Here is a 144,179-nt window from a genome sequence, read left to right as displayed (position 1 = left end):
GTCCTCGGCCTCACCCTCTTCACTTTCACCGTGCTCCAGAACCACACGCAGACTCGCTCTGTCTTCCTGGGCTTTCAGAATGCTGTGTCCTCTGCCTGGGACAGACATCCCCACAGCCTCGGGTGCTGACTCTGCAGCTGCCCTTCAGGGTCAGGGAGGACAGGGAACGATGGTCCTCAAGTGCACGGGCCTGGGTCCGGACGCCAGCTCCCCTCCTGGCTAGATGTATGACCTTTCTCTTCTCTGAGCCTCATGGGTCTCATCTGTAAATTGGGTATCATTAAACCAACTCACAGGGCTGAGGTGATGATTCAGTGAGGACATGGAAATAAGCACAGGATAGCCAGGGAATGTGATCCCCTTGCTATGTGCTTGGGACGGAAGATTTTCATCCTTATGGCTGACAGCCCCTCTTTGCACTCTGTGGCCGTCTGGATGACAGCAGAGTGTGGCAGACTGAGCTGCAGAGCTGACTAACAGGGAACATCCTGGTCAGGAGTTTGAGGAATAAAGTAAAAAGAATGGGAGCATCAGCCATAATTTATTCACACTTACCACGAGCAGGTGCCATGTGGAGTGCTGGAAGACCTTTAGTTCATTTTTTATTTACCAGTCCCCCATTTCTATTTAGTTATCTGTTTTTACTGGCAACAAAACAGAGGCTCAGAGAGTTGATCCAATGATAAGTGAGTTATTCACTGTCCTACAGCTTGTAAGTGGCATAGCCCCATTGGAATTGCATCCAGATCTGAGCCCAAAGATCGTGCAATTAAACATACCTGCACATGGTTACTGATCGGGTTCAGGATGGACCACCCCAAAATACACTACTTTGGCATATTGATTATTTTGAATTAAACTTACCTAAGAAACAACTGGTGCAGAAAGGACACATTGAGTCTCTTTTGTCCCCTGGAAAGCAGGAAATAAATGTCCCGTGCGAAGGGTACGCTCCCTGTACCAGAAGAGAGGTTCTTACCACTAGAGACGGGGAATTTAGGGTAAGAAGGCTGTATAAACAAATCTTGTTACTTCTTTACTCATTTACTACCCCAAACCCAAACTTATATGTCTTGTTAACTCTTCGCAAATGTGTTGTTTCTTTGTCTAAACGCTGCCTGCTTTGGTCATGTCTTTGAGTCTGATAGTTTTCTGAGCTCCCATACATGTGAAATTAAATTTGTTTTTCTCTTGTTAATCTCTCTTATGTCCATTTAATCATTAATCATTTTATTAATTATTTGTTAGATCAGCCAAAGAACCGAGAAGGGAAGAAAGAAAAATCTTTCCTTCCCTACAGTACACATACTCACACATATACAAGCGTTCACACACACCCATACACATATGTACACACGTGCGCGCACACACACACACACACACATTCTATTGTACCTTTCCTGATACCACTAGGCAGTTAACTCATTTCTCAATGGACACTGACTGGAGTGTCCTACAATTTAACTCAGTTCTTTTTTTTTTTTTTTTAAGATTTTATTTACTTTTTTGACAGAGATCATAAGTCGGCAGAGAGGCAGGCAGAGAGAGAGGAGGAAGCAGGCTCCTCGCTGAGCAGAGAGTCTATGCGAAGCTTGATCTCAGGACTCTGAGACCATGACCCTAGCCGAAGGCAGAGGCTTAACCACCCAGGCACCCCAATTTAACTCAGTTCTGAGTTTCCTACCTGGAGTCACACAGGCTAAGCGCTCAGTCCCACAAGACTGTCTCAGATGTCTTCAGATGTCATTTGCAGGTCTAGGTTGTCACTGGACTTCTGGTGGACAGGCTATAAATCGGAGGTTCCCTAACCCCCCTCCTCGGATTTACTTAATTTTCTAGAGTGGCTCACAGAACTCAGAAGAACTATGTACTTACTAGGTTACCAGTTCATTGTAAAAGGATCTAACTCAAGAACAACCAGATAGAAGAGACACACAGGGCAAGGTGTGTGGGAAGGAGTGAAGAGCTTCCGTGTTCTCTGGAGCACAGAACTCTCCCCCAGCTCTCTGTGTGTTCACCAGCTTGGAAGCTCTTCGGGGCTCTGTCCTTTGGGGTTTTAGGGAGGCTTCCTTACATAGGCATGATGGATTAAATCATGGGCCATTCATGATTGATTCAACCTCCCTCTAATCCTTCTCCCCTCCCAGGAAGCCAGGGTTTAGGACTAGAAGTTCCAATCCTATAATCATGGTGAGTTCCCAGATCATCAGGCAGCCAGCTCCCATCCTTAGGGTCTTTCCAGAAGTTACCTCATTAACAAACTTAGGTGTAGCTGAAAGGGGCTTGTTATGAATAACAAAATCCTCTATCACTCCTTTCACTTAGGAAATTCCAAACGTTTTAGGAGCTCTGTGCCAGAAACAGGGATGAAGATGTGATAATATATTTGTTATTATAAATCACAGTATCATAAACATACGTACTCATAAGCACACATACACCTGGCTACACACACATACACACACATGCATGCACACGTGTGCATGTGCAAGGAGGGAGCCCAAGGACAGGATGTACAGGAGATTGGACCTATGGCTGGCCGATTGGACCTATGGCTGGCCTGAAAAGAGGAAGAAGACATGAATATAGCCAAGGGAACAGGTGACATTGTTTGAGTCCCAAGTAGGGAGGGGAGTAGGCTTATTGCAGGAGTCCTGGCCTCTGGGCCAACCTTGCTGCGCTGATGCTGTTGCTTTTCTGAAACTTAAATGGCTGTTTTCTCTCCTGATCTTCCCCTTCACAACAGGGCTGGTAATCAGGCCTTGCCAAGAGCACATATTCCAACCACCCTAGTTAGGGCTCCCTGGGGAGATGGGGAGACTGGGTCCTTGTCCTGGAACATCTCAAACAGCCTTCCCCGCGTCAGACTTCAGCAGAGCAGACACCCTGACAGATCAAGGGAACAGTTTTCCTGATTTCTCTCTCTACTGGACCTCAGTCTCTACCTTCCTGTTGCTTTGTTGATTGTGCCGACACTTTAATTTCCAAGGACTGTGGTGTACATGTTACTCGTCTAAATTCTATATTAAATTCTGATTTAAAAAAATAGAGAAAATGAAAAAAATAACATCTGTAAATGGCTGTCAGCATTTTAGTGTTTCAAACATGTCCTCATTTTAGAAGTGACTAGTCTTGTGCCCAGCGGGCTGGCCCATCTGCAGGGATGTTCACTCATTCATTTTAAAATGCTGATGGGGCACCTGCCATAAGCTGGGCTGTTACAGTCACTATGATAACAATCACGACCCCACCAGACAAGATTCCTGTATCCAAGGAGACTGCTGGAAAAAGGTGGCGAACACGTTCGCAAACCAATAAATAAGCAACAATAAGGAATGTCCTTAAAGCCACTGAAACATACACTGAAAATCGTTAAAATGGTGATTTTTATGTTACCATTTTATGTTAAATTTTGCCAAAGCAAAAAAATAGTGATTTCTTTTTAATCAGAGAAGAGGTGGGCTAATTTCCCCCGAGGTGGCCGGGGGAGACCTCTCCGGAGGAAGGAGCTCTGATCAGAGAGCGGACGGAGAGGAGAACGGGTGGGATCCAGCCGGCTTGGCCGCACCAGCATCCTGGGCCAGGTGGGCAGGGGGAGGCTAGGGCAGGAAGGGTGAGCAGAGGGAAATGAAGGAAAACCTGTAGATGTGGGAGTGACCTAATCTGGCTTCCACGTTGTAAAGAGCACTCAGGCTGCCTTGTGGCACGGAGCTGGCCCAGGAGACACAGAGGCAGCCTTAGGAGGCGATGTGGCATTCTGGGGCGAGAGAGATGGGAGGTCTCTCCCCATAAGCATCAAGGCCCACTTACCTCCTTTCCCTGACTGTCCCCGCATCATGGGGCCGCCAGGTCACATGTTGGAAAGGAAGATGAGGAAATCAGTGTTGAAATCCTGTCTGTGTCAGTGGTAAAGGCTCCACCTCTGGGGATGGGGCATGGCCTGAGGAGCCCCTCCCCTAGCCTGCTTCACCCCACGGCAGGAGGAGGAGGTGGAGAGGAGAGGGACAAGGGCAGGAAGGGAGTGGCCTACAAGAACCTGGGCCTGAGTTTGGCAAGTGAGCTCACCTCCTGGGCCTTGGTTTCCTCATCTGAAAAAGCAGGGCAATAACAATATTCACACTGCAAGCTTGTTGCAAAGGCTCAATAAGGTAATAAGTGTCAAGCCTGCTCCATAGCTTTTAGCACAGGGTAAGCACTCAGTCAAAGCCATCATCACCACTGTCATCATCATTTTGCTTTGGAAATCTAGCACATTTATTCAGTCTGCTCTGGGTACCTTAAGACATGAGACTTCCCCATCTGAAGGTTATACATTGAGTTTAACCCCCTTTGATTAGTAATGTTAGCTACCTTTTTTATACTTCTTGTGCATCTCGGGGTCAGGGTCTGGAACTTCATCTTTTTTTCTCTTTGGGGTCACACAGGAGGCTGTGCTATCTATGTCCCTTAACACCCTGGTCGTTATACGCTCACAGCACCCAGACTTAGGTGTTTAGTGTCCGTGTTTCCTGCTAGACATGCTCCATTAAGAAAGGACCACCCCTCCCCCAGCCATTGCTGTGTTAATAGGGCACTGGTTAAGGATCTGGACTTCATGTATATATCCAAAATAATTGAAAGCAAGATCTTGGGGGCATATTTGCACATTCATGTTCATAGCTACATTAGTTGCAATAGCCAAGAGGTGGAAGCAGCCAAATGTCCATTAACAGATGAATGGAGAGGCAAAACGTGGTGTATGCAAACAGTGAAATATTATTCTGCCTAAAAGGGAAGGAAATTCTGACAGATTGCTATGACATAGATGGACCTTGAAGACATTATGTTAATAAACAAGGCACAGGATAAATACTGTAGGATTCCATTTGAGGTATATGAGGTATCCAAAGTAGTCAAATTCATCGAAACAGAAAGTAGAATGATGGTTGGTTGCCACAAACTCAGGAAAGGGGAAGTGGGGTATTGTTTAATAGGTACAGAGTTTCAGTTTTGCAGGATAAAAACGTTCTGGATTTCTGTTGCACAGCAATGTGAATACACTTAACACCACTGAACCTTATACTTGGTTAAGTTTTCTGTTATTTGTTTTTTATCACAATTTTGAAAAAAAGAAAGACTCCAGGCTCCTGGGGACAGGGACCTAAGTTATCAAGTGGACTCCAACATAACTATACCAATCGCTTACTCTGGAAGTGAGCATTGCGTGAGATATTCAGGTAAAACTCAGTGTTTGGCACATGGTAGGTACTTAATAAATGTTATCTTTGCTTTTATTATCATAAGTGCTTGATCAGTATCTGCTGGAATGAATGAATGAAGCCAGTATTTGAAGACTAAATAACGTGGGGACTTGTGTTGGAGCTATCGCTGGTCATCACACGGGGACTTGTGTTGGAGCTATCACTGGTCTCCCCTGCGTATTGTTGAAGTCCCCTGCCTAACCTGTGGTGGCCTCTCCCATTGTTTAAACCAGTGGTCCCATGTTGAGGGTCAGTGGTAATTGTTACAGTTGTTCATTCTTTCCTTCCTGGAAACATTTTCTTCACCTGGCTTCAGGGACATAAATTAATGTCTTAGTCTCCTTTGCTGGTTTCCTCTTATCTCCCTGACCTCTCAGTGCTAATGTACCCAGAACACAGTGATGGCTTCTCTTCTCTCTTCCATCCCTCCTCTCCCCTCCCCTCCCCTTCCCTCCTCCTTTCTCTTCTCCTCTCTCCTCTTCTCCTCTCTCCCTTCCTTCTCCTCTCCTCTACACTCCTTTTCTCTCTACACTCACTCTCTAGAGAACCTCAGCCAAACCCGTGGCTTCACATACCATTAACACATTGATGACTCCTAATTTATGTCTCCACCCTGGACCTCTCCCCTGAAATCCAGACTCATATTCCCTCCCTACTCGGTGTCTCCATATAGGTATCTAAAGCAACAATTTGGTCAACAATAGGAGAAGTCTAACTTAATATAATCTAAAATAAACTTGCTATCTCCATAAATGGCAAGTCCACTTTCCATTCTTCAGGCCAAAAACCTTGAAGTCACCCTTAACTTTTCTCTTTCTCTCATGTTCCACATTCAGTCTATCAGTAAATCCCATCTGTTCAGCCTTCAGAATATATCTAAAAACTACCCACTTTCTTCCACTGCTACCATCTTGCTTCTAGCTCCAATACTTCATGCCTGGATTATTGCTATAGCTTATGAGTTGTCTCCTGGCTTCTATCTTGAGCCCCTCTCTCTCAATAACTTTATCCCAAAACAGCAACCAGAGTGATTTAAAAATGTAAGGAAGAAAATATGAAAAGCCAAAAGTGAATATCATACTCAATGGTAAAAGCCTGAAAGCTTTTCCTCTAAGATCAAGAACAAGGCAAATATGCCTGCCTTTACTATTTCTAGAAATGTAATACTGGAAGCTCTGTCCTGAGTAATTACACAAGAAAAAGAAATAAAAGATATCCAAATTAGAAAGAAAAATTATCTGCTTGCAAATGATGGAGCTCACATATAAATTATAAAGTTTCCCCCAAAAGAACTGTTAAAACTAATAATTGAATTTGGCAAAGTAGCAGGGTACAAAGTCAACACACAAAAATCAGAAACATTTTTATATGCTAACAATGCTGAAAAAGAAATTACAAACACAACGTCATTTACAGTAGCATCATATAGAAGAGACTACTTGGAATTAATTTAACCAGGGACATAAAAGACTTGTACAGTAAAAACTACAAGTTATTGCTGAAAGAAATTAAAGAAGACATGAACAAATGGAAACACTTCCCCTGTTTATAGATTAGAAGGCTAAATATTGTTTAAATGTTAATACAGCCAAAAATGATTTACAGATTCAATTCAATTGCTATGAAAATCCCCATGACCCTTTACCCCCTCTCTTTTTTTCAAAAAGAGAAAAATCCATCCTAAAATTCATATGGAATCTCCAGTGACCCCGAATAGCACACATAATCTTGAAATAGAAGAAAAAAGCTGAAGGTCACACTTACTGACCTCAAAATTTACTACAAAGCTATAGTAATCAAAACAGTGTGGTACTGGCACAAAGACAGACATAGAGACCAATGGACTAGAATAGAGATCCCAGAAATAAACCCTCACCTATATGGTCAAATGACGTTTGACAAGGGTGCCCAGATTATTCAATGGAAAAAGGACAGTCTTTTCAACAAATGGTGCTGGGAAAACTGGATATTCACATGTGAAAGAGTGAAGTTGGAACCTATCCACACCTAACACCATACACAAAATTAACTCAAAATGGATCAAAGACGCAAATGTGAGACTCAAAACAATAAAACTCTTAGAAGAAAACAGAGGACAAAAACCTCCCAACATCGGACCCAGCAATGACTTCTTGGCTATGTCACCAAAAGCATAGGTAACATGTGGAAAAATGGACAAAGTGAATTTCATGAAAATTTTACAACTGTGTGCATCCAAAAACACTATTAACAGAGTAAAAAGACAACCCACCGAATAGAACGTCTTTTCAAATCAAACATCTGATAAGGGAGTCCTATCAAAAATACATACAAAACTCCTACAACTTGGCAAAAACAAAAAACAGCCCAGTTCAAAAATGAGCAAAGGACTTAAATAGCCATTTCTCCAACCCAAAGAAGGCGTAAAAATGGTCAATGCGCCCATGAAAAAAATGCTCAGTCTCACTAACACCACGATGTGAATGGGAGGTCATGAGGGCGAAGCCTCGTGGGTGGGATTAGTGGAGAGAGCAGCTCCTTTGGCTACATGAGGGCCCAGTGAGAAAAACGCGGCATGGAAAGGAACCCTCACCACACCAGCCGGCAGCCTGTGTCTGACTTCCAGCCTCCAGAATGTGAGAAATAAATTCCTGTTGTTTATAAACTGCCCACTCTGAGGTAATTTCTTACAGCAGCCTGAAGGAACCAAGGCACTGATGGTTAGGGAAACGCAAATCAGAAGTACAATTAGATACCACCTCGTGTTCAGTAGGATGACTTCTATTTTTAAAAACCTCCCCAAACAAAAAACAAAAACCGCAGAAAACGAGTGTTGGTGAGGAAGTAGAGACACTGGAACCTGTGCACACTGTTGGTGGAAACGTAAAGTGGGACAGCCGCTGTGGAAAACAGTATGGCGGTTCCTCAAAAAATTAAAAATAGAATTGCCATATGATCTGACAATTCCACTTCTGGGTACATACCCAGAAGAACTGAAAACAGGGTCTTAAAGAGATATTTGTATACCCATGTTCATAGCGGCATTATTGACAAAAGCTAAAATGTGGAAGCAATCCAAGTGTTCATCGAGAGATGAATAGATAAACAAAATGTGGTCAATACATACAATGGAATATGACTCAATTCTAGAAAGGAAGGAAATTCTGTAATGCACTCTAATGTGGGTAAAACTTGATTGAGGACATTATGCTGAGTGAAATAAGCCAGTCACAGAAAGACAAATACCATATGATCTCACTTATATGAGGTACTTAACGTTGTCAAAATTCTAGTGACAGAAAGTAGGATGCTGGTTGCCCAAGGGTGGGAGGAATAGGGAGTTGTTGATTGTATATAGAGTTTTAGTTTTTATTAATGGAAAGAATTGTGGAGATGGATGGCAGGGATAGTTGTACAACATTAGCAATGCGTTTAATATACTTAAAATGGCTAAGAGGGTAAATTTAAATTCTATTTTTAATTTAAATTTAATAAATTCTTTGTTTTATTATTTGTTTTATTTATTTACTTGAGAGAGAGAGATAGCAAGAAAGAGCACGAGCAGGAGAGTAGAGGGAGAAGCTGGCTCCCAATGTGGGACTCAATCCCAGGACCCTGGGATCACAACCTGAGCCAAAGGCAGATGCCTAACTGACTGAGCCACCCAGGCGCCCCAATAAATTCTATTTTTTATTATGTTCAATTAGGCAACATATAATACATCATTAGTTTTTGAAGTAGTGTTCAATGATTCATTAGTTGCATGTAACACCCAATGCTCATCACACGTGCCCTCCTTAATACCATCACCCAGTTACCCCAGCCCCCCACCCAACTTCCTTCTGCAACCCTCAGTTTAGTTCCTAGATTCCAGAGTGTCTCATGGTTTGTCTCCATCAATTCTATTATTAATTTAAATTTAATATTATGTGCATTTTACCACATTAAAAATTTTTGAAAAAAAAAATACACATGAGATCACGTCTCTTCTGTGATCAGAACCCCCAACGACCTTTCCTTTCACTCAGGATAAAAGCAAAGTCCTTATAGAGGCTTTCAGAGCACTGTGATCTCCGTGACCTTAACTCCTACAACCCTCCCACTGGTCCACTCTGCTCCAGCCTCTCTGGGCCTGCTGTAGTTCTTTGAATACACTTAATGGACCTCTGCTCCAGGACCTTTGCACTTATGCTTTCTCTGCCTGGACCCCTCTTCCTGCTGACATCTTTATGGTGTGCTTCCTCCATTTTCTCAGATCTCTCCTCATGGGTCATCTTATCCAGAAGGACTTCCTGCCTCCTTTCCAAAGTGTAACATCCCTCCACCAATTGCCCACATCCCTCTATGCCCTTTATCTTGTTTTACTTTTCTCCATAGCATCTAACACCATTTGGCATGCCCTACATCTCACTCACTAATCGTGTTCATTGTTAATACTCCCCCTGAAAGGTGAGCTCAATGAAGGCAGGGATCCTACCTGACTCTTGCATTGCTGTCTTCCCAGGACCCATCTCAAGCATACCCAGGTCTGTAGTAAATATGTGCCCAATGAATGAATAAACGGCTTCTGTGTACGAATCTGTAAAGAGGCAGGGATCTGCGGGGGTTCTTGAGCTGTAAGAGTCTATGAATGGCTGAGGTTCGCTGTGCTATGGCTTTCCTAGAAGAAAGAGCATCACTGTCTTAATCACCTCAAAACCAACCCCTTTGGGTGACCTTACTAGGTAGTCCCATGGCCCCAGTCCAGACTGGAGAATGAGACTTACTGGATCTTTCCCCCATTGCTGCATGGGGGGACTTGACTGACTCAAGTCCCTGTCTCTTAGTCAGCTGCTCCAGTTGGTGCGTTTACTAACAAGGATGCTGTTTGCCCCGGTACCAGGGTGGACTCCTGGATCCTCTGGAAAAAGGTCAGAAATGCAAACACTCATCCCTGGGAGGCTGGCTTTGCTGGTCACACGCAGCAGAATGAACAGCAAATTCTTTCCCAGCAGAGCACAAACCTCCCTACCCCCTCCACACTTAGGCTGGGACTCTTCCTTCCTGCACACTGTAGTACCTCAGCCCTCGCCATGTCATCGGGTGGCATTTCCCTGATTCCCTGGCTTTCTATCTCTGTTGCCATGGAAATGGGCCCCTGGCACTGCAGAAAGACATACTCCTGTGGCGTTCATTCTCACGTCCACTCACCCTCACAGAGGCTGAACATACACACACACACACACACACATGCCTACACAGACACTGACCTCCATGCAACTGTGCTCCACTGTCCCGTGACACCACAGGCATGAGAATGACTGTCACATGGCAGGTACTTAAGACTCACATGGGCTGCTCATGGGGCTCATGTGCCAAGATGAAGGGGATATAACCTCGATTCTCAAATGTGATAATCTTTTCAAGAATCTTTCCCCCTCACCCTCTTGACTTTAGCTAAGAGGCACGACCAGGGGGAGGGGCCTTTTGCTTTAAAGCAAATCAAATCATTGTTCTGAGTCTCCTTGGTGGGAAGAAGGAGGACCAACACCTTGCTCTACTGAAGGGCAGCTATGATCACTTTTCCCTCACAGCGTGCTTGCTACTCTGGTCTTGTGGCTCTAAGAAGGGCGTGTCATGCTTCCCAGGCTGCTGGGGGCCACTCTGGACTCCGGCTCTTTTCGCCTCCCTTGACTTACCAGGGGGGCCTTCAAAGTTCTGGAAGGAGTCTTGTGAGCAAGTGGAGCCATGGGAAAAACAGATGGTTTGGCATTTACAGATGAGATCTGTACATGTACGTACAGCCCACATACATGCATCACATATATGCACACAAGCCCCTGTATGCACAACCCATGCACGTATCTATAGAGATCATTTCCACATATCACCGCTTATACATGTATATGTGTGCACATGTCCATATTTATGTGTATATCCATATATGTATATCCCAGCCCCGCAGATACTCTGCAGGCACAAATGGACCCATATATGAGTATCTTCTTCCATGAAACTTACCAAGCACATACCTGTATATGTAGCACGTTTATCTTAACAACATAGCAAAATGGGACCCTTTCCATGATAATTTTACAGATATTCCAAGAAACTGAAAATAAACAATAGGTGGCACATTCCCTATCCATTGCAAAGTAAGGAGCTACTTACTAAGGTGATGGGGGCGACCCTAGCTTGTCAACCCTGAGCCTCACATCATTTGAGGATTTAAAGGTGTTGAGGTGGAAGAGACTTGGGGGAAAGACATCCCTAGGAAAAATTGCTGGAATGCTCTGGCATTTTCTCTTGGCCTCACTTTCAGACAGGACATGGGAGTGCTTCCTTGTCATCTCAAGCCTTTGGCTCCAGACCTGAGGAGAGCTTGACTTATCCCTGGAGTTTAGGGGAACCCATGGGACTGGTGTTTGTCCTCCATCGGAGTGGTCTACAATCAAGAGGAGGCTGGGGAGGAAGGTGCTCAGCTGGGAATGGCCAGTACGCCAGGGTTTGCCAGGGCAGAGAGTGCATGAGTATTCTTTGTGGATATGTAGACCACGCAGGAGAGCTGGCTTTACCCAAAAAGGCCACATCAATGACCCCAATGATAAGTCTCCAATGGATGAGGGGGCTGGTAAACCTGCCAGCAACTATAGTCCCTGCCTTATAGGAATCACAGTTGGGAAGGCCCCCCACCCCAACGATAAGTGTTTCCAAGAACCTACAGAGTACCCCACATAGAAAGAGTCAGGATTAAACCTCTGCCAAAGCTAGGAAACCAAAGCCAAGTTCCATGGGTGCCGGGGAGATCAGCTCTCCCCTGCCCCATTCTCTGTTTCACCTGAAGGAGCAAGAGGAAGCCAAGGCAGTTGCCTCCCCATCCCTCAGGAGGCCCTGATTGGGTGAGGAGACATGCCTTCACTTTAAATAAAATTTGGAGTTTCTTCAATTACCCAGACTGGAAATTTTAATTATAGAAATGAGAGTATTCTTGGGACTATAAGTGTCTGGGGAGGATCTGTTATTATGTAAAATAAGTGACCAAAGAAATTATGGCTGAGTTTCCACCCCTTGAAGCTTTCATCCAAAGTGGCAGAGAGAAAGGAGTCGAGCCAGTTTACAAGGGCAGTCATAAGAAAAATTGAGCTTTCTTGGCTGGTGTCTAGAACCTAAGGAATTGTGCTTTTCTACCAAGGGCTATGCTTGCTACAGAGTTAACGTGATGAGAGGGTCCAGCAATGAGTCTTCTCTCCCAAGACACACTCCCATTAACAAGCATACCCTGTCTGTTTGTGACTCTGGGCAATAAACCCATTTGATTTGCTTACCTAAATCTATCTCTCTCTCTCTCTCTCTCATACACACACACACACACACACACACACACACACTCACCATTAACACTATGGATTTGTGGCAAGTTGACCATGGCCAAACTAGGAAAGAGGGCTTCAGCATCCCCTACAAAAATACATATTCTTTTTCCTTTTAGATTCATGGATAGCATGTGAAAAAATGGCACCTCTGAGACCCCCGATGATAATGTCTTTTTTTTTTTTTTTAGATTTTATTTATTTATGTGACAGATTACAAGTAGGCAGAACAGAGATTACAAGTAGGCAGAGAGGGCAAGCAGAGAGAGAGGAGGAAGCAGGCTCCCCGCTGAGCAGAGAGCCCAATGTGGGTCTCGATCCCAGGACCGTGAGATCATGACCTGAGCTGAAGGCAGAGGCTTTAACCCACTGAGCCACCCAGGCGCCCGAGATAATGTCTTATTTTTCAACATTTTTTTAATCTTTAGCCAAAAAACATTGTAGTGTGACCCTAGACCATGCATTGCATCACACCATGGAAATTGCAATGACCTACAAAACTATTTCATAGGTTTGGACCTAATACCATATCTTTTTGAGATTCTGAATGTAAAATGAGGATAGTAATTGATACCGAGCAGGACCATTGTGAAGACTAAATGAGGAACAATTACCAGGGCCTAACCTGGTAGCCAAACCCACCAGTTTCCAGATGTATCTCGACCACAGATTGGCAGGAATAAGGTATCCTGCTGCCTATAGCTTGTTGCTTGGTTTCCAGGGTGCTACCTTCCCTAGACTCTGGGGGTGGGGGGTACGGCCTTTTGAGCCCCGTGATCCGTTCTCACTTTTCACAAGGGTTGTTTCTTATTGTCTGAACTTCCGTTTTGATAGCCTAAATCTTTGAGATGTAACTCCTCTCTTTCTGAGAAAATCATTACTATTGTTTTTCTTGTTGTTCCTTGGCAAACAATGCTCTGATATCATCTCTGTCATCCTTGGGTCCCCTCTTTTCTATCTGGTTTGTTCCAGAGGCTTGGTTTGCCTGTCTATAGCTTTGGCCATGTTCCTCTTTAATAGCTGGAAAGCTGTTTGGTAACTCACCATTGAGATTTGTTCTTGGTGAGTTTCACTATTATGTAAAGGAGTTGGTTTTGTTCTTAAGCTCATTAGCTTCCCTAGACTGGGGCCTTTCAATCTCCTGCCTAGGGATTATTACCCCGGTCTCCACTACAGATCTCTGGATTCATTATGGAGACTTTTCGTTTGCTATCCCTGTAAAATAAAGTCTTTTGGCCTATTCTTAGCTGTTTTAGTGTCTCTTTAACTCCAACCCAAACCAACCCAAAAAAGCATCCAGACTTTGTTGTGTTAGAGGAGAGATATTTGTCTGGATTTTGAAGTTGAGGGAGGGAGTGGTGGTAGTGATGGTGTTATTGGTAACGACTGTGATGGCAGCGGTGCTGATGTTGATAATGGTTAGGATGTTGGTGCTGATGGTGATGGATAATGGTGATTTTGGTGGTGATGGAGATGGCAGTGGTCGAAGTAATGGCAGTGATGGTGTACTGATGGTTCTTGCTGTCCCCTGCTTCTTCAACCAGCCCTACTATTTTCAGCTCTACTCTTCATCCAACTTCCAAACTATCCCATGTCTCCAATTCCTGAGATGTTCTGGGGGCTTCTGGATTTTCTCTTGTGGGCTTAGGTTAAAGCTTTCTCTAGCTGGCAAAGCCACCCATCCATTTTCATAAAATTAATTGACATATCTAAGCTTCTATTCTTTTAGTTTTTCTAAGCTTATATTTTGTACACGCCTTCGTCATGTTAGTGGCGTTTGAGAAAGAAGCAGGTATAGAGGAAAGTGATCTCCACTGCCTTTTTTAAAAACCTAGATTTTGCCTTTTTTCATCTTGTTTTCTGTTTTTTCTCCATTTCTCTTAAGTTTTCAACATGAAGAATTGAAAGCACACGGAGCACTCGAAAATAGCTAAGATCTATGAGCTTATCTCTGTTCCATATAAGCTCAGACACCAGGGGCCCAGATTTCTCAGGGAATAAAAGGGATCTGAACCATTTCCTTTTTTTTTTTTTTTTTTGGTATTTCTGAACATATTTTTAAAAATGAAGACATACTGAAACAAGAGTTTGGAAAATTGAGATATTTTTTAAAAACAATTACATTGATCCAACACACGGTTTCAACACTGAAAAAAATTACCAAGCAATATAATTATGCCATTCCCAAGATAATTACAGGAGTTATTAAAAATACTAATTTATAACACAGAGGCAGAGTGGTAGACTAATGAGATGCAAGCTTAAAGCAGCGCGATGAATATCTTCTTTGAATTCTACCTCAACTTGGTTAGAGATAGCATCAACCTATCGAGGCTTAGGGCCCCCATGGATATGGTGACTGCGCAGATGCTTCTAACCTCCCTGTGCCCCTGCTTCCGCCCAGAACACACCCTCAGCCCCGTGATGCGATGTACCCCAGAATACCAACCGTGCAGCTTCCACAGGAGGCAGAGAGCAGAGAGGCAGAGGTGGTCCCGTACAACAGGCCAGGTGGGCCAGGCGTGGGCAGCAATGCCACGTCGCCGCTGACACTTGGCTCCAGGCATTGAGCACAAGCTTAGGACTTCACACTGAATGTTCCTTGGGCCTTGGTACGTGACTAGAAAAGGAGGTAAGTGACCAGATGGCTTGTCTCCCTTTAAGATATTCAGGCTACCTGAACGCAGCTCTAGAAGACCTTGGAACCTGGGTGAATTCTTCTTTTTTCCGCCCACCCCAACAGTTAAACAGATGCATACAGAACAAGAGAAAAATTATCCACCATCTTACTGGTCACCAGCCAAGTGGATCATCCATTTTCATTTTTCTGTGTTTTCTTCCCATTTATCTACCCAGACATGGGTCGGTGCACACACACACATGCCCACATATCCTGAACTAAGCAGAACACTGGTCTGAAAGTCGGGCAGAGCTGGATCCAAACGCTTTCTCCCCCCTTCACCAAATGCATGGCCTTGGGCGTGTGACCACTTCCCTGAGCTCATTTCTCATCTGTACAAATGGAATAACAACAGTATCAACATCACAAGGTTATTTCAGTATAAAATCCTGTGAAATAATAGATGGGAAAGGCCAGTCACAATGCCTGCTACATGCCAGGGGCTCAAAAAACGGAAGCCAAAATTATTGTCATTGATTCTTTAATTCAACAAACATTAATTAAGCATTTACTAAGTGCCAGGCAGCAGGGAGAGCACAGAGAAACTGTCTTCCAAAATTGCATCACCCAGAGCTAGACACGAACACGCAGACAGACAGTGAGCATCTCTGTGCCGGCACATGTGCAAAAGAGGCGGAAGCCTGAACAGAGGCAGACTGCCGGACCAGGAGCTGGGAAGGAGACACCGTCAGGATTTGGTTAATGCAGTCTATTGTGGGGGCGGGGGCGGGGGGGTGGGGGATGCTGGCAGGGAGAACCTGCAGAGACACAGGCCAGGGTTCTGCGTGTTTATACCAAACATCAAATCACAAGCACTTTGGATGTTGTGACACAATCTTCCCACCATTTGTCATGATTGCATAATATTACACCACTTCGCGGGTACTGTGCTTTCCTTCACCTCTCCCCTCACTTGGGGTTAAGGTCACCAATTTGGAGCTATTAGTGATAGCACCACAATGATGTGCCTTTGACAGTTTTTCCTTTTTGGAATTACTTCCATGGGATAAATTCAAGATCGAAGTGTATGAACAATTTTTATTAGCTTCCCCCGCAACTCACTGCTGAGCCGTTGTCAAAGGGTCCACACACTGGATATAGGTGTAATTTTATGCATTTTGTCAGAATAGACAAAATTGGGGCTTCAACATTGTTTCAGTTTCCATTTCTTTGCCGAGCTTTTAATGGAGGCGATTGAATTAGAATGAATACCTCTTGTAGTTGTAAGGGAAGGGGAGTGCCCGGGAACTGTGACTACAGGTCCGGGTTTGGGACTCAGATCTGGGGACTGGGATTTCTGTGAAGGCCCAGCCTTGAGGAGGTGCTGGAGGAATGGGAGGCTTCCCTCTGACACAACTGCATTTCTTAATTGCATTGTTTGTATTTCCCCTCTCTTCCGTGGCTGACTAAATGAATAATTAACATCATAATAATCACCACTGAATGTATGCAACAGGGAAAAAATATGTCACTTCTAATCCTTTTCGGGAGGGTGGTAACTGTTAAAAGGGGACCCCTTAGTCTTCTGAGAGCTTTGGAAGGTTTGGAAAAGCAATCGAAACCAGGATCCTATGTATGGATCTTCCATTACTGGTAGGCAAGGTGTTGGGGTTGCTATTGTGGTCTGCCTGGCCCTGTCTATCCCGGTAGATAAAGGAGAGGATTAGACTTTCACGAAGAGGTGAGGAAGGGGAGGCCAGTTCCTTGTGATTGTTCTGCCAGGAAGATAGATGGTGGTGGGAGCAAGAGTCCAAAAGGACCCCGTGTCTGGTTTTCCTAGATTAAAGAGGATTCCTAAAAGAGGGTATGGGGGAGGCATCCAGATAGGACAGAGGATCCTGAGAATATGGGCTGGGCGGGGGAGAAGGGGAGCTTGTGGCATGCTTCCCTGGTCCCTCGGGCTGTGTGGCTGGAGTGGGCACTGTGCAAGTCCATGTCCGACTGTGCAGGGACAACTGTGCAGCCTATGCAGGAGTGAGTGGCCGGAAAAATTCGCCTGAGGTAGCAGGAGAAGTGCAAAGTTTCTGAGAGTTCCCAGGGTCCTCAGCAAGGAATGCTGAGACACCAAGAAGGGCTAGTGTGGGTGGACTTTGGAATCGGATGTGAATGGCCAGGACCATGACTTCAGCGCAAGGTAGACACACAGTGCCCTAAAGGCCAGTGGAAGGCTGTCACCCACGGCAGGCTGCGGCCAAGGGACCAGACTAAACCATCAGACAGCCTGGGCTCCTACAAAAGGATTACCACTGACTGGGCTGCAAACACTTGTTTTCCCCATTTCTGGAGGCTGATGCATCCAAGATCAGGGTGCCATTGAGGTTGGGGTCTGTTACACGTTTTTCTCCTGATTTCCTGTCTTCTTGCTGTGTCCTATGGCAGGGAGCAGGGAGAAAGAAAGAGTCAGTTCTCTGCCCCTGCTTGTAAGGACACTGATCCCATCATGGGACTCCACCCTCCTGACTGATTCATGGTCCAACCCCACCTGCTAATACCTTAGGAGTAAGGGTTTCTACCCATGAATTTGGGGAAGGGGACATAAGCCCACAAGCCATAACAGAAGAGAAGAGACAGCTTGAGAACCAGCAAGGTGTCAGAGGATTGTGTGCTTTGAGGTGATCCTCCTTCCATTGACCTTCCAATGTCCCAATATCTACTCACCTAGCTTACAAGTTGAAGTTTTGTGAAAACCAATAATGACACTCAGTTTCCAGTCCAGGCGCATGTGAAGTGGGCAGGAGGCTGGCATGCAGGAGCAGGAGTCCCTAAGGGCCATGAAGGTGTGGCCACACAGAAATGTCAAAAATGAATGGAGAGGGGCTGTAGTTTTCAAGCCTATGACAGGCCCAGTTGCACAGGCTGTGCATAGAACAAGGGCATTTGGCTTCAGCTTCAAGGGCAAATGGGGCTGAAACTCCCAGACAAGCTGCCTTTTCCTACTATGCTTATGGTCCAACCCTTAGGGGGCTGGGCGGGGCGGGGGAAACTGGAATATCTGGCCTGTTGCCCCTGGTCTTGATGAGGCTCAACTATTTACCCCCAGGATACCATACAAACATGATCATTTCCTATGTGTGTTGTGACTCAAAAATCTCTGGGGGGCGCCTGGGTGGCTCAGTGGGCTGGGCCTCTGCCTTCAGCTTGGGTCATGATCCCGGGGTCCTGGGATCGGCCCCCTCATTGGGCTCTCTGCTTGGCGGGGAGCCTGCCCCCCCCGCCCGGCCTGCCTCTCTGCCTACTTGTGATCTCTCTCTGTGTCAAATAAATAAATAAAATCTTTAAAAAAAAATTTTTTAGGAAGTCCTACTCTAAAGCTGCAGGGCTCATTTTTGTAGAAATGTGTTGTCTAGTACAAATTGCAATGTGCTTTAAGTGTAAAACACATCCCAGATTTCGAAAACTTAAAAACAAAAAACTGACTAATAAGTTGCTTTATATTGATTATATGCTGCTATGTTAGTATTCTGAATATATTGAGGTGCTTGGGTGGCTCAGTCAGTTGACGGTCTGCCTTAGGCTCAGTCATGATCCTGGAGTCTTGGGATCGAGTTCCACATCGGGCTCCTTGCTCAGTGGAGAGCCTGCTTCTTCCTCTCCCTCTGCTCCTCCCCCTGCCTCTTTTCTCTCTCTTGGTCACTCTCTCTCAAATAAATAAAATCTTTAAAAATATATTTTGAGTTTATTAAACATGCTGCTGAATTATTTGCATTACTTTCTTTTTACTTTTTCAAAGCAGCTACTACAGAATTTAAAAAATGATCTGTGTGGCTCCTGCTACATGTATGGACAGTGCTGCCCTAGGAAGAAAGTTAACATTCTGCAGAAAGAGTAAATGGTTTTGTCTGTCTGCAAGGGTAGTGTGTGTGTGTGTGTCCGTGAGTCCATGTGTGTTTACGTGTATGTGAGTGATTGTGAGTGTAGGTGAGTATGCGTGGTGCCTATCTACGTGTGAGACAGGAGTTTGAGAGTGAGTATATGCATGTTTGTGTATAAGTTTATCTGTGTGAAGGTGAGTGTCTGTATGTGTGAGAGCCTGAGTGTATGGGTGTGTATATGTGTGTGTCTGAGGAAGTGTATGTGCATATGTGTTGGTGTATGTGTGCGAGCGTGTCTGTAAGCGTTTGTGTGAGTGTTGGGGGTGGGGGGGACTGGGCCACTGAATAGAGGCAGGGGATGCCCAGTAGTGGGCCCGGAGATGGCAGTTCAGCAGCTGGGCGAGGCTGCCTGACCCAATGAGACAGTTCGAGATGGCATCAGGAAGCAGAGTGAAGGCGACACCCAAGCTCTCACGAGTCCCCAGAGCCCCGAGAAGCAGCACAGTGGAACTGAAGAGAGACGGCCGACAGTTGCGTGGCCCACGCTCACACCACGGGTTTCCAGGTGCAGGCTAGCCTAGTGGACAAGGGGACGGGCTCTGGAGCCAGATGGCTCAGTTCAGATCCTGACTTCCTGGCTAGCTACCCCGAGTGAACTGGAGTAAGCTATTTAACATTGCTGGGTCTCAGTATATTCATCTGTAAAGAGGGCATCTCTTTAGGATTTGTAACTATGAATTTGGGCGCTTAGGAGGCGTGACTGTGTTCGGAGCTGTGAAGTGCTCCAAGCAGTGTCTGGTGGGTCGTGCTTGGTCACAAGCTCCTGGCTCCCTTTGGCCAGAGAGTACGGTCGTTTGATTAGATTATCCTGAGTCTCGTGCCCAGCTCAGGTGGACAGGCAGGGAGCTGGGCCTGTTACCCCAACAAAAGGGGAGAGGCAAGGAAGTGTGCCAGCAGCTGCCTGATCTACCCCACCCTCTTGGCTCTGTGACCTTGAGCAAGTGGCTCCATGAATCTGAAGCCCCGCTTCCACATCTGCAAAAAAAATCCTTCTGATTTCTCTTCCTAGAGAAATCAGAAGGATTACAGCATCTCGGACCACCGAAGGTGACCAGCAAATAAATAACTTAAGGCGATGTCACTGTCACTGGCAGTAAAGAGGTGACTTTCGGTTTGGGCTAGACTATGACCCAAACTTGGGAGCTGTCCTTCCTGGGGATCAGATCACACCTCAAACTCTCAAGTCAGTGTTAACAGAAAGGTCAGCTGGGACTTTGGGGCTAAGAGCTACTGGGTGGGTCTTGGCCTGTGTCTGTTTAATAAACATCCCCTAGCCTCCTGAAAGTCTTCCTTCACTTGCTATGCAGTTTTGGTCCAACCTGTTCTCCTTTCGTAGCTGGGGTTTTGTAAGAGGCCAAATTCCAGGCTGGGGCAGGATAAACAAGATTGCATGGCTAATGATTGGTGAGTTGGCCTGGAATGCAATTTACCGCAGGTTCCTGTGGAGGGGAGTGGGCCACCCCCTGGACAGTTTACAGGGAGGTTGTTAAAACAGGAAGCAGGGTCCATGCTCTGCAGGATGGCTGCTTGGCATTTTTCTCTACCCTTTTTTTAAAAGGAATGGAGACACCTGCTACTGATTGGGAGTTTTCTGCCTCAACCTGATTTACAAAGAAGTGAAAGCCTCTCCATCAGGGACTTAAATTTGTCTGACATTTTGTAGCTTCCTCAATTAGACCACCACTCCAGTTTTGCAGGTGGGGAAATTGGAGATCAGAGAGGGGAAGTAATTTGCACAAGAACACACCGCTTGGAAAGAGCAGGGCCAGGATTCTAAAATTTTCCATAAGCCAAATGAAACAAAAATAGTGTTCAAGCTCAGTCTTATGGATCCAAAGCTAACCTTTCCCTCTGGGTAGGCACGCTTGAACTGAATGAAATCTGAGCATGAGGGGAATGGGATGGTCTAACGCGGGTCTCGTTGGGATGGGGAAAGATGTTTCTTTTTTCCTAGCTAAGAATTTTAGAAATCTGTTTTCTTGACCTCACACTGCTCCTCTCCGCTCACATGAAGCCCCAGTCTCTCCAACCCAACTCTGGTACTTGCCCCATGTCTAAAGATTGCATGGTGCCCAGGCTGAAGAAAGAGATCCCAGTTTAGTTCCAACTGCCTGACCTGAGGCAAATCACTCCCTTGCTCTGGACCTCAGCTTTCTTATCTGAAAAAGGGGCATGTAACATCGAGATGAGCTCTGGAAGCCCACACCTGCTTCTAAAGTTTCATGGCCCCCTGCCTGCAGCTCTGCCACAGAAGAGCCAGGGCCCAGGGCAATGTCTGGCCCTTCCCTGCACCTCAGTGCCCTGTCCTGCTGGGGACACATGCAACTCTCCCTGGGCCTCCATGGATGGCCCCAGCTGCCCTCTCTGGTGAGCTCAGCACAGCATTCGTGAGAACTGATGGTGGAGATAAAGATAGACATGCTGAAATGAGGCACACACTCTCTCTCTCTGCCCCACGCAGCCTTCCTCCCTCAAGGCAGCTGCAGACTGGCCTGGGGGAGGACGGGTTGCCATTCCAGAAGGAGCAAAGCTCAGGGTGGGCAGGTTCCATTAGCTCATTCTTCTAATTGTTCTGGCTGCTTATTGTTTCTCCTGATTTATTTCCAATTAGCACTAGGGAGCCCAGCTTGGGTTTGATTCTGCCCGGTTCCCGGAGCCAGTTCTCAGCTATTTCTGGCTTGGCCAGACCCAAAGCCTTCCTGCTTCCATGCTAGCTGCCACTCGGGGAGAGCCCTCTGAGCACTTAACACCCCGTTGCTGCCCTCACGACAGTACTTGTGAAATTGGTCTTGTCGCCATTTTACAAAAGTGGAAACTGAGGCTCGGTGAACCTGGCCCAGGTTCCCGCCAGCAGTGGGCGGCTAAGACGCTTGCCGTCTTACAGATTGCCAAAGGCCTCGCTCTTCATTTATTGCGCTGAACGTGCTGCCTTGCCATCGCATTTCTTGAACTATTTAGAAACAATTAATCCCCAAATAAACCCCAGGCCTGGTATTCCAATCGGAAAACCCAGATTCTGTGACATTCCAGCCGTTTCTGAGCTAGTCGGGAAATCTCCTAGTCATATTAGGAATAAGCAAAGCCATTTGGGTTTTAATAACAGGGTGAGAAAATGGTGCGACTTTAAAGTCTTTATTAGCCCTGGAATGCATTTTCCAAAGCAGGAATTAGCTGACACAGGCAGAGTGTCAGCTGGAAAAACAAGGTCTGGGTTAGGTGGCCCAGAAAAAAAACCTGCTTTGGTGCCCAGAGCCTCCCATTGATTTCAATTGCTGGTTAGCACAGGCGAGCAGAATAATTGTCCCATCGGTGAATGTGCTATTAGAAATGACCCCACACAGCTAATGGGGGTTTAATACTGGCTTGCTTAGTCCTTGGTATGGTTCCTGTTCTCATTTTTAGTAAGAAAATTACCTGTCACTCCCTTTAAACTTGGACAGTAATAATTAGCCAGGCCCCAAAGAGAAGCTGGTTGCCCTTGACCTTGGCTGGATGAAGGCTCAGTGACCCATTAAAGTCTGTGAAGTCATTTGACTCCGGCTGGCTAGGGAGGTCATGTAGGAGTTATTTGATAGAAAATGGTTATAATAACGTACATTTGTTCATCATTTCACAGTCTTCAGAGCTCAGGGTAACCTTGGGATCATGGGCAAGAATTTTCACCAAGCGGTCAGCAAACCTTGGCCCACCGGCCAATCCGGCCCACCTCAGATTTTTGCAAATAAAGTGTTATTGGAATGGATACCTCTGTGCCTATTCATTTACATTGTCTGTGGCTGCTTCTGCTTCAGAGACTGTATGGCCTGCAAAGCCTAAAATATTCACTATCTGATCCTTGACAGAAAGAGTTTACTGACCTCTGCTCTAATTCACAAAAGCCAAGTCTGAATCCTGGATCAAGGTCTCACCAGCTGCGTGATCTTGGGCACACTGTTCTATCTCCGCTCTCTCTGCTTCAGTTTCTTTTTCCATTAATTAAAGGTAATAATAGTATCTGTGTGGAAGATGCTACCAGCACTCCCTGACTCCTTCAGTGGCACCTACTCCCTTAAACTTGGTCATGACCGGGAGACTTGCCTGGAGCAATGAGATGTAAGTGTGTCATTTCTAGACAGAACCATTTAGAGCCAGGATGGGCTTTCCATGCCCTTTCTCTGCCACACTGACCAAGGCGACCATGTGGCCTAGGTTGCCAAGTACAGGATGGTCAGTTGGTTTCTTGAATGATTGAAGTGGTTAGACATCCCCTCCCCCCACCATTCACAAAGGATGTTTTTTGAGTGAGAAATAAATCCTTGGTGTTTCAACCACTGAGATTTGAACATGGTCAGTTCAACAAAACATAGCTTATGGTGGCTGACCCACTTCACAGTGTTTTGTTAAAATTAAGTGAATGAGGTGTGTAAGATCTTTAGAAGAGTGGCTGGCATATGGTAAGTACTGAATGAATGTTAGCCGAAATTGCTAATATCATAATGCCAATCATTATTAATAAAAAAAGTATACTATTTTTCATAAACTATCTCATTTCCAAGCTCACAATGACTATGAGGTAGTGACTATTATCTTCATTTATCTGTCTGGTAGACATCTAATAGGCACCTAGTTTATGGTAGGTAATATGCTAGACTCTAGGGTAGAGAAATAAAGAAGAGAAGCTTTTGGCTCCTAGAGGGAAGATCTGTCTAAATCAGACTTCGAAGTGGAAGTGATATTATAAGAAGGCATCGCAGAACTGGATCTTGGAAGGTAGGTGGGGGTTTACCAGATGGAGAAGGGAAGGAAAGGCATTCCAGACAGAGGGAATCAACATATGCAATGACATAGAAGCTGAAATTATATGCTCTTTTGGGGAAACATTGAATGGCTTTGGTGTGTTAGACAAAATTTTGATTAGGAATATAGAAGACAATGCTGCTTGGTCACTCAACAGACATTTGCAATCCACCCCTCATGCAATTCTACCACACAGAGAGAAGCATGATATATACTTTACCAGAATTCACCTTACTAGAGATGACCGCGTAACCTTGTCACACCCAAAAAGATGTCAAGGGAAGTTTCCTGGAGGAGCTTCAGTTTAAAGCAAAGAAGCCAATGAAGAGATCTCCTCACTGTTATGTAGGGGTGTCATGTCTGGAGCTATGGTAGCCATCTTGTGACAAGAGGAAGGACAGGAGAACAGGAGAGGGATGGATCCAATATCTGGACCTTGAAGTGCTGCTAAAGCAACCTTGGAAGCATGTACCCCCAGACTTCCTGACAAGTAAACAATTTACGTCTTTGTGATTTTAGCTCATCTGTCATTCAAATCCAAAGGGAATTGTGAAAAATGAGGCTGGAGAGGTTAGCAGGGCCTAGATTAGGCAGGATCCCTAAAGGCAGTTGGGGCATATGAAGGATTTTGCATAGAGAAAGGAAATTCGGGTTTACAGAGGGTAAGTCACTACTCAGGATCCCACTGTTAGTAGGTGTCAGAGCTGGGATTTGCACAAAGATCTTCCAAGATCTTTGAGGCCATAGACCAAGGCTCTTCCCACTGCTGTGTAGGACATTTTCCTTCTCAACTTGCTCATGGCTTGTTCTGGCCCATGGGTTATTTCTAAGTGCATGCTGGATGAATTGAGATTTTGCCAAAGCTTCTTCCTAATTGAGACTAGGTCTGTGAATTTCATAAATAAGGACACTTTAGGAGGTGGGGGAAGAAATTCCAGAAGATGAGAAGGTGAAGCAACTAAGAGCCAGATTGGCTTGGGGGAAAGATTCACAAAGACCAGGCCATGGGGGAAACTGGAAACAGGAAGGATGATGCCAATCCTTCTACCATCTTGGTTTCATTGGCCAAGAAGCAAGGTACAGCTACAGTATCCTCTTCTGACTCTCTGTGGTTTGCATCTCTCCAACACAAATTGCTCTGACAAGCATCTATGAGACCCTGAGCTCCTCAGGGCCACAACAGTGCCTGACCCATCTGTGTCTCTCAGAGCTTGGCTTCATGTATGACCCAGAGTGGACACTTACCAGAATCTGCCCCTTGTAAACTGCAACTTAAGATGAGGTGGAATTAGGGGTTCCTCATTTCTAGTGTGGCCCCCTCTTTGAAAGATAGTGTCACAGGTCATCCCCATTTCTTCTCCCTCAGTCTCCTGAGTCAGGTGGACCCAATTCACATACCAGATCCCATCCCCAAGCCCCCCCTTTCCCCGCAAAGTATCCAGGAACAAAGACCAGCTGATAGTCAATCTAGTGTAAGAATTAAGAAGGCCAGGGCACCTGGGTGGCTCAGTCATTAAGCATCTGCCTTCTGCTCAGGTCATGATCCCCGGGTCTGAAGAACAAGCACCACATTGGGCTCCCTGCTCTGCAGGAAGCTTGTTCTCCTTCTCCCACTCCCCCTGTTTGTGTTCTCTCTCTCACTATGTCTCTCTCTGTCAAAAAAAAAAATAAATAAATAAAATCTTAAAAAAAAAAAAAAAAAAGGAGTTAAGAAGGCCAGTTCCAAGACCCAAATGGCCTGTTCCTGCCAATTATGAGTGTGACTGTGGGCAAATAATTTACCACTTTTATGTCTCCATTCTCTCATCTGTATTAAGCTAGGATTGATTTTATATACCTGTGAGGATGGAGTGAATTAATACTAGGAAATGCTGACACATGCTAAACACTTGACGCATGTTATTATTGTTATATTGTGATTTTATCAGTTGTTACTGGCATTATGCTTCAAGTCAGCCCTCAGGACACTGACCCTTACTTAGTCCCCACTCCAGCTTATGGTACACAAATCAAGTCTTTGCCAGGGTAATCTTAGCTGCTGGCACTGATCCTGCCATTACCAGCTCTGGATTTGGAATCAATGCTCTTGCCCCAGGGCTTGGAGACTAGCATGCCTTTCCAGATCCTGGCTTATCCAGCCCCTCAGGCTCAGCGTCCCCTGTTGCCCCCGGTAGGACAACCCCGGACCCCATTCCCTGTTACCCCAACCACCCCACCCTAGGCTTGTCCCCTCCCACCAGCTCTGCATTCTAATGGGGCAGGAGAGGGGGTTGGGAGGGGTGGGGAGGAGTGCTCCCCAGTGGCCCAGCTACACTGAGCCTTGTCTGTGTATTCCCACCTTCATGCTTCAGTCACTGTTGCCCGAGTTAACAAGCTCCAGAATCATTCCTCTTCCCTGTGGCACCTCATCAAACAGCCCATCTCGCCTGCGAGAGTGCGGGCTCTGTGGGGAGAGATCTGTGGGAGAACTTTGCCTGTCTGTTTTTCTATGCGTCCGTCTTCCCTTTCTCATTGCTCCGAGAGCATCTCAAGGACACAAGCTCTGTCTCTTCTTTCTTTTGCAGTTTGTATGTATGGAGAATTTTGTGGGGAGTCGTGGGCCATCTGGCTGGCTGATCAAGAAGGTTATTAGTTTTAGCAATAATAATAGTGGCTCACATTTACTGAGCACTTACTATAAGCCAGGCAGTCTAAAAAGCACTTCATATGAATTAACTTGGAGAATGTTTGCAATAACCTTGGGAGGGCAGATGGTTTTGGTTTTTTGTTGTTGTTGTTGTTGTTTTAAATCACTATTTTCCAGATAAACACTCTGCAGCTCAGAGAACTGCTTGCCCAAGTCAGGCAACTAGTAAGTGACAAAGGTAGGTTCTGACACCAATCTACCTGCCTGACTCCAAGCCTGTGTCCTAAATTTGAGCTTCTCAGGCTTTTGGGGGACATACATATCACTTGGAGACCTTGTTAAAGTGCAGATCTGAGTTAGGACTCAAGATTCAGCATTTCTAAGAAGCTTTCACATGACAATACAGCTGATTGGAGCACATGCTTTACTTAATGAAGATCTAGATCAAATTGTATTTTCTCCTGCTTTGCTCAGGTTGACTACAGGATGTTCATTTAACTTTTTCCTGGAAGGAATTTCCTGAATAAGTCATGGAAAAGGTTTGTGGCTAAGAGTCCTGGGTGTGAATTCTAGTCATGACTTCGTTATCACGTCCTTGGGCAACTTCCACTCAGAAACTCTGTTTCCTCGTCTGTTGGATGAGGCTAAGTACCACTTGATGGGTGATTATGAAGGATCAGATGTGATAATGCCCCTGAAAAAAGGGCTCTGTAGACGTCACAGAAAGTATGGGTGTTAAAGTAACTTGCTATTAAAGTACTAAAAACCAAAATAATAGTATTACTAATCACAACTCCCAACTGAATGTACCATCATAGAGTCCTATGTCACAGTCATTCAAGTTGTCGCTCTTTCCTTAAACTGTTTTTTGTTGTGTTTTTTTTTTTTTTTTCCCTCTGACCATCAGGGATGAAGGGATTCAGTGTTTTATTGCACTAATTAGGGAATTTCATTACCTCAGCATGTGAGTCTTATAGAACCTCCTGTGAAGTGTTTTATACCCATAAACCGATCCCCCCCCCCAACCCCTTCCATCTTTGGCATTATGGATAAAACAGGAAGAAAAGCCTTTGTCCAAAAAAAAAAAAAGAGAGAGATCACAAGGAAGGCATGACTGAACAGGAACGTGGAGCAAAGCTGACATCCACCCCGGACCTCCTGGCCATGGAGGTCCAGCATGGAAAGCAATAGATGGCTGCTGCAGGCATTGCTAACCTGACCAACCGACAGATTAGCAGGATTATAGGTATTTCTCATTAGGTCCCTTAATGGGTCCTCTGTAATAAACTAGATATGGTGGGTTAATGATAGCTACAAATTCTCTGCTGCTCCTCCTATTAAGAGGTGAAATCTAGCTTCTATCACCTTGAATCTAAGATGGACTCGAGACTTGTTTTTTACCAATAGAATGTGACAAAGTGATATTTTGGGGCCTTATAAGGAAAGCTGACAGCTTCTGTGTTCTCCCTCTTGGAAACCGGCTGCTTCCAAGAAGCTTAGGCCACACTATTGAGTGGTGAGGAGCCATGGCATGGGAAGAGGCCTTGAGGGTGAGAGATCATCTTGGGTGTCATGATGGTTCCAACACTCAGCCTCCTCATGTGGAGCAAAAGAACCACCCAGCTGAGCCCAGTTAACCTCTAAAATTGTGAGAAATAATGCATTATTGTTGTTTTAAGATTTACTTATATTAGAGAGAGAGGGACAGAGATAGAGAGAGAGAGCTCATGAGCAATAGGAGAAATGGATAGAGACAGAGAAGGAGACAAATAGACGCTCTGCTGAGCGTGGAGCCCTGCTGGGGGCTCTCATGATCCTGACATCATGACCTGTGGTGAAATCAAGGGTTGATCACTTAGCCAACTGAGCCACCCAGGTGCCCTACTTTATTGTTTTAAACCCCTACATTAGGGGATGACAAGTTACACAATTGATCACTAAAACCACAGACATTTTTTGAATCTATTTTTTTTTCTAATTTTCCTTCAGTTTATTCCTTCAAGTATTTCCCATGTGTGAAGCCAGTAGCCCTTCATGGGGTCCTTACACCAGCAACACTGCCGTCACTCAGAAACTTGTTAGAAATGCAGATTCTGAGCCCCACCTCAGATCTACTGCCTCAGGAATACTAAGGTGGGACCCAACAACCTGGATTAGCAAATCCTTTGAGTTATCCTGACACAACACTCAAGTTACAGAACCACTGGGCTAAGCCCATGCTTCTCTACCCTAACTGTCCCTCTGAATCACCTGGGAACTTAATATAAGCTGGCTTCTGAGAGTGCCCTGGACCTCCTAAAGGAAGTGACACTCAGAGGTGTGTGATCCAAAGAGTTTCAGGCTGACTCTGCTGCACGACCTTGTCCCATGGAAGAGTTAAAAACATTCCTCATGAAGTTGGGCCTTCTAGACCAGGGCTTAATACATACAGGGCCAAATGATGTACCTCAAGCTTTGGTAAAAAGGCAGATGTTCATTCAGTAGATTTGGGGTTGGGTCTGAGATAGGTTTCTCCTCACAAATTCCCAGTTGACGTGGATGCTAGAGCAGCAAAGCTCAGGGGAGTCATCGTCACTGTCTCTTCCAAAGGGTAAATGGTTTAAAAGTCAGTTTTATGTTATACAAACACACGGAAACCCACACACACCCCTCTATGAAAGCTTCAGTCCGAAATAGCTCTCCCACTGCTGTGGGGGCAGTCCACCGCACAGACCGCGAGCCCCTGCAGGTGATGCCATTTGAGCTTCACCCCGAAAGATGATGGATGAAAAGGGAAAAGGGTTTTGTCCAACACACCTGGAGAAGAACATTCTTCTTTTTTCCCTTTTTTTTTCCAATTCTTTTTTTTTATCGTGATAAGTACATGTAAGAAAAAATGTAACATCTGAACCATTTCTAAGTGTACAGTTCAGCGTCTTTGAATACATTCACAATGTTGTGCAACCATCACACCATTCATCTCCATAATTATTTCATTTTTTTAAGCTGAAACTCTATGCCCATTAAACAATAACTCTCCATTCCTCTATCCACACTGCCAGGCCCTGGCAACTGCTATTCTACTTCCTGTTTCTATGATTTTGACTACTCAAAGTACCTCAGAGAGGTATAGTCTATGTCCTCCTGTGACTTGTTTATCTCACTTACCATAATGTCCTCAAGTTTCCTCCCCATGGTAGCTCATGTCAGAATGTCCTGCTGCTTGGATAACACTTCACCGTGTGTCTACAGCACATTCTGTCTATCCATTCATCCATCGATTGGACACTTGGGACACTTCCATGTTTTTGCCGCTGTTAATAATTCTCCTGTGAACACAGTGTACGGATATCTCTTTGAGACCCAGCCTTGAAATCTTCTGGGTAAATACCCAGAAGTGGAATTGCTGGATCATATGGTAATTCTATTTTTAATTTTTGGAGGAACTGCCACAGCGTTTTCCACAGCAGCTGTTCCATTTTACAATCCCACCAATGGTGCGCAAGGGTTCCAATTTCTTCACATCCTCACCAATACTTGTTATTTTTCTGGTTTTTTGATAGTAGCCATCCTCATGGGCGTGAGGCTGGAGAAGGGCATTCTAAGGCCACAGGAAAAGCCTTGTTAAGGAGGCTCCAAAAAGACACTCAGGGTAGCCAGGTAGCATGGAGACAGGGAAATAAAGCCAGCCATGGTTTGTGGCTGGATTATGAATGACCTTGAAAGTTAGGCTGAAATAGTCTGAATTGTATCCCAGGGGCCATGGGGAGCCATGGAAGTTTCTTTAACAGGAATGTGACATCTCTGCAATCACAACCTGGTTCCCACAGAACGTGGAAGGGCTGCCCTGAATGCCATCACACCTGCAAGATTCGTATGACAAGACAGGGCGACACCAGAAAGCCTTGAGGGCTTGCTGTGAAATGCAGCAGACCAATCTTTGGAAACTGTGGTGGCTTCCCTCCCTTTAAAGGGAACATTTCTCCAGTCAGTTTGAGGAATTGTCTTAAGGGCGAGGAAGAGCAAGGTTTCCACTCACAGAGAGCATAGCTCTGCTCACATGTTCCAGTAAGTAATGTTCTCCTTGCCACGACGAACAGAAAAATGTGCCTGATGGAATGAAAATCCCCACTGCCCGGCTACCCGTGGGCAGCCTCGGTTACTATGGAAAATTCCTGATTAAAGTCAGCAGACGAGTTTCTTAGCTAGCGACTATTATTAATAGGAGCTTCAGTCTTGTTCTAACATTCCAGATGGGGCTCTTTAATATGTCATTTCACAACCCAGGTGATTAAACCCCTATGTTTTTTAAAAGCAAAGAGAATGCACCCACCTTCGCCAGACTACCCTCTTTAATAACCCACGCGCTCCTGCTCAGTTAGCATGAGAACAAAACTACAACCATGAAATTATTTTAACAAGACCATAAAGAAAAACAATTTGCTTGAGTGATGTTTAGGGGTGGGGGGGAACCCACCCTCTCTCTAAACTAATTAAACTGTACTATATGTCCTTGTGTAGTTCCTGACATTTTTCTGGTTCACTCAGTTTGAATGGTTGCACAAGGATCGGCGCCAAGCTCCCAAATGGCTAACTCAAAACAAAAGCAGGGTCTCCAGAGTATTCTTGAGCATCCAACAAATTGAGGGAAAGTTATTTTGGGTTAATAAATGTACTTCGGTTGCAATCACATCTTACCTCATAGAAAAGACTGAAACAAAGCATCACTGTTTGAAGTCCAATTCAGGACGAACTGGAAAGTGACATTGACCTTACTGCATTCACTTTATTTTTTCTATTTTATGTTACGTTATATTTAATTTTCTCTTCTATTCTATTCTGTGCTATGCTATGCTTTTCTATTCTATGCTCTGCTGTGTTGTGCTATTCTTAAAATCACACCCTTGCTTTGGATGAAACTATTGACAATGGTCCCTCATTTCCTGTCCACCCCCCATGATAATTTATGTCTTTCCCACTCACACTAGTTATTACCGGAAGCCACTGGCATTTTCCTTGAACCTCTTTACAGGCAAGTGGTCTATTCTCAGCCTGGTAGGGACTAGACATTGATTAATGGCTGGGAACTTTGGTTTCTGGCAAGGCAAGCCTCAGTTTAAGCTGTAGAAGCCTTTGGGTGTTGGTCAGGCTCTCATCAGAGTCAAACTGAAAAGCATAATAACTGGCTTGGATGCAACACAATTGTGTATGTGTTAGATATGAGACCTTCTTCTGAGAAATGAGCCCGAATACCATGCCCTTATGCTCTTTCAAATTGAAGTTTGCCAACCACTCTGGAGTTTTAAAAAAATGTCCCCCTTTGAAAAGCTCTTTGACACTGACAAGGCAATAAAATTTGTGGGGTATCAGGTCTCTTTAAATTCCAAAGAACCGTGAAGCACAGATAAAACACGTGATTCAATTCATTTCCGGTTAAGCAACATACAGCAAGCACCTGGCACGTGTGAGATACTGATGGGGACTATCCTTTGGGTGAACAGGATGAAACTGATAGAGATGTTTCCTCACTTCAAGGAAATTAGACTGTCCAAATTTAAGAGGAGAATTGGGATGATAAATGGTAGAGCTGCTCAGTGATAAGCCCTGACATTTCCATAACCCTCTACAATATGCAAAGTACATGCATATATGTGCATGTGTACACCTAGCTACAAGTCTGTTTATCTTCTGGTAGTAGATGCTGATGGTCTCCAATGCTCTCCTACTGGTTCATCCGAATCAGGGGAGAAAAAAAAACAGTGGGAATCACAGGGTCACTCCAGAGGTAAAAATGACCAAGTGATGGGTGAGAGAGTAAGGACCTTTGGAGTCCAACAGAGATGTGAGTCCTGGCTGTGCCACTTACCAACTCAGAGCTTGTCAAATGAGAGACACAATGACCACCTCTCTGAGTTGATGAGAGGCATCCCTAAGACCAAATATCTTAACCCAATGTGTAACATATGGCTGGCTCAGAATGCCTGCCATGTCCCTTCCCCTCTTGCACTTGGTTTATCAGTCCCAGCGGGCCTTGGGCAAGGTGATGGGCCATGTTGAAGCTCTTCCATGCTGACCTTTCCCAGGGCCCCCTAATCAGGCCTATTGCACACTCTGTCTTCCGCCCCAGAGTGCCATAAAGGGTGTTGTTTCACTCTGTGGAGTAGCTGCCTCGCCTATTTTTCTGAAGGAGGGGCAGTCAGGAAGGGAAGCTGCCAGGAAGAACAGCAACCCACATCGGGCTAGTTCCTGTTTTGAAACCCAAGGACCTGCTTGCAATCAAGGAAGAGTAGTAGAGGCTGGGGACAGACAGTACCAGTATCACAGGAATACACGGCTGCCTGTCACCCGGGGCTAGCAAGACTGGTAGTGTGCTCTTGAGCCCGCTTCTGGCTTTACCACACACCTTCCTCTATGGCATGCATTTTCTTGGAGATCCAAGATCCAAGAAGGGAATTACTTGGTGGCCTGACCTGGTGTGAGAAAGATAGCCTGCTCTTTGGTTTCTACATGAATCCGTGGCATGTATGTTACTCGGCCTTTGCTCCTCTGGAACTCTCCTTCCCTGTCCACAGGGATGAGAAGCAGTAGAGCTACTAGTACGGTGGAGAGCCCTCGGTACTCATGGCCCACAGCTTCCAGAAGCTCAATGCCTAACCCTCAGTTCTACCTCCAAAGTCACCATCCTCTGGTCAACCGCCGTCATCTCTCCCAGGTCCCTGCAATGGTCTCCCAATCACCGCTCCCCAGGCTTCCACCCTTGCCTTCTCCAAACCCCTAGTCCATGCAGGAGTCAGTATTAACCCTCAGGTCAGAACTCTGAGCTAGGCTGGCCAAATGGAGTACAAGATACCCCTTGGCCAGCATGCTTAGTTCATGGATGGGCTGTAATCCCAGCCAATGAGTAATTAAAATTTTCATCTATTAAGCATTTGCTGTGTGCCCAGCGTGGGACAAAACTCTTAACCAGAAGCATCTCACTTCTTCACCCTCACAATAATCTTGGGGGCGGGGGTCAGAGCTATCATTATTAGAGTGAGTGAGGAACTTGCCAAAAGAACCCAATGAGGGCATGGCCAAAGAACTGAACTCAATTCTTCCCAACTCCAGAAGCCACCCTTGCACTTGAGTGTGTGCATGGACACGAAGCACTCTGGATGTTTTCTCCAAACAATAGGATTCGTAATTTTAAGACTCTGTCTTCTAGTGAGGCCAGCATTAAGGAGCAATACAAACAAAATGAAGGAGGATGGGGTCCCACAGCACAATCTGGCTGCCTGGGCTGTCCCGCTCTCTCCCTCCTACCAGCAATGTGAGGGCAACAGGTTTTCCTTCTGATGATATGGGCATTTTATTTTTTTTCTGGATAAAATGCCACCACGTTATAGCAATCTGGTGAGTTTTGCTACATCTTGGTGGTTTGATCAATTTCTTCCTCCAAAACTGATGTGGACATTTTTGTGCATTCATCCCAAGATGAAATCTCCTGCAATGTTCTTCCTTTTTGGTTCAATATGAAACAAAATTGGCCTGTGACCGTTACTCACACAATCAGTGCATTTAACAGACTCCTTGGAGAAGAAGAGTCCTGTGCTTCAGGGCAAAAGTCTGAGGTCAGAAGGACCAGAGTTAAGAGCTCTCTGATCTCCAGCAAGGAACAGGAACTAGCTAAACCCATCTGTCCATGGAATGATGATAATCCTCCCGCTCAGGTCTGGTGGAGAACTGAGCTCATTTAGGTCACCTGCTTAGCATAGTGCTTGGCATGTAAAAAAGACTCAGTAAATTGTAGCTCTTTTTATTCATTCTTCTACTGAGAGGAAGAGTTGATTTTTTTCAATTTAGGATTACTTGATTAATTTATAGCCCCAAGTCCAAACACATGTTGCTGAGGCATAAACAGCCCCATCCTTCTTCCTTTTTATGTCTCCCTTTCTTAATCAAAAAATATTTCTCAGGCACCTGGGTGGCTCAGTCAATTAAGCATCTGGCTCTCAATTTCAGCTCGGGTCTTGATCTCTGGGTGGTGAGATGAAGCCCTGCGTTGGGCTCCGTGCTGGATGTGGATCCTGCTTAAGATTCTCTCTCTTCTTCACCCTCTCCCCTTAAACAAAATTAAAAAACAAAAATAAGTATTTCATAAAATGATTACTAACACAATTGATGTCTATATTTTTAATTGGAAACATGCACATGACATCACTTACTTGTTTCTCTATAAAAAAACCCATGTGAGACATTTCTCTCCAAGTTTGTTGCCAAAGAAATTTTTTCCTCCTGAGATATTAGTATAACTCATTTCTTATATAATGCAAATAATGTAGCTGGTCATATTTTCTTTTTAATCTGGCCACTAGGAAACTCAAAGCCAAATTTGTAGTTCAATTTTGATAAAAGCCTAGAATCCTCTGTTTGCTTGTTTATGTTATAATTGCCTTCTGGTCTTGATCTATTAAATCTACCTTTCCCTAATCTTGACCTCGTCTCTATTTATGGTTTTCTACTATTTACCGTATTATTTTATTGCATTATATTATTATACATACATAATATTTAATGTATTATTATAAGCTGCCATTAGAACGAGGTTAATTTTGTATAGTCATTGGGATGATAACTTACGAAAATATTAAATACTTTTTTAATCTTCCACAATTGCACAATCTGGCAAACCCAGGTGATAACAAAGCAGGTTGTGGGAGGGGAAGGTGCATGTGTGTCTAAGTGTGTGTGTGTTTGCGAGACAAAGAGAAGCTTCAACCTCAGCACATAACAACTCTACAGTGGGCTTGAATCCCTGGTGCATTTGTCACCTAGGACAGTTCGTGAGCTTTATCTGCTATCTTCTGATAAACCCGGGTGACTCATTTCTCTCTGGTTTGGACACTTGTCCCAGTCCTCTGGCCCCTCCCTAAACTCCAGAACCGGCACATTTAATCCACTTTCTACTGGATCCCTGCATAGTTCTCTTTCTGTCTTTAATGCAGATTTGAGCATGTGCCTCTCCTTTCAGTATTACCCACAAAGTAAACCTTAAAACTTCCTAATCCAGTGCAATCCCCTTCTCAATGATTTGATAATTAAGAAGAATGAGAGCCAGAGAGGCAAAGGGACTTCCCTAAGGTCACACAGCAAGTGTGTAGCAGCATGGGAATGAGAACTGAGGTTTCATTTCTCTGTTCATTCATTCCTATGTGCATGCATCTATTTTTTCAAAAAATATTTCTGAAGACGAAGAAGCATCAGGCATACTGCAGGCTACAGACACACAGCCGTGGGCGAGACTGACGCACTGCCTGCTGTCTTCGGGCTCACGTGCGAGAGGGGCAGGTTCGCACAGAAATGGACAGGTTGCACTAAGCACTGGACAGACAACGAACAGGTGGGGGGCATCAGGCTAGAGAGCGAGTGGGTGGGTCTGGGGAGGTGGCGGAGGCCTCGCTGGCAAGGGGGGGTCGGTGAGTGTCGCTTTGGTAGGGACATTCGAGCCATCAGCTGGCCCTGGGAAGATCTAGCTCTGGGCATGTGCATGAGGTCCTGGGGAGGACATTGGCTGGGCTGGGTAGAAACATGCTCTGCCTGGCTGGACGTAGCGCAGGGAGAGGGCCCAAAGAAGGCAGCTGGAGGCTGGGAAAAAGGCCGAAGAGGACTTGGGGCCCTGGCATAGGCCTCATGCGGTTCTGCCATCACACCCCTGGTCTCAGAAGCCCATCACAGGCCCAGGTGCGCATTCAGACGGAAGGCCTTTGACAAATCGCAACTGAGCAGGAGAGGGGCCTTTCCTTCCCTACCCACCCCAACCACAGCTCACCCCTTCTCCCTGGATCAGATTTACACCCGTCGTTATTTTTAGCCTTCTTTCTCGACTCAGTGAATGCACCCCACATGAAAGAGGAGACAAATTTATCTCTGTGGTTGAGAAATACTCACATGTGAGAGGCGCGTGAGAGCAGAAAAGAGCGCGGGCTTTGGAATGAAGGGAAACTGGGTTTGAACCTCAGCTCTGTCAGGAGAGAAGGTGCAGTCCTTCAGCAAGATCCCCTCCCTCTCCCGGGCCTCCATGTCCCACCAGTAAACAGCATTAGTAAGAATGCGCATTTGTATAACACTTAGGCTGAGCCAGGCATTGTGCCGGGTCCTTTCGAAATACTGATCTCAATTCATCTTCCTATGAACTCTCTTCTTACACTGTTATCATCAAGCCCATTACACTAATGGGGAGACTGAGACCCAGAGAGGATGACCCGGTGTTCAAATTCAAGCATTCTGTGTCTTACATGTGACTGGGAATCTTATGAGAGGGAGAGCCCAGCCCAGGTCCTCCCAGTATTTAATCAATTTCTGTTTACCTCAAGGAAGCAGATGGATAGTGTCACAACTAGATGTTCAATGGTTGCAGAGGCATGGAGAGGGGCAAAGCTGGCTGGTCGTGTTGCTCACCAGCATCCTGGACCCAACAGCTAAATGCCCAGGATATTCCTCCTGCCTTTCTGCCACGGAAGAATAGATGGGTTTGACCTCTTCCTACTCACCTAGCGGTCCCTCGGCAATGACACTTTCCTCTGGATTACAATATTATTCAAAGAGCATGGGTCCCAGGCAAAGCATGTCCCTGCTCTGGGCTCCCATGGTTCCATGTATATCCCATATCAGAGCACTTATACAACCGCACAGTAATTACCTTACTTGCCCAGGGCAAGTGCACAAATAGAGGCTCACATATCACATGTCTAAATATTAAAAGTTATAAATCAAGCTAACAAACTGTTAAATAAAATATGTCTTATCCACATACTTTGACACATAAATATGCCTAACAATCTGGGAAGCCAGGATGGAATTAGGGCTCTCAGATGCCTCAGGATTTTGTGACTCAAATCTGGTGACATCAGAAAAAAGGCCGCTTCCAGCCCCAGGCCTGGCCCCTACCCCCAGCCTTGGTGTCTGTCCTGTACTGAGATGGGCCTTGGGCAGGCCAACACCCGAGGCTACTCCAGCCTCATGCTCAACCCCTCTGCCCTCTGACAGCTGCCCTCGGGCTTCCACTAGGTTTCCGGGTTTGTTTGCAAAGGGGAGGCTAGTGCTCTGCCCTTGGGAGGACGGACCTGGGAAAGGAACCTCTTCAGTTCCCAGAAATAGGCTCTCGGCCGTTTGAGCATGACATGCATGGTCCCCACTATGTGTGCATGCAGCATGACCCAGAACAGTGTTATCTGACAGAAATACAGCATCGTGAGCCACAGATGCTAGTCGCATGCGGAATTTCAATCTTACTCTTAGCTCATATCTGAAAACAAAAAAGTAAAAAGAAACAGGTAACATGACTTTCAGCAAGGGAGTCTCCTAATATTTCTCAAAATGCCATCCTTTTGACATGCAATCAATTATAAACCATTATTTATGAGAAATCTGACATCGTTGTACCATTCTGCTTGGATGGCACTTCCCCGTTGGGTCTTGCCGCATTTCAGGAGCTGGGCAGCTACCAACCAGCTAGTGGCTGCCTCCTCTTGTCACTCAGATGAGCAGCTCTGCCCTCTCAGTGTTCTCCGTGGAACAGTGGTAGCCCGCCTGCAAAATCACAGTGCTCCCTCCACCTGCCCACTCCCACGCCCACCCCCACCGCCCCGTCCCCTGCCCCAGACAGAAACAGCATTTTAGCCAGATCCTCAAGTGAAGGAGATGGACATGAAAGCTTAGCAGGCTGGCTTCTATAGAAGGCTCCCTGACCTGCTGACTAACCAGAGAGGGCCAGAGCGGGACTGGGAGACGGGCAGGGTCCCTTCCTAAGGATGGTTTTGCCAGACTCTTCCTGTTAATCCACACTGCCTCCCCCAAGGCCCTTCCAGTTGGGCAGAAAGGCAGCACAGTGTGAAAAAGGAAAATGTGGGGGGATTGAAGAGTAAGAAAAGGACATATAGGAAGTAGGAGGGGAGACATCTGTGTAAAGGGAAAAAGCTAAGAAAGAGCATGGTCAAAGAGGGACAGCAGGAAGGTCTGGGGAAGGATGCTCTGAGGAGACAGTTTCTGCTGGGAGCGAATGGGAAATAAATAGTCTGTACTGGTGAGCATGATTATAGGAGTGAGAACTAGCATTTGTATGACTTTTAGGCTGAGCCAGGCATTGTTCCAAGTCCTCCCTAAATAGTATCTCAATTCATCTTCCTATGAATACTTTTCTTGTACAATTACCATCAAGCCCATTATACTGATGGGGAAATTGAGACCCAGAAGGGATGACCTGATGTTGACTATAGGGGTGTCTATAGGGGAGTCTAGTCAATGAGAGTGGTCAGTCCAAGGTCACCACATGAAAAGCTTCCAAAAGGACTTGTATAGGGAATTTTTTTTTTTCTTTTTGAGAGAGAGAGAGAAAGAGAGAGAGCGTGCATGCAGGGGGAAGGGCAGAGGGAGGGAGAGAAAGAGAATCTCAACTAGACTCCCCACTAAGTGTGGAGCCAGACAGGACATGAGGCTTGATCCCAGGACACTGAGATCATGACCTTAGCCAAAGTCAAGAGTCAGACACTTAACCAACTGAGCCACCCAGGTGCCCCTGTGGAAGGAAATTCTGGATCACAAGCCCTTACTCTGCAAAATCAGGGCTATGTTTCAACAGGTTAAATTTGCCAATGGTTTGAATTGACATTTTGTCCTGAAGGTAGAAGCCAGTCCCATCATGTACTTTTCATGGAGGTTTCTCAAACGTGCTGGAGGTGAGAGGTTCCATTAGAAGCTACGTCGTAGAAATGTAATTGTCTTTGCTTTTAGCATAATGGATATTTTTTTTTGGAGAAATGCATCCTTGGTGCATTTTCAGAGTGCTAGTTCAAGCTGGACCTGTATCAGGTTGGCGTGGGAGGAGAACCCGTGGAATGAAAATGAAAGACAATGAAAGAAACGAAAGTCTACCAGCACTATGGCTTTGCTGGCCACATATGGGGTCCCCATGAATGGCCAAATGCTTCTCTCAAGTAAGTGTCATTTTACCTGTTGGGGGTTTTCATAGCAAGTAATAGGATATGCAGTTGATAGTGGCTTTAAGAGTTGCTCTCAAGATGTGGTTCACCAGCATCATCAGTGTCACAGGAACTTGCCAGAAATGCACATTCTTGGGCCCACTGCAGACCTACTGAATCAGAAACTCAGGGATAAGGCCAGCAATCTGTGTTTTAATATGGCCTCCAGGTGATTCCAATGCATGCTCAAGTTTGAAAAAAAAAAAAATAGCTTAAGCCATAAGGACATTTATTATTTCTTAATAAAATGTCTGGAAGCAGACGCCACACTGCCAGGACTATGGAGCAGCATTTCTGGGATTCTCTTAACCTTTCCCCTCATGGTCACAAAATGGCTGCCATAGTTTTAAGCATCACGTACTGTACTCACCTTGCAGTGTCCCAAACAAGGACAAGGTGATGGCAGAAAGGGGGCTCCTCTTCCTTAACACCTTCTCTTTATCAGGGAGAGAAACACATCTCAGGAACCTCCTTAGCAGACTTCCCTTCTCAATTTGTTGCCCAGACCAGGGTCTCATGCCTGTCCCCAGGCAAATCATTGGCAAAGTGGGATAGAGTCTGACAAAGACTTAAACTAGCACAGCTCATCCCTTGAGTTTACTGCTGCTCCTCCAGTGCCTGAATAAAATCATTCTCTATTTTCAAGAATGAATCAGGGGTTGGGGGTAGGGGAATACTGCATGCAGGTAACAGTGTCTGTCACAATTATTGTCCCCATTTTATAGATGTGGAAAGTAAAAGCTCAGAGAATACCACAAACCTAGGAAATAGTGGAGCTGAGATTCAAACTCACTTTTTTCTGACTCCCCAGGTGTTTCCATTGCCTCATTCCACGTATGGATTTACGATTACCCAGAACTGGTGAGGCAGAAAAGATTGATTCTGTGATTTTCTGCAGTGGCAAACGTTCAGATATGGATTATCACAGGATGTTAGTAGATGAGGTTACCAGCTGGACATCTGTGGGCCTGTGTGTCATTTGACAAGAAATTTTTTTAAATTTTAGAAATTCACATTTAATATTTAACACTGGGAAAATTCACGTTCAAATTCCAGCTCCTAGGAAGCTCTTGCCACTGACCCAACATCCTCTCGTGGCAAGAATCGGTAGGAGCTGAATGGCCTAGATTATCTCATCCTTCACTATTCTCTACCACCTTGCCCTTGACACAGTTCACCTATTTGTATCACTGAACGACTTGTCCCACTTGGCATTTTGTACACTGTCCACCCAGGCCTGCCCCCACAGAGCAATGCCTACAACACTGACGGTAAGATCCGACAACATCTCTTTTTCAACAAAGCCCCCCAAATCTGCAGCCAAGAGTCCTTGGGGAAGGGTAGGGATGGGATGCTGGAAGCACTTGGAGGGAAATCTGAGTATTTCCATGGGACCGTCATCATTGGAACTCCATAGGACTTTTCTGTGGTTCCTGCTCTTCTGGCTGTGACATGACCCTGGAAGGGAGACTCCCCCCACCCCCAGGTGTATGGCATGAGAGTAGACCCCCTAGGCTGCAAGCAGTTTGGGCAAGGGGTCTGAAATCAAAGCAATAGGGACTAGCTGGACTGCTTTTCCTCCCAGAAGCTGGTTTCCACTAAAGCTCCCCAATGTTCCTGTACAATGTCCTACTCCTCAGGGTCACCGATATGTCCTCTAGGACTTGTTTTGGTTGTAAACATTACCTGGGGACTAATTGTTCTCTCGCTTAAAACACTACCAGAAGAGATTGTACATAAACTTTGGGCCTATTACTTTATTTTGTTTTTCAATTCTGAAATACTCTTTGTTTGCTTTCTCTTCAGTACACTTAGGGCTTTTTTTGGACAGTGTTGTCCCAGGAGCACTCTGTAACAAAAGAAGAAGCCACAGCAATAATAAAAATGCTGATGATAATAGTGTAGCTAAGAAATGAGGTAATGCATGGGGAAAGCCCTAGCTCAGCTCTGTTCCAGCCCTGAGGACACAAATACTCAGGGAATTCTCCGTCTGTCCAGTGGGAGAGCCAGACGCATAAACAGGCCATTACAATGGAATCTGCTCAGGGCGGCTCCAAGAGTAAACAGAGGGTGTTCTCAGATCTGGGAGGATCAGCACCTGCGCTGAGATGGGAAAGCTTCTGGAGGAGGGGACAACTGAATCTTAACATAAGAATCAGCCAAGGGAAGAAGAGGAGAAGGATGATCAGGCAAAAGGAAGTGCGGGAGAAAAGGCCTAGAAATAGGTTAGAACGTGGTACATGGTGGCACCTGCATCTTCCTAGAACTTACAGGGAAATGTTAGGAGAGAAGGCAGGGGAGGAGGCTAGTAGAGTCATGAGCAAGTCATGAGGTCCGTGGATTTCTCCCAGGAGACTGGAGATGCCATGAAGGGTCTTAAGTAGAGACGTGACTAATCATGCTTGTTGGAACGGTCGCCCAGATTTCCTGAGAGTAGAAGACAGAGGGCAGTGGATGTGAACCCAGCAAAAGAGGGAGTTGGTATTTGCCCTCTATCTCCAAGGTTCTCCATCTCTGTATTCCAGAGGTGTGAAAGTGGAAGTTGCAGTGGAACCCAGCCTTGGGTTCCACAGCTCACCTCTGCTGGTTCTATTCATCAAAGTGAAACACAGACCAACCCAGATCCTAAATAGACTCCACCTCTTCATGGGAGAAGAGGCAAACTTTAGCAGCCATCTTCGTATGCACCATCCCTTACTTTCTTATCCTTTGAAATCATCTGCTACGGAATAGGATGCGAAATAACTGTTAGGGATTGATTGATCAACTGGTCAAGTCATTTACTTATTAATTTAGGTGGGAATCACTGACCATAAAATAGATCAGTAGTCTTGGAATAAGGGAGAAGGCAGATGTACGAAGAGAGCAGCCAGACCCATGGTCAGACCTTGTTTGTTCCATGACCTCAGGGAAAGTCACTTGTCTTTCTGGAACTCAGTTTGCTCATCAGTGAAATGAGGATAAGTATACCTACAGAGGATTGTTGCAGCACCCATCTCACAAGGTATGTCTGGGTATCATTGGTCGTGCGTCTTAGCCCTCCTGGTTAGCCTTAAGGTAGTAGGACTGAGTAGAAGAGAAGAGTAGTTGGTCCCTAGAATAACAAGTTTTATTTTGAGGAGGAAAATAATTTCTTGAATTTCTTTAGAGCACTTTCATTTGGACTAAATAGTTAGAACACTACCAGCAAAGAAGACATTGACCTTTTGATTTACAAAGATAATTGAAAAAAACCCATAACAGAGGTTGCCTCTGGGGGGACCAAGGATTGGAAATGGAAGGGAAATACATGTTTTACTGTTTACTTTTTGGCATCGTCCGAATATTTTTCTCCCATACATGTATTCTTTTTTTCTAGTAAAGTAACTCAAATATGAGAAATTCAAACACCATTGAAACAATGTCTTCCCATCACAAGGACTTTGGTGAGCACAGAGTTGGTCATTAATGTAATTCACAGCTTTAGAAAGTGTCAATTCCATTTTTCCTATAACAGGAAGTCTGGACAAGAACAGGGAAACACTCCCAGGATCTTTCTTCTTGCTCCCCTGACTCAGTTTCCTTCTGGATGCTCTACTCTTGGAATACTCCTGCATTTGTTCATTAAATGCCTGATCAGGCTGGAGATGGCTCAGGCGATGTCCTGTCTTCACCACACATGACACGCTACACACTCACGGCCTCTTTCTTCCTTGCCACATACCTGCCTCAGCCACCCCTGCTGCTACTTGGCTTAATCGTTTGATTTGTGATTTCCAGGCGGCCTCATGTCTGTGCTTCTTTTTAAAGCAAGATCATGATATGGGAGCCAGTCAAGGAGGAGAGAGGAAGCCTGAAAGAGGAAGAGACAGAAGAAAGGGAGGAAGGATGGACAAAAGGAAGGGAGGGAGGGAGAAGTGCTGATTCTTGCAGCTGTGTATAATGCCTCTCCAAAGCCTTTCTTCCTCCTGACCCTTCCCTACTTGCCTCAAGTTTCTCTTATTCTTCTACTCTGGCCATCTCCTGCTCTTGTATATTGCAGTAGACTAGCACAGATCAATAAATATTACTGTGAAAGACAAAAATAAGGGGTTTTAAGTCTTCCACAACCTCCAGTCACTGCACATGTATGGACATGCTAAATGCACCTGTGGGAGCTGTGAGCTCTGAGAATAGTGATGAGTCCCGCCATCCACTTCTCTAAGTCCCTACCATGACCGTCCTTGTCAGTCTAAACGGGACTATGAATTGATGTGAGCTGCTGTGTGAAGATATCACCAGTGGTCATTTAAGAAGAAAGAAGGAAGGAAAGAAGGGAGGGAGGGAGGAAGGAAAGAAGGAAGAGGGAGGGAGCGGGGCAGGAAGACCTGCCCTTCAGGGTCTGCCGTAGTTCTCTATCTTTTCCTTTTCTTAGATGTTTTTGCCAAGCCCGTCTCCAAGTGGGATCCCTACCAGATGGATCCCCAGACTTCAGTGAGAGCTCTGCTCTCGGTTAACCTGTGTCCCTCAAAAAGATATGTTGAAGTCCTGAACCCCAGTACCTTGGAAAATGACCTTATTTGGAAATAGGGCTGTTGACAGTATAATCAGCTGAGGCCAGACTGGAGGTGGGTGGCCCTTGCTCCACTAGGACTCGGTGCCTTACAAGGAGAGGAGACACACAGACACATGGGGTGAATGCCAGGTGCGTACAGAGGCACCTGGAGCCATGGAGCAATGGAGCGGCAAGCCAAGGAAGTAGAGAGTACCGCCAGCCCCCAAAGCTGGGAAGAGGCACCAACGGATCCAACCCAGAGTCTCAGAGGGAACACAGCCCTGCGCACCCTGTGACTTCGGACTTGTGGCTTCCAGAACTGGGGGAGAACCCCAATCTGCTGTTTTAAGTACCCAGGGGAAGGGCAGGCTTGGGCTCCCCACAGCTGTCTTTGAATCTTCAGTAGGACAAGGTCTCAAAAGAAACCAGGTGATGGATTTCAACTGGGTCAACTGGAATGGAATTTTGGAAGTGAAACACACACACTCTCATTGGGTTCTAAAAAAGGCCCTCTCCCTTCTGCTAAAAATGCAGAGACATTTGAAGATACAATGTGGCTCCCTTTTTCTTTTCCCAAACAAACAAACAAACAATAAACAAAGGAACAAGTTCTCAGGATAACAGGGGCTGGGAGGACAGAATGACAGAGTAGACAGAGAATGTGGTCTCCGCAGTCATGTGGGAACCGCAGTCATGGAGGGTAGACATGTATCCAAGCAGGTAGGGGTGAGGATAAGACATCAGCCTTTGTTTTTTCTGTTTTTGTTTGTTTTTGTTTTTGTTTTTTTTTTCCCCATCCTTCTCTTCTTTCTGAACTTAGTTTCTTGTTTTGTTTTGTTTTTTTCTCTACCAAATGGCAACAAGACCACTGACCTGATAGGCTTGTGAGAAGTTAACCTGAATTATAAGGGACCCAGTGCAATGCTTTGGCACAGAGGTGTGTCCTCAATAAACATCTTGTGAGTAAACAATGGCGGGCTGAATGAATACTTTTATAAGGCATACACAATAATTTTCTTTTTGCAAAAAAAAAAAAAAAAGCCTCAAATGATAGACTTGGATAAATTATGCCTCCACTCCATGTCATAAAAGGTACAGAGGGAATTGTAGAGCATATTAGAGATAATTAACTCCAAGTTGAATCAGGGCTGCCTGAATTCAGGAAGGATTCCTCTAGTCAATCTTGCCCTAAAAAGGCACCGAGGCACATGCACAGGAAGGAAAATAGAAGCCAATTAATTCAAAACATTTGGTACCTTGTAGCCTCAAGAGGTTTAGTTGGGAGCACTTAGTGACCGTGACTGAAAGAGCAAAGTGCTTGGGCCACATGGCAGGGTGGACCGAGCTGACTCAGCCACCATCTGGACCAGTCCACTTCTAGGGATGGTTGACTCGAAGGCAAAAGGCAAGATGGGCTTTCCTTAGGGTCATTGGGTTGGAAAGAGGATTTGAAACCAAAGGAAGCTATGTTCAAGTTTTTCCCCAGTTGCCAGAGAGAAACAAGGGCACTGCTGGGCCCCTCCAGACGTGCTAAGTGGTGGGCTAGAAGGTTCCTGCCCATGGCCTCTGCGGATCCTCCCGGCACCCAGCACAACAGAAGAGGAGGCAGACGCAGGGAGGGCAGGGGTCTCGTCCAAGGTCCCATCACCGCTGAGTGGCCCAAAACATACGCGAACTTAGGTTGTTTTCACTCTATACCGAATGTTTCAAACATGTCCGCTCTGCTTTTAAGGACTGACAGAGCAGTGACCCATGAAAGGACCCTGGGCCCTGATGACACGGTTGAGCCCTGCCTTGTCCTCCCCCACATGAGAGTCCCTTCTATTTGAGAACTCCCAGCTCAGGGAGGACTGAAGTGTTCTTATCATCTTAGCCACCTTGCATCTGGGTTTTCGGTTACTTTTAGCTGAAGTCATCCCACCGTACGCACACAACCTTTTATTCTTGCTGACCTTCTCTTCCCAGCTCATTCCATCTCATCCTCAGGTCCTGCTCTGAAGTCACTCCCAGTCACCTCCCTGCTGGACATGCCTCCTGTCAGTCCCTCCATTCCACCCTGTTCAATTTCCCGCAGAACCCTGGGGACCCCTTAAACTGCTCTTTTTTAGGGATAGCATGTCCCTCCCCCACTAGGATGTAGACCCAGAGAGGGCCGTGTCTGTCTTGCTCATCTTGTGTTCCCAGGACCTCACTCAGTGCCTGGCATATAGTAGGCATGCACTGAATCACTTCTGGACGAGTGGGAAGTGGAGCGCTGGCGTTCTAAAGTGAGCCACCTTCCATCTGGCTGGACCCCACCTTTCAGAACCCTTCCTTCACTCTTTTTGGATCAAGTTCATGTTTCGTGTTCATGTTTCCCTAGCAGCACAGACCCAGGCCCACAGAGGCCCACAGACGATTGGCCTCCCAGGCATCTCCCCCTAACCATCAGCATTCTCTCTTTGCATTTGAACTCTTAAAAAACAGCCAAGAGGGGCACCTTGGAGGCTCAATCCCTTGAACGTCTGCCTTTGGCTCAGGTCATGATCCCAGGGTCCTGTGATAGAGTACCCCATCAGTTTCCTTGCTTCTCCCTCTGCCTGCTGCTCCCCCTGCTTGTGCTCGCTCTCAAATAAATAAATAAAGTCTTTAAAAAGAAAAAACAACAACAAAAATCCCACAAAAACAACCAAAACACAAGCAGCTTCCTGGTGGGCAGTTCATTTCTCTGCCCAAGACTGACGACCATGTCCTTTGATTGGGGATCTCGGGAACAGAATTAGCATGGCCTTTCCATCTCCTGGTTCCCTCCCTGCCTTCTCTGCCATACCTCCCACCTTACCTGCTGTTGGGGAAAAAGCCATGTTAGTGATGATATCACAGAGCCCAAGAATTCCTCGTTAGATGGAATTGCAGCTCACAGGGGGAAAGCAATCTGGTCATAGGCAAGTGTGTGGAAAACATGGCAACAGAACCTAGTTTCTTTTCTTTCTCCATATCCCAAGACCTCTTCCACAATAAGTCACTTCTCTTAGATGGAGTCAGAGAGAACTGAGATCAGATCCCAGAGTTGCCATTACCTTCAGGGTAACCCAGAGCATGTCATTTAAATTCTGAGAGCTGTGGTTTGCCCATCTGCATATTGGGGTGCTCAACCAACCTTCTCTAGGGTGTGTGTGTTTCAGGGCTCATATAAGGGTTATAAAAAATGTTAAAGCAGCTTGTCCTTTAAGTCCTGGATTGAGGGACTCCCTAAATCAAGTATTTAAAAATTTGACCTCTTACAAACTTGCAGCCCTGTGCTTAGCAAGATGCTTAACTCGAAGCATCACCGTTTGGTTGCCTTCTCTGATGCACCATCTATCCTTGCCCCTGGACATCTGGGGCCTGTGGCTGATCCATTAGCCACCTCACCTGCCCCCAGAGCTGAGTGATCTGTCCTCTACCACCACCCAGGCAGCCATGAAATATTCAAGCATCCCTGAGAGCAAAGAACTTACTTTGGGTCGCAGGTTAAGTTACAGATGAGAAGTCTCACCAACTACAAGAAGTCAGAGGTCTGGAGCTGGGCTGTTTGCCAAATGAGGAATAAACCCTCATACATAAATCACAAGCCAGGATGCCCCTTTTTGAACCATGCAAACTTGGCGAGCTAAAACTTGCTGCAGGCTCCTAAAGAAGTAGCCGGGGCCTGAGAACTGATTCCAGAGAGTGGAGGACAGCAGTCTTCAGAGTCATAAAGATCTAGGTTCAAATCCAACATGGCTGCTTTCTAGCTCTATTCCTTTGGTAAGTTCCTGAATTGTATTTTGACTTGGTTTTTCTATACCTTAGTAGGGGAAAAATAAGTCCTGCTTGCCTTGAATATGACAAGGTATTTGGAGGGACCTGGTAGATATCTACATTATGCCAGTTTCCTCCTCTTTTCCAAGCAGGGGCTTCTTTTTTATCTAGGTCAGCTTTGGGAGTGAGAGACAGTCAGGCATCCTTTGATGGTGCTAAGGTGACTGCATTAAGGGTCATCCAACACCAGAACAAAATTCATTCTATCCTGGACCTTAGAACGTACTCCGTTCCCAGAATTTCTTCGCCCTTCACACCATTCTCCCAAAAAAGGATCTGAGGTTGTTGACTATGAAGTGTGTTTATATGTTCTCCCGCTAATAAAACAGGGGTAGGAATGATAACAGCCAATGTTTACAGAGTGTGTGCTGTATACCAGGTGCGGAGTTCAGTGACTTACCCACGTTAATGTTTTTTCAAAGATAAGGAAAAAAAAGCAACACCCCGGCAAACAGGTGGGAGCGAATCTGTTAAGCCTTGATGGCCCTTTCTGGCTTTAACACCAGCACAACCCCAAGTTCTGGGTCATAATTGTGAAAGAAATGGTTTCAGTGGGAGCCAAAACAAAAAAAAGGAGGGGGGCTTTGGACTAGAGACCTTTAGAGTCACAATAATAAAAATCTTTTCTCCTACAGGAGTCCCAGTAGTCAAGCTGTTCTATAGCTGGAGTTCATGCTGTAAAATTTAAATGTCAGTCACTCTAGGCCCGTTGGAGGAAGGGCCATCCCCCTTATGCCAGCAGCGCTCACTTCAGTGCAAAGCATCTTACATATTTTTTTTTTACCTTGTCGATCCTTTTTTCCAGCCAGTGATAAAATCTCAAAGCAAATGTGAACCCTTCAGAGCCGTTCACCTATGTCGGTTCCCCTGGGGACCCTGTGAGGCTGGTAAATAATCTTCTGGGTTAAAGCCAATTTGCATCATGGACACTCACAGTGCAGGAGAACAGCCTGTGGCTGAGGGTCTGAGGTGTCTCTGAGCCCCCTGGCAGCCCCTTCCCAAAGGGAAACTTAGGAAGCAGACATTGCGGGGGGGGGGGGCTGTTGTTTTGGCTTGGTTCCTTGCAAGTGGGATGCCATCTGAGAGGATTCAGGATGTAAGGTTGCCTCTTGCTTCTCCAGCTGTAGCTTCTATAGGGTAAATGCAAGATCTGTCTTCCCGCTCAGTGCAGAATTCTCGTAGGATCCGGCAGGCCCGAGGTTCCCCCCCACCTCACCCACAGAACATCCCAGACTCTGTCTCCATGCATGGATTCCATACACCCCATCTCCACACCCTCCATTCACACATTCCACTGACAACCTTCCTGTGAGGTACACAGTACCACCCTCATTTGACAGCAGAGGAAACGGAGGCCCTGGGGGATAAGGGGAGCTGCCTGAGCTCACACAAGTCCTCAAGCGGCAGAGCCCTGGCTATACCCCAGGGCTCCTGACTCCAGCTGCAGCTAAGGATATGCTTGATCACACATGGTGAGCAGGTCACAGAGCTCAAACTCAGAACTCAGCTCAAACTCAGACTCAAACTCAGAACTCTAGACTCTAAGTCCAGTGCTCCCTCTGCAACTCTCCACTGACCTCCCAGCTTCCAGCCATCCATTTAATAAATAGTTACTGCCCACCTCCCAGGCATCAGGAGCTATTGGATACAGCTGTGAGAAAGACAGACAGGATCTGTGTCCACATGGGCTCCCCTTGTGGTGGGGGAGACAGACTACTAAGAAGGAAGCCAATAGGTTGACAGAATCATTCTGGTTGAGATGAGTCTCATGGTAGAAATGTTCAGGGGCTGAAGAGGGGAGAAGGGTGTGGGGTCACTTGACTTAGACAAGGAGGTCAGGAGAGGCTTTTCTGAGGAGGTGATGTTATCTGAGGGCTAAGTAGGAGGCAGACACAGAAGAAGAACAGACGGGTGAGGGCCTGGAGCCGTGAAGTCTCTGCAACAGGGACAGATATGGGGGTGTAGTGGGAAGAAGGTCATGGAGGAAGACGCGAAGAGCTTCTGGTGAAGCTGGACAGAGGCTCGCCAAAGGCCTTGAGGACATGTGGAGGGTTGATATTTTCCTAAGAGCATCACAGAAGCACTGAAAGTTTTAGGCATGGAAGTGACAGGACCCGAATTTGCATTTTAGAAAGATTACTCTTAGCTGTCGTGTGCACGCATGCGTGCACGTCTCTGTGTGTGTTTGTGTGTGTGCGTGCCTCTGTGTGTGTGCCTGTGCGTGTGTGTGCACAAGCTCGCATGCACCCTGGGGGTGGAGGTGGGGTTGCAAGTGTGAGTCAGATAAGCTGGAAAGAAGCTGCTGTGGGGTCCCCAGCAGGCCTGGACCAGGGTAGTGGTGATGAGAGTGGAGGAAGGGAGCCGATTTGGGTCCTGTTTAAAAACAAAGTCATCAGGGCCTGTGGATGGTTTGGAAGTGAGCAGCGGTGGGGGTTGGTGTTCAGAATGACTTCCAGGTCCCAGGATCCCTTGAGCATACCAGGTGAAGACTAGGACCATCTCATTGAGGCTGCTGGAACAGGACTGTGAGAGCAAGGCCTGGGGGCAAATGGAGGGACCTGCGATGAGCCCTGAATCTCAAGCCCCATCCTGTAGCAGGAGCCCTTCCAGCAGCAAGCAGACCCCTCTGCCTGCAAAGCAGGCAGATAAAAATCTCCACTGTGCCCAGAACTTTCTGGGGGCCCCAGCCAGCCAGTCCCTGCTGCAGCCAGGGCACTGCACTCTCTAGATTGGGTTCCTGGAAAAACTGTTCAATTATTGATAAGGAGCCCTCCTGACATCACTAAAGACGATGAGGCTCCCTCCTCGCTTAAGCAATGGCTCTCTGCCCTTCAGATCTGGTCCTCCAGCTCAGCGGCAGGGATATAGGGGAGGTGAAGAAGAGGATGCAACAGTTGGAATGCAGCCATAAGGAAAACACTCAGCACATAAGAATGAAGATGCTAATACTCTAATAATGAACGTTTTCTGAACACTTGCTCTGTGCCGGGCAAGGTTCCCAGGGACCATACCCTTCTTGAAATGTCTAAGAAGGAAGTCCTATAATTATGCCCACTTTACAGGTGAGAAAACTGAGGCAAAAGGAGGTTAAGTTAGTTGCCCCAGGTCATCCAGCTTAGGCATGGCAAAGCCAGGTTTAAATGCCAACAGCCTGGCCTCAGACTCCATGGAAACCTAGGCTACTCTGAACTGTCTCCACATGCAATCGCAGGCAGGGGTGTTGGAGCTGGTAGCAGAGGAGGCTGCTTTCCTTTTCCTCATTTGAAGTGAATCAATTATATAGAACAATGCAGGAATCACTTCACTAAATCCCTGTTAGCGGCTTCTATGTACTACTTCACTTAGATTTACTAACCCCTTGTGAAATGAGGACTCTGGTCAAGCGTATTTCCCAGATGAGAAAACCAAGGTTAAGAGAGAGAAGACGTTTTTACCTAAGGCTGGGCGGCTAGGGAAAGACAGACTTAGAATGGGGACTTTGGTCAAGGGCAATGACCTCTCTAACTGCACTGTGTGTATTCATATATGTAAACCATGTGTATGAATTGCTCAAGTTTGCTGAAAAAATATTACCGATTCAACATGGGGCGCACGTGCGATGCTGTTCCTCCTGATGTGACAGAGCGCTGCCACAGCCCTAGAACGCCTGGTGAAAGATCCATCTGAAGCCAAAATTCCAGCTTCTTCTGTGTTTCTTTCTCTGATCTTGGCCGTGTGCCTTTTTCTCTTCTTTTTTTCATGACCTCATAAGAAAGGAAGTTAGACCTAGGCCCGTTTCTTTAATCTTCCACCAATTTACCGCTTTGAGACAGTCTCTTGTTTCTCTTTTATTTTGCTGTCTTTGAATTTTTTTCAATATTCCTCCTTCTTCTCCTCCCTTCCTTCCTTCCTTTGTCACTCAGGCAACATCTATTGAGCACTTGCTGGCTGCGATGCTGTGGGAAGATCACCGGTAGTGGGGCAAAACTGGCCAGTGCCCACTGCCCCTGACTGACTAGCTCTGGCTTTGGATTAGTTCTTTCGCCCCTCCAGCCTCAGTATCCCCATCTGTAAAATGGGCTAATCCTGCAATGTACTCCACATGGGTGGTCACTCGAAAGAAGCCGTCGCAGCTGTGGAAGTGTCTGATAGGGAACTTGGCATGGGATGGGTGCTTGGTACGTGTTGATGGACCCTGTGAGAGGAGTGGGTGTGAGAGGAGGCTGAGGATGGGTTGCAGACCTTACCTTTGGAGAGGCCCCTGCCTAGAGAGGGAGATAGAGCAGAGACAATGCAGGCTGTGACAGGGCCAGAGGAAGGGGAAGATAAAGTGTCCTGAGGATTAGCGGGAAGGAGAAAGGCTTGTCATGAAAATGCCTTCGGTCCTACAGAACAGCCTAGAAACACATTCCTCTCTCTTTCTCTATCTCTCTCTGTCTTTCTCTGAGGGGTCAGAATGATGTTTTTCTAGGCCAGATCTGAATCTGCCCTAAATCCTCAGTAAAATAGGGCAGAAGGTAATGAGAAGGAATTGAGGTGATCCTACCTGTGATTGAGGCCAGTGGGCTTAGACACTTGAGAAAGCTCCCTCAGGCTGCTCACATCCACAACCAAGAGCCAGAAGTCCAAGTCTGCCCTGCGCCTGGCTCTGCCATTCCTAACTGTGTGACTTTGGACAAATACCCCATCATCCTAAAGCCTCAGACCCATCACCTACAAAATATGAAAAACAACAATTCCTATATTTAGGGATGATATGAAGACAGAGAGACCTATATGCCAATTCAGGGCATATGGAATTTGTATAAGAATCAGCTTTTAACTTTCTTTCTCTTCCTGGTAAGTGTTGGGGGCTCTTCTGAGACAGGTGGGTTTTACTGGTCGATTGGAATTGTGGCAGCTTGGGGCACCTGGGTGGTTCAGTGGGTTAAAGCCTCTGCCTTCGGCTCAGGTCATGATCCCAGGGTCCTGGGATTGAGCCCCACATCGGGGTCTCTGCTCAGCAGGGAGCCTGTTTCCCAACCCCCCCCCCCCCGCCTGCTTGTCATCTCTGTCTGCCAAATAAGTAAATAAAATCTTAAAAAAAAAAAAATTGTGACAGCTCTACAACACCTAAAGGGGTATGTTTTCCATGTTCAGCAGAGGAACTCTCAGAAATAGGTGACTTTTGAATCAACGGGAGCAAGCTACTTAGGAGAGGGTCAGGATCCTGACTCCAAAAGCCAAGTTTAAGGGTAGCACCCATCTGACTTGCTCTTGAGTTCACCTTGCATGGTGGGTTTAAGGTAGACATGAAGGGGATGATATCCAGGGGCATTTTTTTGGGCTGCAACCATCAAAATGGGGCGAACCCTGCGTGAAGGTCAGCACCATCAATGATGTTCAGAGCTTCACAAAGCACGCGCGTGTGCACGTGCACACACACACACACACACAGACACACACACAGGCTCCACTGAACTATTCATGCAGTCAGCTCATGCATATGCATGAAGTAACTGTCCAATGACCAATCGGGGAACATCTTCCGATCAGGAAAGGAAAGGGTGTTCAATCAGGGAAGCCAAACTCTGTTCAAATCCAGGCTCTACCTCTTTCATCTCTTTGAGCCTCAGTTTCCTCATTTGTAAAGATGGGGATAATAGCAAGGGCTGTTCAGGTCTATTATGTTAGAGAATTGAGATGAAAATGACCTGACACAGTGCTTAGAAAATAGGGGCTTAATAAATGCTGGTTAAATTGGAATCTGTTGAGGACTACAGGGACAATCAGACTGAATCAATATTTTTTAGGATTCTAAGGTAGCCTTGTGTCAGGTTCTGGGCATACAGAGATGACTAAAACATGCCATCGTGGGGTTTTTATTTTAGACAATGGGAGGGACATATACAAACATCAGGAAAGAAGTCACAGAAGTAGTCAGATTTATGCCAGTTTTGAAGGACATGAATGGGTTTGCAGTCAGAGATGGTCCTGAACTTGCAAAGTCCTCTTTGGCCATTTCTGACTTGGAAGAGCATAACCATAAAGAAAAATGAAACTCAATACTCTGTTCAGTTTGAATTGGTAGAGATCCCATCCAGGGACTGAGGGGGATGTCAGGCTAATGGCTCAGCCTGCACAAGTCTGCCAAGCATATGAGTGCACCAGCCTATACTATTATCCCAGAAACAGGCCACCACCATTGCGATCCCAAACTTCCTCTTTGCCCGCAAATCTCCAGTCCCAGGGAGGCAATGGCCTCTCTACAGCTCCATTTGAGAAGCAGTGTTTCAGAAATCTTCCCTTTGTCCATGCAGTCCCACACTCCATCCTCTTCCACCACGCTCTGTGCCCTGGGGAGGCTGATCTGGGTGGATTGAATCAATGGAGCCCCTTGCCCTCTGGTTCCTGTTTGGGCTCAAACAATGGGAAGCCTCAAACAGAGGGAGCCAGCAATGGGAAGGAGGGAGGAGACCAAGGTTTTAATTTATTTAGTCCCCTGCCTCTGCCTTGCTGGGCCACTGTAGGTTGGCTGGGTCCCTCTACCAAAAGCCACAGCTCCTGCCAGGTGGGCCTCTCCATACAGTACTGCCTCAGGGTTCAGGTCACTGCTCTGTCCCCTCTCTCTTCAGGCCTGGGGGAGGTGACAGCACTCAGTTATTACCGGCCCCAGCAAACTGCACTATCCCTGTGGTCTCCCCACATCTTTGTAAATAGCTCCTTTATGAAACTCTTCTCGAATCACTAATTTCAGTGTGGCATCTGTTTCCTGCCAGCCGCTGACTGACCCCTCCTGCTTCTCAGCCTGGATAGTGCTTTGCTCTGTGCATATATTTTTCCGGACCAGTGGAAAATAGGCTGGAAATTTGGCCACGACAAGGTTGTCCTTCCAAATCTTTGCCCATCCTGTTTGCTGCTCCGTTTGGGCCAGTTGCAAGAGTCATTTTCCCTCCCAGTTGTAAGAAAAAGTGGTTCTTCAGGCCTAATCAGAGATCAGGAATCTCAGATGTATACGGGGACAGAATTCACATGAACCACTGAGGCACACTCCCCTACCATACAGGAAACTTCTCAGGATTAATATTCAATTACACACACCAAGCCCTCACAAAGCCATCCCGACACAAAGGATGCATACCCTTAACCTTAGTTGGTTTTATGGCATTGGCTTGACTTTATTCCCTAATGATTCGCATAGACAGTGTCCCTAACATCCTCTGTTCTGTAGTCTTGTCATTTATAGATCTGCAGCGTGGAGAAAGGTAGTTCACGTTTTTTTGAACTCCTACTGGCTTCCAGGCACTTTGGGGCCTGTGGTAGGAAGTGGGACTGACACAGCGAACGGACATGATTCCCTACCCATTTGCTGCCTTAACCACTGACCAGCTTCTAACCCTGAGCCAGCTACTTAAGGCCCCCATTAATGCTTCAGCCTCCCCATGTGTAAAACCCATGTAATAATTGTCCCTATCTCCTGGAGTTGCTGTGAGGATTAAAATAATACAATGTATAAAGCACTCACACATGTTTATTATGGTTATGGCCATGAGCTCCTCTAATCTTCACGACAACCCTAGAGTGTATGTGATTGTCTCAATTTTGCAGGTCTGTCTGACCTTCTTCTAGCACACTCTGTCTGTGGCGATGAGGTGGGGGAACAGAGATGGGGAGGAGATGTAAAGAATACATTAACAATGGCCGCCAGTGTGTTGGGTCATTACTATGTGCCAGGAACCCTGCTAAGCTCACGACAGACACTATCCCAATTCAAACTTAAAATTATGCAAGGAGGAAGCTATTACCAACCTTATTCTACACAAGGAAACCGGGGCATCAAGGGTTAAGTCATACTCGTGACTCTGGCTGGATGGAATTCTGGTGCCCCCCACCTAGACATTCAAGTCCATAACCATGAGGAGAAGACAAAGTGCCACACTTTTCAACCGACAAAACTTGGAGATCCCACAGAAACCTGTCTGAGTCAGGAGATCTGCGCTGTGAGCTCCATCCCAGTATAAACCAGGTCGGTGTCCTGGGCTGCAGCAGTGAGAAGCCAGCTTAGCGCTGAGGCTGGCAAACGCAGGATCTGATGTAATCTATTCCATTACTGAGTGCGCAGTAGCTCATGTTTGAAAAAAAAAAAAAAAAAAAAAAAAAAAAAGGCAAAGGAAAGAAAGAAGGAAAATGGCTGTAGAAATGGTCGGAAGGGGGGGAGGCCCAGAAGCCGGCCAATTGAAAAGCAGCAGCTGGCAGTACCGAAGCCCATCCCAGCGGCCATCAAACAGGAAGCAGGGGAGGACCCTAACCGTCCAAGTCATCATAATCCCCCACCTGCAGGACAATGAAAGAGATGAGGCCACTTTGACAAGGTCCCGTTCAGACAGGCTCCCACACAGCTAAGCTCGGTTGTACAAAGCAGTGTCACTGCTTCAGAGAAGACAGTGTGGGGGCACGAGAGCCCCAGGATAGAGTTCCTCCTCCGGGTGTGCTGTCTTCTCCAGCTCTGCCTCTGCCTGCCGCCTGCATGAGCGCAGGGGGAGACTGCCCAGTTTCCCCACGACAGGCATTCACTCAGACAGGAGAAAGAAGAACAAAAAGCAACGGATAAGACCCGGATAAGATCCGGCTTCATCCACCACAAAAAGGGGTGGGATGAGGGACAATATGTGTCAAACCTGCCATGACAGAGATTGGGGACGAGGCTGTTGAGGTGGGGGACTCTCCTGAGAGAGACGGTCAGTGGTACCTAACAGTCAGCAGTTGTCACTATGTAGGGCTGAAACCTTGCTAGATAGAACTAGCTCAGCCGTAGGTTGAAATCTGGCTCAGCTCAGATGGCTTCCCAGACAGGGAGCCCTGGATTCCACACCTAGCTCAGTCTCCTCTCTGGGCTTCCAGCCACCAGCCTGTACTCTGTGGCCCCGCCTCCGGACACGTTTGATTGGGCCAAGGGAAGAGGTCAGCTGACCCCCCCCAGATAGACCAATCAGAATCTCACAAGAAGGGGACCCCTCCTCCTTCCCCTCTCTCCTTTCTACTCCCGCCACCCCCCCTCCAGGTTTGTTTTGATGTGTTTTGTTTCTTTTTTCCCCTTATTTTGTGCACTGTTATATCCCAAATGCCTACGATAATGCCTGGCAATGTAGTAGGTACTGCGTGTATATTTAACCCAAACTGCCTCCTCACTTCGAATCAGGATTCTGCTGACTGGTCTCTGCAGAGCTGGCACTGAGGTGCCTGTCCTAACTTGGGATCTGAGGCAGCCACATTCTGCAAAATGGATTGAAGAATGTGCAGAGGGAAAAGGAGGAGTAAGAAACAGAAACCAAGGGGATGGAGGCAGGGAAAGTCCGGGCAGGCGACAGGAACATGTGCCTGTATCTTCTTGATGTCTCCTTTTCGCCCTAAGCTAACTTGAGTGGGTCTTGATATTTAAAACCAAATCATTCTAACCAAAACAGCATGTCTCCTTGGAGTCCCTCCCTAAAGGAATTGCTGAGAATTCCTATGCACTCTTGAAGTATTTTTAGCCGAGTACACTTGGAGGCACGAAGGACAACTCTCACCCTTCACCAAATACCTTGTCTGATCTGCCTACTGAGACAGTGAGGAGGGTAATTCTAGAGCACGACTACCTGGCTCCCAGTCTGGCTCCCTCCCAGTGTCCTGCAACCCGTGGCAGGTGATCTAACTTTTCTGAGCCTCGGTTTCCTCCTTTGCAAAATGGACATGTTAATAGAATTTACCTCCATGGGTTATTTAAAAAAAAAAAAATCTAAAGTGCTTTGTATGATGTTTAGTTAGTGCTAGATAATAATAATAATACATCCAAGACATTGACCAAGCAGGATTCCTATAAAAGCAATTTTATTTTGGCCTACCATTTCCCTTTATACCTATTCATTGTGTGCAATCTGTTCCTTGCTCTGGAATGAGAATATGGTCAATCCCATGAGTTTCCTAACCACTGTTAGGTAATAAAAGGTCCTGTAATCACTTTAACTCATGGACACTGCTCGAGATCAGTACTTACATCTTCTCCCCTCTTCCCCATAGGGCCTGCTGCCAGCATTTCTGCTCCCCCACTAGTTTGCTAACCTATTTTCTGGATCCTCCAAGGATCCTGTGGGCCTAGAGAAGGAAGGTAATGGGGATAGAAAGTTCTCAATTGCTTGTATACTGTCAAAGACAGCCTTTGCCCTTTCTAAGCGTGACAAATGTTTTATGTTGACAGTTTCACACAGATTTTCTGGAGATGTCCCTGCCTGACCACCTATGATGACAGCCTGTCACCTGCCCATCACAGGGTCATGTCACTACCTTCCCTCCTCTGCTGCCATCAGCCACTGTGGCTTCCCCGAGCATGCATCCCACCCAGGCCCACCACATCCCCGACTGCAAAACAAGCTCTCTGGGAGTCCCTGAATGACGAAGGAGGAAGACTGAAGCACAAACTCTTTTTCCAAAGAAATTTTCACAAAACCTTCGCTAAATCTCAACCACCCAACCCCATTCTATCCTCCAAAGTGGTGAAGAGCTTTGAGAAGTGCAGCACTGGTTTGGGGATTTTTCTTTTATAAAGTCTTTACTTGGCAGTCCCTGCCCTGCCTACAGAATGCAGCAGCGTTGTACCTCGGTGCTTCTGTTAAAGGTCCCATTTTGATCTCCTGTGAATAATAAACCCACGTGTGCATTTAACCTGTCCGTTCACAAAATGTGATGGGGCATTGTCTCAATAAATTCCTTACAGCAACTCTGTCAGGGTGACAATTCTGCTATCCCCATTTTATGGATAAGGACCTGGGAGGTACGGAGAGGTGGAAAAGCCTAACCGAGATCACACAGCAGAAGATCAGGAAGCAGATGTGCGCCGTCTGCCTGACTCCTTTCCATAGCAGCATGTAGCTTCCCGAATGAGGAAGGCACGGAAGGGCTCTGTGCCCTTGCTCTGGGCGGCCTGGCTCTTGAGCTGTGAGCCTTCCATGGCCCAAGACACTCCTGACTCACACACGGGATGCCCTAGAGGCCAACTCGGCTAGGCAGCAGCCTCCTCAGTACAGAGCTCAAACACAGGCCGAGACTTCCTTGATGCGGATGGACATGGCCAGCCCTGTGACTGGCAGCTGGGTTCAGAGAACCAGCCAAAGAAAAGCCTTGCTTCCTTTGCACATAAAGCGCCCATTCTCAGCCACACACACTGGCACAGGCACTCACAGACCAGAGCCTCAAAGGGCTGGACAATAAAGCAGACACAGGCAAGAGCAAGATATTTTTTTTTTTTTCCTTTCCAAATGCAAAACCCAGATAATACTCAACACTTATATACAATTTGCATATGAGCTGAAATTTTTATAGGAAAGGCAGAGATTTCTTGTGCCAGAGTTTTGGGGGCAGATGGCTGGGGGAGGTGTCTATAAAGACAGCTTTATAGCCTGTGGCCACTTCCTCATGGTGATCAGCACATGGGCCCAAAATATACCAGCTCCCCCCCACCCCCTTTTGCTCGTCTTCTACCCATCTTCCTTTCTCCTAGGCCCTCTCTCTCTCTCCATTATTGATACCTTCCTTATGGGAGCCCTGGGCTAGCTACAAAGATGAATGATATTCCACCTGGCCCTCTAGGGCCTTGCACTCAGATAGGGAGGCAGGAAAGGAAAAACCAACAATGAAAATCCAGGATAATAAAGACAGAGATACATGCAGAGTGCTGTGGGACCATAGAGTACGGAGGAGGGAGGAGGGATCCAGGGGATTTTCGAGACATTTTATGGCTGGTACAGACAGACAAAGCTGAATGGTTGCCTAATGTGTCAGAACACATCCCAGCCTTTACACAGGATTGAGCGAATGTCAGCCTGTGGTGGACTGAGAGAGAGCTTCTTGGAGGAGGAGATGCTTGAGCTGAGTTGTGAGAGCACGTTGGTTAGGCAGACTGCGAGAGGGGGAACTCTAGGCCCAAGAAACATTCAAGGCAGAGAGGCAGAAGAGAGAGAGAGAGTCTAGTGTGTGATTTCAACACAACAAAGTTTCTAAACCCAAGCCTCTATTTCGTTGGAGGCTCAGTCAAAGAAATAGTGATCTGGTCCAACAATGGAAACTGTATGACGTACATCGGATGGCCAAGTCAAGGAATTTTCAAGGGGTGGGGGTTTACAATATGCAATGCATGAGAAGTTGTGTGCGGTTTTGCTGGGTACAGTCTTCCAGGCTAGAAATGGTTCAGGTGATCTTCAGGTTAAAGACCTGTAGCCTGGTGGTCATCCTTATGCCCCTTTGTCCTTGGAGTGTTTGGAACCTTCTGATTCTCAGTGGCCCAAATACCTAGATTTTGTCCAAAACCCAGTACTTGTTTTCCCAGATGGAGGAACACAATGAAAATCTAATAGACCCCACTGCGGTCTTGGGATGCTAGCTTCTGGTTCTCAACTGTCCCAGTCTTTGTGTAATGAACCTCTTGACCCCAGAAAGGAAGGCTCTATAACAGAATGGAAAAGGTCTTCTCCAGGACAAGAAGGAACTTCAGAGCTGAGACCTTTTCTCTTTACTATCCGAATGTCAAGACTCTGTCGAATATACCAGCCATTGCTTGGATCCATAATTCTGAAGTGACCAGCCTGCCAGGCAGCAAATAACATCCAAATTTTACACTAGGCAGTGAGAAAGAAAGAAAAATAAAATCAGGCTACTTCATCATTTTTCTCTCATGAAGGCATCTTATGAATATTTTGCTTTAAAAGACTAATGTGCTGAGGACTCGGGAAAAACGTATTTGTGTGCATTCATTAAGTCTCCCAACTCAGAAACACATTCTGGGACTAATTATTTTTTAACTAACTAATCAGCATGTTTCATTCATAAATTGGGATTTATCAGCATAGCACATGAAAGGAGAGAACATATTATTATTTTAATTTGGTTAATATGCAAAAACGCGCTGTGTTTGTAATGACCTGCTTTCACTGAATAGAAGCAGCCTGGAAACAGTAGTGGCTTCCTCTAATGAGGGTGCTGGCTCCCGGCCCCCGCTGCTCGCCACTAGACACTCTGTTTGCTCCCTGACCTATCGTGCTTCTGTCTCTCCTGCCAAGAGGCAGGAGCGATTTCCTCGCAAGGGAAAATACTGAACACTGGTGTGTTTGCTCTGCTGATAGAACCAGTTACACCCGCTTTGTTAGTGGGAAGAGAAAAGCCTGGAGCACGAGGGTGGAGGGTGGTGGGAAAGAGTGTTCACTTTTGTTGGCTATAAAACACACACACACACACATACGCACACACACGCACGCACCCCGTGAACCTGACAAGAATAGGGCCCAAACCCACTAATAAGAGATTCCTCTGTAATCTAGTGATTCTCATCTCCTCTCACCCTATTGTGCCTGCCCTCTCACGCGCTGTTTGTCTGTCATGCAAATAAATCCTGTTCTGAAGTCCCCTGATAAAGGGATTTATTATCAGCCTGACCTGAGTATCCCATTTGTTCCTGCAAATGAGCGGCTCCTCCTTGCTCCCACGCACCCTGATTTAGAGCCACAGAACCAGGGCTGCAGGATCACCCAGTTTATCAGGAGCCTGGATTAACTCCCTGCCCCCTGCAACTGTCAGGTCCTGCTTTGAAGCAGAATCATCTAGGCCCTCTGGCCTGCAGAGTCACCCTGGCCTCACACAGAAGCGCAGTGTGGGGATGGGTCGGGGCAGAAGTCATCGCTGGCCTTTCTGGGACATACTGGAGCAAGGTCCAGCTGCATTCTTTCTGGCCAGCCCTGGTGCCAGTCTGCCTCGGTCTCCGCCCGGACATCCTGATGTGGCACATTCTAGAGCCGGGCGTTGCTTTTCGGTTTTAAAGGACATTTCCTCTTCCATTTTTGTTTTTGTTTTTGGTTGTTGGTTTTTGGTTTGTTGTTTGTTTGTTTAATTTTTACTCTAGGATCTATTTTTAAATTAAGAAAGAAATACACGTGTTCGTTGTAGAAAATTTAGGTAAAGCAGAAAATGTTCCATTAAAAAAGTCTATAATCTCACTACCAACAGACAACCAGCACGTACACTCCCACTTTCCTTGTGCCCCTTTGTGCCTGTGGCAGACCAGGCTCTCTCGGTGACTGAGAGCAGTCTGGGCTTCCTCTATTTGTGAGGCAATACTGTAAAGCAGGATGGGGAAAAAAAAAAGTGCTGTATTTTAAATGTTTACATGCGACAATCAGAGTCACATGATTGTTAAATGGCAAGAGTATGTCTGTGACTATGTGTAACTATTCAGAGTACCCCTGCGATTATTTATAAAACTGCATTTAGAGATGCCAAGAGGGTAAATTTGAGACCTCAAGGAAACACGAGACCCCAACCAATTGCTCTCCTGGGTCCCCCATCCCACCCCACTGGATTTTGTATATGTGTGTTTGTGCTTGTAGTATATTAGCAATCATACTATTTTCACATTTTTCTATTCTGACTTAATCATACTTTGTGAACACTTTTACAAGTTAAAGAAAAATTCTTCTGCAACCAAGTTTTGATGGCTTACCCATTATTGAACAGTTCAGAGGATTCCTCACCTCCCCCAGCCATGATAATTAATAATGCATTGAACATCTTTATAGGAAAGCCTCTGTGACTCCCTCGGGTGACTTCCTCTGGATGGATTTCTGAAAGGAAAATGACTGAGTCACAGAGTAGGAACATTGTAGTGTCTTGTTTCGTGTTGCTTAGTTTTTTCCCAAATCGGTGGTACTAATTAACTGTAAAAGTTAGAATATTTTCATTGTTTTAATTAATCTGTTGCAGAAGTAATTCACAGAATGCAGGCTCCCTGTAAAGGAATTTAAAAGTTAAAGCCATATTCTCTTCCAACTACCTCCTCTGATCTCTGAAGCCCTCAGTTAGCCACGATTTGCAGTTGGCAAATGTCCTCTGGTAATGCATTTAATTGATTATCTGAGTACTTATATGAAATGTGTACCTATGAACTAATAAAACCTGGTATATCTTTGTAACTATAGAAGACATGATATTTTTTGTGTCCACAACATGTAAAAATCTCTTTTTATACAAACGATATCATATTTTATGTGGGTTACTTGATTTCCTCCCCCACTTTGGCTGTCTTGAAATCTTTACTGGATACATATAAATCTATCTCATTCTAACTTTCCATATAGTTTTGGCAACCATTCATCTATGCACAAATATTTCAGGGGATTCCATTTTTTTCCATTTTTACAACTAGTGCTGCCCTTTTACATAAGCAAGTTATATTTGAACAAGTTATTTTTCTCTACAGCAGAAACCAAGAACTAGAATTCCTGGGTCATGGTCCAAGCAATTTTGGATAGACGCTGCCAAATGATAGAGGACATTTTAAATTACTTTTCTTATGGATTTCTAGAACACCTTGGACTTGGGCTTTATTATCGGTATATAGATCTGAAATGTTCCATTAGGTGGGGTATCACCCAAGGTCTGTTCGTGTATTCATTCATTAGCCCACCCATCTCTAGCTTGAGTACCCAGCATGGCCCTTTAATACAGAGTACACAGTCATCAATGAATGTGGGTTAGGTGCTCTCCTCTTCACCAGCCACACCCTTGAGGGGCCCCAACCTGACACCCAATTCCTTTCCACACCTGCCAACTCCTAGCTCATCTTTCCAGACAGTGCTCAAATTTCCCCTCTTCTTGGAAGCCCTCCCTGGAGCCCAGGCTGAGTAAGGCAACCTCTCTCCCATGTCCCCACGGCACCCTTATTTACTGACTTGTCACGCTTACTGCAGTTTGGTATATGTGCTGCCGAAGCAAGCACTTTACTGCAGTTTGGAATTTAGTCATCTCTCCCCTGTTGCACTGGAGAGTCTCAGGATCTCGATGGTGCCTGGCTTTGGGGCATCACCTGATACATGTGTGTGGACTAAAGGCTGAACCACAAGCATGTATTCATGGCAATGTGTCAGCTTCCAAAGGGAATGGGCCAAGTGTATGCAGCATTTTTCATATAGACCTTCACAGGAAAAGGTTGTAAACAATTAGATGGTTAATAGTTGACCCTTGATGGTGATCATGATGTTGATAAAAATGATGAACGATTGGTAAGTACAGTATATCATGAACTCTCTCACACACACAAATTTTGAACCGTGTCATTCACCTCTCTGGAAAGTGTTCATAACACTCCTCACTTCAATATTTCTCCACGAAATCGAGAAGTTTCTTAGGCAATTTATCTTTTAAAATGCATCGCAGGGATGACAAATGGCAGCAGAAAACCTGCTTAGATAGTTGGAGTGTGGCAGCTTCCTGTCATCAATCTCTGGGTAGGGTCTCCACTATGAAAAGAAATGGATGAAAAAAGACTGGAAATAAAGATATCAAAATGTGAATAATGGTGGCATTAGAGGAGTTAGGGCAATGTGTGAGGTTCTTTTTGCCTTTTTAAACCTTTTGGATTATTTTGCCACATACAAAAATTCATTTTGAATCAGAAAAATAGAAATCAGCAAAAAAAAAAAAAGAAGTCTAGCAATTAATGGCATTTTATTTTATTTTTTGAAGATTTTATTTATTTATTTGACAGAGAGAGGGAGTGCACAAGCAGGGGTAGCAGCAGAGGGAGAAGCAGGCTCCTCATTGAATAGGGAGTGCAATGTGGGGCTCCATCCCAGGACTCTGAGATCATGACCTGAGCCTAAGGCACACACTTAACCAACTGAGCCACGCAGGTGCCCCAATTAATGGCATTTAAAGGGAAAATTTTATATAATTGGGATGTGTATACATCCATGACAGAAGAAAATAATTCCAGCAGGACTAAACCTGAGTTATAAGCTCTCAGCTTACCTAGTCACTCATTCAAAATTCACTGGATATGGGGAGGACTGTGCTAGGGGCAGAGTGGAAATGCCACCCTCGCAACGCTCACATCTAGTGGGAGCCACAAACTCAAGTACTGATGGGGATCAGGCAGCAAAGAGAAAGAAGTGAAATCCACCCACTGACCCACTCCTAAGATTTGCTAACATTTGCAGGCATAGGGAAAGAGTGTAAATGGACATCCATCTCCCATATGTCTAAATACTTATGTTATAAATAGAATTAACAAACTGAAGTATGGTCTAGTCTACTTGGATGGATACAACTTTACAATGACCTGGAAGGCCAAGTTCAAAGTTAGATTTCTCAGATTCTCAGACTTCCTTACCTGAAGATGATAATAGAGTCCCTGGCCCATGGTGCTCCCCTGCATCATACCATCCAGTCTTCTTTTCCTCCTTTGCTGGACTCCAGCTCACACAGCAAGTGGATGGGTACCTTGGCCTGCACATTCAAGCTTCATTCCCTTCCTTCCTCACGAGAACACCCCAGCTTTCTCTTGGCCACCCCTAAGGCCCAGGGTATGTATCCTAGCAGTGCTAGTCACGTTGGGAAGAGCTGAGAAAGAGGTCTCTACAGGCTCTGGAAGCAGGCACAGGTCTCATGGGCAGGGATCTCCAGTGTCCCTTGGCACTAGCGGTATTGTCTAATAGAGGCAGCGCAGGCATCCCTTGGCTCCTTGAACTCCTGGGGAAGGGCATCTTTGGAGAAGGGGCAGAGAAATGCCTCTAAGGCATGGAGCCAAAGGAAGGGCCCCACTTGCCTGGTTCCTAAGGCAGCACCATCAGCTGGATGGGTAGGGACTATGGTGAACTCAATGATGAACACCCCATCTTATGAGATCAGCAACTATTTAATTCCAGCCCCAAATCACCATATGTGGGAATCCAGATGGCCACATCTTCCATTTTTTTAAAAAAGATACAAATCTGGGTTTTCTTATAAAATTGCATAATTTCTACATGTTAGCAAGTAACAACTCGAAAAAAAAGTAAATTTTCCTGTAGGCCCAATCTAAAATATCTGTGAACCCCCTGCCTGTGACCTCGACGGAAGGAAAGAAAACTAGATAGAATTCCATTTACATGTTGCTTGACCACTTATTTGGCTTTGACAATGATATTCACCAATTCATTAGTGTCACTTAAGCCCATAAGTAAATGATGATATGTCTCCATTGCTGTATATGTGTCTGGATGTCAGGCATCTTCTGTTCTCCAGCAGAAATCCAATTTACTTGGTACCTTTCAGTACAGATGAATGCTCCCGTAACCCCGCAGGAAAGGCCTGATGCATGGATTTGCACCTTTTGCTTTTGTGATGCTGGCTTTCCTCATGTTCTCCTCTGGCCTGCCATAATAACATGAGCACCTTCCTCTCGCTGCATTTCCCATACACTGCTGTCATTAGCTCGTTATGGCTATCCCTTCGAGAATTATCTCCATGCCTGCAGGGCCTACCATGAAGCCTGTCACATGGTAGACACTTAATCTATTTTGTTTGTTCTGAACTGAATTTGTTGGTGGTTGGTGCTCTGTAATCACCCACATCTCCTCAGTCACAAATTAATAATAATCATAGCTGACATTTCTTGGACATCTGCTATTGTTTAGGTGCTGTGCCAAGACATTTACCTGCACTGCCTCATAGTATCCTCTCAACTAACTGCTTAATAATTTTCATTCCCATTTTCCAGATGCAGAAACTGAGGCTCAGAGAGACAAAGAGACCTGCTCATGAGTCCCTTGGCAAACGGCAAATGGCACTCTGGTAAATGGCAAAGATGGGATTTGAACCAATCCTGCCTGATTTAGAACATGTGTGTTCTTAACCAGTAAGCGAGCATTTCCCTAAAGGGGCCACTGACAGTCCTGGAAACTCTTCTAGGTGGCACACAGAGGAGCTCTGAATCACTAGGCATTTGTTTTGCGTATGTATTTACTTCGGTGTGTGTTAGGAAAAAAATAAATGGCAGCATCTGTTTATGACATGACATTGATTTTTCTGCTCATATTAGTGGTATAAAATTTTCCTTGTAAACTTATTTAGTTAAGTTCTAAAAAATTCAGTCCATTTACAAATAACATTGGGTGAAAAGTAAGATAGGTAATTTAATAACACAGCAAAAAACATGTGCGTGGGCATATAAAAAAGACTAAAAAAAACTCTGAACTAGAAAACTAGAAAAACTCAGCTCCATAAACCATCACATACGGATTCAAAAGAAACACAGACACATGCACACGTGCACACACACACACACACACACACACCCCGAAACAAATGTTTAAACTCTCACCATGCACTTACAAGTTTGTAGAACGTTGCTTAGAAAATGCATCCCAGGCCTTGCGTAACGAGGGATCCAAACCAGCCTCTAAACTTCTAAATTTGAAGCATGTTTATTTCTTTTTCCTTTTTCTATTTTTGGAACTTAAATGGACGAATGGATTAAAAAAATTGCCTCTAAATAAAAAATGAGCTAGGGGCCTGGAGCTCTCCTCTGCCTCATTTCGACTCCAAGCAAATGGTGAATTACAACACCCCTGGACATAGTGGTTTCTAACTGCCAAGCTGCCAGGCTTTTAAATAACAGCCGCCCAGAAGTGTGGCCATAATGCTACCTATTTCCCTTGCTACATTATTTATGCATTTATTTTATTTTACATGGGCTGTTGAACCTGAAGGTACTTCTGTGGGGGCCAGGTCATTTCAAGAAACCCATTATTGAGAATCAACTCAGCTACATTAGAAACCGGCACTTGCAAGTGTATATGATACTGTTCATCAATATTATATAATTACAGCCCCTGCAGTTGTTTTGGGTGGTGATAACTTTACGTGTATGCATGTGTGTGTGTGTATGCTTGCACTCTCCAGTGGCTTCAAGGAAGTCTACTTCATTAGGAAGCTATTTAACATTGAGGGTATATCAATATAGACCAGCTTAATGCAATCGTGGAACTGTACCTAAACGGACTCGACCAAAATGAAGCTATTACTGTGTATAATGTGTTTTACACAAGACTGAAGTGGTTTACTAAGTTTATAAACCACTCTCCAGGATTTGCAGTGACTGATTTGCCAGAAGATCAGCAGTGTGGTAGAAGTGTTATGCCGATAGTAATTTGATGTTACTAATAGGAGATTGCTGTATTTTTCATAGAACAACACAAAAGACCAACAGCAAGATCTAGAGTATTCTTTGTAAGATTTTCCAAAGTACGCTTATTGTTAAATTCAACCTAACATTTCTCACTTCGGATTTGCTTGTGACTTGTATATGTGAAGGGAAAGAAAATGGGTTAATTCAACCTTAATTCAACACGCACTCAGTAAAAGCCTACTGTGTGCTGGCATAATGCAGGGCCCAGAGGATATGAAGAAAAAAGAGTATCAGACCCAGAAGAACAGGTCTAGTGAGCAGGATCTAAATGGTCATTTATGTAAAAGTCAGTTATATGGTTTAGTGTCTCTGCCAACTTAGGAGAAGACCACCTACCTTTGCTGGAAGGTCAAAGAAGACCAGTGAGGGTGCTTGAGTAGGAGCCCCCATGGTAAACAAAGTAGGTGTTCTTGGCAAATAGACCTGTATGAAAAGGCCTAAGGAAGTTGTGTGGTGAGCAAAGGACACACTCTTTGCCTTCTCTAAAGACTCTCCCTTTACCCTTGCTAACAGAATCCTGATTCCGGGTTATGTTTCATGTTGAGGGTTCTTTAGTCTCAAGGAAGGCGGAACCAGGTCTGGTCTAGAATGTGGCATGACCCAGTTCTGACCCAAAAGATGTAACAGGAAGTGTGCTGAAGGGCCCTTGGGAAAGAGCTACTCTTGATCCGAAGAAAGCTCGTGACTAGAAAGAAACTGAACTCTTTGAAGCCCTTGGTTTTTTGCCTCTGAAAGCCACAGTGTGATGACCAGATCTGTGGCAGACATCTTAAGTTGCTGAAGGGAAGGCCAAGAACATCTAGAGATTCCAACCCAGAGTCCTGACATCATTGACCAGCCAACATGAGCAGCCACCCACCTCGAGACTCCTTGATGTATAAGAAAAAGAACCTCTTATTGGCTAGGTCATTCTTACTCTTGCCTTCTATTACTTGTAGCAAATGGTATTCATGACTGATGGCAAGTTCATGGAACCTCAAGTTTTTCAGGATGCTTGAAACAATGTTCTGGGAGAGTTGCACAAAATGATGCTGAAATGTCATCCAGTTTGTCAGGTGCATGGGATGACATGTTAAGGATTCTGGCAGTGTTTTTCAGACAGTAGGTCCTTTTCCAGTGGGGTACACGAGATGGGTGAAGGTGGCACCCAGAGAAGGCAGTGCATACTCTTTAATCACTCAAAGAAAAATTTAGTTCCCTTTCCATTCTCTATCAGTCCCTCTAATTATGTAAATAAGACCTTTCAAGATTGGGCTAGTAAGTCTTTAGGACCTTCCTAACCTTATTAGTCTTCCTTTTTGGCAAAAAGGAAGAAGCCCTCAACATCAGAGCCTTTGAAAGGCATACAGGAGCTAGAGGAAATTCATACCATTGTTTTGTTTTCAATATTTAAACATGATAATTACTTCTTGGTTATAGTAAGTGATAACTGTTTTTCATTTCAAGCGGTAAATCACGTTACCTTAAACAAGCTTTTAAGTTCTGTTAGAAGTTAAGCCAATTTACAGAAACATTAAATGTGTGACAGTGCAGGAACTATACCCAGTATGGCAAAAATTGTGGTGCTGGAACGGAAATCACTGAAGTTTGAAAAATATAGTTGAAGGGCTCCTGGGTGCCACAGTAAGTTAAGAGTCTAACTCTTGGTTTGGCTCAGGTAGTGACCTCAGGGTCCTGAGATCAAGCCCCATGTTGGGCCCACCATCGTGTCTGCTTGAGTTTCTCTCTCCCTCTCTCTCTGCCCCTCCCCTCTCAATAAATTAATAAATCTTAAAAAAAAAAAAAGTCCAATTGAATATACCAGGAAGCCACTGAAGATGTTTGAACAATGGAGTAATTGTTAAGTAGACTCCCCATTTAGAAAGCGTCAGTGAGCAAGGCCAGGTATTAAGCCTGAAGATAGCAGCTGCAAAAAAACCCAGGTAAGAAATGACCAGACTTGAACCAAAGCAGGAGATGGAGAGAAGGAGGAAGAGAGAAATGAAGAAAACCTGGGGACCAAAATATAAGAGAATGGAGGAGGAAAAGGAGGAATTAAGGGTGACTCTTACATTTGGCTTAGCCAACTGCGATGAATCATGGCACCATTGAGTAAACCAGAAAAAAGGGAAGGAGGACTAAGGTTGGCCACAGTCAACTGAAGGCCCTTCTTAATCCCAGGTGGGGATGTTCTGTGGATCACAGGTTCTCAAAGCATATTCATCAAACCAGCGGCATTAGCATCTGAAAATTTGTTGGAAAAACAGATTCTGGCTCTACCCCATATGTATTCAATCAGAAATTCTAGTTTGTTTTAACTCGTCCTCCAGGTAATTCTGAAGCATGTTAAAATTTGAGGACCACTGGGTAGAGGAAGAGTTCTGAGTCAAGATACCTGGGCAAAATAACTGAATTATTTTAGACAAGGTCCCTCCCTGGACCTGTTTCTTTAACTGCAAAATGAGGGCATTGACTTGGCTATAAGACTCAGGTCAGTCGCTAAACTTCTCTAGGCCAAAGTGTCTCGCCCATCAGTATCCATCTCCCCTTTTCTTCATTGGTAATAGAATGTCACTTTTTAACTAGGTACATGAGTATGAAATAAAGGCCATACTTCCCAACCTCTTTTGGGAAGTATGTTGTACCCATATGGCCAAATTCCTGCCAGTGGGAGGAGAATGGAAGGATGTGTATGTCTTCTGAAAAGTTTCCTCTAAGAGAAGAGTCGTGTCCTTCTTCATCTTTCTCCTTCTTTCAATCTAAAACACACGTATGATGGCTGGAGCTCGACCAACTATCTTGGATCACAGGCAGAAGTTCCATTTTGAGGAGGGAAGCAATGGGAGAGAAGGAAACTGGCTTCTGGTGACTTCTTGAAACCACCCCACAAGCCCTATATTGACTCTCCCAAACCCTTTTTATGTAAGAAAGGAACTTTTCGTTTTAGCCATTCTCATTTTGGTTTTTCTATGCTATTATATTATTTTGAGAGACTCTCTTGAAGTTTAGAATTTTATGAGAGGGGAGCCTAGGTGACTCAGTTGGTTAAGCATCTGCCTTCAGGTCAGATCATGATCCTGGGGTCCTGGGATCAAGCCGCATGTTGGGCTCCCTTCTCAGCCAGGAGCTTGTTTTTTCCTCTCCTTCTCCCCCTGCTTGTGCTCTCCTGCTCTCTCTCTCTCTCTCTCTCTGTAAAATAAATAATCTTCAAAAAAAAAAAAAAACTTATGAGAAAATAGTATGAGAAAACTTAATCAGAATATCTTGGGGGCGGGGAAGGTCTGGATATGTGCATTTGATGGGCTCCTATGGGGACGGATGCACACTGAAGTGTGCGGTTGGATACTTATGAATCAACTCTTACAACTGTTCTTTTGGAATATATATACTCCAAGAATTGGGGACCAGGAAATTTGGACATAAAAGAATTTTCTTAAATAGATGCCTTCCTTTGAACGTTTATTGCTTATGGGTTTCAAAGTGAAATTGTTTAGGTAGTAAAAACTCTGGCTGAAAGGAAATCATCAGACAAATTGAACTAGTCTCTAAGAGTTTATGTCTCTGTTGGGGCTAGAATTTTGGTCTCTGTCTCCTAGCTCTCTGAGCTCTGCCCCCTGAAGCTTTCCTGCAAACTTTGAAAAGCTATTCCTTTTTCCAGTATCACAGGTGAAAATCCTCCAGCCTATCCACAGGGTGTGAGATGGCAGCTGTTCAACAGCACGGCTGGCTGGGGGTGGGTTCAGGGAAGCGAAGTGTGTCCAATCAAAACAGCAAGGGGTAATCTAGGTCAGCAGCCCATCCACATAGGTGGCTGAGGCCACGAAAGAATCTAAGTCATCCCATGTGATGCATGTCACAGTCTGGAAGGTCAACCCCCTGTTCCTGCTCACCTAAATCTTTGCCAGGATAAGGCAATTTCAAGTGAAGCATGTCTGTGTCTTGGACCTTTCCAAGCCATTTATTCAGTAACAATGCATTGGAGGAACTGGTTTCACCACCCCCACCAAAATGGCTTGTTAACTATGGACTCTACGTGAATGATAATACCTTAAATGGGAAAGCAGGAGGAAAACAGTGTTTAAAATGCAGAGGGTTTGTGCAGATTATAAAACAACAAACAAGAAGGGAAAATATAACCCAGCAATTAACTGTAAAAGAAAACACAAAACACAGTGGTGTTTTCTAAGTAAATGTGCACACTTTTCAATAATAAAACAGGGTGAAGACCAGAGGTGGGGTTTAATGAAACCTGCTTTCAGGACTTGGCTTTGTTTCTGTCCAGCTTGCCTTTTGGGAGTGAGCATCCAGATACTTTTGGAAAAGAAGATATTCTGAAGGTAATTCCACTCTATTCTCTTCCTCTACCTTCATAGGACCAGCCTTTAAATATTATTGTTATTTTTTTTTAATTTCAGTAAAATATATAGTCCACTACTACATGAGAAGACTTATTAACAAAGCTAAGCAGAGTAACTGCTGGGTATTAATCTCTTAGGGGACAGGACCATGGACCTGCCCAGACTTGTCTTCTTGCTACAGCTTACTACTCAACACCACCAAGGACAGTGTGTCCTTCAATTCCATCACAGAAAGCTCCTGGGCCAACAACTCTAAAATAAAAATGGATGAACTGTTTTAAATATTTCTGCATGCAATGAGCATGTACTCATGTAATTTATGCTAGTATCTAGTTGCTTTCTTGTACAGGTGTCGTATTTCCATAAGGTGCCTCTGTTTCACTACGATGAACTGAAGCAGGGCTGCCACATTGTACAACTCTAGGGGGTGGCATTCACATAATAGTCTAAGGTGCCCTATGGAGTTGTACAGTGCACAACATGAGCGGCCTGGGGTGGCAACCCTGGTTACTAAAGTCACCAGGCAGGCCCCTGGGGAGCTGAGTGTGTGCTCTTGGGAGAAGGCTGACAGATGCTTCAAGGACAGAGGTGAAGGACCTCAGAATTGGAAAGGGGCAGAGTTCATCTTGTGTGATTATAAGGGGAGATTTATATCATCTCCCAGACTTTAAAAAGAGGCTGGTGAAGGAGATATTAGGACCATGTTTCCTAGGAGACTTGGGTTTGGGGGTGTGGTGGACTTCAAACCCCAGAGGGGGCTGGGCAGTGTCCAACAGGGTACATGCATTCACTAGTCTACAAGTTCTCTGAAGGTGTGTCAACCTTTTGCTGGACAGGGAGGGAAGTTTTGTTTTGTTTTGTTTTTAGCTGTTGTTTTTATCTGGTAGCAACTTAATGTTTGGACAGAGCTTGTTTTCTCTTAAAGGTCTTAGTGAACATGCTTCTTGGAGGAGCTCTCTTTTGCCAGCAGAGTGTTCCAGCCAGCACTTATCTGCGACTGCAGATCCCTTTGGAGATCCTAAATGGAGCTGCTGAATTGTTGTCATGGTTACCTCGGCCAGTTTCTGAGGCCAGAATATTTTTAAGGAGGGCAGCCCTGAGTTGGGTATCCTGGGTTTCTGAGCAGACAGTTGACCCAAGAGAATTGTTTCCCCTTTCCCTCTCCCATGCTCCTAACCAGGAGCCTGACGTCTATGGTGATCATCTTAGTTTCAGTCCAGCCCAAACCTACTGCCCCCGTTTGATTTCTTAAAAGATCAGGCTGACCTAGTAGCATGCTGACTGTGGCTCGGGTGTGCCTCCTTGTCTACAAATCAACACAAGTTTCATGGATTCAGTCATGCACCACAGCTGCTTCTAGACAAAAGACACCTGTGAAGTAAAAGTTCTCTATACTTCATGTGTTAAGGAACTAATTTTTTTTTTTTTTAAACCTCGGCCCAGCACTTCACATATAGCTCATGTCACTCAGCAACTTGGTGAGAGAGGAAATATCATTCACATTTTTCCCATGAGGAACTAGGGCTTGGTTGAGGTAAAGCCCAGGGCAGTACAAGTAGGAAGTAGCAGAGGTAGGATTCAAATTACAATGTTGGGTTCCAAAGATAGTCCTTTTTCTTTCAAGTCCTGGCTGCCATTTTAGCCACTGAGAGCTGGTAGCTGCAAAGGACTGACCCATCTACTGGATATTGAGCTTTCATTCATTCATTCACTCAATGATTTTCTGAGTCCGCTTTGTGCCAGACACTATGCCGGCCACTAGGGATACAAAGTTAAGTCAGATAAAAACCTCTGCCCTTTGGAAACCAGCCCACTGACAATTAGCAGTAATTTAAAGAGAGGAATCTGCAAGATTTTAGAGAGAGGAAATCATTCTGGAGGAAATGACACCTAACCAAACCAGCAAGTCTCGAGGTATGTCCAGTTGTGGGGAATAGACAGCAGAGTAAGACCCAGTCCCTATGCTCAAAGAACTCGGAGTAGAGTTGTAGAAGGAAGACTCATGGTCATGATATAAGGAAGGACAGTAAAAATCACTTCTTAAGGCTCTAAACAGGTATTCTACATGGAAGTGTTGGCAGATTGAGAAACTGAGGCAGCAGAAACTAGGGCCAATCATGGAGGGCCATAGAAATGAAATGGAAGCCACCTTTGTTCATAAGATTCTTTTTAAAAGTCTTTGATCTTTCTTTGTTTTCCTACTTTTCTGGCTCTATTGTGATTCCTTCTCTTCATTTTTCACTTCTCATTTCCTACTAAAGGAAAACACTTATTCAAAGTCTTTAGAGCATATGCTGAGAGCAAGGCATTACCCTAGTCCTTGATGGTCGTGGTAAGTGGGAATGCACAGAGATTAACAAGAGCAGCTAATGAAAACCCTGAAGGATGAAAGTTTGAGAGAGGTGAACTCCAAATCAAACAGCAGAAGAAATGAAATAATTCATAAACTTGGAAAAGGGACTGTCATTCACCATAGATGGTTTGTTGACTCGTTTTTTCCAGCATTCATTCAGCAATGCTTTCAATCCACAAGATCCTCTCCTCAACGAGCCCACCGTGGAGCCCAGGTATGGCAGACATAAGCGGCCATAACGACAGTGTGATAAATGAGCATGAGAGACATACACAGGACTTACGAGCCATGTATGCTCGCAGGAGAGAATTCAGAAGGCAGAGCTGGTAGCTTTCGAACGGATTGCTAAAATGAAACAGGAGTCTACCAAGTGGAGAAGAAGGAAAGGACATGTTAAAAGGCACCGATAGCAGCTTGGTATGTTTGTAGCAGGTTGATGTGGGGCACTTGTTCGGAGATGAGGCGTTAAGGTGCACTGTCCACAGAGCGGAAAGGCCTTGAATACCAGACTAACGAGTTTGGCCTTTTTCATGGAAAGCGATCTGAACAGGTGAGGACCACGATTTTCGTGTTGGAAATGTCCCTCTAGTACAGCCTGTTCGGCAGACTAGAATAGGATGGAGAAGAGCGCTCAACTACGTACGCTTACAGCAACTGTATCTTTGTGCCTGAGAAACTGCACCAGACGGGTAACTAAGCCAAGCTGGGGAGTGGGGGTGGGGGAGTGGAAGGTGAAGGGAGAGTCCCGCGTGAAGGCTACAGGCAGGATAAGAACATACGCAGTTCTAGGCACGGCCCAGCGGCCGGGGGAGACCCGCCTCCCCTTCCAGATCCTTCTGGGGCGGAGCTCGGGCCAAAGCACGTGACGCCTGGGGACCCACCTTTACTGTGGGCAGATCTCCCGGTCATCCGCGTCGTCCCTTGGATCCCCAAGACTCTGACTCTTTTTCTTAGTGCTAGAGGGATCCGTTCTCTTCCGTGCATCCCTATATGCAACTCCTGCAAAGCGTGGTGAGGGGAGAGAAACAGAGAAGGAAACCTTTGCCCACACTAAAGATGGCAACCTGCTGCGTTCTCTCTGGGTAGGGGAGCGGGTTCCAGGCTCCAGGCCTCACTGGGCGAGGCTCAGACGGAAGAGGCGTCTCTCGAGGTATGCTTTCGACCTTCCTAGGAGGGGACCAGAGCCGGGGGCGTGGCCTCCTCTAAATTCTAACAGCTGATTGGTATTTCGACAGGTGGGCGGAGTGCCCTCGGTACCCCACCCCTCCCTCTTCGAACCGGAAGTGTCTCTCGGTCTTTCCAGCTGGTTGTCATTTCACTCGGCTCGGTCCTGAGGAGAAGGACTCAGCCGCGGCTGCGGGACCCGGGCACCGGGAGGCGGTGGCGGCGGCGGCGGCGGCGGCATCGGCGACAGCAGAGGAGGAAGAGGAGGAAGAAGGAGAGAAGCAGCAGAGCCAGGCGGAGTCCGCAACAACGACCCCGGGGACTGCGGGACTGGGGTAAAGCGACGGCGGCGGCGGCGGCGGCGACGACGACGGCCCAGCAACCGTGAGGAGAAACAAAAGCCTTCTAAATTATAGATTTTTCTAAAATCTGGGGGAAAAAAGAGAGAGAGCACAAAGGGGGGAGGCCCTTCTCTTTTAGAATAACTACACTAGTGGGTTTTCCCTTTTTTTCCTCTTTTTTTCCCCCCTGCGGAGAATCGAACTGAGAGAACTGAACAAACCGCCCCTGGGTCCCATGAGGGAAAAAAACCCCGGAGCCGCAGAGAGGGGAAGAGGCCGAAACCGCAGGACCTTCCAGGTCGCCCCGTTGGTCCCCGCACCCCCGGGCCGCCAGCTCACCCTCCTCGAGTCTCGCTAATCCTTCCTGATCGCGATCCCCTCAAGAGGGAGAAACGGGTGTTTTCAACCCATTTCATGGGGGAGAGGAGGCCGGGGGGGAGCCCAAGAACAGCGACCTCAGCAAGATCTGCACCCAAAGCCTCAGGAACAGCCCCAGAGGCCAAGACTGCACCCCGTGAAAGAGCAGAAACAGGACCAGGAACAGCAGAAACCTCCCTGCAATCATCTTTCCATTAGTCAATGCTGATTTCCTCTCCCGCAACCAGGAATTCACCTCCCACCCCAGATAACCTAATATAATCTATATATATAAATATATAATATATAATGTTCTTAAATTATTCCTGATTTTTTTTAACCAAGCTGCCAAGAAAAGAACGTATTCTCCTCTTAGCCCTATTCTAATTTTTATGTGAGTGAATCTAAACCTGCTGAGGAAGATCATATGTGATTGTTAAATTATATATATATATATATTTTTACTCCGCGCAATGCTTATTCTTCTACATCCATAGATGCTTGAGAAGCTGTGTTTTTGTCATTCATGTACATTTTCCTTTGGAAAAAGAAAGCGCCTATTTTACTAACCAAAGACTTGATTTTTACCCTCTTCGTTTTTATTCCCTCCTAGAAATAAGCCCAGTTGGATTCATGTCAATGTTTTAAGAGATTTTTTTTTAGTTTTTTTTTTTTCTTTCAGAGACCAGAATTCCAAATCAGAACTATTTCAAGTGATAAGCTGCGATCTTTGAGCTAGCTATAAATAAGACATTTCAAACAAACAACTTAAATTTTGGGTAGAGGCTACAAAGACGTGAGACATTAGGTTGTCATTTTTTATCGTAAGAATCTGATCCTAAAAATAATAAATGGGGGATTACGGGTTTGGAGTGCTAGTGCAAAGCAATACTGGGAATAAATCTGCTTTTCCAGTCAGATTCCATCCACATCTGCAGCCTCCACACCATCACCAAAATGCCACCCCCAGCCCTGCTGCTTTTATAAATAATAACACAGCTGCCAATGGCAGCAGTGCCGGGTCAGCTTGGCTCTTTCCTGCTCCCGCTACCCATAACATTCAGGATGAGATCTTGGGGTCGGAAAAAGCAAAAAGTCAGCAACAGGAACAGCAAGACCCTTTAGAAAAGCAGCAGCTCTCACCCAGTCCAGGTCAGGAAGCTGGAATACTGCCTGAACCTGAGAAGGCAAAATCAGAAGAAAATCAAGGGGACAATTCTTCAGAAAATGGCAATGGGAAGGAGAAAATAAGAATCGAGTCACCAGTGTTGACAGGGTTTGATTATCAAGAAGCCACGGGGCTAGGTACTTCGACCCAACCCTTGACGTCTAGTGCTTCGTCTCTTACTGGTTTCAGTAACTGGTCAGCAGCGATAGCACCTTCTTCCTCTACAATCATCAATGAAGATGCAAGTTTCTTTCACCAGGGAGGGGTCCCGGCTGCTTCGGCTAATAACGGTGCTCTGTTGTTTCAAAATTTTCCCCATCATGTCAGCCCTGGCTTTGGAGGCAGCTTCTCCCCTCAGATCGGGCCTCTCTCACAGCACCACCCTCATCACCCTCATTTCCAGCATCATCACAGCCAGCATCAGCAGCAGAGGAGGTCTCCTGCCAGTCCCCATCCCCCACCTTTCACACATAGAAATGCTGCTTTTAACCAGCTGCCTCATTTGGCAAATAATCTTAACAAACCCCCCTCTCCATGGAGCAGCTACCAGAGTCCCTCTCCTACACCATCTTCTTCGTGGAGCCCGGGAGGTGGTGGATATGGGGGCTGGGGAGGTTCCCAAGGCCGAGATCACCGCAGAGGGCTGAATGGAGGAATAACGCCCCTGAATTCTATCTCGCCTCTGAAGAAAAATTTTGCAAGCAATCATATTCAGCTGCAGAAGTACGCTCGCCCCAGCTCTGCCTTTGCTCCTAAATCCTGGATGGAAGATAGCTTGAACAGGGCTGACAACATTTTTCCTTTTCCGGTAAGATTATGTTCCATTAATAGATTAAGATGAACAAGGAAGTTGCATGGTTTAATATCTATTTAACTAAAAGAGTTTGGTCCATGTATATAGCAGAACTCTTCTTAGAAAATGAATTAATTATCAGATGTTATTTTGCCAGGACAGGAGTATGATTTGGAATAAAATATTCAGCTGTTTCTTTGATAAATTTCTAATTGTAATCTTCCCCACAGATAATAGTGTGAATTGGCATAATTATGAATACCAGGTAGCTAGAGATGTTGTAATTATTAACTATAATAGCTTTCTAGCCGGACAGGATCATCAGGGTTGGTTTTTCCCTACTTTTTTAGGTGAGAATAAATAATATATAGATATAAGTATACTTCATTGTGGAAACTGATGATCATTTTCTGCCCGGATGAAGTAACCGTATAACCAAAAAATTCATTTTTTTCCCTCCACTGTAGGCTAGCAATTATTCACTGAAAGCCAACTATTGAATTATAGTTTTCTCACTGGTTGCACTTTAAACCTGGAACCTCTCTGAACCTTGCAGTCTGAACAGTCTGAATTCATCAATTCAGCAATTCCACTTAAACCTCTTTGCAAATTCCAGCCTGCCCTGTGTCAGAAAGGACTGGTACAGAAATGATCTAAATGTTTTCTTCATCTCCTTTTATTTTCAAATACCATGGAACTGTTGATCTCAGAGTGACTCTTTTATAATGCCTTTCATCCATTTGTTTATTTTCCAGTGTTAACACTAGGGGTGTAGATAAGCCATTCCTAAAAATAGATCCAGGCAAAGATCACTTGTCTTTCTTGCCACCAGTGTTTCCTTATTCTGTAAGAGTCACATGGTTTGATGTTTTTGAATTAATGAGCAGCCATTCTAGTTGATAGAAATAAAGAGAATTTCATAGTTAATTGAACATCAGATGCCCCACTGAGTTTGTATATTTGAGGGTATGATTGTTTATATGTGTTTGGAAAATTTATATGGGATAATAAGTTAACATTGAATCAGTCCTCACAGTGACCCTTCAAGGTAAGTTCTGTTATTATCCCCATTCTGTGGATGAGAAAATTGAGTATCAGAAAACTATAACTTGCCCAAAAGTGCACAACTAATAAGAGTACAAACCCTAGGTTGAAAAAACATGTATACATGTGTATACAAATATACATGTACCACAGATAGAGGGTTATTTTAGAGATGTTTCTGCAAGGGCTAAGACACATTACAAAACAGTTTCAATGTCCCCAGATATGATGTCAGCACAAAGCAGAACTATATGTTTTGATTAATAATTTGCTTAGTGGGAGGGCAAGTTTGCTAAGAGAATCCTGTGTCATTCCAAGGAATTAAATGTCCCTTCCTTCAAGGTTTCAGGTGGAATAGTTAGGATGTATCATAAAATATTTGATTAAGTTTAGTTTTAGATATTTAAAAATAATTTTTTTGCCTAAGTATTAGAAAGCTGTTGACTTTTTGTTTTAGAAAGGCCTTTACTCAAACTGAAGAGCAATTATCTTGTGTTAGTGGCTAGGTAAAAGGCTTTTAGACATTGGTGATTTCACGAAGTCTATTTTTTAAAAAGTTGCTTTTAATATTCTTTGAACATAAATTTAAAGAAAATTTAGTGCAAAGGTGACTATTTTGAATTAGTCATATGTTGCTAATTTTTAAATCTAAGGTGGCATTCTGTACATTTTAATTGGATTAAGATTGGCTTAGAATTGAATACACTTTATTTTGTTAGAGTACACTGACAGAACGAACTTATAGGACTGAACTTATATGACCTCATGGTTTATTTTCTGTGGTCAGTTTACCAACGTTTGAAAGTTTGCTTTGGGAAAAATAAAAATTTCAGGAAATGAATAAACTATATACATGCATATTACCAGTATTTTGGGGGACTAATGAAATCTTTTGGATCAGTTGGAGATTAAGCTGATTTATGAAATAATAAAGTTAACTAAGCTTGACACTAAAAAATAGTGTTAGAAACTAAACTCTTCCCTTAGAATTGTTGTCTATCATGCTGAGGATGGAAAAGGATGAGTCCATATACCTGGCTGAAATATGGTAGGATGAAAAAGTAAATGGTTGATTTCTGCTCATCACTCCCTACCATTTTTAGGAATGGGAGGAGGGTTCAGGGGGCCAGGAACAAATGTGGGGGTGATTTGAAAGTCACAGCATTTTGGGTTTTGAAAAAGAATACACAAGAAGTTAGTAAACTGATTACTGTATGCTTATTTAAATGAATGTAGTTCTCTCTGTGTGTGTGTCTTTGTGCGTTTTAACAGTTCTCTTTTGAATTGGTTTTTGGCAAAAAGAAGAAATACAATTTTGGATTGGTATGAATTACTTGGTTAGATTTGATATGAATAACTTGAAGGAATATTTATTTGACTGGGAGGCTGGAGACCTAGGTGGCTCTTAGCATTTGGGGACCTCAGTTTCTCCATAAAATGTGGGGGGTGGGGGTGACAGAGGTGATGTCTAAGTTCCTTATGGTCCTGATGTGAGCTGTTGTGGAATTGAAATTGCTGCAACCACAACCATACTCTTTCCAAACCGCTGCCATCTTATTTAAATGTATTACCCTAAGCACTATTAATTTTAGGAAAGAAATTTTACAGATATTAGTAATTCAGTTTTAATGGCTATTGTTAAGAATTCCTTAGGTGTTATAGAGAGCTCTGGAAATATATCACAGAAATGACAGAATCCAGCTTACGTGATTATATTATAATATTAGTATTATTGAAAGGAAAGAGTTTACCTGCTATGTAACTAATATTGGACAATGTTTGTTTTATTTTAAAATTAATCAGAATGGTTTTTACATTTGTTTAATGCAGATTTGGGTACATATAGTGAATTAAAATTAATGATAACATTTTTAGTTTGTTTTGTTGTCCAGTCTTAACATTCTCTTTTATCTAAGCTTGTGGAGCAAAAACAGATTTCAAATATGTGACTAGTCCCCTTAATAATTGATATGGCAAGGCAGTGTATTTTGGAAATATTTTTTATATTGAAAAAGGGTATTTTCTAGTTTTTTTTTCTTTTTTTCTTTTTTAAAGCTCTCATTATATGAACTCAAATGACATGCCTCAAATCCTGTTTTCAGATAAAACTAAATGAATATACATTGACTAATAACTAACATGCTTACGGTTTCTAAATGTTTTACATTTATTAACTCATTTAATTTATCCAACAATCCTATGAGGTAAAAGTTATTATTACTATTCATATACAAGTCTCGGCTTTCAACCAATATACTACAGTGCCTCTTCACATAAACATAGTACAGGTGTGTTGTGGGGAGGAGGGAACACCTCCCAGAAACAAGATGAGAGGAAAAATTTTATGGTTTGAATGATTGATGCATGATAATCAAAAGATGATTACAGATTTGAAAATGGAAAAGAATAGAAAATAATAGAATATACCTATCAACTTTAAAAGGCTAAACTTAGATAATACTCAAGTCAAAAAAATTTTCTTGTGTAGTTTTAGTATATACCAGGCACTGAACTAGGTGCTTTCACATGTTTGATTTTATTGTCCCAATTTCAAAATGAAGAAACAAGGTCAATATTCATGTGACTAAAGGCATGATTTGACCCTTATATTAAGGAGAAAAAAATCCTCCTTGTCCTGCCAAACACATCCTGGAATTCCAATGTCTAAACCAAATAATACATTGGAGCACTTGCCAGTAATTTTATTTGACTACAGCACCTCTTTGGAGGGGTGCCTAGATCTTCTGTCCTTACAGGAAAGTAAAGGAGAAATGTGTAGCATATATTCTGATAGTCTCTTATCTTCAGCTCAGGTATGCTCACACCTCCATTAGGTAAAAACCAGAAGTAGGCAAAAAAATAAAAAACGAAAAACAAAAAGGAAGAGAGTGGATAGAATCTTTCACAAAGACCATCTAAAACTTAATAGGGAGACATTTTAGGATTTAGAGCCCATTTGCTCTTACTTTAGACACAGTCACCATGGATTTGTTGAGTTGCCTTAACCAGGCAAATAATTCATGTCACTTTAATAACTCTGCTTATGTTGTCAGTTTATTGATCCTTCAAATTATATATAGCATCTTGTATTTGAAAACAGTTACTGCATTGCTTCAGTTCTGAAAGTCATGATGAATTATTACAATTGTCTTAACTGTAACCTTGTTACACTTTTTGTTTTTTAATAATAGTCCCAGGAGGGATCTTTGTATGGGAAACGTTTTCTTTGACTTTGTATTTATTTATATTAGAAGAACGGAGATTAATTTCTTCACAATAAAGTATGGGTTGGATGGTTTTGGCTCCAGCAGAACTGAGATATTGGAAAAGCTTTGGGAAAGCATACCAGCTATATTATGCCTTTTTGTAGAAAGCCTTTGAACTAGGTTTAATTGCTTTTCTGATGGAATCAAAACTTGGGCGGGGTAGAGTTTTTTGATTACTTTTTGTTGTCTTCACAGAAGCCATGGAATATGATCAACACATTGTTCCACATCTTTCAGGAAAAACCTATTTATAGCAAGCTTAGTGAGCGTGGTTGTTGCTAGTTGCAACTAGAAGGATGCTCTTAGTTCATGGGTTTATGTTTTTGAGAATAATCCTTATTGTATTCATGAGAAAGAAGTGGAAAAGTAATCTTAAAGTTAATGTATGCCTAGTTTAAATTTTATAGCCTATATTTATTTTTTTATGACTTTATCTTGCTATAAGGAAAATTAGCTTGAAGATCCATTATCACATTTTTTCAGCACTACATTGTATCTCAGTTTTTGGTTCCATCACAAATAAGATAATGTGTATAATGCATTTCTCTTTAAGGCAGGGAGCCCATAACATGAGTATTTGTTTTAATATTTTCTTTTTTAAAAAAATATTTATTTATTTGACAGACAGAGATCACAAGTAGGAAGAGAAGCAGGCAGAGAGAGAGGAGGAAGCAAGCTCCCCACTGAGCAGAGATCTTGGTGCGGGGCTCCATTCCAGGACCCTGGGATCATGACCTGAGCTGAAGGCAGAGGCTTTAACCCACTGAGCCACCCAGGCGCCCCTGTTTTAATATTTTCTGACAAACTCATTTTATATTTAATTGTACAAAGAAAATTCCTCTTGCAGAAATTAAAGTGTATTTTTACCATGATAAATCTATGGCAATATGTAATTTTTTTACTTCAAATTTAGTATAGTTTCTCATCACATCTTATATTATTGAAACAAAAGGAGTTCTACTTTCAGGTTTTCAGAAAATTCTTAGTAGGTAGAATAATAAAAATGTTATTTTTAATCAGTTTCTGAAGGTGAGACTTAAATAATTACTGAGATAGGCTATTTTATGAGGCCAAACATGTAGTAGAATGAAGCATAACCTCTGGATCCAAGTAGACTTGAGTTTGACTCTGCACTCTAATTAGCTGTGTGACCTTGAACAAATTGCTTAAGTTCAGGAAGAAAACCTCATCAACGTTTTAATACCCAGTAGTGAAGGCTTTTTGTGAGTACCTTAAGGGCCATAGTAGGTAGCTTAATTTTTTTTTAAATTTAAAATATGGCTCTCTAAAATTTGTAAAATAATGAAATTAATTACAAATACAGTATTTTTGAACAGTTCTTTGTATTGCTTATCTTATTATACATGCTTTACTTCTTAGAGTACTCCTTTTGAATAAACTAGATGCAGCTTAAGACAGATAAAACATTTAGCCAAATTATCAGTTTTCTTGAGAAGTTTTATAATTGTATATATCTAAACTTTCATTAGTATTGGCAGACCACATCATTCAATATCTTGAAAGATTTTGCCTATGGTTATTTTAAGAAATTTAGAACATTTAATTTAGAACATTTGATTGTTTTTACATTCTCCTTACATTAAAGGAGACTATTTTAAAGGAGAATTTGTGATTTTTTTTTTTTTTTTTTTTTGGAGAAGAGATAGGAAAGGGTACCATATATTTGAATTGAGTATATTTTATCTTTTATCCTGGATTTCAGTTTTGTTTTTTATATTTTAGTTAACTTATTTAGTACATTATTTATTAAACACCTCCTATGTTATGGACTAGGGACAAGGCTAGATATCTCATAAAAGTTGTTTTGGTTTGATTTATAATGTATTTCCGACCTGTGCTAACCCCTGAATGATACTAAACATACTTTTTTTCTCATTATAAACAAATTAGCAACTGATAGTTTCGTGTCATTTTAATCCAGGAGCTGTTACAAACTTTAAGACAAATTAGCAGATCCCACTTAAGGTATAACAAAAACAATGTGGTATTTTCAAATATTTTATTAATGGTCACATTTATAAATGTATTACTTGTACACTTATATGCAGCATGTGCTTATTTAAGTTTTGTGGCAAAATGGTAACACAAAAGGCAAACTTTAACCTATGGGAGTGGAGTTCGGGTCTCATTACATGTCAAGGAAGAAACTCCATCAGCCACTCACAAGTCCTCTCTCATGTTTGCAAACTGAATTATTAAAGGTCAAAGTCTTAGGCTGTTCAAGTACTTTTCATATTGTAGAATATTTAGGTTGGGCAATTTTTGTTTGCTGAGTATTTACCAGAAATATCCTAATCATTATTTTTTTATACATCCAAACTAAATTGTAGTTAATCCTCCAGGATTATACATTCTAAAGCCATATTTATATTTAAATATTATATAACATACTTTTCATAGTAGTCCTTCCAGGTGTTTTTGAGGGATGCATATAGTGCTAGTCAGTGAAGTAGTTGTCATCTTAATCTGTAAGAACCTTAAAAAAAAAAAAGTCAGCATAAGAATATTGCTGTTCAGAAAAATCTCCTAATTGTAGTATGGAAGTCAGATCTGGGTTCCAAATATGGTCCTCCACTTACTAACTATAAGACCTGGGGCAAGCGACCTTCCTGATCCTTCATTTTCTCCTTTGTTTTGACTGGTTATCAAATAGAAATATTAATTAAAAATCTTGAAAATAGCACATATTCTTAAAATACGAAATGTGAAATATGGTATAATTTGTGTATGTTAATTTGAGCTTAATTTTAAAGAAGAATTTCATAAATCAAACTATGATTCCTTAAAATAAAGTCATTGTACGTAAATAATAGCGGGAATCAAGCTAGATGATGTCCTTATTTTCTTGAACACTGCTAAAAAATTTAGTGACCAACCGTTTTTTTTTTTTTTTCTTTATATTCCCTGTCTCTATTTTGGTAAAGTGTTTAACCTCATGTCTTTTACGTTTTTTATTAGGGAAAAATTTAAGCATATTCAATAATAGACAAAATAGTATAAAACCCCCCCATGTGCATGTCATCTGGCTTCAGTAATGACCGACTCCTGGACCAACTCCTCTGTCTTCTTCCTAACCTTCTCCCCTTGCATGTTATTTTCAAGCAGTTCCCAGATATTGTATCATTCCAGTGTAAGTGCTTTAGTATGTGTCTCTAAAAGATTAGGAGTCTCCCCCCCACCCCCCCACCCCCGTAAAAACAACTACAAAGAAATTTTCTAGTGGTTTTTAAGAAAAGATAGTGAGAAACTGAAGCAAGGCCCACATTTCTGTTGCACTTGCTCAGCTTGTTTCCCCATTCAAGCTGGTACTAATCTCTAAGGAAATCGCTGCTGGCCTCATCTCCTCCCTTCTGGGCAGAGAAGTATGCTGGTGGTCACATGGCCATAAAAAAAATAAAGGAGGGGTGAGAGATCCATCAAAAGCGACAAAGCATCAATTGGTGGCTGAAAATTTGGGAGGAGATTCTCCAGTTTTCCTTTCTCCAGCTTATTCTTACCTTTTTAGCCCCATTTGGACTCCCAGGGACTTGTGGGAAGGTTCTCTGAAAGGAGAGTGATTAAGACAGGACTGGGAACTCTTTGGTTGTGTTTTTGTTTGTTCGTCTGCTTTTATTTTTAAAGAGGAATTTCGAGGTTTGGGGCCTTTTGCTGGCCTTTGCACTGCATCAAATTTTTTCACTTCTTGCTCACTTTCAATCTACAAATGTTTGATACTTTCAGTGGACCATATGCTGGCAACACATGACCAAGGCGAGCATGCTCCTTCTTGTGACGTGTATAGTCTGGTGACCTCTTTGTACCTGAGTGTTTAGAAGTGCCTTCTATTCGGGGAAACTCTGGAGAGCTAAGGATATGAGGGTGGGAATTGTGAGAGCCCAGAATGGCTCTTTTTTCCTATAGGCTGCTTTTTGACTTTGGTCTCGGGCTCGCAAGAGAGATTTCATTGATTACAGGACACAGGCAAGCCTCAGTTTAGAAATAAAGATTGTGCTTTTGGGTGACCATTTTCTTTGCTGATTCTTGACCCTGATCAGGCCCAGTAGACATGGAGCAGAGGAACTCTAAAAGCCAGTAAGCAGCCAAAGATGGAGGAAGGGTCAGAAGGGTCTAAATGACTTCATTCTTTAGGGTTGAGTGTTAGTAATATTTAAGTATTTTCCTGAAACTAGTGACTTCTTGGCCCTGAGTAGCTTATTAATATTTTTTCTATTTCATTTTCCTATGAAAACAGGCTACAGGAAATAGCACAGAACAGCTGAATTATTCAGATATAACAATATCTAATTTAATATGTTAATTTCAGGCTCTTTTGCCATTTCACCAGAAAGAAGGGGCAGAAGGAATGTTTATTGAATGGGTCTGCTAACTGCTGCACATTTTGTGCAATCTGTCAGATACCTTATCCCATTACTCCTCACCAGCTTTATAAGGTCTCCTCATTTTGTTGATGAAACCAAGGTTCAGAGATGCTGTGGTGTCAAGATCACTTGTCTAGTAAGTGGTAATTTAAACTCAGGTCTTGGAATAGAGTAGTTTTTTATTGTTGTTTTGTTTGTTTTGTTTTTTTTAGAGAGCATGAGAGTCCATGTTGGGGAGGACAGAGGGAGAGGGTTGTATTCATTTATTCTACTGGGTGTAAGAGCTTGATGTGGGGCTTGATCTCATGACTGTGAGATCATAACCTGAGCTGTTATCAAGAGTTGGATGCTTAACCAACTGAGCCACCCAGGTATCCTTTAGAATAGAATAGATTTTAATTATTTCTTTCTGCCAGGCAAGGTGAGAATCTACACACAGTCAAGAGAAGAAGTAGTCTGTTGATCCAGGAATTGACTGATCAAGTCTGGAATGGCAGTTTGTTTTTTAAATTCAGTTAAGTGGTGATAAGAAATGTTTACCATTTTAAGGATTTCTCATGCTCAAAATGAGTATGGTTTATTTAATAAAGGTGGAATTAAAGAAAGTTTCCTCAGAGGCTTTCTGAAGAAATCTGATTCGTCAGTTCACATGGGAGCAAATGGACTTGTTGCTTCAAACAGGGTAATACACTAAAGACATTAATTTTTTAGTTATAGTTTTTTAAGGGAGCATCTGGTAGCCTGTAAGATTCTGCCTTCACTATTATGCCATCATAATGAGAAAGTACTGACTGAAGGTGATTAGTGTAGATGATTACCTCTTTGACTTTAACCTCTGACCTCGTTCTCAACATTCAGGTTCTCTGCATAGTGAAGGATGTCATACCTGCCAGGTGTTTGTTTATACATTGAAATTTCTAGGTCCTAATGAGGCTTATGAAATGAGCCACTTTTCTGAGCTTCTGCTCTGAGGTCAGACTCCTCCACTACTATATGACTTTGAGAGTTATTAGTTAACTTCTCATAGCATTATTTGCCTAAAATGGGGATGATACTTATATACACTTTACGTGATGGTTGTGAGGAATGAATGTATGTAAATCGTATATAATTCATATAAGATGCCCAACATGGAACCAGGAAGAACATGTTAGCCACTCTTTAATAATGGTGGTGTTGATGATGGACTACAGCATGCTACACCTATGCTACAGTCTGTGGCTATGGAGAGATTATGTGCGTGGTGCTTACAGCCTGCCGGGGGGATAGCTATAAGGGAACTTGTCAACATCCTATGGAATGGCATTATGCTAGTGAGGTGGGGGAAAAGGGACTTGGGCCTGCACTGGGATGTAAGGGTCATCTGGAAGTGGAATCATGAAGGTTGACTATGTAGTCAGTTTTTGATGCCTGTGGGCTTAAATGTTTAATCCAAGAAGAACATTTATATTTTGGCAAATCTCAGATTAAAACTCCCATAGTACCTTTGATTAATTATGGGCTCACTGGCACTTCAAACTTCCTGTTTATTTTGGCAGCTGACATACTGGCATATACTTTCCTTTCAAACCAAAATATTTTCTTTTCCCTTCTTCATTAGGGAAACTTTAAGCCAAGAAGAGAAACCTCATCGGCTGATACAGATACATAGTTGTCTGGGAAGTGAATCATAGTAGTGTCTGTCTATATTATAGGGAGAGAGTGAGTAAAGGGAGTAGCTGACTTTTGGCTTTGGTTCTTAATAACGTGGTTACATTCAGTTAAGTACTTTTTGTGTTTTAGACCCAGTCTAGTGATGCAAAAACATACTAACTCAAATATAAAAAGACAAGACCAGTAATAGAATGGTCATGGTGGTTGATCTGTTGAAATTGAACTTGATTGTAATCTTTTTCCAAGTTAGGCATCTCAGAGCTTGGAGAAGGCTTTTTTGGGGGGGGTCGTTTTTTGGGGGTCTGAGAGCAAAGGCTGCCTCTTCATGCAGATACCTTAAAATGGTTGATGTAGAATATTTAAACTTGACTGTATCATGGCCAGTCTGCTACAAGTCACAATGCAACGTATCTAAGGAAGTTAACCTGTTGAATATAATTGCTTAACTCAGTGCTTCTCAAAGTGTGGTCCCTGTTATCACTTAGAAACTTATTAGAAGTGTGAATTCTTGGACCCTACCCAGAACTACCGATTGAGACACTTTATGGGTAATCTGTGATTTGACAAGATCTCCAGATGATTCTGATATGCTCCCAAGTATGAGAAACACTGGCTTAGAGTAGCCATCTGAGTGTCTTTAAAAAAAAAAAAAAAAAAAAAAAGCCACGAATGATGATTTTGGTTTGTGGTATAATTGCAGTGTAGTTGTTCTTCCTGTTGGTAATAGACCAACAGGTTCACGTGTTTATTTTGGCTACTTCTAGAATGTTATGCAAAGTCATGTCATCAGTTATTTGCTGATGCAAGTCTTCCTATTTTGCCATGGCAGTCAGGATTACTCAGGTGTAAATTAAAAGGATGGGTCCTGATTTTTGAAATACTTGTTTTATAAGAACATTATTTTTTTTCCAACTTTGATTTTTATATTGATTTGTATGGTTTTTCCTTTGGAAATTGTCCTGTAGAGATGACAGAAACCAAAGCCAACCAGTTACTAACATACAAGTCAATATATTAAATACAACAATTAAGATTACAAAATAAAATGAGGTCTAAGTATGGTAATCAAGTTTGTATTGCTGAGCCTTGAAGATAATTGGTGCTCTTCTATTTTCATTCATGATTTATAATCTCACATGTTGTAGAGTCAGAAGGTCTAGGTTCAAATTCTGCCTCTCCACTTACTTTGCATTGATAGAGTTGTCTAATCACTCTCAACCTCCATTTCTTCATCTGTGAAATGGGATAACTGCTGAACATACCTAATTGTGTAGGATTTTTGTGAAGAATTAATAAGATCCCACATGGAAAGCATTAGATCTTGATAAGGGTCAGCTGCTGTTATTATGATGATTATTACTGTTTCTACCACTTCTACTTCTGTGGTTAGCAGTAGATAACTACGAGAGGCATCTGTGGTAGCTTTCTAATTTGCGTACCACGTCTCTTTGTCACCTCAGTGGGAAGAAGGAAGATAAGGCTTCTTATCTTTTTAGTACGTCTGATATTATTCCTGTATTATTCTTATACATACATTTTGTTCTTCTTTTGAGTTATTGAGAAATACTTGAGTGCCTCCTGTTTGCTGGGCACTTGCCAGCATGTTCCTGCTCCCAGAACCTTTACAGCAGAATGTCTTATTCATTCAAATGTATGCCTTAATTAGTGTGGTCCTTTGACTCCCATGATCATTACGTTATCCAAGGAATTATCGCCTGCTTTGGAGGGAGACTTAGGCTTGAATCCTGACTAAGCTGCTGAACTATGCAGTAACCTGTCTGTGCAGTAATTACAGAATTTTTCTTGGTCTTAGTTTTAATCATTAAAACAGGAATAATGCCATCTAACTTATAAAGAGGTATTAAGACAGTATTAATAAAGTACCTAAAATAATGTCAGATTTCTTAGTAGATGCTCAATAAAAGGTAGTTCTCTTTTTTTACCTTTTCTCCCTTTACGTTGCCAGGAGAAACTGGCTGGTGGTGGGCTGAAGCAGATTTGGTTGCTGGTGTTTTTTGTTTCATGGTAGATTCTTTGCCCTATTATCTTAAATCAGGACATCCCACATCAATCAATTGTTTTAAGTAAATTTTTTTTTATTAAAAATCTTGTTATTTTGCATTGTGTATAGCGTAAGAAGATGCAGCAAATGTCCTAAGTTGCTAAGGGTTCATTTTCTTATTAACATTATTGATCCTCACCTGTTTGTGGGCACAAAGGGCACAAAGTGATGAGTTTTCATTAGCCATTCTCCTTTATGCTTTGCTTCCTGCCATACTCATCACCATAATTTAAGCCAAATCTTGGGAGAGCACAAGCTAAGGATGTCGGAAAGCTAGAATACAAATATATTTTGGACTTAGGAAAAGGACATTAGAGGTCTAATAAAACTCTTTCCTTTTTCAGATCAGTAAAGAGGTCTAGAAGATGAAAGAGTCCAAGCTCACATGACACACCAGTGGTGGAGTTGGGGCTTCCTAGTGTCTAATGCTCATTCTTCTGATTGACGCTGATATTCATATTTTGGTTATCAGCTCATAATCAATCAAGAAGAGTTTTCACTTAGCAGGGTTTCTATTTTATAGTTAGTTTACTTTCTGGAAATGGATCCAAGAAAATAGATAAGTGGTTATGATATTTGGCCCAATTAGCAATCAAAAGGGTAAAATCAAAGAATGAAATATGGAAACCAAAGCCCTCTTGATTTGATACTTTATCGGGTAAGAAAACCAACATTGTTTGTGCTACTGTTCTTATTCCTTGGGTTTATTTGTTTGGATCTACTTCCTTGGGTTTATTTGTTTGGACCTACTTCCACCTACTTCCTGATGGCATACTTACATTCTAGATTTTTGTTTTTGTTTTTAATTCGGGGTTAAAAGTAGATGGAGAAGATCAGTGAGAGGATAGTGAGAAGGATAACTTTAGACCCTCTCTGAGAATAGAATGTTTACTTGACAAAATATGTGGCTTTTGAACTCTTTGAATTGCAAAAGAATCATAAGAAGTAAAATGTTATACAAATGTAGTCATTTATAATAATTATAATAAGATTGGACTGTGGGAAAGAATACAGATTAGGCAAGGGTTGGCAAGAATGTGGTAACTGTGCCATTGGGTCCTGTACCTTGCACTTAAATCATTAGCAATCTGTCCAGACACTGTTCCCTTCTGAATCCATACCGAGCCTAAAAATCCTTCCCAACACATTGCATCTGAGGGGCGATACCAGTTGATGAGAGTTTGTATATTGGTGTTTATTTGTCACCCTTGTATTAAATCATGACAAAGTGTAAAAAGGATAGAGGGTTTGTTTTTAATCCCATAAAGCATTACTTGAAAATTTAAAAATTTCATTAAGGATTTTAATTTTAATGTATTCCACCAATTAGAAGTGAGGGGTTATCTTACAAAAAATCTTCTGTTTCAGGCAGTATGTGATAGCTGGGCAGGAGGTAACGAAGTTGCTTTGCTAAAATTCATTTAGAAATGTACATTTAGAAATGTACAGGTAAAAAAGTAATTTCTTTCTTTAATGGACACAGCTGTCATAAACCAAAACATACTGTGGATGTGTATGTCTTTATCAGCTGCTTCTCTTCAGTGTTCTTGTTATTTAGTGATTGGCAAAATGTAAGTTCTGGAAATTCACAAGGTTGCTTAATGCTTTAGTTGCATTAAAAAAAAAAAATAGCTGAGTACCCCCTACCCCACTACCCATTATAGTTATTTTGGCAGAAGAAAACCTATAACTCTATGGCAGAAAAGGGAAAATGTAAAAACAAACCTTAAAGAAGCAGAAGGAAAGAAACGTTTTAAACATTTAAAAATTACTTGAAGGAATTCATTTATTCATTGCTTTAGCAAACACGTGTGCCTTCTACCTGTCAGGTCCTGTGTGAGGCACAGTGTTACAGAAATGTAGGACAAGGCTTCTCAACCTGTGTCACCTCATGGCACACCTAGAAAACATAATACTGAAACAGAAATCATCTGCTAGAGAGTTCCTGCCCTAGCTGTCAGTCCTGTGGGCTTAGGAAATGGATATCTTGGCATATTGTCACCCTTTGGGTTTGTATACATTGAGAACATTTGATGTAAGACATAACTTCCTACTCTTGGGAAACTGGCTAAAGATATAAGCAAGTTACTAGATACTGAGAATTATTGCCTCCAAGATAGGTTTTGTACTGGAGATAGTAGAGACAGTGGCTGGTGGGGTTATGGGTGTGGTTCATAGATTTCAGAACAGAGGACAAATCTAGTAACTGTAGAATGAGATAGTGGAATTTTAAATTAACTTCTTTCTCAGATTTTGCCTCAAATCCACTTTGCTTCCAAAAGAATATGCAATACAAGTTTTGAGTTAATTCAGTGCATAAGATGAAGAAGGATAAGAAAAACAGAACAGTGTTTTCCTTTTTGTGAACACTAACCTTTAAAAATTCTGATTCTGACCATGTGTCCTCCTGCTTCTCTATTGACCATGTTGAGTAGATGAAGATGATGAGGAAAGAATCAAGAAAAAAAAAATGGGAAAGATGTTCTGGAGGGAGTCATACCAGTTCAGAGCAGAATAGCATGTTAAGGCACCTGCTCCCCATCCCCATCTTCATCCTCTCCATACCACCTCTGCCCCAGGAAAAATCCTGTAATACTCTCTTTTAATTATTGGATTATATCCAAATATAACTATCTTTGGACTCCTAAAGTTGCAGAGTTGAAAAAAAAAAAACTGGTATCCTATAACAATTCATTCAGTGAACACTCTGATTATCTACACGGTGTGGTGGGGTCAGGAGACGTGATCCCTGATTCACGGGATAAGACAAATAGTGTTATTGAAGGACAGAAGAGAAATGTCAGGTTGATCACAAAGTGCTCTCCAGTGGAGAGCGTGCTCTGTCAGTCTTAAGGCTCTAGAAATTAGCTAGGAAAGAGGGAATGTGAGATTCAACAAGTTTAAAAAAAGGGGTGGGGGATAAAATCAGGTGAACTTTTTTAAAAAGCTGGGGCTTTGAGTTAAAAAATAATATAAAAGAAAGCTGAAAAGGAGATTATAGAATTCTGCTTGTCCAGTTCCTGTGGAAGCCCCTTTTCTTTCATATTCTTGTGGTTGTATCCATGTGTGTACCAGTTTTATTCTTCAGGTGGGTCAGGAATCTGTATTACTGCTTCCTTTCAGAGTTTAATTTTAAAATGTTTTCATCTATTTCTCACTTATCAGGCCACACTTTAATTTTAGTTATTACTGGTACTTTTCCTCCGGAAGAATGCCAGAGCAGTTGGGTCGTTGTATATTTTAAGATTCCTCACCCACTCTTGAAATGCATTTTGTTAAGCCATGTTTTAGATCAACATGTTGACATTCTGTCTTCCCTTTAATTTTAATGGCCACAAAATCAAGACTGCTTTGCCACTTAGTGGTCTTACAGACCTTGGATAACTATTTTCACACTTTGGTTTATGAGAAAATACAACTATTTTGAATAACTGTTCTGAATATTGCCATTCGGTAGCAGTATCTGCTGAATGTCAGCAAAGTTCATAACTGCTGTAACAAGTTTGGAAACTTTTGCCATGTTACTGCAATCTTAAGTGGCAGACAAAGGTTATAAATTTTATTTTACATTTGTTTCATGTTGTTGGCTATATGGAAATTGGTTTTAGTTGCTTCTGCTTTGTTAGTAAAAATAATGCTTTTATTGAAATAATTATTAGAAATCGGATCACTCTTTGCTGAGCCCTGGTTACTTTTGTGGTTTGTTTTTTTTTTTAAGTGTTAAAAAATAAAATGCAAGAATAAATGAAACAAGACTGGATCAGAAGGGAGAAAAACCATTAGAGACTCTTAATCTCATAAAACAAACTGAGGGTTCCCGGGGAGAGGTGGGTAGGGAGAGGGGGGTGGGGTTATGGACATTGGGGAAGGTATGTGCTATGGTGAGTGCTGTGAAGTGTGTAAACCTGGCAATTCATAGACCTGTACCCCTGGAGCTAATAATACATTACATATAATGTAATAAAATAAAAAAATAAAATATTTAAAAAATAAAAATAAAATGCAGTAATAATGTACCTCATACACAGGGGGAGTAAAATTGCCCCTTTTGATCTGTGTTCCATCGAATGCAGCTTATTATTATCTCCTTTTGTAATTAAAAGCTATTGTAAAAGTGACTTGTGGCTGTTTGTGTTTACAGGATCGCCCCAGAACGTTTGATATGCACTCACTGGAGAGTTCACTCATTGACATTATGAGAGCTGAAAATGATTCCATTAAAGGTAATTTTAAAAATCGATTTGATTTTTAGTGAAGTAGATAAAATGTTGTTTTATTTATATATTCTCATGAACAGTATGGCAAATATTATGGATTCATACTTTGTATGTAGTCAGTTCCATCAATTTCATACATGTACCTCTCATTAAAAACTCAGACATATTTGATGGGCATCACTGTATGCCCATCAAAATACCAATTAAGAGAACTACAAGAGTACTGATTGCTAAGGGTGGGCAGTTAATGGGAAAGACATGAACCATATACCTCATTTTTTCAATATCTGAGGCAAAAAAGAATGCTCAGTGCCTCAAACCTCTTATGTCTCTCCACCCATGACAGTGACTATACACCCATAAGAGTTCAAATGTTGATAGAGTTTTGGTCTAGTTTCACATTTTTAAAGAAATGGCCAGTAGTTTCAAAGTTGAGATGAAGTTGTGTGCTTGAAATATTTTCTGTGGATCCTGTTAAGAAAAAATAGTGCTATTTCTACTTGGATTCTGGTCTCAATTCTAATACTAACTAGCTGTGTTATCTTGAATAAGACATTCATTTTGACTAGGCCTCAATTTCTTTCCTCTGTCTCTCTTTCTTTCTCTCTCTCTCTTTTTTTTTTTTTTTTTTAAGATTTTACTTATTTATTTTGAGTGAGAGAGAGAGTACAGGTGAACACACGTGCAGGGAGGGGCAGACAGAGAGGGAAAAGCAGACTCCATGCTGAGATCCCAGGACCCTGAGGTCAAGACCTGGGTGGAAGGCAGATGCTTAACCTACTGAGCCACCCAGGCCCCAAGGCCTCAGTTTCTAATCTTTATAATTACTGTTGCAGTAAGGGACTTATAATGGGGAGCTTTCAAAATAAAATATGGAGGGGCACCTTGGTGGCTCAGTGGGTTAAGCCTCTGCCTTGGGCTCAGGTCATGATCTCCGTGTCCTAGGATTGAGCCCTGCATCGGGCTCTCTGCTCAGCGGGAAGTCTGTTTCACCCTCTCTCTCTGCCTGCCTCTCTGCCTACTTGTGATCTTTGTCTGTCAAATAAATAAATAAAATCTTCTAAAAAAAAAATATAGATGTGTAGGCCATATTCCAGGTGTGGGGTAGGGCTTGCATGTTTGTTTTTAATGTCTCATGTGCTTGGGTATCCAGGATTGAGAATTACCAGAGGAGGTATTCTTTAAGGGCCTTTCTGGCTCTGATTTTGTGAAAACTACCGCACAGAATAAAATATTTTTCTGCACAAAAATCTTTCAATTAGAAAGGAGATTTCTTTTTTCTTTGCTTGTTTTTGTAAAGAAATTTGGAATGTTTGATGTATTTGGTCATCCCACTTGTTTATTTGTTCATTCATTTGTTCATTCATTCATTTGGTGTTTATGATCCTGCTTTGTGCCAGACATAGCTTTGCACTGGGGTCAAAGGTAGCAAAACAGCCTGTACTTTAAATGGTGACTAGCCTGGCCTGGTTTTCCTTTGAGTTTGGTTTATTACATTACTAATGGAGTGAAACTTTTAAGTGTTTTTCAACGGACCAACAATGGTAAATTTTTTAATGAGGGGAGCTGTTTGAAGTTTGGAGAGATGAAAAATAACATATGATAAAAGTATGCATCCAGCTGTTGAGATAACTTTGAAATAAAAATATTTTGAAGATCCTTACTGAATTCCTCATGGAATTCTGATGGGTGACTTTAATCCGAATACACAATCTGGTTCTGAGGAAAGATGATCTCTCATTCAGAGTGGGCTTTATTTTTGCCATTTCTTAGTACTCTGACTTTGAGTGGTATCTCAGCCTCTTTCACCCTTCTTTTTGTATTTTCATCAGAAAAGTGAGGAGAATGTAAGGCCCTTTCTAGCACCAGAAAAACTGTACACTCTTAAAAAGTAGCTAAAGGAGAAATTTGAATATGGTCTGTGCATTGATTGTACCAGTGTCAGTTTCCTGGTTTGTACTATAGTTATGTAAGATGTCACCACTTGAAGACACGGGGGTAAGGGGTATATAGGATCTCTCTGTACTGTTTTTTTGCAACTTGCTTTGAACCTGCAATTATTTCAAAATTAAAAGCTAAGTACTGAAAAAATAGTTAAAGGTAAAGGACATTTGTTTATTAATGTATTAGATGCCTTCAGCAACTAACTTTCTTTCTTTTTTTTTTCCTTTTCTTTTCTTTTCTTTCTTTCTTTCTTGGAGAGCCTCTTATGTACTTGATACTACAGATAATAAATAATTAGAACTCATTTTCATGATAAGTGCCTATTTCTTTTTATTTCATGATATTTTATTTTGTTTCATGATAAGGGCCTTTCAGAGAAAACAGTTTACAAGCTGTAGCAGATATAAACTATCTATTATGTATTGCTTCTAAGAAGCAAGCCTCTACCTAGTACTTAGGTTAGATGTAAGAGTTGCACACATTATTCTAATAAAATTAACAGTAGCATTTCCTTGATTTATCAGATATAGCCAGGACATATCACAGGTTTATTTCTGTTTCTTCTTGTAGTTTGCTAAATCATTATGTAAAGTTCTGCTTTTATTCTGTATTCCCTTTTTAATTTCTTCTATCAACTTTTACTTAAATTAAATTTCTTTAAGCTGATTCAGTAAGGATAATGAAAAGTTAAGTCTGATGACAGAAAACATTAAATCTGATTGGCCTAGTCTGGGAACATAAAAGTTTTGTAAAATACTTATTTATAAAAGGAAGTGTGGCAGAGTGAAAAGGCCATGGGTTTTGGAGTCAGATAGATCTGGTTTTAAATTGCCATTCTGCCACTACAGTTTGTGGTGGTTGTGAGGATTAATTGGTACGATGTATTTGTGAAATGCAGCATACCGCATTTCATAGGAAACACTCAGTAAATGGTATGGATTATTACTAAGTATCTATTAAGTCTATTTTTATGCTTATTAAATGAGAAAGTCAGTTTCGAGGTAAGTTTAAGTGCCAGAGTGACTTAAGTATATTAACCGACTGAGCCTCTCAGGCGCCCGAAAGTAACTTAAATGTATTAAATGAACTCTGTCCCTTTTTTCTTCAAAGAGCAGTAAAGAATTCATAGGTGAGTTCATGATCCTAAAATGCCAAATTATAGTTATGCGTACTTTTTTTTGTAAACCACAGTGATGAACTTTATCACTGTAGGCTGTCACTACCAAAATGTAGTTTGGCATAAGGGAATACTTCATTTCTGGTCAAATTCTTCTTTTGATTGAGATAGCTATAGAAAGGCTGTGCTTGGTTTTAACAGTGATTCTATTGTGAGATTTTGTTTAAAGGTGATATCAAAAGCTGAATATCTTAAAAACAACAACTTGTTATCTTTTTAAAATAAGTATATAAAACTTGCCAATCCATTTTGAAAATAAAAACCCCTCCATATGCTCTGCTACCTTAGAAATGGAGGAAATAGAAAATGGACATATTTTCTGTGAGACTAGTAGAATATAATATGCCTCTCACACAAAAAAAAAACTTCAATTAAAAGAATTAATTTTAGAACTGTTTTTTAAAAAGGCCCATCACTGGGAGGCAAATTTTATATTTGGGTTTATTTTATATTAAAAAAATTTCATAAAGTATATTGCAAATGACCTCTTACTTTTATCCTTCTTTTGCAGTTCCTCATAGAAATGTGATTTGTCATATGTGTTCAAATAATAAAGCCAAGAGTTGATACAGGAACTACATGTCGTATCAATTCTGATACAGCTGTATTATTTATTTAAGTTTAAAATACAAACCGAAAACTGAATTTTGTTCTTCCTTATGGGCAAAAAAACAAAAACAAAAACAAAAACAATTAAAAAACACTGCCTTCCTGTAGTGCAGTTTAAAATTATATTTTTGCAGTCAACAGACAAAATGCTTAATATACCTAGGGACCCTCAAATATAGCTTTTGAGTTTCTTTATGAATGTGTTATTGATTCCAACTGGCTTTGAAAACCTTTCTTTTTTTTTTTTTATCATTTTAATCAATGTGGAAGAGGAGTATCTGGGTTTCATTTCATGATTTATATTACTATTGCTTCCTGTTTAAATAGTTTCTTGAAGAATTTTAAGGCTACTATAATTTTCTCCATATACAGCTCTTTGGGATGAAAAGTATCCTCCCCCTACCTTATCTCCATGTTTTTTCTCTGATCAGCTGGCATGTCTGTATGTTATTTTTATCCCCGAAATTGTATATTGCCTTCTCCATAACCAATGTCGGTAACAGTCCACAGAAGCTCTTCCCCCGAGACTGATTTTATTTCTTTACTGCACACCCAGTCTCATAAGCTAAGAGCCTAAGCTATAGACAGAGTTGGAATTTTGATATCCCAGGTGGCAGCTTGCTCATTGCTGCAAAATTATTAGGCTTATCAAGTATTTTCTTCACCTGGACAGAAGAATCTTCTACTATTATAGGTATACCTACTATTACAGGTAAGTCAGCTGATCATTTGGGGAATATTGTATCTTACAGTTATTTGTGCCTTTGCTTACCTGTGAAATTGGTACTTACTGTTTAGAAATGGAGCAGCTGGAAATAACGTGAAAACCACATGCAAATACATCTGTTTTCAGCCTTCTGAAGTATAGGTTGGACACAGTGTAATAAAGATTCATGAAATGGTATTATATTCAGTGTATAGGAGGAAAGACCTTGGAAAATTAAGGAGCCTTTTTTTTTTCTTTTCTGTGTGGGAAGGAAATAAAAGACTACAGACATAAACCAAGAAGTAGCACTTATGGAGTTGAAGCAGCGGGAGACCACACTGGAATAAAGAGGGGGAAAAAAAAAAAACAGCTCTTGAAAATTATCAGATGTCCGATGGAGTAGAATAATCTGGGATTTCATCCTGGTTGGGTTGGGTATTTTAAATCCAATATATGAAAACAATTTCGTATCTAGTTTGCTTCATTTCACTAGAACGCCAAATGAGACAGCAAAATTGAGAGAAAAAAGGCCATTTGTAAGTTGTCAAAACATTATAATTGTTCTTCAGATATTAATTAACTAAATTATGAGTCAGAATGTCATTTTTCCTCAGAATATTGTGAAATTGGAATCTTTTTCTCTTTATATTGTAATAGGATGTATCTTGCTTTCATCTTTTGGAAGAGGGAACTCAACATATCTACCCCATCCCCCTGAGTTTCAGGCATTTAAATACTTGATTTGAATGTAAGCAATAATGGTTGCATTCAGAAATGCAAGTAGTTTCGAGTGCCAGTCTTTTGCATATCCCATGGTGCCCAAGAAACCTATTGCATATGGAGAGTAAGTAGTGGGAGTATGTTGTACAGTTAGACATTACTGCCACACTTGTTTCATGCATTCATTTAATACAAATTTATTTTAAGAGCTGGATCTACTCCAAAGATACTATGTATTTAATTTCTGACTGCTGAAGGTATTGTGACCTTGCGTTATAATATTTTTGATATATACGTTTTTCCTTTTTTACTCACATTAAATTTGGGGGCCCTTCCCCCACTAGTTTTCATTGCTGTGGATTTGTTTGAAACAAATGCTTAAATGAGTAGGCAAGTGATGATTCCATCTGTGCCTCTTTTCTTTGTTGCTAAGCAAAAGAATTTATAATGATCTCTCTAGAAGAAAATCATGAAACTCTGTTGAAAGTTTAGTACACAAAGCCTGTTTCATTTATTCTGTATAAGATTTTTTTTTTTTAATGTCACTATAAGAGAATGACCATTGGGATAATTTAAATTCTTTATCTTTACAGTAGGGTGAGGAGAAAGTTCTACTTAAAAAAAGATAAGGTAAAAAATAACCAGGAAACCTTAAATTTTCCTTTAAAAGAATTTTTAAAATATTTCTATATTCCAGATTGCAGGCACGCAATTCTCTGTTTAAAGAGCAGATGTTGCAGACTGATACAGATGTTTTAGAACATTTATCGCATACCGACTTTATGTAGACCAAGATAGCTCCAAAAACTTTGGATGAGAGTTGCTGAAAATAGGACTAACTTTAATACCATTGTCATAGATTTGAATTTTGGAGTAAATAAAAATATAAAAACAAAAGGAGCTCTTACTAAAAGAAGTTTCATTGCTATAATATTAAAATGATTTATTTCAATTGGTGGTGAGGGTTATTATTTCTTAAAGTATTTAACCTTTTCCTAGTTGAATCAGTTTGCCTCTGGCAATTTGAGAAAAGACTGCTATGCATTATTCTGAACCCCAGTCCTCCATCACCTTTATACAGGACCAGATGGCCATTTTCCTTTAAGGGACATGTAATGGAGCAGGATACAAAGTATCATAAAGAAGAAATGGGTAATGGAAAACAGCTAATTTAACTTGTGATTCTCTCTCTCTCTCTCTCTTTTTTTTTTTAAGATTTTATTTATTTATTTGACAGAGAGAGAGATCACAAGTAGGCAGAGAAGCAGGCAGAGAGGGGGAAGCAAGCTTTCTGCTGAGCAGAGAGCCTGATGCAGGGCTTGATCCTATGACCTCGAGATCATGACCTGAGCGGAAGGCAGAGGCTTAACCCACTGAGCCACCCAGGCACCCCTTACTTGTGATTCTTAATCAAATTCCACCTTCCAAGTAAATTACCATTACTTGAAGTCAGATGTCTTCTGGTGAATTGGGGGATCTTTAAATATTACCCTTCCTGAGAATCCGCCAGGCTCTGAAAGCCCTGCTGGAGCCTTCCTGAACTCGGCTGGTTCCTTCTAGCTCTGTTTGGATGATACCAAGTAACTCAAAGCAGCATAGCAGGGGAGTGGGAGAGGCCTCCGTAGAGTAGACAGTTGCCTTATTTCTAGAAGCTTCATGAGTAATAGAGTAAGGTACATAACAAAGAAGACAGTTAAAACTCGGCTACTGTGAACTTCTTGTGTGGCTGTTTAGAAATGAAGCGGTTTCTACTCCTTTAGCACTCTCCCTTTTATGACTGCTGAAATGGAACATCCTAAACAGTCTTTCTCTTTTGCTTGGCTTAGTTGTGCGGCAGGATGGGACCTGGGCTTCTGTGTTGAGGTAATTCTTTTGTGAGCAAGGAGAGGACAAAGTAGTGGGGCATGGTTTTCTTTGTATTACGGATGCAGGGTGTATTCTTAATTTTGAATCACCGTCTCCTTTCTGGTTTCCTGCTGGTCAGGATTTGTTGGATTCCTCACAGCTCTGCGTAGGCATAGCTTACAAAGGTGCGGATTTTGAACAGTGTGATTACACTTTTTTGGATTGGGGATTGCGGTTGTTTTTGGTTTTGTTGTTTTGTTTTAAGTGGGGGAGGGGAGTGCCTGGGAGAACAAAATGTGATACGTGTGTGAACACTGATGGGCTCGTAGCATTGGACTGAAGTCCTCACTGTGGCCTCCGAACTGAAAACAGCTCATTTTATACTAAACATTCCTTGTGTGGTGTCCAGGTCCTTCTCTGCCCAAGTTACTGACTTAACATGTACTGGTAAGTAAAAAAGTAGTGATCCTTTGCCCTCTCTCCTCCCCACATTTCTGACAGAATATTGACCCTTGTTTTTATTTGTTCTGAAAGTCATATAAGCAGTTGTCACAAAGGGAGAGTTTGTCTTATGTCATCCATGATGTGGGTCCATAATTACTAAAGCAGTCCTCTTAATCCTGAACATGGGGCACAAAGAATCTCGTTTTGAGTCCATGAAAATTGAGTGGACCTCTTAAAACATTGTTAATCTCTGATTTTACCTGGGTGAGAGGTGAGGGTAAAGGGGCGTGGGGGAGTGTGAGAGGGTGGGGTGGTAAGTGAGAGTGAACTTTTTGTGATACTAGAAGGTTCAGGATCCTAAACATTTCTTAAAAGAGGCTTTTAACTTAGTAACTTGTTTTTTCCTTTACAAATTGTGTTAAGGCCCGCATGTTTTAAGGCTGTTGTGACTCAATTTTGTTGGATACACATTCAGGACAGGGACTGGTAAAGGAATCAACTACATGTGATGACGCTTAGAAATAAGAAGAAAATAATAACTTAGAAAGCAAGCAGTAGTCAGGTAACAAATTGACAAATGCTTTTCCATAATCTTTTACCCTTTCACAGTGTTGTGTACAACTTAATAAGTAAACGTTTTACGATATGGATAGAAATTAATACTATTTTCCATTCAGAAATGAAATCAGGATGACATTTCAGTAGTAAGGTTTTCAGACTTTGTTAAGAGTTTGTCAGTGTTAAATATTTGTGCCCTCCCTACACCATAAAATTCGTAGAAAGAGGCCCAGAGTATTTACAGAGGTCTCTTTTGCTTCTGCTCTGCATCCAATTTAATAATAGTATATGTGCACCTTTTGGTACCGTCACTTATTTTTCTGTTTTCCCCTTCTGTATTATAAAATTCTGTGGTGTGGTAACTTGTTCTCTCATTTTGTGACAGGTACTAAACCAGACCTGTATACTCTTATCTACATAAGGAAAGCTCTTTTGATAATGGAGTAATATAATAGTGGCTTCACAACAATAGTGAAGGTCTTAAGACTTCCCTTGATACTGTTATATAATCTTTGATTGTTATTTGCTGACTTTGAGGGAGGGAAGCAGTGCCACCTTTATGACATAGCTGTCATAAAAATATCCAAGATTCTCTCTGCATTCAGTTTAATAACAGGAAGGACAGAACCATTGCTCAATTGTGGCACAAAATTATTTCTTCCTTTATATGCCTGGAATTTCTACCTGAATATTCTATGCAGTTGATTCATTTATCACCTGTGTATGCTTCATACAGTGACTTTCTCTACCCCAGCATTCCTTATTTTCTCCCCCCTCATGTTACCACTGTCCTTGCTACTAAGTTTAAAAGATGGAAAAGAGCTAAAACTCAGTGAATTTGTTGTTGTTCAGCAGTAAAAATTATGCAAAAGGAATACTTTTTAACTAATTTGAACTAGTTGCTACTTTTTCAATCAGGTATTGAGATGGCCAGGCTGCCTCTGGGCTTTGTTATTTTGTCTAATTGGCTGATTCTGAATTCAGTCCCATGCCAGTGCACTCTGTTCTAAAAGCAAGGCTTTGTTTTATTCCGGGTATTACCTGGTAACCAGTCAATTAAGAACATTAGTAGAACTCTGAAGGGAAAGCAGTTCTATAATCTCTTTGGAATCTAGTTGGGCTGGTGCCAGTTGCTATACATTGGGAAAGGGGAGGAATCAACCAATTAGAGGACCCTTTTTTAATTCTCAAGAAACCAACAATAAGTGCAAATCTGAATTCTGAAGAGCAGCCATGATTAATTGAAGTATAAAGAACTTAAAAAAAAATCTAACTTCTACTGGCTCTAATATTCCAAATAATAAATGCCTGGTATGGTTAATTAAATACAGATATTTAAATTAGCCACGCAGCCTCTTTGTTGTAAGTGATCAGTAGTTGTTAGCTTATAACAGACTTTCCCAAATTGTAAGAGGTGAAAAGAAGCATTTAGGATTGTGTTTGAACCTGGCTCTGCCATTAGCGGTTAAATGGTCTTGGGTCCATCACTTCTCTCTAGATCTTGGTTTCCTCACCTAGAAATGGAAGGATTGAACTTATAAATTACTATTAGCAATTCTATACAGTCTCTTGACATGGTACTCCTGAGTGACAAAATTGAAGGTTTTTGTAGTTTAATGACAAAAAGTAGTGTATGAACTTCATTTGAGTTTGGGTGTGGCAGTATTTAATATTGAGTAGTTATAGAAAGGGTATATCAGGAATCAGTCAATGTAGTCAGTTGAATGAAGGCTTTGTTTTTAGATAGCATCTTTTCTTTTTGAGATACGCCTAAAAATATGTTTAAGAAGCAGTTGTTTAAACTTGGCCTCACGAAATGTTTTTGCTCTCAGTCTGTGGACCACAGGCCTCTTCATCCATGGGAATGATTTGATGGGGCCTGTGAATCCATTCTGAGGAAGCATTCCAGTTAGGTGATAGGTATGTCATTTACATATACAGGATTATTTTTCAAAACCATGTGGATGCTGACATAATGCAATTAAAATACATTTAACGGTGTTGCTAAATTCACAGAAGGCTTGTATTAAGGTTGTTTGTCGTTTTACTTGTAGTATTCACTGGAGTGGGGGTTGGGGACCTCAGTTTTAGCATGGTGGGGAGGCTGTCTGAAATATGTTGATTCAAGTCAATCTTAGTAATTACAGAAGTTTATGAAACTGCCCTAGAGATCTTATCTAATTGTTCTGCTTTAAACTGCCATTACAATGTAACCCCCCATTACCATCAAGAACATAGTGTAAGAAGGAATTTAGTAGAGGAAATGGTGAGGATGAAGACAGGGGAGAGGGGGTCACTTACCCTATCTCCACCAAACAGTGTTTTGGAACTTTGTCTCTGACATCTGGAACAGTCTATTTGCCCTATGAGGCAGGGCTAGGAGTGTGGGCTGTTTAGGCTGTATCTGGCACGATACTGGGGCGCAGGGAGAGCCATATGACCAGAGGAATGCACCTTGGAGTTGGCTGTTAGGGACAGACAGTGTTCTTGAAGTCACATGGTTTGGAAGTATGTTACGTTTTAGCTTCTGCTTATATTCCAGTTCCACAAATATTTGAGCACGCTCTGTGTGCCAGGTAGTAGTAGATCAAAGGACACGTTTGGTGCCAGTCTACATTTTTCTTTCTTGAGATAGACCTGGACATTGTGAATAGGAAGCAGTGTTAACAACCACTTCCAAGTGAAAGAGCACTTACTCCTGATACTATTTCTCTGACTTTTACTTTGCACCCCTTCTAAGATTTATATAACTTAAATCCACAATAATCTTTTATGTGAGTTTTTTTATCTCCATCCTACAGCTGGAGAAATTGAAGTTCAGAGAGACACAACAGCTTCTGTAGTCAGTCAACTAACGGGTAGCTAGAGTATCAAGATAGGAACACACAGCTTCTGACTCCTGGTTCATTTACTTGGGTGTTTATTGGGTAGGGTTAAAGAACTAAAAGATTTTTTTTTTTTTTGCTAGTATGCTTTAGACAGAGAGTAAGCATTCAAGTTTCCTAATTTCTACTTAGGAGACTGGGTGTAGAATTTAAGATCTGTGTATTATCATAGTCTGTAAAAGATTCAGCTCTCTCTTACATCTGCTGGCTTATTGAAGGGTACATTATTGGGGGTGGAGGTCAAAAGAGAATCACTGAAGGAACGGCTTATTCTTTTCCCTGATTCTGATTCACCAGGTCTGTCATGAGACTTAAGCATGGGTATTCTCCAAGTGACTCAAATACACTGTTCTTCTGCCCCACCCCCATCTTCACTCCCTTTGTGAACCACTTTGATATAAAGCCCTGGGAGGCCATTCATACAGCAAATACATATCAAGAATCAGGGGCGCCTGGGTGGCTCAGTGGGTTAAGCCTTCGGCTCAGGTCATGATCTCAGGGTCCTGGGATCGAGTCCCGCATCGGGCTCTCTGCTCAGCAGGGAGCCTGCTTCCTCCTCTCTCTCTCTGCCTGCTTCTCTGCCTACTTGTAATCTCTCTGTCAAATAAATAAATAAAATCTTTAAAAAAAAAAAAAAAAAGAATCAGCTGTGCCCGGCACTAGTTTAGACTGTTGGGATATATCAGGGAATAAAAACAAAGACTCCTGGCCTCATGCACCTTATCCTTCAAATAATTAGCAGGTATCTTTGAATGGCTTATTATTTAGTTTTGAAGGCTAATAAATAAGAGGAAGACTCTGTGCCTCGGATATAGACAGGAGAAAATAGAAACTAGGCCTTCTCAGAAATAACAAAAGGTGAAATTACAACAGGTATGAAATTCAAGCACATTCTTCATTAAGGTTCAGTAAAGTCACCAGAATTTATCTTAAATAAGTGATTAGAGTTGATGATAGGTATGTATGCAGAAAACCAACTAGTGACTTTACTGATTGCTTTTTGGGGGTTGGACTTCAGTAACCAGTTTTAAGAGCAGTTTATCACTCTCTCTCAAGTTCTCAATCTTTTGCAAGCTTCTTGGCTTAGGTCCCTAGAGATTTTGTAACTTTGTCTTGATCTTTTATGTTCTGTCAGTACAGAGAGCCATTTCTCAAAATCATTTTTACCTTGGGGCCAGATCTACAACTCTTTCTTTATGTTTATTCACTGGTTCTTTTCAGATGTGTCTCTTGTAACACATGCCTTTTTTTTATCAACCTTTTTTGCACGGTAGGAGAATTTTAACTTACTGCCTTGACTTTTTTCTAGATTACTTAAAATGTTTTCTACTACCCGTTGGTCTGTTTTCCCACTTTTCTTTCCATTATAGTACCTTTTTTTTTTAAAACTGGCTTTTGTTAATTTAAATTTGGACAGAAAGTATGCCTCATTTTTTAAGCTTAAAAAATCGTCGTTAATCACTGGTATCATCACATCCTCTTAAGGCAAGTTATCTTGTTGCTCTGTCCTCTAAATGTAGCACCCAGAGTCAGAAGGCCTCTGGCAGGGATAAAAATAGCCTTCCTGCTTGCAGGCTTGTTGTTGGTTTACTGGCAGTAGGAAATCTTTTGAATTCCTTAATTGGGTCAGCTCTTTGCTGGTTTCTCTGTAGACATTCCCTTCTGCCTAAAATTCTTGGATGCTTTGAATCTTGCAACTTTGTACCTGCCCTGAGTTACAGTCAAAGCCATCCTTCTGTAATCTATAGAAATTTACCCATTGACTTTCCTTGTCTTATGGATAAATGTTATTTATTTATTTCTTTTGCCACTATTATAGTTTCTTATTACAATTGAAAAAGTAAATTTGAGCCATTGGTACAAAAAGAAGACCTCCTTAATTGTTGTTTTTTTTTTAAAGGAACATTGTTCAGTTGAATTTTCAGTTTTCATTTCCTAAGTACTTTTGCTACTCTGCCAATTTGGCTATTATAAAAGTAAGGAGTTCGATTTTTTTTTTTCCTCTTGCTTCCCCCAAAGAAGAATTACACGCATTTGTAAAGAACAGTAGCAAACTCTGATTTTTCTGAAGCTGAAAAATCCCCCAGATGGCCACTCCCTTCTCCCAAGTTTTCAGTTTGGATCTTATTTGGCTAAAATGAATCCTTCCTCTTTCTTTCACAAGTGGAAAATCATTGGTTATCTCTGGATTATATTCTGAGAGGGGAAAAGTTTTAATATTAATAACATACCTCTTCTATGCCAGGGGAATTTTCTGAGCATTCTGCAAAAATGGTCTCATGAATTTCTCAACAGCCTTGGGAAGTAAATAGAAATACTTATTTTACTGAGGTTCATAGAAACTAAGTAATTTGACCTGGCTTACAAGATGGGATTGGTCTGACTCTCTACCCTTTCCATGGCAGAGAGACCACCAGTTGCTGGCTTTATTTAATTTATTCATTCTACAGCTATTTATTGAACATCTTTGCTCAAAACTCTGGAACGCAAAGCCCAAAATTTATCCTTAAAGATTTTGTTGCCTTAGAAAAAGAGTGTTTAGAAATAGATAATTTAAATATAGTGTAGTAGGTATAAAAGATGTTCTGTGGAATGTATGAGGTCATCTGAACCAGAGAATAGGTGGTTTGGGGCTGGGAGGACTTCCCATAGGATGTGAGGCGAGAGATAGATGGTACCTGGGCAAAAGGATGGTGGCCTGAGTGGTGAAACATTGGGAACAGAGAGAGGAGGGCATTCCAGACCGAGGGAGGAACCCAGAAGTAAAAATTAATGGACAAGTAGTTCTGAATGTCTGGAGTACCTAATGAGGGAAGGGAAATGGCGGTGTGGAGAGATGAACCTGGAGAGATAGGCAAGTGGAGCCAAGAATTTTTAATAAGCTCTGGCTTTTAAAAAACTGAAAGCCAAGCTTTCTGGGAGAGTGGTTTTATTTAGCTTAAAATGTATATATCTTTGTGATTTAAATGGCTCTTTGAGTGGGTGAGAGGCAAGATTCTTCAGCTGATGTCAGTCCCAGCCAGCTCCTCCTTTGTTTGTGATTTTGCATGGAAACATCTTTACTGGAAGTTGGTTGTATCATACATAAGTAAAGTAAGGTACTGATTTTGATTTGGGGAGTTATTTTTAGGTCAATAGAATAAATTATTAAAAATAATTATCTTTATATCATTAAGTGATAGAATATATTGAACATATTTTATTAGTTCATATTGATATGTGTTCTGCATCTGGAGAAGTATAAACCTAGTGTTCAGAAACTGAATTTATTACACATTTCTTGAGCCTTGCTCTGCATCGTCCGGGTCCCCACAGCGCCATCTTGCTGCAAGTCTCAGGCAGTGTTGGTAAGAACAGCAGATAGAGAAAGGCAGGTGGAACAGCACCTCCTTTAAACAATTATTTGTGGAGGTATAGGTTCAACATACTTAAATGCGAACTAACGAAAATAAGCAGGAACAGAATCAGGAGGAACATTCTAGCTAAATAACAACAAATGTGTGTGTGTGCTACGTATATATTTGTGTGGTGTGTGTAAATCTTGGCTCTACCTTAAAAATGGGCCTAAGCCCATACTTACACTTCTCTGTTAGAAATTTTTAATGGTGTCCACTGAAAATCCTTCCCTTTTCTTTGGAGTATCCAGGTTTTTATAGTGTAAGTCAATCAAAAAAACTAACTTAGAATTTCACATTACTGTCACTTTATAGGACTGCATGCTGTATTTTGGGTAACTTTGCAGTTATTCTGTATTATTATTCCTTAGCCTACACATATCACCAACAATTCTAGTATGACAGAAAAAGAGAAGGTCATACCATGAAATCTAATAGCTCTGTAGAACATTTGATATTTTTTGGTTTTTGTATATTTGAAGTAGCATTTATTATATCAATTCCTGCTGAATCATCAGTAGCCATAATATCTGGATTACATTTTAGAAAGTAACTTTCTCTAATTTTGACAAGAATACATACATTTATATACTCTAATGTATGAGAATATTTCCTTCTGGTCCTTTCTTCTTTTATCTCATTGACTAAGTTACTTTAGTTTCAGTCTTTAGAGAATTAGGATAATACATAGTGTTCTTTTGGGCACTTACTCACCTGAGCAGTTCTTAGTCTGGTTGGTAAATATTGGTTCTTCAACTTGCAGATGCCTGGCATAGAATTGCCTAGTTGAAGTGCAAATCTTTTCTGGGCTGTAGAACTACCCCAGAGTATAGTTCCCCAGAGTCCCACTGTATCAGTTGCCTATATTTGGCTAGGTTGAGTCATATCACCAAATATAGCCTATGCCTTCTGCATGATGTATGCCAGGCTTCTGGCTCCAAATGCCACCGCTGGCCTCCAGAGACTCCTGCTTTCCTGTCATAAGATTAGGACTGCTGACCAGGCAGTATTTCTTCATATTTATAACACAATCAATACCAAGAGCCTTCAAAGGTTGAATTTTATCCACCAAATAGGGTTCACTTGCCTGAAATCCCAACCCCTCCTTCTCCCTTGAGAAATTCAGTTCTAGATGTACCAAAACCCAGTTATATTTATAGATAGAAGAGTTATCAAAAACAAAACAAAACAAAACAAAACCCACAAACACTGGATTATATTCAGCTTCAGATAGTAGTTTATTTTTATTTTACTTCATTTTATTCATTTGTGAAATGCTGGTATTTTAAGTTCAGTGGAATGAACTCATTGGGTGCTTTCCTGGTACTTAAGCAGTAAACTCAAGGTACCTAGGTAAAGAAAGCTCTAATTCTTAAAGGGGGCTATTATGGTAGAAGAGAGAAAAAATTAATAGCTATAATGATTTACCTAAGAAGGTTGACTCTTGCAACATAGCTAGAAAGAAAAGTTGGTGAATTAATCTAAAAAGGGGGTTTCCTTTTTGGGAAAGTTACCCCAGAAAGAGGTGAATCTGAAGGGGGAAAGAAAAAAGATTTGAAAAATACCCTCCAATGGGAACAAAGGAAGAGCTCACTGTCTCAGACAAGAGAGGGGACCATAAGTGATCTAGTTGTGGGATAGAAGATGTAGAAATGCCTATTTAAACTGGCATCTGTAAAACAGAGAGGATCTTAGAGCAGAAATGAAGGGTGTACAAGCAGAATGAAAAGGTGTACAGGAGAATGAAAGGAAAGCTTGAAAGTCCCACTACGTTTATGAGAGTTTACGGAAGATTTCCAGAAAGGAAGTAATACGGGTTATCCATAATAGATGTTATGAATGGATGACTCGAGATATTTTAGTTGTAGATAAAAATTTACAGAAAGAACTGGCAGGTTAAGAAAGCATCATGAAGTTAAAAGGTTTTTTTAAAAAATGTCATTGCTTATATTTTAAAAATTGAAATAGAAAGTATTACTGATCGGTCAACAAAATGTCACAGGTGTATTTGTTACCCAGAAGCCAAAATTGATTCCAGCCTGACAAGACTCAAATAACAAGACCAGGGTAGAAAATTAAAAACAAGTATCACTTTCAGAGTTAAACTATGAACTTTGCCAGTGATTCTTCAGTGCCCTGTTGTCTTACCTGAAGGGTAGAATTACTGCATTCAGAAGCCTGAAGTATCAAAGGTCACCTACCTTGGCAATAGAGGGTGGGCTTTTAAGGAGCTGTGCGTTGAGGAAAATTCTGAGAACTGAGTTAAGGGACATTTTTGTGCCTGTCAAGTTGAAATATTCTTCTTATCTCTCTCTCCTTAAAACAGATAACCTAAAAGTTGAGTTTCTGATAAGGTAGAACTTGGTTTGTTTAAACTGGGCCAGCCGGTTTGGTAATTTGTCTTTTGTATTCTCATTGTTGATTATCCCTTCTTGGCATCAAATGAGAAGCATTTAGTTCATATGGAACAGTTCTGGTTTCAGCTGAAATGTTAGCATTAAAGAAATTTGAATATCTTCTTCGAAATAAAATATTTCCTCTTGAACTTTGTTTAATATAGTTAAATATTTTGTTTGTGTGTTGACCTACATCAACTTAAAAAAATGTTTTATGATAAATAAAAATGGTACATATGATGCTTTTGTTAGTTTATTTACTAGAGGGTTTTTACAGCTATAAAATGTACACGTGTTCCATTCCAGAAAATCAGCTGCTGCTTTGAGTTAACTGATTCGGAAACACTACTCACCCCCTCCAAACTTTTGTTAACAGTTAAGGTCATGTTCTTTTTCCAGTATCTCCAGTCTGTTCTTTAAAAAAAAAAAAATGTGCTTGTGACAGGTCATATGCTCCAGATTTATAGTTAAAAGCAGTTTCAGATGGACTTCACTGGATTTGGATACTTGGCTTTGTATATTAATTAGCCTTCAGTAACTGAGCCAATTTTTAGGAAGGAATTGAAATATCAAAATTAATTTTTGCCACCTCCTTCCCCATCTCCACCCGACACTCTAAATAGGAACAAGCTGAAATTGAAGTAAACTGTTTAACAACTTAGTAACCCTTGTATTTGATTTTAAATTATAGGAAAATTATTAAGTTCAGATTTTATTTCATATTAGATTCCCAAGCTTTGGATATGGGTTAATTAAAGCTATTAGCAGGGCGCCTGGGTGGCTCGGTGAGTTGGGCCGCTCCCTGCCTTCGGCTCAGGTCATGATCTCAGGGTCCTGGGATCGAGCCCCGCATCGGACTCTCTGCTCAGCGGGGAGCCTGCTTCCTCCTCTCTCTCTCTCTCTCTCTCTGCCTGCCTCTCTGCCTGCTTGTGGTCTCTCTCTGTCAAATAAATAAAATCTTAAAAAAAAAAAGCTATTAGCAATAGAGGACATGTTTTTTCCTTGATGATATAAGTTCATTCCTTTAGAGACCATTTCAAAGAAACATAATTTTGACAAGTTGAAGGATAGTTAAGGCCTAAAGTTCTTTCTAAAGGGTTGTTAATATATGGCTGATGGATTGATAGGACCACATATTAGCTCTGCTTCCCATAGTGTTGTTCAGTGAAACTAGATAGAAGTTTCCTGGCCTCTTGGAAGGCTTGCCTCAGCCTTAAGGCTGCTTCCTCACTTTTTCCATAGCTTTGGAGAGTCTGCTGTGATTCTGTGGGATTAGAGTTCAGGCTCCTGTTTTCCTAGTGGAATGTTTGTAATTATGAACCAATTCTAAATTCTCATAATACCTGATTTATAGAGTGCTGACTTTGGTAGATAATTAACAATCACATTCTTCTATTCATTCTCTAAATGAGCAAGACTTGTAGAGGGTTTTCCATCATTTTTATGAAGGTGGATGTAGATGTCAAATATGGAGACTCAAAAATGTTGCCCTAATGATTTTTTTATAACAGCATAGAACTAGGTATATGGTATGGTACTCAGAAGTAGGTATATGGTGTATGGTCTGGATACCTCAACTCAGTATGTAGAAACTCTTCCAGAACAGAAATGTAATTCCTGTTAAAGGGAGAGATCCCAGTGCAATTTCCCCCCTTTATTTGAGGCTACCAATTTGGAAAGATGTTGCATCTTCCAAAAATTTTAGTACTGTCACAGATTCTTTTTTGATGGACATCTTGGGTGTCCATTTTAGGTTCAAAACTAGATTTTGAACTACTTCAAAATTAGAAGGAAACTAACCCACCATTTTGTGAGTACCTACTGTGCTCTGGGCATTGTGCTATGTGCTTTGATATTTTCTGTCACATGTAAGTACAATAATATGTTTTTCTTTATTCTCTCTACTCTTCCTCCAAAGTGAGAATTTAAAACCATTAGTGTGTCTGTACATGTAGGCATAAGTCTGGCACTTTTGTTATGAATTATATAGAGAAATCTTCCTGCTAATTACGTACTTTTAAAAAACAAAGAAACTACACACATGAAAACATTTTTATATTTATGGGGCAAAAAAACCCTATTATTATGAGTTTCTATTAGAATATAATGTTATAAAGAAAATTACTTTGGAAATTAGAGACCAAATAGTTAAATATGAGGGATATTTTATTTTCCCACTTTCAAACTTACCCTTCTTTTTGGATGTTTGTTAACATGCTGATTGATATGTCCTCTGACTCATTGTGTTCATCAGCACAGCAAAGTTTTATCCCATAATAAAGCTTTTTAAAAATACCTTACCTTAATTAAAGCTATTAATTCAGCTTTGTTACTGAATACATTTAAACCATCTATGAAAAAAATAAATTTAGTAACGGCCTTCTTTTACCTTCAGGTCGTCTAAACTATTCATATCCAGGATCCGATAGCTCTCTGCTTATTAATGGTAAGTGATAATTGATTTACCCTAGTGAAGTGCACAGAAATGAAACAAGTTAGTTCTAGATGAGAAAATATAATAGGTATGCTTTGACAAGTGGAAAAATGACATTAGTTTGTTCTGTAATGATAATTGTAAGTTGCTATTAATTTGTTAGCTGTATAATGAATAATTATTTTCCTCCAAATTGTGGCATTAACTTTTTTAAACGTTGAGAACTAACTTGTTCTCTGTCTTGAAATTGGTGACAGAATAAATGAGAATCTCTAATGATACATAAAGAATGGTTTAATCTACCATTAGATTCTGTAGAGTGACCTTTGAAATGTCAACATGAAAACCATTTCCATGTAGTTAGAAAAATGTTCCAGGAGAAAGGGAGGGTAATCAGAGATCTGAAACCAGAAAATGCAGCCTGAGACCACAGGTCTTGACATTGTAGAGGACAAGGTCATTCACTATTTGCTGTCTAATGAGAACAAGAAAAATGAAGTTTTATTGACCTTCACAGTGCCCTTGGTAAATTCTCCTTTCTGGTTCTAAATATTGCCAGTGGGCTGTTGAGTCTCTTTTATGTGCATATGCTGCAGCAGATTAAATTTAACAAGGAAGGGGCATCTCCTCCTAGAAGGAATTGAGTCAAAAAATGTCTGTTTTGTACTACTATAGTTTAATTAGGTGAAATACCAAAGTCTTATTTACTTCTTTTATACTTATTCACTATTGAATATGGATTTTTAATTGTGCTCACAGTGCCTTCCATCTGTCAAAGCTCATTGTAAGTCCCACCATCTCGAAGACATGTTCTTGGCTGAATAGCTGTATTCTCATTATTCCAAAGATAAAACAAAACAAAACAAAAAAAACAACAAATTTTGTACTCCATGTCTATGGTATATTGTGAATGGAGGATTAAAAATTAGTTTTAGGAAAAAATTATTTTTATGACTGAATCTACTTTTGGTTAATATTTGGTATCAGTATTCTGTAGAACATAAGATTGTCGAGCCAGTAAAAGTTAAAAGGAAATTTGATTTATAAGAGTTGCCATGGGTGCATTAGATCCTCTGAAGACTGTATGATTTATAAAATCTCATTTATTCATCAGACTTTGGCCTTTTCATGCTACAGCTACCAGAAATAATACCAAAATATAATATTTCAGTATAAGTGTGGGTAGACCAAAAACCAAACCCAGTGGTGATAATGGCATCAAGATAAGCGGGAATAATGTAAGGGTTGCCATTCTAGCAAGACTTTAGCTTTTCCTGTGGAACAAGTTTCTGAGTCTGCATGCTGGAAATGGCAGTGAACCCAGGATTTGAGATGCTGATGTGCGATCATGGGCAAAGTGGTCAACTCTTCTTTGTCTCAATTTCCTCATGCAGTTGCTAAATTAGATCCATTCCCTCTGGAGTCCATCTTTGTTGAGGTGAGACTCTCTGAACTCTCTAATGGGTTTTCCTTAAAGCTAAAATTCACTTCATTTTTTGAGAGTCTATTATTGTGAGATTGCCTCCTCTGCCCTTGCCGTTAATATCCTTTCTTTTATGAATAGATTATTTTTTGTGACCCTTTCTTGGCAAAGAAAAATAAAGGTAAAAAATAATTACTTTTTGAAATGTTATTAGTCCATAGACTCTAGAAAGGGACTGGGTGGTTTTTGCTGTTGCATACATGGAAACTGTGTTTATTAGAAAGGTATACAGGCTGAGTTTAAAAATTGTCTCAAACTGAAAGATAGGAAGATAAAGAACAAAGAGTTGTCAAAGAGGGAGAACCTGCTGGTTCCTTAAGTATAATCCTAGCGGGTTTATGACTGCCATGGTCTCAGATCTAGTGTTTACCTCAGAAGGTCATAGAACTTGATTTTATCAGATTTGTTCAAGTGTTAGTTCTTAATAATCAACCAACTAGGACCAGATGCCAGTTTATACATTCTCAATAAGGAATAAAACTAGGTAGACCAGATGCTGTAGGTGACTGACAGAGTTGTTTCTCCAATAGCAAAGTGCAGATTATAGCAGATTACTTTAAAATCATAAAATTAAAGCAAGGTGGGGGTGGAGGAAGGTTGAGACAATTTTTAATCATTTTGGTGTGGGTGTAGGCATTGCCCATTCTCTTCAGTCAGATTTATGAAACCTCTTCTATGGTGGATTGCTTCTATAGATAAATTAATCTCATTTGTGTGTTGATGTTTTAGTGACTTTACTGACAATTTAGTTCATGTTTTGGGGGTACCCATCTTATAAATCTAGTGTAAAGCGCTATTTGTATTTAACGAAGATAAACTTTGGACTCATAACTACTATCCATTTCACAGAATTGTGATGAAGATGAAATGCATGTAAATCATTTAGCATAGAGCTGCTAGGTAGTTAAAATAATAGAATGGTTAGGAATATTTGTGGCTAGGAATATTAGTGCTAATATACACATACATATTTTGGTTAGGAACATTAGCGCTAAAAATTTATAAGGAAAAAACAAAATGGGATTAAGATAAGTGTAAAAATCATCTATTGTTTAACATGCTTTTTTTGGCTGATTATTAAAATAGATAACATAAAAATTACTGTATTCGTTTTAAAATGCAGTCCTTTTGTATCTCATATCCATGCAGTCTCTCCTTAAAGCTGAAAATAAAAGCCTAGTACATTGTGTTGATTTACATTCATTATTCAACTTTAAGACTTTAAGGAACTGTAAGGAGCTCTTCTTCCCTGTCCACCATAAATTATCTATTCAGGCTTAAGAACCTTTAGAAAGGTGATTATTTATATAGCTACTCTACTTTGTCTCAACTGTAACTTTCAGAGCTTTTTCTTCCAAGCCGCTGTTGAGTTGAAAGCCATTTCTTTTTTGTTTAGATAAAAAGCGTGTGAGAACTGTTTACTCTCTTCACTTGAACATCTGAATTTTGACTATGATTTTCTTTTTTTTTTTTTTTTGACTATGATTTTCATTGTATAACTTGTTTTGAATTTTTCAAGTAATCTCAATGCTTTTTGGAAAAGAAGTAGGGTTTAAATCCTGAATAAATAAAAAGACAAAAAGATTCAGAGTAGTCTACCAGCTTCAGCAGTTTATATTGAAGTAATGTTGGGATTTGCATGTACAAAGATAAAAAGAGCTTACTCATCGAGTGGATCAAATTACTTTTTTTCCCCTTTGGCCATGCTCAATCGTCAGTTTTTATACTATGCAGTAACCTTCATATACCACTCATGACTTTTAAGAGACCCTGCCACCATAATGCAACAAATAATAATTAATAACTGTACTAAGAATGTTGTGGTGCACATTGTGGAAAAATTATTCAATCAATCTCTGTTATTAGTTGTAGAGATTTTTTTTTTTTTTTAAGAGGACATTCTTGGGCAAAATCCTTGGATGTTAAGTATATTAAAAAACCAAACTTCGTAGCTACTTTCTGCATACTGTATTAGTTTGCTGGAGCTACCTTAACAAGTACCACAGACTGGTGGCTTAATCAGAAATTTATTTCCTCAGAGCTTCTGGTTCTAGAGGTTACAAGTTTAAAATCAAAGTGCCAGCAAGGTTGATTTCTTCTGAGGCCTCCTTGGTTTGTAGATGGCTATCTTCTCTCTGTGTTCACATGATTTTCCCTCTGTGCATGAATGGTGTCCTAATCTCTTCTTTTAAGGACATCAGTCATACTGGATTAGGGCCTACCTCAGTGACCTCATTCAACCTTAATTACCTCTTTAAAGGCCCTGATGTCAAATACAGACCTACTCTGAGTTTCTGGAGGTTAGGACTTTAGCATATGAATTTTGAGGAGGGAACACAATTTATCCCAGAACAGATACTTTTTCGTAGTAAATTTTATGTAATAGGTATATAGTTAGAACATCCATTTTATGGTTATGAAAAGCAACTGACTCAGTTTCTCAGCCAAGTCAGAAAGGAGTTCTAAATTTGGGCCAGACTTACCTCACATTCCTGTGGTCTATCTTGGTGTAGCTTTGATACAGACACCAGATTGGAAGGTTAATTTTCCTTTTACCCATCTTGAAAACTTTTTTGCCTTAGACAACAAACAAGCATTTGCAACCACCTCTTTATGAAAGTGCTTGTGCTTGGTGCTTTTTTTCTCCAACCTTCCATTCCATTCCATTAGTTCATAGGATTAACTGCTTCAGAAATGAAATTCTGGCAGGGAAAGTTAAAGAACAACTGTAAAATATATTAGATTTTAATAAATTCATGTATGTATTTCCTTTTCTTTGTGGATTTCTTTCACTTGGCAGCATCCACTAAAATATTTGCTTGTCCCAGAGGAGATTAGTTAAGAGATCTTTTTTAAAAAGGTTAGCATAGAACAATTCTTAATTATAGTTCTTTGGAATGAAAGGAGGAAGATTGTTTGCTTAAGGGGGGTGTAGTACACAGAAATCCATGAAAGTGGGGAGGGTATAATTTACCCACAAGAAATGTAGATTATAGTTACTTACTGAAAATGTATATAATGTGGTTCTAGTTGCTACAATAAGAAGAATGTTGAAAGATGCCTTGGTGAAAAAATATATTGTAAATTCTAAAGTGCTCTGCAGTTGTTAGCCTTAGAATAGTAATGAAAAGCTTAGAGTAATTATTGAAGACAACCTCAGAATATAGACACGGTTTATTTTTGCAGAAAGGAAGAAATTACTACTTACTGAAGATCATGACTGTGTGGTCATCATGTGTATATAGGGTATCTTTTGTTATTCACTCTTCAGCTCTCCATTTTTGTAGAAAACTGAGGGTTAGGGATGTAGAGAAACTAGAGTGCCATTCTCTACCCTTTTCTAAAATAGCTCTTTACAAATAATATCTTTGTCTCTTCTTTATTGTATCGTATCAGCATTCTTTGACTATTGTACGAATAAGTTAGTATAAACACAAGCCAATGTGACATGTGAAATTCCAACTACTAGGCATATATTTAAAATAATTTTGTGACAGGGAGTCAGTCCATTACATTAGGGGTTGATTTATAAGATCATTTAAAATAATTCTTTGCATCTTTGTTGGATTGTATGCCCTGGTCTTTATGATGATTGTCTGCTTTTTGGTTCTATCAACTTTATTCTTTTGTTAACAGATTAATTCCTTTTAGCTTCAAGCCTTTGACTTTTATCTTTTTTTTTTTTTAAAGATTTTATGTATTTATTTGACAGAGAGAAATCACAAGTAGATGGAGAGGCAGGCAGAGAGAGAGAGGGAAACAGCTCCCTGCTGAGCAGAGAGCCCGATGCGGGACTCGACCCTAGGACCCTGAGATCATGACCTGAACCGAAGGCAGCGGCTTAACCCACTGAGCCACCCAGGCACCCCGACTTTTATCTTTTTTAAATGATTTACTAACTTAACTAATTTCCCTACATACTTTTTTTTTTCAGTCCTACTAAAAAAATCAGTTATATAACATCTTTGAATCTGAGTCCTCTACGCCTGTTTTTTCTAAATAGAATTGCTATCTGTTTCTCACCTTGGGGGCAATGAGAGGGAGATGGTAGAGGTAGAAGGTGGGCCAGATTAGCCTGAGTATGAGCAGTCTTTCATTGCCTACTAAAATCTAGTAATATTTTATCCTTCATCTTCTTTATAAAAATGTTTAGGTCTTCTCATGGAGGAAAGGATGTTTTTCTTTAATATAGAATTTGTTTTTAACATAAGTACCAAGAAGAAAACAAAAAAGGGGTATGTCCACAAGCATAGTAACATAGTTAATAAATGTAAATAGTACAGAAAGGGATAAATCAAGAAGTGAAATCCTTCTTTCCTTCCCCGTGCCAGTTTTTCTCTCTAAGGTTCTTGTGGTTGTTTTTAGAAAAAAGATTTCATCATATTTCCACATACCTGCTTATGTTTTCTTTATTTTTACACGTACACAATAAGAATCGTGCAGTACACACGGAAGTACAGTACTCACGGAAACTACGTCTTAGAGAGCTTTAGATATCAGCACATGACTATGTGCCAGTCTGAAAATGGCTGCATGCTAAAGTCTTTCTGTACCTTCTTTGCAAATCTAGTGTCCCAGAGTAGTAAAATGTTTTGCTTGAGGGAATTTAATGATGAATATAGGGCATTTGTAAGCAATCCTTTAAAGATATTTTGGAAATAAAGTGCTTTTCAATAGATCTAATAACAACATGCATCCAGAAATTATAAAATTTATAGCTAGAATGTTTCTAGCCCATTTAGAACCTTCTTGAATCATACTAGTACTAATCATGAAGTTATTCAGGACTTATAAGTAAAAACCAAGAAATAAAAATAAAAATAGATAAAGGTATAAATAGTAGTTGTTTAAAACCCTATGGGTACTAGAAGATTTGTATTTAATAACAGCATGCATTTTTTGGAAATGTTTTTAACAGTATACTCTTTGGTAATTAAAGGGAAAATATGGGCAGGGTTTATTTCAGCAACTTAGCTAGAAGTTTTCCAAAATGTGATTTCTTAAAACATATTTAAAGGGAATTATTTTTTTAACTTTCTACTTCTTTGGATGTTTGAGAACTATCAAATAATAATGAGACAGTTGATAATCATGAGATTGGAAATCTGTCTGACATTTTCCTCAGTAAAGTGGTAAAGATCTGTGTTACAGGTACGGCATCATAATAATCTTAAGCCAAATATAATTTGAAACAGTTGGGAAAAAGGTGGTTAGTACATTTTTCACGGGTAGGATGAAGGGGCACCATTTACCATTTTGTTACTGTCTGGGTTCTGGTTACATAGGCAGCTTCATGTTATCGGAAATTCATTGAATTCTATACTTATGGTTTGTGTACTTTTCTGTATGCATGTCATGTCAAAATCTATGTTAAAAATAATATATAATTATTAACAGCATTATAATAAGTAGAAGTAAAAAAATTAAACACTCTTTTCTGTGTTCCAGAATATTACTGTTTTTTTTTTTTTTAAAGATTTTATTTATTTATTTGACAGGCAGAGATCACAAGTAGGCAGAGAGAGAGGAATGGAAGCAGGCTCCCTGCTGAGCAGAGAGCTGATGTGGGGCTCAATCCCAGGACTCTGGGATCATAACCTGAGCCAAAGGCAGAGGCTTTAACCCACTGAGCCATCCCAGCGCCCCTAATTTCCCTTTCTGATTCGGCAATTTTTATGTTGTAAGCATTGTACACCTGTAACTTATTTTCTCTTAATGTGGGAAAACATTTCTAGGTAGTTTTCAGAATTTAACCATGAATTCTTTTATATTAACCAGCTTAATTTTGTGGTACAAGATCAAAGATTGAAAGTACACATTTAAAGATTTTGAGATTTATTTGATTTTTGCCTTTAATCTGTAGCACTTACCCTTACTGAAACTATATTTTTTTTGATAAATGGAAGCTATGAGAATTTTATGTTAATTTTGTAGATTTTAGAAGTCTGCTCTCTTCAAATATCTCTTTTCTTGGAAATCTAAGCAGCATCAATCAACTTTTTAAGATTGACAGAACCAAGATTTTCAAATCATTAATTTTCCCAAACTCCATTATCATTGAAGCAGTCATAGTAATAGAATGTTCTTAAGCATCTGCTTTTATGATATCTTTGTCTTTTTAGCCTATGTCAGGTTGACTGAGAAAATACCTCCCCCCAACCCCAAATTTAAGACCTCTAGCAAAGTGAAATCCTAGCTGAAGGAAATTTTGTGTGGTTTTAATCCATTTGTTCAAGTACTTTGGTGAAATCCAATGTATCTAGTAATGGGAGAAATGTATTTTGGTATGAGACAATTTCATTTTGGAAAATACCCGTATGGTATTTCTAAGTTATAAATTCAGTTGTAACTGAGTTGCACATATTGAGCATTTATCTAGTGGGCTAAGAATTAAAACCCTGAGCAATCTGTATAATGACTTCTTAAAGGTGCTACACCTTCTAACTCAGGAATCTATCCCAGCTTCCTGTTAGAACACACTGGCCAAGCCCTCACTTGTCCCATGTGCTTCTTTTCTAGGCATCTTTCCCTGAACATTACAGCACCCCAATTTGCTACATTGCCAGGCCTGCAATGCCCTTTCCTCTGGTTTTTCCTTAAAGTCTTAAATGCCATCTGATCTTCTCCTCAAATGCCACACCCCCCTCTCTGATTCTTTTATCTGAGCCAGTTTCTTCTCCTCTGTTCTTGTTGTACCTAACACCAATAGCAGTAGGTATGCTGCATTGTCATTGTTTGCTTATGTGGCTGTCTGGCGTTTCAGGTTGCTAGTTCCATGTAGTCAGGGCCCTGTACTGTTCATCCATAGTCCCTAGCAAGATCAGGCATTTAAGCAATGTTTATTGAATAGGGTCGAGGTAATTGGACAAGCTGGGCTTTTAAGTGCCAGTTTGTTTCGGGGAAGACATTTTCTCAAAAGTTTCTTGATTTCAAGTTTGTGCTGCCACTTGTCAAGTATCGAGGGAAATACATATAAGTACATTATATACTTCTCTTCTTAGCTGTAACCTACTTGGCAATAAAATGCCAAACTTTTACTTTTCAGCATTTGGGATGTGGTGGAAAATTTGGCAAGGAATAAGAAACTTTCTCTGGCTAAAAGGAAATTGATAAATTGCCTAAAGATTTCATTTGTTATGATTTCTTTTGTTAGGTATTAATCATAAAGCCATGGTATAAAATTGCTGTTTATCTTGTAGTGTTGAAAGAGTCATGAATTAAGTATTGAAATATTTACTGAAATGCTAGTTGGCAGGGAATTCTGGGAGCATTTAAGATCGGTATGATTGGAATTGGTTTAGATCATATTACATATTACCTTAGTATCATACTAGTCTGGATCCTGGGTGACAGTTACAGGCAACTACTTCTCTTACCACAAGTAAAATTCAGTACAGCTTTACAGTGTCCTCGAAGAACTTAAAAAAAAAAAAAGTGCGTTAAATTGACCTCTCACCATCCAAATTCCTTGTTTTTGAGACATTTACTAGGAAATGAGGAATATAGTCAATTATTTTTTTTCAGTTTCAAAAACTGGTAGATGAAAGATCACAGTTGATTCTTCTGACAATGTTTGAAAGGTTGTTTTTTTTTTTTTTTCTCATTTGACATGCAGCAAGGACATATGGGCGAAGGAGAGGTAACATTACTGTTTCTAACTTTTGAATGTACCAGTTGTATTTGGAGAGGACCCAAGATTGCTCAATTTCTTACCCTTGTGGGGAAGAAGGGGAGGGGGGAATGCAATGTAGCTTTGATCCATACATACTTTATATGTCATAGTTAAGATTATAGACTTTCTAAGTTGAAGGAGTCAGAATGGTAGGATTTGAATTTGAATTGATAATGTCCCTGTATTATAAACTCAAACTCAGCTTAATTATATCTGAAGATTTATTTTACCTTTTTCTTTCTGAAAGGAATTTCTTGGAAGAAAAAAAAAAATTAAGGATCTTTAAAAGGGAAAATACGGTGTGACTAGTCTCAAATACTTGATTATATTGGAAGCTCAATTATACTTGAATACCTTATGTCTATTTTTTTCTACTAAGTCAGCATAATACATTTGGTTTAAAATGAGATTAGCTAAACAAATGACTACTCCTATAAATTTCAAACACTGGGGGGGGGAAAGCTCTAGAAATTTTAGAGAATTTTAAAGAATCATTTCTTAGAGGTTCCTGAATAAACCTGATTTTTACCAACTGTGATAGCTTTGCCTTTTTACAGGCAAGTCAGCTAGATAGTCAAATAGCTTAACTTTCAAATGCAAGTGATTTTTAAATATTATTTCGGGAATAACTTCTAATTTTGTAGGTATTTTTTATCTTCATTTTATAACTCTTGAGTGTAGTTTTGTAGGGTAAATTCATAACAAATATATTGTTATTATTTGTGTTTAGTTCAGAAAGTTGAAAGGAAAACAAGTGTGGCAACAAAGGATATTGGAGTATTTCAGTAAAGGAAGAGCACTGAAGCTCTATTTCTATAGGAGCCATTAACAAACTCCTTATGTAGTACCTAGAATTAAATTGGCCGTCTGAAAAGTGACAAAACAGTGCTTGAGAAATTCTAGTTATTTGTAGCTCAGTGTTTTGCTTATGATTTCCAAAGTTCATGTTTTGTTGTCAGGTAAATACAGGAATAATATGAACCACATTGGCATCTCTGGTCTTTTTCGCTTATATATTTTGTATGATAGGATTTTCAGACAGCAAACTTAATGTCTCATTTTTAGAATTAGATAGCACCAGTGGCAGCTGTTAATTACTCAACTAAAAGAAAATATATCTTTGCCATGCCTAAAAATCTTAAATTCTGTAAGACTAGATTGTGAAGTTGGATAACAGCATTAAATGGGTTTTGATTATATTCCATTAAGGTAGACCAAGATGAGTGCTCACTTTAAAAATTGACTTGTTTATTTTAAGGACAGTCTTAGAGTAAATTGGGTAGACTATATTATTTTGTGTTTTAAAAAAAATTAAGTGATCTAACATCTGATCGCCGAATTTAATGCTTAGTGTACATGTCTAGGTTGCCCCTTGGCCAGGGGGCCCTGCCAAGGCAATGGAGTCTCCTGCCAGCTGCTTTCCAGAGAATGCTCCCTCCTCCTATACTTCCATTTCACCTCACTGAAGTGTCTGGATCCCAGGGGGATAGTTGAGCAGCCTTCTATTTAACCATGCACTTTCTCTCTGACTCCACGGAGACTTTAAAGTGATGGGAATTCAAGAGCATATCTAAGTGATTTGTTATTCAGTGAGAAAAATAAAAGCAGTCTTATTGAATCTGCCGTTTTCCTTGTTTCTTGTGTCTGCTCAGCAGTGGCAAGGAACATTTGCTGTTAGCTTTTTTTTTCTGCTTTCTATTCCAGGTCAGTCTTCACTGTTTCCAATGGAAGATGGATTCTTGGATGATGGCCGTGGGGATCAACCTCTTCATAGTGGCCTGGGTTCACCTCACTGCTTCACTCACCAGAATGGAGAAAGAGTGGAACGATATTCTCGAAAGGTGTTTGTGGGCGGATTACCTCCTGACATCGATGAAGGTATATTTACAAAGACCCAATAATTACATAATGCCTGGACTATGGCGCACAGTCCTAACTCATAGATGGTGGTTGCTGTTAAAATAACAATCTGATCTGACTCCAAGTATCCAGTTTTGATAGCATTGTTAGCTTGTCTTATCTTTCTATCCCGGCAGGTAAGATTAGTTTACGATGGGGCGCAGGATTTTGGGATTTGGGGAACCTGCTGTAGCTAGTGATTAGACTAAATGAAAAGAGTAACTGTCCTTGGGAAACCGTCTCAAGGGACCTGTTGTGGCCAAACACGTAGTGCTTACTGTGGTTTTGTCTGTGGGTGCTGCCTTAGCCCCATTCAGTATGTTTTCTTGTTTCCTACCTGCTGCAGAAATGTAGTTAATTGAATTTTGAAATCTTAAAGATGAACTTTGGAAAAATAAACCCTTAAGTTGTACCACAAGAAAGGAAATCTTAAGAGTTTTATCATTTTCTGAGTTTGTTTTCACTTGTCAAATATTTACAGGCTTTTAAAAAGTCACACACTGTTCTTAGGCTTGTTTACAGTATAACCAAGATAGAAAGTATTTGTGTGCATAGAGTTTCAATTCTAGTAGTGGAAGGCAGATAAAAAGTATGTAATCATGCAAGAAAATATCAGAGAGTAAGTATTGAAAAGAAAATAGTGTGATATTGCACTATTTTGTGATATAACAAATATAACGATTCAGGGTATCTTCTCAGATAAGGTGATTAAGGAAAGCCTCTTTTTTTTTTTTTTTTTGATAAAGTAGGCTTCATGCCAAGTATGGAGCCCAGCGTGGGGCTTGAGGCCATTACCCTGAAATCAGGACCTGAGCTGATACCAAGAGTTGGATGTCTAACTGAGCCACCCAGGTGTCCCAAGGATATCCTCTTTAAGGAAGTAGTATTTGAGCTGAGGCCTGCATTAGGAGCCAGCCAGAGATTTAGAGGATTAGTTGTTCAGCAATATTTTCTTCGTCTGTGGGTCTAAGTGACCCCAGTTCAAGTTCAGACTAAAATTCAAGTAGCAGACCGTATAGGAACCATATATCCTTACTGTTGGTGGTAATGGTTGTTTTCCTAATCTCTTCTGCCTTGGTTTCCTAAATGGAAATGACAATAAACCAGTTAATGTTACGGAGAATAGAATAGTTTTCTCTAAAAATCTATAAGGTCTAATAATAATGTTTAATAAGCTCCAATTTAGATTAAATGTATTGAGTCACTTCATTTTCCTTAAAAGGGTCAATCTTTTGGAAGACTAATTCAAAAAAAGGTTTCAAAAATCAAAGATTGAACTAAACACAGCTCTCTTTTGTCTAATCTATGAAAAATTATCTTGGGTGGAAGTTGTATTGGGATTTCAGGCTAGACTGAATCAGTCTTCATCCTGTTCTCAGAAGATCTAGCTTTCCAAAGTGTTCATGCTGGGCTGACCATGTGATCACAGTATTGGCCTCTCTAATAAGCTCCTGTGTGCGGCCTATTCTTTTCTTTGCCTGGAATCCTCATTTTCCTTAGTGCTATGGATTCTTGGGTCTTTGACCCTTGAAAGTCAAATCTTTAGCACAGATGGTGTTTAGTGAATGAATTATATGCTTACACACAAAAAGAGAGCAAAGACTGAATTTTGTCTGACCTTGCCTGGAGTAAAGTCCTTCTCTGGCCCAGATAGTCTCTATCTTTTTGGAAAATTACTGAGCAATCTTAAATGTGCAATTTCTAAAATTTTTAGAGGCACAGGTAAATATGACTAGTCTGGCAAAGAAGATGGTTTAAACAGCAAAATTAATGGGAAAAATGATAATCATCAAGCATATTGATAAGTCAGTAGCAATTTAAGTAGACAGATCTTTCTACTATAATGTGCAAGATGTATTCCTGGAGAATGTTGTGTTCTGAAGAATTATACACTAAAGATTATAAGGTTTCTGGAGAAATAGGGTAGGAAGCAAATAATTCAGAACCCAATTACCTTTGTACTGGAAGCATTAACAAAAAGAATTAATACCTTGGAAATGACTTGGACAATTTAAGCAAGTGGCTCAGTGTGGTTAGAGGCTGCCTTAAGGAATACTGAAAATACACAAAACCAACAGAGCAGAAATGCTGGCTTACAGGCTTGGAGGCAGTGCAGATATAACCTGGACCTGGGAGCATGTGAGGAAGTGCACACTCCCAGGAGATGAGAGCCCTGCACAGGTGGGATTGTGCCTCTCTAGTGTGGGAGCCCTGGTTGTTGTGCTCATTTTTCATTTTCTTTTGGGAGAGTAGGAGCATGGCTGCCTGCATATCAGACAAGCCTAGGGGCTTTTTCTTTTCTTGATGAATGTTAAAATTCTACTCCCACTAGTTCACCTTCCCCAGGAACAGTGATTTGCAAACCAGTACAACTTCCAGATTATGGTGATTTCATTCCACTATTTACCAGTCTCTCTTACATGAGCCAGATGATATTACAGAAATGGGCAGCAGAGCAGAGCAGACTGTACTGTTTCACAATCTGGAGGAGAGACAAACAGTTCTACCATCTTGGGACTTGAACACATTACGATCTCTTCTTTTCCTCTGTCCTTCCCTCCTCCCAGGTCCTATCTATACATGCTTACCTACTCCTTCCAGAAGTTCTTCGGAAATTTATTTTTCCTATAGTCTACTCATGAATCCGGTCATGAGGAAATGGTACAGGCTGGGAGTTGTCCTACGGAATGAATGGTCTCTATACTTTTAGGACTGTCAAAGATACAAAAGATAGGAAAAAATGAGAGGCTGTTCCAAAACCGAAGAATACGGATACCTTAGGGACAGAACATCTAAGTGTATCATGTGTTCTGGATAGGATTCTGATTGAGAAAGGAGAAAGAGATACTGTTGGGATAGTTTGAAATTTGGATAGAGTCTGTGAATTGGGGGGTAATAGTGTATGAATACTGGTTTCCTGATTGGGAGGGTTACATGATAGTGTATGAGGAAGTGATCTTGCTTTGAGCAGGTGCCAGTGGTTGTATTTCTGGATTATAGAGTGTCATGTAAGAAAAAAAAAATGATAGGTAGATAGGTAGGTTGATTCATGCATGCATAGAGATAGAAAGAAGGGCAAGAAAGAAGGAAGAAGGGGAAGGCCGGCCAGTGTGTAAAATAGTAATAGTTGAGGGATCTCGGTGAAAGGGATTTAGGAGTTCTTTATATTACTCTTGTAAATAGTGGTTTTGAAACTGTTTTTTCTAAACTACTTTCCAAAATGATTATAAAAATATTTAAATTTATTTATTTTTTTTGCTTTGCTTTGTTGTTCGTTAGATGAGATCACAGCTAGTTTTCGTCGCTTTGGCCCTTTGATTGTGGATTGGCCTCATAAAGCAGAGAGCAAATCCTATTTTCCTCCTAAAGGTAATCCTCATGATTCAATATACATGTACAGTGTGTCCTGATATTGTTTAGTGTTTAGCCTTTTCATAAATGTTTACTGTCGCTGTAAGATTTTTCATTGTTAAACTTATATTTTCCCAAATGTGCCCTTGAAATTTATACCTAATACATACTTTTGGTTCAAATTTAATTTGACTTCAAAAGATGTTCCAAGATACCAAACTGAACTTAATGTTGATCCTATCAACATTATTCCTACATCAGGTAGGAAGATGTAAGTTTTCTTAACCTTTTTTTACTCTTTCCCTTAGTTTCAGCTTATATACTTCCTTTCTGTTGAAGAATTAAAAAAAAAATTAGGGAACAAATAAGCCTTTTTTTCTCCTTTTTATCAGGCTATGCATTCCTGCTCTTTCAAGATGAAAGCTCTGTTCAGGCTCTGATTGATGCATGTATTGAAGAAGATGGAAAACTCTACCTGTGTGTGTCAAGTCCCACTATCAAAGATAAGCCAGTGAGTGCTGTCTAACATGAAAATAGCTTTTTGTTTTTTGCTGTCATCTCTGCTTTGTTTGAAAACCCACAGACATCTTGATGTATCTTTTAATTGACATGTTCGTAACCTACTTACAAACTGCTATTGTTGTCAACCTAACATTGACATTCTATGTTATTTACACACATTATCTTACATTGAATTTTTTGGTTAATTAAGATATTGGTAAGTCTTTACCATTAAAAAATTTAACTTGATAACGCATTTGATAAAGTAGCTGAATTTCCTTGAATAATAGAACCCCCAAATCACAAATAGATATTTGTTTGTCTTCTTCGTCTTCTTCTTCTCTTTGATCAAGATCTTACCCAATAACTATCCTTAACTTTTTGCACTTGGTACTCTCCCAAAATAAAGTGAATTATGCATATACAGAAATGTACATGGCATACTCTTTTTTATTCTTGAAAAAGTTTTTTTTTTTTTTTTAAAGATTTTATTTATTTGACAGAGATCACAAGTAGGCAGAGAGGCAGGCAGAGAGAGAGAGGAGGAAGCAGGCTCCCTGCTGAGCAGTGAGCCCAGTGCGGGGCTCGATCCCAGGACCCTGGGATCATGACCTGAGCCAAAGGCTACTGAGCCACCCAGGCGCCCCAAAAATGTTTTTCTTTTTTTTTTTTTTTTAAGATTTTATTTATTTATTTGTTAGAGAGAGAGCGAGCACAGGCAGACAGAGTGGAAGGCAGAGGCAGAGGGAGAAGCAGGCTCCCTGCGGAGCAAGGAGCCGGATGCGGGACTCGATCCCAGGACGCTGGGACCATGACCTGAGCCGAAGGCAGCTGCCCAACCAACTGAGCCACCCAGGCGTCCCCAAAAATGTTTTTCTTTATCATAAAATTTAGTCTTTAGGAATAGTAGCAACCAGCCTGTTTTTTCAAATCTGACAAATCAACAATTTATTATCACTCAGCCAGATCTAGTAATGGGGTACAGTTCAGAATGGAGGTGCCTGTGGGTTCAGCTCACACAATAATTAATGGAGTTCCTCTTGGTGTCTTGGGATTGTCTAAGTCTGGAATGCTTTTCCCAGAGTTCCCATGGCCTAGATGGTAATTATATTTGACCTGTTTATGTTCCCTTGCAGTCGCCATAGGTATTTGAGTGTGGGACCTCTGGCTTAGGATTTTGTTGTTGTGCATATTAAGAATATCCTACTACGAGCCCATCTGTAGCCTTCGGTTTGGGCATTTGTAATAGTAAATGCAAACAATTAAAATAAGGTACACGATTCTTGGTTGACTAAAGCAGTGGACACATTGAAGTGTTTTATCATAAGTTTAGTGTAGATATCAAAATTTTTACTTTGAAATGCTTTTTGAAATAATGCAGCAGATTTATTAGTATCAGGAGTAGTTTGCACTTGTAGGATTGGGCACATAATCCTAGCACTGTATTCTGATCAGCATTAAATACGGTGATAACTTAAATTATGTGGATATTGGAGGATTGAGTAGGATAGAAGCCCAAATAATTTGAGAAACAGCTAATTAACTTACTAGTAATTAAGGACATATTAGTGATTTAGCTTATAATAGATAATAAAAATTGAATTTTCAACTTTCATTCACTTAAAAATGGTTCATTTAAAAAAATCACTTGCTCTTAAAAATGAGATGAAGGGGGACGCCTGGGTGGCTCAGTTGGTTGGACGACTACCTTCGGCTCAGGTCATGGTCCCAGAGTCCTGGGATCGAGTCCTACATCGGGCTCCCAGCTCCATGGGGAGTCTGCTTCTCCCTCTGACCTTCTCCTTGCTCCTCACTCATGCTATCACTGTCTCTCTCTCAAATAAATAAATAAAATCTTTAAAATAAAAAATGAGATGAAGGGTTAGGCTATGCTATATGTAAGTCTTCTAATTTTTATTGATTTATAATGGTGTGGATTATTGTTGCTCTTAGAATAAAATACTCTACAATAATTTTTAACTTATTTCCTCATAAACTGTCTGCATTAAGAATGAGACATTAAGGTTTATCTGCTCTCTAGGTACAGATTCGGCCTTGGAATCTCAGTGACAGTGACTTCGTGATGGATGGTTCACAGCCTCTTGACCCACGAAAAACTATATTTGTCGGTGGTGTTCCTCGACCATTACGAGCTGGTAAGAAACAAACAGAACTACCCTCTTCACCTTTTAGCATAAGAAATACCTTATAAAGGTTTTTAAGAAAAATTCTCCACAAGCATTTGAGTTAATGTCCAAGAGCGAGAGTTCTAGAATCAAAGTATCTGGGTTTGAATTCATGTGCTCTGCTCCCAGTTAAAAGTTGAGTGATATTGGACAAATTATTTCCTCTGATTTTCAATTTCCTCATCAGTCAAATGGAGTAGTAAGTGTATCTGCTTCATATAGAGTTGTTCTGAGGATTAAGTGGGAAAAAGTGGTGCCAAGTGCTTTGTGTGGTGTTAGAGAGCACCACTCTCATCATCGTCTGGAAAAACCCTTCAAGAATAGATTTTATGTCAAGAATTTTAGGGTTTGTTTCCCATGGCCTCATTTGCTTACCAGTTCTTTACTGAGCTCTGGAATATAGTAGGGTTTTCTAGCAGCAGTGTATCGTGTTTTTTAGAGTAGTATTTACAGGTAAAATTTCATCCCAAACTTAAAGTAAAATGAGGCTTATTGGTATAAGTGAGAAAAAGAACATAAAATGAACAAGAATGCAGTTTAAAATTGTAACATTTCTGGAGAAGATGATACATTCATTATTTCAGGTTTTAACATAAAAAATTGGTGAATAGCTAGACTCTAGGGAAAGGTAACAAAGGTTTGAAGGAAATCAACTAGAAGGACCTCCAGACAAGGTCTGTAAATCCATTTTCTAGCGTTCACATGATTGTTTATATTAAGTAATATATTATTAACCATAAATATATGGTGGCAACATGGTATAAAGCAGACAGACCAGGGTGCCAAGCCCAGCGCTATCACTTAACCATCTGTGGCTCGATTTCCCCAGGAAATTACTACCTACTTCCTAGGGTTGTTGTGAAAATTAAAAGAGAACATATGTGAGGGTTGCTGGAGGGGCATGGTGGGACGGATGGGGTGGGTGGGTGATGGACACTGGGGAGGGTATGTGCTATGGGGAGCGCTGGGAGTTGTGTAAGACTGTTGAATCAGAGACCTATACCCTGGAAACAAATAATACATCATATGTTAATAAAAAAAAAAAAAGAACATATGTGAAACATCCAGTAGAGTTCCTGTCCTTACTTAAAAGATTAATGATTGATTTATTAATTATTATAAGGTCGTGAGTTCAGAATACAGATGAACTGCTTTAAATGAAACCTTTGGTGAACTAGATGGATTTTCCTGATTTCAGTAACCTATTTGCTCCTATCTCATTTAGTGGAGCTTGCCATGATAATGGATCGTCTGTATGGAGGTGTGTGCTATGCTGGGATTGATACCGACCCTGAGTTGAAATACCCAAAAGGAGCTGGGCGAGTCGCATTCTCTAATCAACAGAGTTACATAGCTGCTATCAGTGCCCGCTTTGTTCAGCTGCAGCATGGAGAGATAGATAAACGGGTAAGTCCTAGATTATATTTTGGGGAGTTCTAGGAATGGCCCTCAGTGTGTCATTACCAAGATTGGAATGGGGGGATTTTATATGACAGTAAAATTAGCAGCTGACAGTATGTCTCTATGACCAATTAGGTGTGTGCTTTGTAATACATCTAAGGATTCCTACAAATTTTTTCTATCCCTTAGTGTTTTGTGTAGCCTAACACAACACTGTATCAATTTACTCGGGGCAATTTAATCTCCTAAACTAGCACCTCTATTCATTAATTTATTTGGTTAGTCAATCATTCAGTAAATATCATTATATCAAGTACAAACATCAATGTCCTTGAGATCTCCTGACTTTTTTTTTTAAAAATCATGAATACCTCAATAAGCCCTATTTTTCCAGTGCACTAGGTAACAAATCACTGAATGAATTCACTTGTAGGGCTGCATATCTTTGAAATATTTCATTATAACAGTTTAAATAGAAGAAATCATCTTTTTATTTGTAGTGTATTCTACCACCTGAAATTAGGTAGTAATTAGCATTATTTTTAGCACTTTAAATTCCTCTTTGTTGGTTAAGCTTCTGAATTAAAAAGCTGAAGAAAACCTCAGAGATAGTATCCTCCTCTGTTTTCTAAGGTACTGTTTTTGAAACTCTGTATTCATCTTATTTCTTTGCATTCATAGATTATTTCTTATCTTCGCGTTTCATGCATTCAGCAAATGTTTTAGCCCCTAGGACAAGAAGTCTCTGTCCTCAGTTTATGTTCTGATAGATAGAACTGTATCCTATACCAAAACTACTCAAAGTGTGCCAGCAGCAAATGGTTACTAGCTTGTGGTAAGATAGGAATTTACACCAGAATGTGAATCAGCTACATTAGTAAGCATAATGTTTAGTTCAGCTGACTTTTTTTTTTTTTCCTCCCCGTAGAAAGACCCTCTTGATGATAGAAGCAATACATTGATTTATATTCTGGTGTCAGCTTCCTATTTCATGGGAGACTGGCACTTTCATTAGGACTGACTGATATCAACACTCTGAGGCATTGTGCTCAAAAAAGTCTTTTTTGATTGATTGTACTGTGCTGTTCTCAATTCATTATGTAGAAACTATCAAGTCAATAGTGGTTTACATTTATTGCTTATGTTTCATTTCATGTATATTCTACTTCAGTGTCAGTGTAAAATATAAGATGATAGTGGATATCATAGTATATTGTGAATCTTTAAACAGAAAGGTCTAGATTCTATTATAAACACAGGAAGAGGGCGAGACAAGTTGCAGAATACATTAAACAAGCCCACTTGTTTTTTGTTCACACTAAAAAATATCTACATCCACATGTGCAGTGTCTTCTGCCTCGCTGCTTCATCCCAACAAAGGTGTCAGAAGTGTAAGGTTAGTTATTGGAAATGCAGACTTCATTTGTATTCCTCTGCGATCAGATCTTTGACCAGTGTTCTTGCCACTCCTTCCATGTTAGAAAATGGCCTCGGGGCCAGAAGGCTGATGCTCTAGTTTCCTCTGCTCTTCCTGTCTTCATGTCACTCATCTTCTTTAGTTCACGGCTAACCTTTGTCAGGATTCCTTGACAAGAGCTGGATGGCACCAGAGGTAGTGATGACCTGGTATAAGGGAATTTAACCATGAGCCTCTCCAAGACTAAAAATAGCCAACTCTTTTCTCACTGGTGAATTAATAGCCAGGTTATTTTTAATGCTTGAGAGACTCCATTGATAGGTTGGCCTACTGAACACTGGAACAGACCCAGTTTTATAAATCCACCTCTCACTTTTAGATAAAAGTCAACCATTCTCACTGACAACTGAGCAGGGTTTTAGATTGTGAATACTATGGCTGCATCTTGTTTTCTCAGAGTTTTGAGTTTGTGATTATAACCCAAGATATGTACACTGTAAATAGAAACCCTGACCCAGGCTTTATTACAACTTAGAAGTTTCTGCCGCAGAAGCCGGAGATCTTCCCTCTGATGTGAATATTGAAGTGCTGTTTTGTGGAACTGGGAAGCTCTTAGTTGGTTTGTTTAAATTATATTTCCACGTATGACAAAAATCCAGATCCACTAGTTAAAGTGACAGTTTGTGTCTATAAATAATCACATGTGGGTTTAATCTCATAATGTTCTAAACAGTTGGCTTCTCTTTTTTATTTCTGGTAGAATCCCACTGTCCTTTGAAAAGTGGCTGTTTAATTAGACAGAAATGTAAAATGATGGGCATGAAAGCCTTGCCAGGTTCGTAGAAGATGGATTATCTTAATTTCAATAAAAGAATTATTGACTCTTGTCTTGCAGCACCCTGGCATATGTTCACTAGGACAGTAGATGGAAATGTACACACCATAGTCAGAGTTGCCTGGGCCATTCACTAAAAAATGTAAACTTGTTTCTTTTCTTTTTGATTGCAGGTGGAAGTTAAGCCATATGTCTTGGATGATCAGCTGTGTGATGAATGTCAGGGGGCCCGTTGTGGGGGAAAATTTGCTCCATTTTTCTGTGCTAATGTTACCTGTCTGCAGTATTACTGTGAATATTGCTGGGCTGCTATTCATTCTCGTGCTGGCAGGGAATTCCACAAGCCCCTGGTGAAGGAAGGCGGTGACCGTCCGCGACATATTTCATTCCGCTGGAACTAAAGGGTAACTACAGTGCTCATTTTCAGGCCTCAGAATAAGTGCACTCTTCTGTTAATTCTGACCCCTTCCTCAACCTCTTCATGCTGGCATGTCCTTTTGTAGCAGCCCGTAACTTAACAATAGTATAATGAAAAGAATGACCTATAATATAGGTGTTTTGTAGATTCTTGTGTCACTGAAAACAATATGTAAGAACTCCTTTTTCATATTGCCATCGTGTTGCATGGAAGTTTTGTTCTCTTGTTTTGCTGGAGACCAAGAGGATCCAAACTTCCTGTAACATTTTCTTAGAGGAGAAAGAGAAATATTAAAAGAGAAATGAAACAATAGAGTATTTTGGGTTTTTAATTAAATTATTGTTAATAATATAACATATAAGAATACTTTTATTAAAATTAACCATGCACCAATAACACTATCAGTCTGTCCTGACAGTTTTTCCCCCAGAGAAGTGCTTTTGCCCCTCCCTCCCTCCCTCCCTTCCTTCCTTCCTTCCTTCTTTCCTTCCTTTCCTCTCTTTTTTCCATCCCCCTTTTTTATTCATTTAACAGCAGTGGAGGAAGTTAACAATTATTAACAGGAAAGAGCATGTTAAAGCAAACACAAATGCATGAGCAAGATTGAAGCAGCATTAGAACAAATTGTAAGGGTTTAGAGGCCGAATAGAATTTCATGACGCCTCAGAGTTACTACCGCATCAGAAAAAAAAATAGTAAAGTAGGCAGAGCTAGGTTTATTTTCTTTTCAACCATTTTAAAAACTTTAGAATGTAAAAATTGGGTAAATTTACTACTGAGGGGAGTGCACTTACTTATTTTTAAACTTCTTTATCTGGTCACAGCCCCAGGAAACCTACCAAAGCTAGAATTAATGACAACTGGTGGGAAAACTAGCATTTCCTCTCCTGAAGAACAAATGTATAAATTTTATTTTTGATGTTATATATGAACTCTATATCCTAATTTACTAACACTCATCAGGTGTCAGCCTTTGCTCTCCATTTTGACGTTAAAAACGAGACAAAACAGAACAGATCTAGAGATACCTCAAGGATATCATTTTTGATTTTGTGTTAGAGTACAATTGTAGCCAAAACTGGAAAATGAAAACCAATATACAAATTGGCTGCTGATTGGCTTACTTTTCGATTTAAAGTTACTTTGGGTATCTGTAATTTAGTTGTAACATAGAAAATGAAAAAAAAAAAGTTAAAAAAAAGTTAAGTAGTTGCAAAGTGTTTTGCACTGTTGAACTAAGTAACTGTGTAAATCTGTGCAAAGGTACGTATGTTTATCTTACTCTTCCTATAAAATAAAATAACATTACCGTTTCAGAACTTAGCATGGGACATAGTCAGTGTTTGAAGTGCCAACTTCATCAAGTAATGCATGCTTTATTATAAATAAAATTCTAGCTTTGAAAGGCTTTATTATGTGTTGAGCAGTATGCTTCAGGGGTAAATTTAAAATAGTCTCTTGAAGCCCTGGTCATGGAAGTAACTTTTATTTTAATCGACATTCTCTTATCAAATGCCCTACCCACCATTAAAAGGATTATTACCAGTGTGCAAAACGTTAAAAACACAAAAATCAAAATCTAATGTCAGTCTTGCTAGTTGTGCTACCTAACAGTACCATCTTGGATCCTTCAAAACCAAAGACTTGCCCCAGCACTACGGTGGAACCACCTGGCTGATGACCCCTACCGATTATCGTTAGGAAAAGCAGTCCTTTATTTTTAATACAGGCTTTAATGAAGTATATACCTGTTAAGTTCCAAAGGTCAAAATGGAGGCATATGCTGTCTAATGGTCAAACATAGGGAGCTGCTTTTAAAGAATTCCCTGCAAATATTGAAAGCAGTCATGCGAATGGAGGGTGCTCTTGTGTAGCTGGTCAGGGACTTTTTTTTCTTTTCTCCTGAACTACATAATTCTAATTGAAATGTTCATTTGCCTCTTTTTATTCTTTTAAATGCTTGTAGGTGGCTTGGGGTGTGCTATTGTGCTGTTCCTACTCAGTAAACAGGTGTGATGAGTTAACAAGAAATAACACTGTTTGAGAACTAGCTTTGAATAATAATTTTTCCCTTTGTACATGACCTGCTGAATTTCGGTACAGTGTTTTTGTAGCTAACTTATTTTGTCATGCACATAATGTATATTTGTTATGCACTACTTTTGTATATCTTGTTTTTCCAACAGTGAACATTTTTAGGCACACTTTTCACTGACGGGATATCTCTTTATGCAATACCTCAATTTTTCATATTGCAAAGAGTAGCTTTTTGTACTTTTATTACTGAGAGATCTTCATATACTTCATTTTTTAATATAAATAATTTTAATAAATTTTATTTTCTTATATTCTGCTTTTTATACATTTCAGTGCTCTGCATACATTTTAAATTATGAATGTTGTGCACTGGCAATGCTATTTTAGAGTCTGCAGAGAAGAGAAAGCATGTTGCTTAAACATCCTTCCCCAGCACCAGCTATTGGTGTACCTATAATTTAAGAAATAGTTTATGTAAAGTCACAAATTAATGAAAAAAATTCGCATGAAAATGACAGATAACACTGTAGTTCCTAAAAAGAAAAAAAAAAAAAATAAATGCATAAGCATAGGGTAGAAATTTAAAATAACAAAATTGTCTACAGCTTCTTACTAAGTTTTTCAAATTATTCATAATGCAGACATTCTTGGTGAATGTTTAGCCATTTTTAATATTAATAAATTGATGTTAAGTGTTTGATTCAGAGATGTCTGCTCTTTTAATTATATATAAAGAAAAAAAAATAGCCTGCCATGGGACAGGTGTGTAATGTTAGTATGCATGACTAATGTAAGAAATTGTTATTCTACTAATATTTACTTGTGATTGTGTGACAAGCGTGTTTACAGATTATTTGGTTACACTTCAATTTACAGGGCATAAACAATTATTATCTATTACTCTGAACTTTATTGATTACATGTCCTTCAGATTACATGGGATTGTAGTTGGGAGTTACCATGTAACTCAAAACATAATTAACATGTAATTAGTTTACAGACTTTAGAGTATCACTGCAATTTACCAAGCATGTAGTTCTAGCGCACTAGCATGGCACCAGCCATGTACTTACAATGTAGTTACAGAGTAATTACATGGTTATTTTTGCAATGTAAAATAAAGTGTTTCTGATTATTTTCTATGTAAAGGAACCCTCTCCCTTCCCCTTCTGGTCCCCACGCTTTGGTATAATATATATACTTCTCCATACACAGACCTCTGCAGAATGCAAAATAAAACTTGCAGTGAATGAATTTAGCATTTTATGAGAGTGCTGTTGGAAAGACTTGATAATTCACCCCTTTTGTTTTGAAGAGTTGAATCTTCTGTTAAAAGGTGATTTAAAACTTGAATGTGATGAATTGTGGCAAGTTAACTTCAAGTTATGTGCAATACTTATTTCAAACTTTTGAAAGATCTTTGCAGTGTAATTCTTTGTTTTTAATTGCAGACATTTAAAAATGTCATTTTCTACTGTTAAGAGTAATCCTCTTTCTTGCTGGTGTTTCTAAAGAAAAGAATCAGAAATCAATCTTTCTACTAATGTAAATTTGAGATTATTTTTAAAAATGGAATAAAAGAGGTTTTGGTCATTTGCTTTATTTTATTATCTTATTTTAAAGCTACTGTGATTGATAGCATTGTAAGAATTGGGACAATATTGTATTCAACTGTTTTATTTTTTATATTTTTAAAATTTAAAGTATAATTAGTTTTTATAATTTTCATCAGATTTTTGTTATATTTTTTGGAAGTGAAACTTTTAGCAAGTGGGTGTCTAGTTTTTACTAATCCCTAATGTTTTTTTTCCCAGTGTATTGCTCATATTATCAGAAGGAAAAGTTATTTAAGTATGTCAGTTAATTGTACTACTTGGCTGAATTTCCATATAGTTTTTACTGTGTATGGGGAGGTTGTAGTATTTATTATAGCATTTTAAATAAGGGTAATTCATTTTTTATTAAAGTCATTTTCACGTTAAGTTCCTATTTTTGTATGTTCTACTCTTAAGTTATATAACACAGTTCCTTTTTTAAAAGAGTTCATTTGTTGAAGTGCTAGTGGAAAATTAATGTTATTAAATAGTTTGCAAATGACTATTTATACCAGTATGCATATAATTTTTAAATATTTGTAATGTGAGATGTTGAATGAATAAAACTTTTAACTCAGCTTTCTTTTAATATACTTCTTTATTGTGAACATAAATAGATTATGCTTCCATGATTAGGAATGTATCATTTAAAAAGTACTAGGTGTATACTCTTGGGCCAAGGCAGAACGAATTGACATGAAAAGGTGTCCAGTCATTTAAGTACTAGTGGCAAGTGTGCATTGTTTACGTAAGTTTGTAAGTATTGGTGGGTTGTTGTCTTTGATCTGCACTATTCAGTCACATACTGCCCTGCAGAATCTTTTTTCTTTCTTTTTCTTTTTTATCTTTTCTTTTCTTTCTTTTTCTTTTTTCTTTTTTTTTTTTTTTTAGCCTTCAGTACATGTGTGTGAGGCCTCAGTCAGGATCTAAGCTAAAGGCCAAGTCACCTGCTTAAGTCCAGATGTCCAGCAAAAGTAAGGGAACATGCATCTTCATAGAGAAGGTCACTATCTGGAGGTTTAGTTTGTGGTCTTTGCTAATGAAGAGCCTTGATTTTTGGCCATTGTATAAGAGGATCATGGTTAGCAAGTCTTGACTTTCAACCCTTGATTTTTGGCCATCGTATAAGAGGATCATGGTTAGCAAGCCTTGATTTTCAACCCATTGACTTTCAGTGCTTAACTGACTTGAGCCAGTTGCTAACATAGGGTATGGCCTCTGGGATAATAATCTCTATAGCCCAAGAATTGAAAGTGTTTTCTTTGATTTGGTCCATTCATTATGTGGACTACCGGGTCTGTGATGTATTATTATTTACATTTTAAACTGCATTTTCAAACTTTAACTTAATGATTTATTATGACATAAAGTATGACATGGAGGATATTCTGTTTTGTCAGATTTGATTTCTGTTCTTTCATACCTTGAGTATAGTATTCTTAAGCCTGGAAGAAGCAGTTCTCCTGAGACCAATGGACTGTAGAGGTCTTTTGCTTCTAAATTGTTTTTTCCTTAATATAGCTCTGTAAACTGTAGGGAGTACCTGAGGGCTGAACCAGCAGCCCATGAATTCAGTGGACGGACCCTAAGGAAGCCCCGGGGACATTGGACATGTGGGTGCCATTTGGTTGCTACCTTCTATAACATCTCTTGGCATTCTGGGTTCGTTTAAGCATTTGAGGAGAAAATACACACACACACACACACACACACACACACGAGTAGATTGTGTTTCTTTATTTTAGAAGTATTTATTTTAAGCAAGTGCTTATCAGCTGTAAATGATGCAACAACTGAATCTTGAAATAATATGTAGATACACTACTTTGGTATTTTAAATCACAGAACAGTGAATCTGAAAAGGGTGTGAGAGGCCATCTAGGCTGTGTTTCCTTATTCCCTGGTAGTTCACCCAAACTTGCCTAAAAAGGAAAGTTCTCCACCCCACTCTTAGCCATTCGTAACAATCGAGTTATTTCATAACCTCTTTTGGTAATGGCTTTGTATTAACATTCAGTTCAAAAGGAAAATCATTTTTTTAGGAGGTTTTTTTTTTTAAGTTTGATAAATATTCCCTTAATGTGTGGTCAGAAGTCGTGGGGGAAAGTAAACTCCTGATTTTAAAATTTAAGAACTGTGAAGATGTTAATGAATTAAAAACATTTAAAGGGTAATTCTTTTTTTTTTTTTTTGAAGTATGTAATGATGGAATGAGAAACAAGAAACTCTTAATATTTCACAGATTGTGATCTTCAGAGGACTAAGGTGGTCCTCTATAAGAAACAGAGAAAAAAAATTAAAGTTCTGTCATTAAGTAAGCTCAGAAAGAATCAAAATATGCAACTAGCTCGTTAAGGCTTTTAAAGGTTGAAGAAATCTGTTTTTCTTTGTTTGAAGTGTTTCCCCTACCACCACCAAATTACTTTGCCCATAGTCTCTGATTGCAGATAATGTGGGTCCCATGAGACATACTCGGGATACATTGCTCTACATTTTGGTATGTTTACTGGTGTCAGGAAGTCAGAGAATCTCTCTCTGTTTTTTTGTTCTGCAAGGGCTCTTGATCCTGTCCCTCCCTAGTCATACCCAAGGCTGTTGTCATTGTCTGCATTTAACTTTACAGGGTTTCGACATAGTTGCCTTGCTTCTAACCCCTGCACCATTTCCAGCTCAGCTCCATAATTCCCCTCCCTCTGCTCCCAGCTCTAGAAGAGAGACATTGCTTTACGGAATGAACCATCACCTTGCAAAGCTGTTTGGATTGTGCCATTCCCTGGCTCAGATCAGCCTTTATTTCTCATGAGGGCCAATCCAGGTACACCTTCAGACAAACTACTTGTTTGAATTTGCCCTTCAATGACATGCTATCTTTCTGATCACACATATCATTTCCCTCCTTGGAAAATTTTCCCTTGCAAATTGTCCCCCTGTACCCCTGCTGATGCTCTGAGAACAGGGACTGCTGGCTTTGAATAAATCTAAGAATTCAGAAAATGAACATTTGTGCCCTACTGTGAATTCTTCAGCAGCACCAATGCAGCCTCTCTTATTAAAGAACATTTTGCTTTGGCATCCCTGAATCTTGTTGGGATATTTTAAGTTCGAGTCTGTTTCTAGTCAGTTTGGGTGTCATTGTTGACTGGCTGGGACAAGTATCATATTGTGATTCAGTGTGGTGACCAGAGGTGGAAAAGTACAGTTTGTCTGAAGGAAGTTAAAAATGAACAGTGGCGTTCAAATCCAGTGCATGCGCCAGCCACCAGTGCGTTCTATTAGGTATAGTGTGATTAAGTGTCAGAGAAACACTGCTGGTGGGTAGATGGGGGCCTGGAAAGTGGTGAATCAGTGAATACAAATGGCAAAAGCCAAGCTTGAGCTTTCTTTATCCTCTTCACTGGAGTTCTATTTCAGTAAGCGGGGCTTTGATACCATAAAAAATGTCAATGTGATTAAGCAAATGTCACCATTCTAAAGCGATTATTTTCAGCTCCTCTCTCATCCTGCCTCCAACACCAAAAGAGAGAGAAAAGAACCAAACACACCCAGTGGAAGGGGATGACCCTTCCATCCCCCACCTTGCTGCAAACCTTTACTAAGGGCAACACAGGGCATTTAAAATTTGTTCTGAAATGAGTTACCCAAGATGAGAACTGGGGGTATTAAAAATCTGTGAAGCCGGGGCACCTGGGTGGCTCAGTGGTTAAAGCCTCTGCCTTCGGCTGGGGTCATGATCCCAGGGTCCTGGGATCGAGCCCCTCGTCGGGCTCTCTGCTTGGCAGGGAGTCTGCCTCCTCCTCTCTCTCTCTCTCTCTCTCTCTCTGCCTGCCTCTCTGCCTACTTGTGATTTGTCTGTCAAATAAATAAATAAATAAAAATCTAAAAAAAAAAACTTAAAAAAAAAGAAATCTGTTAAGCCGCACGAAGGTTCTAGGCAGGGTCCAGTACGGACCTGAGCCTCCTTAGTTGAATGCATGGAGGTGTCCTTCACCTCTCACAGTTGAGGGAAAAGGGAAGCAGCTGCTGTGTGTTTAACCACTGGTTGAAGATGGGATTCTGAAGACCTGCCCGCGGTGGGGGTGGCGTTATGGAATGGCTTCATCTATCAGGTGACTCTCAGCTCTCCTGAGAGTTTGGTTTGGTTCTGGAAGAGGAAACCAGTCATTGGTGACCACCTTGGTTGGGCAGGCAGTTACATACATTAGCATAGTTAGCACCCGCGTGAGGTACTGAACAGAATACAGATCTCTGGGAAAAGTTGGGTGGCTTGCAAGGTTACACAGCTAGTAAGTGGTAAAGGCTGGATTTAGTCCTCACCCATCAAACCCCACATTTTTTTTTTTTTTTTCTATAAACCTCACTGCCAGGGGAATAGCAATGGACAGATTTTTTTTTTCAGTTGGTATTTGCTTTTTTTTTTTTTTAAAGAGCTTTTTTATTTGAGAAAGAGTGCTCCTGAGCAGAGGGAGGGGGAGTGGCAGAAGGAGAGGCAGGCTCCCTGGGAGGCCAACTCAGTCTCAGGACCCTGGGATAATGACCTGAGCCAAAGGCAGATGCTTAACTGACTTGAGCCACCTAGGTGCCCCCTTCTATTTACTTTTTTTTTTAATTTATTTATTTTTTTCAGCATAACAGTTTTCATTGTTTTTGCACCACACCCAGTGCTCCAGGCAATACATGCCCTCTCTAATATTAACAAGACAGGAAACAACATGTGTTGAAGAGGATGTGGAGAAAGGGGAACCCTTCTATTTACTTTTAAAACAGAAGCTTCATTCTTAAAACGAATCTGGGTGCTAGGTATCACGTTTGAAAGTATAGAGACAGGAAGATGAAACAAAAGTTGCAGGAGAGAATGGGAGTTTGGATTGTGAGTGCTAACATGAGGCTACTTGCTTCCAAAGAACTGACTCTTGCTTGAGGGATTCACTCAAAGTCATGGAGTTGGGTAGTGGAGACCAGGTAGAAAGGCCAGATGGAAGCTCTTCTTCCATCATTAAGACTGGATGGCTTTGCCTACCTCTGTGGATCTTGTCTGCCTGCTGGCTTGGCTTATGTGCGTGTCTGTGTTTCAGTGGCCAGACTTGGTGTACCGATCATTCCAGGAGTAGGGGCAAGGGAGTGGAAGTGTCATTTCTTTAAACTTTGAGGAACTTCTTAATGCATATCTTTTCTCTTTGACCACCAGTGAAAGACAAATCAGTCTAAAGCAGGAAACAAATAAAAAGGACGATTTTCTCTAGTACTATGAACCATCAAATCCCACAACCACAAGCAGTTCTGGGAGGGAGAAGAACAATG

General features: G+C 41.3%; 1 protein-coding gene and 1 long non-coding RNA gene across 6 annotated transcripts; one reads left to right on the top strand and one right to left on the bottom strand.

Moving 5' to 3' along the window:
• Nucleotides 1-75,817: 75,817 nt before the first annotated feature.
• CPEB4 (cytoplasmic polyadenylation element binding protein 4) lies at nt 75,818-139,458 on the top strand. 4 transcript variants are annotated; one of them, XM_004737580.3, is made up of 10 exons: nt 75,818-78,367; nt 94,898-94,979; nt 114,048-114,098; nt 123,185-123,208; nt 124,946-125,119; nt 128,420-128,509; nt 128,884-129,002; nt 131,034-131,148; nt 132,404-132,585; nt 135,005-139,458. In XM_004737580.3, exons 1-10 carry the CDS (start codon nt 77,243-77,245, stop codon nt 135,230-135,232), a joined length of 2,190 nt encoding a protein of 729 aa, XP_004737637.1. In that variant the 5' UTR covers nt 75,818-77,242; the 3' UTR covers nt 135,233-139,458. The 4 variants fall into 4 exon arrangements, with proteins under 4 accessions (XP_004737637.1, XP_004737639.1, XP_004737640.1 ...); XM_004737582.3 differs by lacking the exon at nt 114,048-114,098; XM_004737581.3 differs by lacking the exon at nt 123,185-123,208 and having other exon boundaries at nt 75,819-78,367.
• Nucleotides 79,018-99,845, bottom strand: LOC123390798. Of its 2 annotated transcripts, none has more exons than XR_006605393.1 (3): nt 99,495-99,845; nt 85,075-85,159; nt 79,018-79,244 (listed from the first exon to the last, which is right to left on the bottom strand). It is a non-coding gene; the product is annotated as an uncharacterized LOC123390798 (long non-coding RNA). The 2 variants fall into 2 exon arrangements; XR_006605394.1 differs by lacking the exon at nt 99,495-99,845 and adding an exon at nt 90,896-91,090.
• Nucleotides 139,459-144,179: the final 4,721 nt, after the last annotated feature.

Source organism: Mustela putorius, unplaced genomic scaffold (assembly GCF_011764305.1).
Source record: "Mustela putorius furo isolate JIRA1106 unplaced genomic scaffold, ASM1176430v1.1 tig00000145_pilon_pilon_pilon, whole genome shotgun sequence".
Taxonomy (NCBI): domain Eukaryota; kingdom Metazoa; phylum Chordata; class Mammalia; order Carnivora; family Mustelidae; genus Mustela; species Mustela putorius.
Note: the sequence above shows the minus strand (reverse complement) of the source record. Positions and strands in the feature narration are given on the sequence as shown.

What these genes read in the sequence shown, in the direction of transcription:
- CPEB4 (XM_004737580.3), top strand. Translation starts at nt 77,243, where the DNA reads ATGGGGGATTACGGGTTTGGAGTGCTAGTGCAAAGCAATACTGGGAAT. An exon ending in TGAAAATGATTCCATTAAAG is followed by an intron (nt 94,980 to 114,047) that starts GTAATTTTAAAA and finishes TTTTACCTTCAG; the next exon opens with GTCGTCTAAACTATTCATAT. An exon ending in ATCCTATTTTCCTCCTAAAG is followed by an intron (nt 128,510 to 128,883) that starts GTAATCCTCATG and finishes CCTTTTTATCAG; the next exon opens with GCTATGCATTCCTGCTCTTT.